The sequence below is a fragment of the Gasterosteus aculeatus genome, chromosome 9, assembly GCF_964276395.1.
Source record: "Gasterosteus aculeatus chromosome 9, fGasAcu3.hap1.1, whole genome shotgun sequence".
NCBI classification, from domain to species: Eukaryota; Metazoa; Chordata; class Actinopteri; order Perciformes; family Gasterosteidae; genus Gasterosteus; species Gasterosteus aculeatus.
The window spans coordinates 12,112,255-12,233,205 of NC_135696.1; the positions used below are offsets into that span (position 1 = coordinate 12,112,255).

A 120,951-nucleotide genomic window follows, 5' to 3' on the forward strand; every position below is an offset into this window, starting at 1 on the left:
CAGGGTTGGGACTTTGTAATATTTTACATTTGTAAGTGAAATACTTGAAACCTTTTTTCAAGAAATTTGACTTTCACAAAGCTTGCACGCCTCTATGCGTTTAGACTAGCAAAAAGCACAGAGCGCTAGAGTGATGCAACATTGAGGAGGCTGTGATTGTCTATCATTGTTGGTTTGCCGTCAATCTAAGCTGCAGTTTGTTTAAAGCTTAAGCTCAGGAAACGAGTTTACATCATGGATAAACGCATAACAGGAACCAGCAAGTCAGTTGAGTCGGACGTAATCATTTTGAACTTGTGGTGTAGCTGAAGATGGCTGATTCTAATTGGTCAATGTCAAAGATGCTTTGGAAAATCAATTAGCCTAAAGTGGCTAGGATTTATATTTGTGTCAAAGGCTTGTGATCAAACTGCAGGGAGTCATGAGATTGGATCTGCAGCTCCCCTCAGCTTTACAATAGTTCAAAGTGAGTTTCAAGCCAGCGTTTAGCTGACCAGCCCAAAGCTTTATTGTCGTGGTCGTCTCTCCCAGAACTCATAGTTGCCGGTTGTCAACATATTGGAGCATGTAGCAGCTAAAGAGTCAGATACCAGTAACAAAGTAAAACAATATATATATAAGATGTGGTTGATGGATAGTAGAGTTACTGGAAATGAATGCCATGGTGGTGATTGAACTATTTGGTGTCTAAAAAAAAGGGAACTTCAAAGTTGATGTGTCAATATTGTGTTTCCACTGCCCCTGAGTGGCCAAAAAAACAGTTATTGAACGTTTAACAATTCCATTCCTCGGGCAGATAGTATTGCATCTTTTGTCCTTTTCAAAGATGTACAACATAGGAATCGTGTTTAACTATTACGAGGGTTCTCTACCAGAAGCTATTCATTGGAAAATGCATCCGTTGCAAAGGATTAAATACCAAACAGGAATTCAAAATGTCGTATTCTTCCCTCAGCTCCTCCTACATAACCTCACGAAGCCCCAAGGCAACCTGCGACACTGCTCTAATAACCATGAAAAAAACATTTTCATGACTGAATAGCCTAAAGAGACCGAGCGGCCATACATGAACACTCCGAATTCCCCTTCACTGGATCATTGTTAGAATATAACAAAGCAAAGGAAACACTCACAGAAGGGTCAAAACAGGGGATTGGTGAGTGTGGGGGGGGGGGACAGAGAAAGAGAGCTGTGCAGGGGAAATGGAGGGACGCAAAGACCTCCCCTGTCACTATCTGTAATCTTGTGGAGAACGTAAATCCTGCTATCTTTGTCATGCATACTGTACAGCTGCATGAAAGACCATCAGCTAACATACAGACATCCACGCACGCACACATTCTCACGCAGATGGACACAACGCACTTTATGTCATCCACCCCTCTTAGCCCCATCTGTCAACGTCTGTTCCCCTGCTCTTCTCTTTCATGCACACATAAAATCTGCTGTCACCGTGACAGACACAAACAAACAGGGAAATACACAGCAGCCGAGCATGTCAATGCACACACACACACACACACACACACACACACACACACACGCGTATACACATATAGACACATACAGGCACAGTGAATATTTCATTTTTGAGTCTATTGTTTTGTTTTCTATTTTCCAAGCTTTGCTTTATGTCTGATTGATGTAATCCGTTGTTTGGTATTTTCTGGCCTCATCATCCTCAGCATAGTAATCGGCACTGTTGGGTCTATTCATCTTCCCCTTTCTCTCCATGTCTTTCTTCACTTTTGATCATTCTCCCTCAGTGCCCCCCTGTCTGTTACATTTAATGAATCACAATATTGCTCAAGGACCACATTTTGAACTCAGTTGTACGCTGACCGATTTATTTTTTCCATTCATTCTTTTTCATTCCTGCCTCCATTTATGCGTTTCCTCCCTCACTTGCTTAGTATTGTAATCCCCCCTTTTATTTTCCCTCCTTTTCTACCCCTACTTTAATCGTGTTTTTCTCTTATGTTCACCAATAAGTTCTCTCTCTTCTGAATTGCACCCCCCATCTTCGTTCCTTAACCATCTTTAAATCCCACCATCGTGTTTGTTTGGTCCCCCCTGTTTCCTCCTATTTACATTCCTTTCAATGGCATCCATCCTCACCTTCCATTCTCCCTTTGCCACAGCGGATCAGGGCGACGTGCATTCAGCACCACGGTCAGCTCCTCACACAGAGAAAACAAAGTGTTGCAGTGCCACCTGTTGGCTAACTCTAGCACTGCACTTACATGACGATATTAAGAGGAAAATGATTGTTTTACTCCTTAAACAGGACAGATAACTTCCATATGATAATACATATATGAATAAGGCTGCAATATAAGAGCGGCCTGGGCCCTCAAAAGTCAAGTTAGAGGGAACAAGCTTTAAATCTGATCACTACATAGCGGAGATTCCCCTGAAAGATCTATGATAGAGGTTAAGCTGGCAGGCCTTGGTGTAATAGCAACCATATATTATCCTGTAGTTTCAATCCACTACATGTCGGGGCTCATAGATGCAGTGCAACTGCGAGGCGGTGGAGCCAGAATGGGGATCTCAAGTCTCATTCCGTTCAAGGCAGCCAAAGGGAGGAAACAATAGCATCTGCTCTCCTCGGAGACAAGGAATTTAATCACAAGCAGAGCCAAGGTAAGATTTGAATGTAAAGTAGCAAAGTGAAAGTGGGTATGTGTGTGTGTGTGTGTGTGTGTGTGTGTGTGTGTGTGTGTGTGTGTGTGTGCTTGTGTGTTAGAAAGAGTCCATAAAAAGCAGTATGGATGTTTACGTTGACATTTGTAAATAATAGCAAATTGCAACTAGGGAGGTGGATGACACTTGTTGTGGCAAAGTGGGGGAGGAGCAAATGTGTTTATGTGTGAAAGCATTGTCATTATTGACAGCGAAAGTTCAGCAAGCCTCACCAAAATCAGCACAGACACGCACACAAACATTTGTCGACACTAACACACACACACACACACAGGGCCACTGTAGGGATTTACCAGTGATCCATGACTGGGCTCACACTGGGCTGTACTGGTTTGTGTCTCTCTCTCAGGGTCCAATCCAGCTGGATTGCCGGTTTGTGCGCGCAAACAGTTTGTGGGACAGTGAAGTTGTTTGTGCGTTGGGTTTTCTGTGGGGGTTTTGAGAGAGAAAAAACATGGAAGAAGACAGTGGAAGGAGGGAGAGGAATCAAAGCATAGCGGTGGCAAAGAGGAAAAAGAGAACAACACAGAAAAGAGAATGTGCTCTTTTTCTCTTTGTCTCCATCCCTACCTCACTCGCCCACACACAGTAGTGAGTACAATGATCACAGAAAGGTGATCTCAAAGCTTACCAGCCAGACAGTGAGCCGACAGAAAGCCACAAGATGAAGAAAAAAAAAGAGGCAGAAAGGGTTTTGGATAACCATTCTTCATTTTGTATGTTTGTAGATATGAGCGATGTTAAAAGAGAGCACAGGAACCAACCACATGTATTCATTAAGTGAAAGTACCGGCCACCAAATGCTGGTAGTCCAAAACATTAGAGAGCCTGGAAGCTAACAGCATATAGAAATGTGTGTGTAGGTGTTGTGGTGTGTGTGTGTGTGTGAGAGCGTGTGTGTTTGTGTGTTTCGGGGTGTTTGCCTTTCTGCAAAATAACAGTTATTTGTTTAAGGTTTTACTGAAGATAACGCCACATTGACTAAAATTTGAAAAATTCAAACCAGTGTGTGTGTATGTATATATATACACAACACACTACAACACCTATGTGTATGTTATTGTGCGTTGTAGTTGAGGAATCATTTTCAGAAATGTGAAGTTAGGTTTTATTCCTACTTTATTCCTCTGCACACCCGGACAGTGGCTCCATTGGTAGAGGCACCCGGCAGGAGAGAAGAAAAAAAGATCCGGAAAATCCATTGAGCAACCTTAAAATATGACTTACACACACAGCTGTGCACAGTGAGACGGACACACTGTGAGGGCAGAGGAACTCTGTTGGCCTGTCACAGAGCTCTGACCACAGTAGGACTCACACGCACTCACATCTACGCACACCTTGACCACCCATCACTGCCCTCTGATTACCAAAGCCACCCCCGCTCCTTCCCTCCATCCCTCCTACACACTCCAGCGCTTCTCGCATTTTTTCTCTGCTCGCCTACGTTCATCTACCCCCCCTTCCCCTCCTTTCTCCACCCCGATGCCTTCCTACTGCACCACCTACCCACCAACCAGTCCTCGCCCAGCTTCCACCTTTTGTTACCGCTGCTTGCTCTCTCATTCCTTTTCTCCCCACATTCTCCCCTAAACTCTCCTCTTGCGCACATTAACATATAAAATGGCTGAACTGCTGGCTTGGATTAAGTGCGTAGAGAGCAGAAGTGCTTGGTGACTTAATCAGTCAGATGCATAGTCGCTTACCTTGGTCACTTACTTGATTAGTCTGCTGCTCGCTCAGTCACTCATTTACCTGATTACTTTCTCCGTCGCTTTCATTTACTGACTCCCAAACTCACTCTGTCACTTACCTGTCCGTTCAGTTTGTTTATTGGAGCTTTGTTTGCATCGACCATCCAATTGACTAATAAACTCCTACGATTTTCCAATTTTACCTCAGTAACCATGGCTAAGCCCGTTTGGAGGGCGGCCTCATTTTCCCAACCTTTGGAAAACCAAAAATACAAACTGCAAAATGTTAGCATTCCCAATTCAGCATCCTGCTACCTGTTGTGTTATGTGACTGAGCGTTATTTCCAATGTCAAGGAGCAGCTTGTTCACTGACATGAGTTTGCAGAACGCGAGCAGCTCCGCCCTGCTAAGGACTAAGGGGATTGTGTTATTTCGCCCAACTCTCGCCCAAGAGAGACAACATTTTCCAATCAGTTAGTCCTCATCATAAAAGCCTGTCTTACTAAAAATAGCTTCATACCACAATGCAAGTTGTGGTATAACAATGCATTTAGAAAATAAGGCACAGCTGCAAAGACATTTGCTTCTGCAACACAACTGGCCGTGCCATGGGTTTATCAATACACAGCACGGGTAGTGATATTTCACATGAATGACCATGAATTTTAAATAGCACAAACCTCATTCGGATGAAGCATCAGGCGGACCTGACAAACACATTTAATTAAACCATCCGCTCTCTTTGCTACTAGGGGATGGTTCAGCAAACCGGCGCCATGAGTTTACTTACGGGAATTATTTCATGCAGTCAAAATGGTTTGGTCCGAGTCAAAGTCCGGGTTTTGTAAGTACACGTGTATTTAAGTGTTTCCATGTGGGTTGTGAGACAAGCAACATGGCATTTGTGCGGTCTGGTTTGTTCATCAATACATAAACAGAGACCCACTCTGCCACCAAGATGTGAAAGGTTTTTCATCCCTGCTGTGTGTGTATCTGATTATTCTGTGTGTACCGTGTACGCAATCCTTAATTGCCTGGGAAGGGTTCTGACCCAAATTAAAATTCACTTTTCAAACCTCGCACGTCAAGTTAATATTTAATACCCAATATTTAAATGAAACACTCGGGTAAACTCGCTAAAGCAAAAATGACTAAGGCATGAAAAAAATATGCAAACATGCCAATGTCTTGAACTTCACCATTTATCTTTCTCAGTGTGTCCACGTTATCTACATTAGAAAAAAGGAAAAAAATAAAATAGCTGTGAAAATCTTTCACAAAAAAATGGGCCTTGAAGGATTATTTATGGCAATATTTGTTATGAGTGTTCGAGCAGAATTGAAATTGATGTTAAGAAAGACCTTCATTTTTTTTTTTACTCGGTGGTTAAATATTGAGAACAATGGGCCTTGCATGATTGCCGTTCAGGGATCATAAATTCTTAAATGCTTTTTATCTATTGAGCAGTCAGTTTTTTTTGCTATCCAACAATTGATGTCACCTGTGTAGTTAATAAAGATGTCCACTGAACCCAACTCTTCAGGGGAACATTTGAAATACACCATTAAACCTTTTTGCTTGAAGCAGGAGATGGATGATCCTGTGGTGAAAAATAAGGGTGAGTTTGATCAGGCGGAAGGACGTCTTGTTTTATTTGTTTTCATCCTATTTATAGTTCATTGCAAATATGCTTTAAAAGTTGAGGGTTGAGTGACAATACCTTACGTCAATACATCCCGATGGGATTCAATCATTTTTTTCTCCTTTCTTAACAGTGTCACATTTAGATCTCATAGTTTTTTGAATTGTCAGTGGGAGCAGTGGCAGCTGGAAATCAGTACACAGAAACTTTTTTTCCGCTGACAGGGCAAACCTTGTTGATGGAGCTGTGTGGGAGTGACATTTACACCACTTGGATGTTGGCGATGTCAACAAACAACATACTAACACACTCAGAGAGGTGAAAGAAAGCAGCTGAGTCAAGGAATATGGGAGGGGGTGTATGAAAGGAATACAAAGAGTGACAGGCTGTGGGGGACAGTGTAAAAGAGATTTGGAGAGCAAGACAAGAAAAGCGATGACAGCTGGTTTTCAGACTGGTGTGTCTAACCTGACAGCGTCGAGTCTGTGAGGGTCCGTGTACCTGTGGTTGTGTAGAAGCGCTAGTCTGTGTACATGACTGAATGCTGGGAGTTGACACATTATCACAAATATGTGTAGTTTATAGAATAATTTCATTAATGTTCTGTTTGTTGTTATGAGAAGTATATAGATATTCATTAATTAAGGCTATTTATTTGGTACTGATGGCAAAGGTTTCCAACATGATAACTTTTGTTTCCTCATCCAAGGTCCGTGTGAAAATGGGTTTTCGGTAGTACAAAGAGGGATTTAGCTCACTTGCACTGGTGTTTGTGGAGGATTTACGGAGGATCTTGTACTAATTGCAGGGAGGATGTTGTTAAATATTGAATTTATTACTCCGTAGGTCATTTGATTACATTTGAAATTTATCTCACAAACATCATGAACATTTGCATTTTATGTTTTCTTTGGAAAACAACAACAGCAGCTAAACATACTACATATTCCATCCAATTAGTATGACATGATTTGCCGAAATGAACATCCAATGGAAAGGGCTAAGCAAAAGATATAGTTAGAATTGTAACATGTCGGTCCTCTGGGGGGGTCTTGAAATGACGGGCACGAGGCAGTCAGGTCCATTGTAAACGGTTTTATTTGTATTTCCACACACACACAACACCGGCTCCAGCCTCCTCGCCCCGCTCTCTCGCTGTCGCCGGCTCTCTCCTACTTAACAGCAGAGTCCTGATTAACATCAGCTGAGGCCAATTGCCTCCCCCGGCACCGTTCCCTGAACCACTCCCTTCTCAGTCCCCCCCTGCAGCCGAGCCAAACCACGCCCGCCACCACAAGAATCTAGTCTGTTTTTGTACATGTATCTATGTAATGGCAATTATTTTCGTTTTTTTACCAACAAAAAATAGAAAACAGCTATAACAATGTCATTTATATATTTATATAATCTATTTATATTTATAAAATGATTTGATACTGCAAATATGAAACAGCTGATAAAAAGCAAGATAATATGAACACACAAAAACCAGCCTTATCTCCTCTGGGAAGGTATTCCAGATTGAGCAGGGTCTTCCAGCAAAAATCCGGTCACATTAAATACTCAGTGTGGACTGCTGAAAAGCCAGGAAAGCTCTGCTCAGGGATCCAAGGCTGTACTGTGACTCAAAGGGGGTCACAAGCACAGACCCATTGCTTCTGTTTCCACCAGACATATTGTGAACTCATAAAACATAAAGTCAGATGACTATAAACAAAAAACAGACAAGCATCTATTGCAGAGTTGTGGCGGCTCTTCATGATTACGTCTCCTCAACCCCACAGCAGGTCTCCCTTTACGATCTAGTACAGGTAAAGCCAGAGGTGAGCAAAGGTTTTTGTTGGCTTTAGTCCAGAAACAGGCAATCTTAACCTGGCAGGGGGCAGGAAAAGGATCATCAATTTGGAAACAGGCATTGGGTAGTCAGAATAAACAAGGTTGAAATGCAAGCGGGTGAGTGAGTGAGTTGGTGGGGAAAATGGCAGGAAGTGGGTGACGGCCAGGCAGGAGGGATTGTCTGCCCCTGAAATAACACAGCAACAAAGGGAAAGGCAAGACCCAATGCAATTTCATGGGAAGGGGTATTGAAATCACACAAATAGTGAGAAAACGTTGCAAGTCAGAAAACGACTCATTTTTATTTATTTTAAGGTTTTTGTGTGTCTTTTAACACCCCATTCTAACTGCATAGACACAAGGCACATTTCCTTAAGATTTGTGAGCTATTGATACGCCTTCCCATGAAGTTGCATTGGATCATGCTACTCACTCCTCACCCTAACACACAAAATGATGAGGGGCGTGTTACGCTATTAAGTTGTACCAGGCTGCAGGATCACGCATATGACAGTGATTCTTCCGGGCGGAAGGATTTACAGGTATTCACTCCAGCTAAACAGTTCAGTAGGCCGGCCAACTTAAGGATATCATAGAGCTGAACAGAAACAATTGGTTATCATTCAAATTAAAGGCAGAGACACTGAATATTGGCAACGAGTAAGCATGGATAAACCAAACAAATCTGGCTCAAGAACTAAACCGTGTGGCAAACAAATTAATGAAAATGCATAATATACTATTTGAGATAAGCCTGAGGTACAAGGGAGTTAGAAAAAGGATTCAACACAAATTATTACCAGGGTTGTTTCCACAACTTTCTGGACAGGAGTAAAGAAGGAACAAACACATGCAAAACAACCAAAACAAAGTGAGTTAAGGAAGAACTGGAAGTGAAAATTGCAACCGTTTTATTTCTTATCATCCTTTGGACTCGGTGATATTTTTTCAAATTGAGTTCCCAGCTGTCAATACATTAGTTAGTTCTTTAGTATATTCATTAGTGTGCTACTGTCTTGTTATGTTGTATCTATAATGCAGTTCTACACTTCCTAAAAAACAGAAGTCAAATTTAACATCACAGATGAGCTTTGGAGGAAATCAGTTTTAAAAGAAAAAAATAATAAATAGGTTATGGAAGTAATATGAATTCAAGGCCAATATCTCAGGGTGGAAACCTTCAGCAAATGTCTGCTGTTTGACTTCTCACTTATCATCCTTGTAGCCGCATCACACACGTTTTTTAATTGACAAAACTAATGAATATGTCTGCTTTTTTCTGAGCACTTAATTTGATCCAAAGCGCGGGCTCATTATTTTGGTTTTGCTGGAAGTGGACTTGATCAATTTTCTGTAGCCACACTGTATATAGTGGAACAATACCTGTAAGCAAGTCAACGTTTGGTTTAAATAATGAAGGGGTGTCAAATATTGACACTACCAGAAATGTACAAGCTAGATGGCAGCAACATTGCTGTGCAAGCATATTTATTCTACTTTTAGGGCAAGGCAGAAGAGACCAGGTGATCGCTGTCTCAAAACCGTAACACAGAAATATTAGGTGAGAGGAAGAACTCAAAGTAAAGAGAAGTTATCAAAAAAATCAAATACATTAGAAAAAGCTTTAAATGTTCTGCAGTTGATTCATAAACTGTTCTTATGTTGGGAATAAGTCAAAGAAACAAATGCCGTTCCACTAGCTACTTAGTATTGTGTGAAAGACACTGATTTAAGAAGAGCAAGGAGTCGAAATGTCAGCTTTGGCGAGAACGTGCTGAGATTTAGATTCAGTGGCGTCCTTTTAATCACTAAGTCATGCAGTACTGAGTGGGACATTGCCAAGTTGTGTGCGTACCAGCCTGAGTGTGTACTCGTGTGTATATCATGAAAAGCGAGAGGTACCTTTAATGGAAACTCACATCTATCTTATCACCGCTCCAAATTTAAATGAGACATTTTCCCTCTTTGCCTTTTAGCAACGAGGCATTTTATTAATACGCTGAGAAAAGACGCCGAAAGGTTCGATTATTTTTTATTTCACATCGGGGGACACGTTGGATGTGAGTTATCAGAAGCCCTGGAAGGTTTTTTAGAAGTAGTGCGTGTGCGAGGTGAAGCGGGAGGCCGTCACAGATTTACACCGACTTGTGTGCATCGACGGAGAAAGGTTACTCAACACTTGTTACGAATCCCTCCCAACGGTGACAGTTTCAGCAGACAGCTTCTCTATGAAGCATCTCAACGTGCTAGAAAAACAGCCTGGCGTCCAATCTGGTCTCTTGCTCCATCCCTCCCCCCTTCCCCCTCTTTTCATTACCGTCCTCCTTCCTCGCCTCCTCTTTGTCTCTGCTCTTATCAGAAAGGGACAGAATGGTTTCGCTGCGCAGCTCAGAATTACGCCGTAAAGGCCAAGAGTGACTTGTTCCCTTTTCAGAAAGTGCTTGTCATTTCTTAATCTCTTTTAATTCTCATATTCCCTCATTTGCAGGTGGAAGCGGTGGTGGTGGCAGCAGCAGTATTCTCTGATGCTCTTTACAACAGATCTCATTATCACCTTGGCTTAGTGTAAGGGTGCCTTTCTTGGCAACTTCTCACATACATGATTAAAGCTCCCGTGTGAAGTGTGAAGCTCTTTGGCGAATTCTACAGTGATGATGAAATGGACTCCTGCCCGTGTGCAGGTGTATATTTTCGCGTCTATGTTTATGTGTCGGCATAATAGTGTACTATTGTGTATTTGTGTACCCAATCATTTAAATCCGTACAAGGCTAGATGGCCAATCAGGAGGGCATCGTGTCAAGCAGCTTCAATCATGCTATTCAGGGCCAAAGCCCACCGTTTTCCCTTGTGTCTGTTACCTTTGAATTTCAAAGTGGGAGTACTACAAAATATATGTTTCGCCAAACAACTGCTTGTATTTGATCCTCGTCCATTGCATTCATCCACTGTTTCTTTGCCTTCTAAAATCCAAACAGGTCTCTGTCTCTTCATGATTCTGAATGATTACAGACCAGGTGAAGAGACCCTTTTCTGAGACTTTGTACCTTTTGCCAGTGTGGAGATCAAATCACAGGAGCTGTTGTCATGAATCCATCTGGCATTTATGCCAACAGTAAGAGCCCAGAATATTTTCCAGCACCTGTGTGACTGCGGTCTGGTGGTTTGGCCCATGTTACGACGTAATGTTTGGGATAAAGTACCTTGAATCGGATTCTGATGAAAAAGTAGGTTTAAAAAATATACCTAACATACATAAAATACTTGCTTGCTAAACACTACGTGCCCAAAGACTGAGCCACGTCCTACTGTGGCAAATAATTAAGTGTCTTAGACATCTTTGTAACCCAACCTGCCGTGCCGCTAGCTGCATGGGAATGTTTGGAGCGGCTCAGGCATTTTCAGGAAATATTTTGACAGTGATTGAATGAACTGTCAGATGGAAATATGGCCAATATAGAGAATTGTGTAAATCTGCAGATCTTTTTTTGTGTACATTAACTCTCCTGTAAGAACCAGTAAAAGGCTTATTTAACACACTCTTTAGTCATAAAAGCTGTTATTATCCTCAGCATATTAAATTGACCTTGCATTGCAATCTAGCTGCTCATTATGTGCAGGGAATTATGAGTGGACCCACATAAAGATATTTAACTTTCGTACTTTGGATTTTTCTAAAACTCAGTAATGAGTTGTGAATGATTGATCCTGATGTCATGATTTTAATTGTCAGACCTCAAAATATAAAGGTTCTTTCCCCATCTATTGCAGATGTTTAGTGTTTCAACTCATGTAGTTTTATTTAGGAATTTTCAGGAAGCACAAAAATGATCCGGACCCTTAAACACAACTTCTATTAGCTAATTAACTTATATTACAACTTGTATATATTATGCAGTTGTATTGTTAAGAAAGAGCCGAGTCGAGACATATCCCCCCCTTGGGAGTCCAGACACTGGTGGTGGTGGTAGAGCCCAAGTTGCATAACTCTCCTGCTATGCCAGGTTCTGCTGTAGATTTGAGGTGTCAGGGGTGGTGGCGGGTCACTTTGGAGCGTGCTGAAATGACAACCGACAGCAAAAGAGAGGAGAACAGTTTTTGACGTTTGCCTGCCCCAATGCGATTGGTTTCTGGTAACGACACCCACTCTGATACTACCCGACCCCGCCCCTAATCAGCTGGCCGTGCCCCCCCAGGGAGAGAGGAGGCCACCAGGGAACGCCTGTCCAGTCTTCCTGACTGAATTTTCGCCGAAGCTTCATTTAAAACACAATTAGACCATACGACTGATCATTAATGTCACCATAGTACAGAAAAACCAACGCATCTCAAATTAGCATTATATAATTAGTACCAAAGCTTGTCGCGTGCCAACTCTCAACAGATCAGCACATTGCAAGCTACACTGGTGTGTGCCTCCACACGGCTAACATACACGCATACACGCATCCTACACATGCAAATATACCCGTCCAGGTCATAATGCTGCTCGACACTTTTTTGCCTGTGCAAGCTGAAATGGTGTGAAACCAAAAGCAATAGGAAGATAATTATGCCTCTTCCACTTGGAGAGTGAGGTGGTATTAGGGAACAAATGACAAGCTGTGAGGAAATTGGGAAGCAGAGGGGAGTGGAGAAAGGCAACAGAGAGAGAGAGAGAGAGAGAACAGAGGCAGTAGACAGAAATGAGACTCGTGCAAAGAGACTTCTGTGAAGTCTGTGAAGGATGCGCCTCCGCTTCCTCGCTTTTCCATTTATTCAAAAACTTATACAAAACTGACACATTCGAGAGAGATCATTTATTCCACATGGCATTATGAATAATTTTCTCTTTCTGCACACTTTGACAGAATATTGAATCCGCGCTTGATGTTGAAGAGACTAACGATAATCTTCCCTAATATTGATTTTCTATAGTTGAGAAGTGCTTTTTAAAAATCACAGGCAATCTTTATATGGGGCCTTAACCCATCCTTTCTACTCAGTCGGGACATAGCTGTCTAATCTCTACTTTGGGATTTAGATCTCCTTTCCTTTACATGTTCACACACATGCACACACAGAGTAGTTGACAGATGTAGCGGTGAAATGGGATTTCGGGAGGAACGTGGTGGGGCTCTGCGAGAAAGCTTTAATGTGATCCTCAAGAGATGATGTGACTGAGACGAAAACACAGACGGAGAGAGTGAAGAGGCGAAGGCGGGGAAAGAGGTTAAGCGTCTGTTGAGACAGAGGATGCGAAGACTGACGCAACAGCCGCCCGACAGGATGTGTTGAGAAGGAAAAGGAAGCCGACGGAGAGACCCATCTCAACGAGGGGGATTTAATCACAGTCCCAGCAGTTAACCAATAACGCCATCATCCTTCTTCTCACCCCGTGTCTCTCTTTTTCACCGTCCAGCTCTGCGGTTTTCCACGCCGACACAGGCTGTTGATTCCAGGCGGCTTCCTCCTTAATGGAAAGCTGAAGGTGTTGTGGCTTGTGTCGGAGTGTAATGCAATAACAGGCCAAACGGAGCTTGTTATTCCATCATCACCGGTGCGTGCGCGTGTGTTTTTGTGTCTTTTTACGCCCGTGTGATACCTTGAAATGGCCCAAAATAAGGGTTGTTGTCCTTTTTTTACATTTCGAGTCACAAACGATGAATCGGTCATGTCACGAGAGCTTATTGAAAGGACACGTGTCAGCCATCGGCTCTCCTGACCGAGTCGGCCTCTCATACACTTCCCCTGGAGCAAGCGGCCCAAACAAACCTGAAATAGTTCCATCACAAGGATTCTCATTCCTGCAAAGTAAGTATTGCAAGAATTTCTTTATTTGGAAATATGCGTCAGTAGCTTGAAGCAAGAATGAGGCCTCTGCATGAAGACGGTGACATGCGATTCTTTGTTTAAAACACACATCGTAAATACTCTCTCCTCATTGTCAGATTAATTGGGTTTTTTTGTAAATTTTAAGACGGAGGTCATTTTTCCCAGTAGAGACGCTTTCTGGAGTAACCGATGAGTGACAGATGAGTAATCGGTCTAACTGAAGTAGGTAAGGAGGGTAAAGGTGATCTCATTGCCAAGTTAAAACATCTCCAGGGCTGAATTTAATTTTTATGCACATCGAGCTATTGTTAAAGTGGAGGGACTGGTTATGTATGAGGTAGTATAAGGTTCATGGTCAAATTTACAAATTCTGACTATACGGTTTGTAAATTTAGAGAAATAAGTCACATGACTCCTCAAGAGAAATATTTCAAATTTTCGTTGAACTTGTTTGCTATAATGCTTGCATGTAAATATAAGCATATAAATATTTTCTGTAAAAATATTAGTTTATTAGCCAAGTGTTCTCAACTACCTGTTAACATGATATACGCAATGTAAATAGTAGCATTAAGCATGAATGTTTTTGATGTTATCCTATTAAATTCATACCGTACCATTTTACCATATTTAACATTTCTTTCCATTTCACCGATATAGATAGTAACTAGTCCCCTAAAAGGATGGCGTATATATTTTAAATTGAGGGAAAATTAAATAATGAAATACGAATATAATGAAAAACAATGCAACCAAAGAAAGTAAAAATACAGTCGGAACAACATTTTTCCTATTACAGGAATGTCATACTGTACTAAAATAGTCTCAATAGGAAATTAAAGGACATTGTGTTAAACCTGCCCTTCTGTTTTATTGTTAGCTTTTGTATATCATGTTGTATCTAATTCTGTTGTTGTTGTTGTTGTTACCTTTGCGATACGTATATCTCATCTTCACACATCTCATTTTCACTTAAAACATTTCTTCTTCATTTTTTTCGATTGTAATGATACTAGAATCAAATAACCGGTGCCAACGGGAGGCAGACCGACTGCTGAAGCTCCTCCGCTAACCAACGGCACACATTTCTGAGCGAGAAGCAAACCTTACCCGTCATGAGTTGAACTCCATGGGACTGAAATCTCATGACACCAAGAATCAGCCAATAAGAGAATGCCTGCTCATATTTTGAATAGAGGCTCTACTAATCTTATAAGTAACATGCACATCTCTACTAGATGGAAACTATGATAAATGCTGTGACTTTTTTCCAAATTTGAATTGGCTTTACGATGACTTTTCCTATTGATTTTTATACGTACACACGACTACCCATCACCATGCACTTAGAGACGAATCCGTGTACGTCCAATGTGATATAACAAACCTCAGATCTTGTGAAATATTTCTGACACGTGGGTGCAGCTGCGCATATAGGATCGGAATGAGGGCAGGGATCATGATAGTTACAGCAGAAAACTGTAACATTATGAGCTGGTTTGCTTAGTTCAACTTCAGTCAAGTTAATTATAGAACATTTGTTGTTTTACGGCAAAAAAACAACATCCAAATATAGATGTGAGAGATTGAGATAGACAGAATTTAAATCCATTTTCTGAACTATTGTATGGATTATCCATTGAGCCTATAGCAGTACCTATTTGTTTGGTCTCACATCAAATAAGTTACTGTGACTCAAATTTGAGACATAACAACTTTGTGGTTAAAAGATTATTCCCTAAAATATACCTCATTGTCCGTCTTATAAGAAATAGTCTCACAATTGTATCTGTTTTGTTGCACTGTTAATATAGGTGCCAAAATTACTTGACTACTTAATTCTTCATAATTGCAGAATAATCACATTATATACTGTGTAATCTGTGATCTGAAAAAATAAAACACCATTAACTTAAAAAAAAAACATGATGAACACTATTTTGCAAAAGACGTATTCCCTGTTTTGTGTGTTTATCGTTTTGGCCAAGGTAAGGGCCTGAGGTGAATTTTATGCTGTTAAAGGTTTTTTTTCACAACAGTTCAGTGAATAACGGCTGGAATAAAGTCCTGACTCCTCGAATCCATGTTTAATATGCGCTTGAAGTGTTTGAAGGAAAACAATCCTTTTATCAGCCAGCCAAAACACATTTATCGAAGAATTATCTCATCCTACAGGGGAGAGTTTATATAATATCCCCACTGTACAGTGGAATTTATGCACTGAGAGAAACTGTGTTCCTCTTCTCTCTTCTTCTGTCCTCTTCCAAAGCCAGTCTGTTCATCTGGAGGAAGATAAAAGGATGACTTTTGCTCATTGATATAAATACATGGAGAGAGAGAGGAATGAGGCGAAGCCGTGTAGGAGGGAAGATATCCTTGGGGCAAAAGAAGGAGTAGGAGAGAGGGATGAGCCGACCACAGGGAGGAGAGGAGGTGGAGGGTGAGGGTGAGATAGGAGGTTGAGAATGAAGGGTGGATATGCATATCAGGGAGGAGAGAAGAAAGAACGGGAAAGAGGAGCAGAAAGAGACAACAGGGAGCAGGAAAAAGAAGAAGAAAAAACAAGCAACTAGAAAAGCTATAGAGGAGAGACGGATGATGCCCAGAAAACGAGAAAAAAAATCAATTTTTCCAATACATATGATTACAGCTATCATCAAAGGGTGCATGTGACTTAGTGTGCATGTCGTGTATGTGCGGGTTCATGCAAATGTGTGTTCAAAAATGTCCCATTTTGTGTTGCTCCCTATATGCACTTGCATATTCTTTGGCATGCATGTTTTTGAATATGTTGAATAGTCCTTTAGCATTTCTTTGTTTCATGAGGTCATATTTTTTTACAAGCCTGCATGCTTTTTTGGGTGTACTATAAAAGCATGCACTCCTGCTCCGTGCTCTGTATTCATACCATACACACATACCATACACACTCACAAAGTGTGTGTGTGTGTGTGTGTGTGCAGTGTTTATCTCATCCACCTGTGCATTTTGAAGTACATTTATATGAAGTACCAGTTCACCTTTCTTTCCTGTCTAAAGCCATGGTATCGTGACATTTTATTAGCTGTGGCATATGATATATTACCATACTTCCCAGAGTAAGATTAGATTCCCCCTTTGCTTACTCCCCTCATTCCTCTTTTCCACCGCTCATATGTATTTCCTCTTCTTCTCCTGCCTCCTTTATTCTTCTTCACCTCCTCCTCCTCCTCCCTACCTAACTGTATCCACCACAGTAATTACGCCAAAGGGGACAGGAGACAGGAAGGAGGAAAAGAAAGGAACAAAAGGGCAGCAAGCGAAGAGAGTTTCTCAATGTAAGCCACTTTTTGGGAGAAACACCAAGATGTCCGAAGAGAATTGTAGAATTGAAAGTGATAGAGGAATAGAGCAGAGTTCAGAGGAAGGCGAACAGTAAAGTGGTGTGGCGGGCTGAGAGAGGATTTGAATGCTCTTTATTTTTCCATGCAGGGCAATTCCATCTGGCTGTCAGTGATCACTTTGTCCCTTATGGCCTACGAGACAAAACGAGGACTTTAATGATGGCAGAAGGTGTGAAATGGAAATATGTACAATGACAGAGAGATGCACTTACTCACTATCATACTGATGAGACATCGTGCTTACGGTGAAGGGACAGACGAGGCTTAGTGGTAAAGCTGGACGGATAAGACGAAAAAATAAATCTAAAAGACGAAAACCCAGTCGTTTTTCTGTTGGCTGCCGATTTCATTCAATATATGATTCAACAACCCATTCAGATTTGCCCCCTCTTGCTATGTCACATCCAAGCCCATTAAAATAGTACTGCCCCCCATCTGAGTATCTTCACCTTCATTTGAGAACTACTTTTGCAAAAGTGCACCATGTTCTTTTTGAAAACCCATCAGAGCAAACTGAGCTTTTTCGGGAAGGGCACTTAAAGAGACGGGAGGGCCGATGTCCTCCCTTACAGACCCCACAGACTTTAAGGCACTGCCCGTAACTCCGTGAAGGTTTAGGACTTTCCCACTGTCAAATTGTCGAGGGTTTGAGCGCAGACATTTTGGGCCATTTATTAACTCTATACCTAAGTCGGCATTGGATGCAGACTTTTCCAAAGGAAATTACCCACAAGGCATTGCAATAGGACGTTAAACGCGGGATAACCGGAGGAAGCCGTAAAAGACTTAGAAGAAAGGTAAAGAAAGTGGACGATCCCCCCCGTATGTTCTGCCGGATATATTCGTTTTACACATAAAGAGGATCAACAAGGTTTAAAGATGGAACAAAAAAAAACACGTGAAATCAGATTATATTTACTCTTTTACTCATAAAATATTTCATTTTGCCTTTGTAGTTATTTTGACAAAGAATATGAAAACATTATTTGAAAATACCTTTTATCTTGGATAGAGAAAGCCTGAAAGACGTTCACATCACGGAGAAAAAAGTAGAAAATAAATACCCACCATTTTATATCATATTCTTACTGTTGTCATGGTGACGTGATATGTTACAGCAAAGTTACACACTCTCTCAGTCAACCATTTACCAGGGGACGTCAGTAAGTCCCTGAGGGTTAAAGCCTTAGGGGCCATATTGGGATTGTGGCGAGTTAGACGGTGCATTTCTGACAGAGTGTGAAAATACATGCAAAACTAGATGCTTTTGTTTTTACATGAACCCATCTCAACTCATTGTCATAAAAACACTGAACATAATAAGCAGGAAATGAGCATAATATTTCCCCTTTACAACATGCTTATCTTACGTTATATTTAAACTTTTAGGACAAAGGTAAAGTCATTCCAATGAACAGATGACTTTATTCCCATGAATAGCAGAAAAGGGCGTCTAAGGCCATTCAAATTATAGCGTGATTAATAGCTGGCAAAGTTCTTGCCCAGCCTATCTGTTGGGAGGGGGCTTCCTATCGGACTAATTTGACGGACAGGTTTTGGCTGGGGGTTGGTCCACGGAGAGTCGGCCGCTCACTTGTCCAGTCAGTCACCTTCATAGAGTCTGACACCAGACTGCTTTTTGCTAATTCAATTTTAACATCCAATCACTTTTCATTTTCTCATAAACGCTGTTTGATCCCGCCTCTCTCCCTGTACTCCTATTAGTTGATTGTGTTTTCATTTAGAGCAGCAAATAAGCTATTACCAGTGGCGGACACGTTATCCATGTAATATTGGAAAGGACCAGAGCAGCTGTGACAGTTTATCCTCATTCTCTCAATCACACCGTTCTTGCACAGTTGCTAACCAAATGAAAGGCGTGCATTTACTTGTTTTAATCGTGATTAGCCATAGTCCAAGTCTAACTCTCAACGGAGACGCTGAGACACACAACACAGAGCCCATCACTGATGACATCTTATCCTGTTCCTGTGATGGTGGGTTCAAAATTTGGATGCCACGCATTAAATATTCACACGGCGGTTCAGGGCGAGAGGAAAAAGGGCAGGAGGCAAAATGCAGACCAAAAAAATGTTGTCTTCTGAGGGGAGACACATAGCTTTAGTTAATTGCTGTAAGATGTCAGAACATTATCAGCGTCTGCAGGCATCCGAGTTGACTGGCAGCTAGATGGAAACTGTATCGGCATGATAAGAAGAGAGAATACAGAAATGGGAAGAAGAGAGAGAGAGGGGGGAAGGAAAAAGGGGAAGGAGTTGGGAAACAATAGTTGGAGAAGGAGATACGGAACATGAAGTATAAAATAAAAGATATTCAAGTTGGGTGTTATCTGTGAAATTGGAGACGTATTATCTCCTCCACTCATCACCAAGCTGCTCCTGATCAGCAGTCTGACTGGTTGCAGCCGGCAAACATTTTCAATGATGAGAAATGAGAATAGAATGAAATAAGACATCTCTAACGGCCTATTTTCCAACAGTTTGAGTTTTCTTTTGTAAAACTCTCATTTTCTGTGTAATCCTAGTAGAATCCTCGTTTAGCCTTCCAGCATTTACATTCTGCATCTTACACATCTTACACACAACATTCAGGTGCAGGAGAGACACATTTCTCTCTATGTGTCTCTCCTGCACGAGTATTTTTCCTTTATCCTCATATCTCCTTCCTTCTGTGCAGTTTGATTTCCTCGTACTTTATCTCATTCTCTACCACCTCTTTGTATACTTATCTCGCTTTACTTTGCTTGTACTGCAATCAAATTCTGATCACATATTTTTTTTCAAAGATGCCAGCCCTCCAGGAGGCACTGATTTAATGTGATGAAATGTTCCTAATAATCCTTTCAAAGCTGTAAATCTCAGGCTGAATTTTAACCCTCCACATTATGACCTTCTACTTACCCAACACGTCTTTGGCTCTTCTTGGTTTACCAACTACAGGCTGCGAAGCAATAATAACCAGAATGTACATTTCCGCATGAGGTCGACAGTGGAAGTAAAAAGGACAATCAACATGATAAAAGTTATTAGATTGAATACAGCCTATACTTTCTAGTGTGTGCGACCATCCATCTCAACAACCCCGTTTAACCCCCAAAACTAACTAACTGAGCAGCATTTATATAGAGGCGAGAAAGCCTTTTATTCTCCAGCTTTAAATCCATAGCTTAGACAGGCGATGCATCGCAGTCCCTGGTACTGGGACTCTACTTCCTACGATGTTGGAGAGCCTCCATTGTTTTATTTTCCAATTCCCATTTCTTGTTTTTTCAAGAATAACCTTGTTCTCTTTTTTTTTCAATTTTTTCTAGAATATCTAATGGTTGTGGAAACATGATCAGAGCAGGCTGAATGCTCGGCCTGTGCACACAATCAACTTGACCCTGGACAATGCGCCTCCTGTGGCCCTCAGCACACACACCTCAGTCACCTCTACTCACGCTCAGAGACAACGGTAAAATACAGAGTGTCAGACCTTGCTGGAAGGTCCCAACTAAAAGGGCCCCCAAACAGCTGTTTATTCATGTTGATGGTTGGATGTGAAGCGGTTAGATATGAAGTATTGCATTATATTATTGTACTTGTACGCTGAAATATCCTACAAAAAGCCCCCAATAAACATAGAAATGTACTTACTTAGGCATTGTTTTTCAGAATTGCAAGCCACACCTTGAACGGAGTAAATGTAAATACATAGTGTGGATTTTGCCTCTTTCTCATTCTTCTCTAAACGTTTGAAGGCAAGATGAAGTGAAGAATTGCATTATTAATAGTTTTAATATTAAAAGAATTGTTGACAGGACCATGTTAACCGCTGGCTTTAAAATAACTACTGTGGTTATTAACTTGGGACTAAGGCTTACTCACAAAAGAGCACAAAACCTGGTCTGACAAACAGCGTTGTGCTCAGGCCATGTCAAATAGAAGTATGGTCGGTCCGCATCATGTCAAAAAATTCTGGGTTGGTCGGACTTCTGCAACAAATTTCAGGAAAATCTGGCAGGTTATTCTCCGCAGTGGCGTTGCTTCTCTTAGAGAGAGAGAGAGAGAGTTTACAGGAAAACGCAGCTCGAATAGGTGATGACAACAGGATTTAAGTATCTCACGTAGTTCTTCAGTGTGCTCCCATAATTGCAATGTTAAACCAAAACTAAGAATATAAAATGAATCCAATGTAACAAAAGCCAACCTTGTTTGTCCCGTAGTCCCACGGGACACCATTGTCTACCTTAATGCGCCACTGCTCGGGTAATTACTATTGTAAGTCAAAGTGCATCGGAGCATCTGAGTAATGGATGGTGATTATTGAAATGAATGGTATTTTTCAGTAATAAGAGGCAATTGGGGCATCTCAGCACTTCACTTAGAAACACACTTTCTTCAGTTGCACTGATTGACCTGCTGAGTGAGAGCAATAGAATTAATTGAGTCAGCGGAGATAAATGGCTGTGCACTGATCATCCAGTGACTTTCCAACCATTGATTTGTCCCTTATCTCGATGCTCTTAGAGGACAGGATGGCAGTGGTTTTTCAGACCAAAGCCACTTAGCCGTGCCTTTTTCTTTTTTTTGCAGCTGATTAAACCAATACCTTTTTTATTCCCAAACCTTATTAGCACCAGGGTAGTTTGCAAGGTGTTGCATTATTAGCAGCTGTCAAGGCAATAGTATTTACGTTTTATTTTGGATAATTTATGGATAATTCTCTCCATGGGAACGTTCACATCTCAGCATGCACTGGATATGGATACAAATTCTCCAGAAAGCCATTCTTCTACTTTGAGGAAAGTTATAATGTCAGCCAGTAAATTCCACAAGTGACAAATAAATATTGGATGCTGAAGCTTACTGTACAACTTTGGATGATAGAAATGATACGTTTTTGGCTCAGCTTAATGTTTTTAACGCGTCTTCTTGTAAACCATTGTTAAATGTTTCTTTTTAGTAAATTAAACAGAAATATGCTGAACTAATACCATAACTTCCTAAAACCTAATGATCAAAATAAGCTACTCATGTTATTTCTTTGAGTTGTATTGATTTCTGTCCATACTAAATCCTACGTGCTTAACACCACCATTAGTGGATGGGTAGGACCGCATGATGGTCCTTGAGTAGCCCTTCCAAAATATTTAAGAGCTGAGACGCAGTATTATCCCTGGGGAATGTCGAGGCTCACCTTGCACAGCCGATAGATAGCCCAAGGTCACTCGAGAACCTCGGGATCATGGGATGAGACGGTCACATGAGCATCCCACTAGCCTTTACTAATGCATTTTTGTCCAAACCAATGATGGTTACATGAGGCGCTTTTGGGGAAGTGAAGTAGAGCGGCCACTGTTTGTTTAGAAAGAACGGTGACTGCTGAAAAGATTAGCGTAGTTCCACCAGAACTGAGAACATTTCTTCTCTTCTCTTCTCCTGACTGATTTCAGCAGGAGTTTGATTTACCAACTGGCTCCGTTCATGTGATTGATTGAAGTTAGCCCCTGATGGTCGGTGACAGACATGTAGCTCATGCAGTGTCTGCTCTCCTCCAAACAATTATCAAGGACAGCTTGGATGATTCCGTGTGACAAAGAATCTGGTGCGGCCATGCATGTAAATTGCAAGAATACGATCAAAATAAACAAAAACACATTTTCCAAGGTCAATTTAAGTGTGCATGCAGACAAAAATGTGTCAGAGGCGTAAATTATAACTTGTCAATGTTGGGATATATTTTTAAAGCAGAATAAGTTGAATTCCTCTTAGTTTAAACTATTCCCTCATGGATCTTTATTCTAGTGAAATTAAATCCTTCAATAACATGCCGTAACAGCTCCGCATTTGAATATTTTCCCTTTAATTATAGACTTCATCTCTTTCATGCATGGTCTGTTCACTATTAAAAGTGAGTCACAGGTGTTGAATTGATGGAAAGCATTGAAAGTAACTTCAGCCTTTTATCTGTTCATAATGCAACACAGGCAGCCACGACACCGAACCTAACCCAGATAAATACTATAATTATCACTCCTGCCTCTCAAAGCTCAGCCGTCTGTTGATTGTCTGTTGTATCCATCATGCCGACTCAAACGCAGGGATGCGCACGTAGCAGCACCAACAGACACTCGCACACTCCTCTTGGTGTGCCACATTTGTATCCATCATAGCAATTTAAAGTGAGATTTAGGGCAACGTCCTAGCTGGGTAACCGCACTGTGGGCGAGTCCATATTAAATTGTCTACTGAAGTGGGCCAGATTGTGTTTGGCAGTCTACCCATTCATCTATGCTAATGCCCTTTCTGCTTCCATCCATTTCATGAGCTGAAGGGGACGGAGCCCGGGAGAAGAACATAAGGGGAGGAGAAACTAATGAAACATAAAGATTTGTGGGAAAAAGTAGATGGTGAAAAGGGGTAAATAATGATAAAGTGGAAGAAATTATTTGTAGACCGTGAAACCTAATGATGTGATTTTTTGTTCTTGGTTCACTATATGTGATTAACTACATTGTTATTTCAACATTTGCCAATGTTTTGAACGAGCAGGCCCGCAGCTCCTTCTGTAAGAGCAATACGGACCAGACGAGACCTAATGGGATGAAACGGCATGCCGTGTACAGTACATAGCAGCAGCTATCTTAACAAGGCTCTCTAGTAATGAGCTGCAGAGGCCGAAAACGCATGCGCGAGTGGACACACGTGCACGTACACCAGCCTAATGTGCTGAGATACTATCTGTGCGCTCTCATTTTGCCATTACCACTTTTAAGTGTTTGTTACTATGGCAACAGGGTGATTTATTTCCCAATTAAGAGTTAGTGAACTTGCTCACTTACGGCCAGTAATATCAAGGCGCACATAAATTACCTTCAAGCGTGAATCGGTCTATTTGCTATTAAAAACAACTGAGAAATATATCAATTTCTTATCTCCGCAACAAGTAAACTTCTGTATCAAAGAGTTTGTTTCACTGTGAGTTATAATACAGCAAATAAATATGCTATCGTAGTTCTGTGTCACATCTAATTGGCGATTAATGCGCTCGCTAAAAAGGATAGAATTCAGCGGTCTTCACATCCAATAACAACCTCTTTCATCCATCTCGCCCAAAATGAAGATAAACAATACACGGATGGAGGAAAGAGTCTGCAAGCAGGTGGGAATGTAATGGAATCAATTAGGCTAACACTCGTGATTTATATTCTGTGTTGATGACAAAGAAAGCTGAATTCACTTTATTCCACGCTCTTACTGATACCATTTGTTTCGAATGCCTATGTGAAGATAATGCATGAATCCCAGTGCCTTTCGTGACAACTAAATTGAGCTGCGGTGTTTGATAGCAGTGTATAAATGTGTGTGTTTAAGGCAGATGTAAAATAGAGTTATTGTTTCTCACTGTAAAATATTAATGCATGTATGAGTACAAAGACAAATTCAGTGTGGAGTCAATTATATTTTCTGTTTGTATGTGTTTCTCATTGTGCAATTCGTCTTCATGTTGAGCTGAATATTTTGTGCATATCTAAGGGGGTATGGACATGAAAAAGAAAGACCCTTGCTCACTGAAGTTTGCAGAGGGTTGCCAAGCTTTCTTCTGTATTGAAACCCCCTCTTGTCTTTGCTTCTTTTTTTCCATTCCCTTCATTCTTCCCCCCCTCTTCTCCGTCTCACTGCAGTGTTTTTGAGGAGTAGAACTCGTTTGGCCCTTGCTAATGTCCCTGGCATTCGCTTGGCTCTGCATCTCTGTTTTCCTCTTCCAGCTTCTTCCCACATTCTGACCATGCCATCATCATGCATGGCTTCAACTGCAATTACCTGTATCATAATGCCTTCACACACACACACACACACACACACACACACACACTGCAGAGGCATCTACATCCAGATGTTTTGATCATTGCGCCACTCTTTCACCCCAGTAGCCTTCTCAATAAAGATGGACCTGATGGATAATAATTTGACAGACACCAATTGATCCAAGGAAATATTGGATTGTCAAATTCCCGTTCTTATAAGCCCATTCACTTTAACCTTTGGGAGTACTGACAATACACATGTCTGTTAGTGTATTTCTTAATTTCAGGACTGTTTTTTCCTTATTGGTTGTGGAAAAGGTTTCCTTTACGTGATTGGGCAATGTGAGATGCATGTAGTGGTAAAAAACATTCTGTAAACAATTGTCTTGTGCTAAAAGCCAGGTCTCAGTGGTTGACCCTGAGATGTAGAGATAGAAAGATTTAGGGTTTGCAGCTGTGTTTGGGGAAGGGGGTTAACTTGTTCTCACAGACCTTCGATCAGAGGAGCGTTGTGTGTTAGCTTCACCTGAGTTCTTATCTCAACTTGATTTGTGGCTTTTCGTAACTGGCACTAAGAACTGTCTTCAAGTGTATAAAAACTCAGCGTTTTTACTGCTCGGAGACGCCATTACACAGAACGCTGGAATACGTGCTGGTGTGTTTGACCTCCTGCTTGCAAGCACTAGTTGGAGCCAGATATCTGCGGAGAATTGCTCATGTAATCTTTTTCTCTTCTAAATAAATGTTAACTTTTTGACTTTAATTGATCAACGTGCTGGATTCTTCTCATCAACCGACTCCGGGGGATCGGAGATCCTGACAGCAACATAAAGTCCCACATGAACACTGACCAAAGTTTGCTTTGTTTGTGCAATGTGTTCTATGGGAAGCCAGCCATATTAGGATTGTGTACTGCCCAGTGTTGATAAGTCGTATCTCTCTGTACAATCTGGTACAAACTGTCCCAGAATCGCATTAGCTCCAATGTGAATCTTTTATTTGTGTCTCTGTCTCAGAATCGTTAAGACAAAGTTCCTGAGATCACTCTTTTGTCCCTCCCGTTCTATTTTTCATTACAACTTTATCCTCATTTCATACCCTCAAACCCCTCTTTAAACTTACGTCTCTTGGAGAGAGGAAAAAAAACAAAACTAGGTCTTGGGTGATCACCAGAAAGTTTCTGACACACAGAATCACCCTTAAGCTGGTGTTGAATGTTTCAAAGCAGGCTGTTTTTTTTCTTCGGAGGAGGATAAGACCGCTCTTGTGTCTGCTTGTCTGCCGGGGCTTTGGCGGTAGAGGAGAGGCAGCAGCTACCTGCTCTGCTCTCCCCTCTCATCTTTTCACACTAATTAGAGGGAGCTGGGTTTAAACCTTAGTGGGGACACACATTCCCTGACTGCACATAGGTGGGCGGGTGGAGTCATCTATATTCATCAAAGTTGCTTCATGAAGACCCCGTTTAATCTGACTGTGTCCAGAAACATATTTTTGGGTCAAGATATTATTAGAAGGAGTGAAACACAATGTGCCAAGCATGTAACATGCATGAATAGTGTGCACTGCGGTGGCGAGGCACTGCGGGCTAATATAAGGAGGGGGCTTAAGCAGTGTGCTCTCTAGGTCTAATCAAGGCACGCATTTCAAAGGCGAGAATGCCAATTAAAACTGATGGGGCTCTATGTGGGCTTTTGGGCTGCAACTGCAAAGAGCAACGCATCCAATATGAATATCGATCAGCTCCCTGGGTCCTGGTTTGAAGGAGTGGTTGGCCAGCCAATGATCCAAGGCGGGCTGCTGATGAATACACAGGATTTACAAGGCGGTGTGTCAGGGGCACGGGGGGGAAAGACTTGCAGGGTCATGGAGAGAAGACCCAGATTTGGCAGTCGTCAATGAGCATGTGTGTGTTTGCGGTGTGCGTTGAGGATGAGAGGGCCTCTGATCTCAACTCCCGAAGGTAGATGGAAAATTAAGTGAAGGGGCTGATGTTCTCTCTATGAGGGGAATGAACTTCAGAGTGTTAGGATCAGTCAATGTAATATCCCAAGCAGGTTTTAACCTACTTTATTTGATTTGCCATTAAGAGTCCATACATTTGTTTAATGAGAGGACATACAGTCCACAGTTGTCACATTAAAAGAATAGTTGGATATTCTGGGAAATAAGTATCTATTGTCTTGCAAAGACTGAAATGACATGATTGAAGCTAATGAGCTGCATCCAGAAGTGTGAACATCATATCGCTTACACATTTATGCATCAGTACTAACCCATCCTATAAAAACAACCTGACATTTTTCTGCAGAAAAGTCTTCGAAGACATAGAATACGTTAAGGCGACACTATTTACTAAGGACTTTTAAACGGTATTCCTGTTTATTGACTAGTACTTTAAATTAAGTAACCATAAACTTATCAAACTGTCATCATGGAGGCAACAAACATATTTTCAAAGTGCATGAACGTCGCTTTAATGGATAAACATGGCACTGAACACATGACACATACAAGTAAAAGTAAAATGCGCAGAGAAAAGAAAACTACATACACTTCATCACTAATATGTAATCAACACATTGACATATCTAACTAAAAGCATTCAATAAAGATAGTAAAATGGTTGCAAAAGGTTCTATTCATGGTACAACATTTATTGCAAACTTTTAGAACTCAGGGACAGTATCACACTTTCTCCTTGAAAGGCCGCAGAGGAGCTGAATGTCAAAGCGAGCATTTCTTGCCACCATCCACAGCATAACGCTGTCGGTCACACTCTGCTTAGGGAAATTAAGGGGATGTCCAATACTTTGTGACGTGTGTGTCTGTGTGTGTGTGTGTGTGTGTGTGGGTGCGTGTGTGTGTGAAGGCTAATACACTCTGACAAGCTGCTAACATATTTGTTGTCATATTGTTTGGCATCATTAACTAATAAAGATTGATTGCCCTTTGTTTCCCGTCAATGAGTGTTTGTACCATTGCCCTGTGTGGTGTGTGTGATGTGTGTGTGTGTGTGTGTGTGTGTGTGTGTGTGTGTGTGTGTGTGTGTGTGTGTGTGTGTGTGTGTGTGTGTGTGCAAAAGAGAGACAGAAGGAGAAGGACAGGGAAGGGTTTTTGAAAAGCTCATGGCTTTCCTTTCCATAGATCCGATTCTGGCTGGATCCAACCTTCTCCCATGATGCTTTGCAGGCTGAAATTCTGGAAATACTCCAGGCGGTGGCTAACAAATAGAGGGAGAATTTACTGAATACACACATTCAGTATATTCTGCATCTAATTTGAGGGTAATTACTAAGGCAGTGGGTGGATAATAGTTGACTATTCTAAAAGGTACAACTTGGCCTGTCAAAACTTATTTTGGTCCGTCAAAAACTTTCCAACATAAATATCAGTATCATGAGATGTGTAACTACAGCAGAATATACATTAGATAATGATTATGTCACAAGGGGTGTCTTGGCTTGAGTTTGAGTCGAAAATGTGATACCCCTTCAGAACAAAACATTTTCACTATAAATAATATCTATGTACGGGACCCAAACAACTGCACTGATAGGAATCGGTATACTCACAAGTTGGGTTTTAGGCCTTCCACTATCTCCTCCTTGGGGATGGAGTAGAGAGCCTCATACGTACGCTTCTCTCCTGAGCCGTGAATTGCGTAGGAGTTCATCTTGTTGATGTTTGGAGGTAAGTAGGACCAGGGCAAGAGAGCCTCACCCATCCACCTGTCCCCTGTGATCGTGGCATTAAACACCATGGGCAGTTGTTGCTGGAGAAAAAAACAACACAATTAAATATTTCAAAACTGAACTGTGCCCCATTCAATAACTCCCTCAATGTCTGCCTACCTGGAATGCTTTTCCAACTCCTGATAGCAACAATATCAGGTGCTGTCCATGTCTAAAATGAAAACACAGTTTGCATGTTGGATGTCGTTGCCATGCGGTCACATATGATGTCACACCAGTTTAGCTCTGTGCTTACGGACAAAACTCCACTTCCAGGTAATTCTCTGTGGTACTGTCAAGGAAGAAGGACTCCACAACTGAGGGAATGAAGGAGATGGACCATTAAATCAACAATAATCAAATAATTTGAGTGATATGTTTTGACTTCTAACTCAACTGAACTATGTAAAAATAAAAGAAAACTTTAACCAAGATATGAATACAAGCACAACGGCTAACCCAACAGCATTCTCATTATCTTCCTAGATTATAATGGGGTTGGTTTCCAATCTAATAAGTAACATTAATGAGGTCAAATATGTGGGGCTCATTAACTGGAAATCAAACTTACTACAGGTCAATTAGATAGGGTTGTTATTACTCAACCTCATCATAGGGTTTAATTGTTGTGTCACCATAATAATGATAATGCAATTACTATTATGGCCTCATAAACAGAGTTAGTCCACCGGCTCTTAAACCTCATTGGAATATAAATTGTATAACACCTTTGAGATTGGCCTGCAATTGCATCATACAGACTAAATCCCTAAATCATGACTGCAATAACTAGGTGACTGTGGGGCGGGAACCATAAAAGCATCACCTGTACTATATAACCCAACCTATTACAATAGGCCATAAATGTTTGTGAAGTTTATAAACTTCATTTTACCAACACAACAAAGTCTGGAGAGGGACTTCTTTTTATATGTTTTATTATTATAATCAGCAAAAAGGCTTAGAAATATTGTGTAATATGTTCAATTACTTCCTTGTATTGTAAGTTAGCTGAGAAGATTGATAACGGATATGATGCTGGAGCTGAGAGACAGTTAACCTAACTGGACATAATGACTGGTAACTGGGGAAACCACAACTTTATATTTAATTTTATTATCTAGATCTTAATAAGAGAGCAAAAAACTGTTAAAAAATATTGAACTGTCTTGTAGCTGTGCAATGGATTCAAATAACTGGATTAACATGATTTAAATAAAGTTGCACTATTAAAAACCTTTGTGCACTATTGATCTAAACTCCACGCATGTCTTTAAATATTACAAAGAAAATATTTCCAGAATACAAATATTTGATGATCACACTTTTACACATTAACTATCTATGTGTGTGCATGTGTAAAACGCTGTGTGGTGCACTAGAATATAAAGAGCTCATTGCCTGAGCTCCTCCTGTTTTACCCACCTTCGTAATCCCAGAGTCCAGGAAAGGGCTGACTAGGGGGACCTGCGGGGGCTGCTGGCTCATTGAAGAAGGGTCCAAACATCTCGATCTTCAGCCCTCCTTCCCCAGGAGAGAAATCGATCCTGATGGGGTCATGATTCACAGGATCGCTGTCCCAAGTGTGCTGGATCACAAACTGCATTCGCCTAAGAGGACTGAAAGACAAATGTAATCAGAATGGGAATCTACCATGCAACACAACACAATGCCACGTTGGAACCCACTACAAACCCACAGCGATTCACAGCATAGCAGAATGTGGATAAGTGTCAGACACTTTAGAGCACGAACTACCCTCATGTTGTCTAAAAAAGATTCACTGGTTAAAATAGGGTCAAATGGGCTCCTGCCGGGCTTCTCGTGTATCCACGTAAAACCTGCTGGGCTCTTTATGCTGTTTGTTACCAGATGAGGTTACTGAGAAATACAGGTCTGTTACTCAATAACTTATCTATTGTAAAACAAATAACTTCCTGTTAGGGAAACAAATTATATGGTGTCCTTGTGGTTTAAGATTAATTTACTCTTTTCAATCCTCAAATACCGTAAGGTAAACCAAATTGGAATTTTGTTAGCAAGGCATATGAGCCTAGCTGAGAATATCAGGAAAAACTTACGTTTTATCAATCTTACTTTTTGACGGACCAGTGTAACCGAGGCTTGTGTCGCGTTATACTTTATATTAGTAGCGAAATAATAACACGGGGCTCTGTAGTCTGCACTACAATTCCCCTTCGTTACACGCTGATTAACGTTACACTCGTAGAAATGTTTTCCCTTCAAAATATAAGTTCCATCACATCCACTTAAACCCTCCAGCTTCACAGGGAGTTCTTAAAGTAACTCAACATAAAAGCTCACACCAGCAAAGTGAAATCAAACGGATAAACGGAAACTAAGAGATCGGCGAGGATTTAGCCTTCAAAGGCGAAACTTCCCTCTTCAGAGCGGAACATTTCTCACTTCCTGTCGTAGCGACGGAACCATTTAACGGGTGCTCATCCCCTTTGCCATTGGCTGTTATTTGTTTGTTTCAACACGGACGGCGCCAGCGAATAGTCATTTAAACAATTATGGTTTTCTAGATGTTGTTCTGCCACCGATAAGTGACGTCTTTCTCCGTAACCTTTTGTTTTGAAGTTAGCCATTTGTTTCACAGACCATGACGCCGGGTTAGCTAAGTAAGCTTAGCTGAGCTTGATTAGCTGCCACAGCTAACGCTAACTGACGTTACATGCACACGGTAAACATAGGGAGCGTAAACGTCAGTGCACCACACCTCATATATGTATAGCGGCTTTGTGTTTGAGAGACAACCGCATAGAACTTTTGCTTCGAAAATATCGGTTGACATAAAGAACGTGTCTGATTCTATCGATAGCATTAATAAGTTAACAACCTGAAGGTTAGGGGTAATCGTTCAACTCACAAGTTGTTTTGATTGCATCCAACGCTAGACAACGCCTTCAATCATGGAGGCAGAGGTTGAGTTTTTACGTGATCAAGGTAAGGACACATTCCCGAGGACACCCACTAGCAGGTTATCGCGTCCTTCGGAGTCGTCCAGCCCAAAGCTTCCCCCGAATGTGTTCAAGGAATGATCAGCTCGGTCCGAAAGGAGAGCGATAAAATAAGACATAACCTGATGTCTGAAGACACGCTCGTTTATATTGTTGATCATGTGTTTGAAGTCGTGTCAATATGACAAATGATTAGCCTTGCATCAACACAACTATTATGAATCAATAATCTGGGGTTAGACTGCCATATAGTTTTAAATGAATACAGAAAATATCCTGATTTTGCTGCATGACAAGCTCACCAAAGCTAATGGAATATCTTCTCTAAAACGTCTAAAGGTCTCACAACGATCCATACATGACTGTTCAGTAATTGGATGTCACAGTCCAGCACACTCAGACACCACAATAAGGGTCTTATCAGGACTGTTCTGCATTCAATAATTGTCTTGTTGCTTATGTGTGCTTGAACCATGAAAAGGTTTGATATGGGATTTTATGTGCATTGTGATTAAAAACACCCACAATCGGTTTATAATTGTGAATTGATTAGTATCTTTTGCATTTATTCATACATGGTGACTTTATAATTATCATATTTTGGTTTGTTTTTTATGTATATGCAATAGTGTAGCAACTTGTGCCTTTTTTCAGTTCACAGACTAAATTCTGTTCTCCGTCAGTACCAGTATGAACACCGCACTCAGTCAACACCATCTCAGGTAAAAAGACATTGGTTATTGAAACTATATCAACAGACGTGGCACATTTTCTTGTACTTTCAGTAAGAAAAATGTTTTCAAATTACTTTTTATTTTGTTTGGAAATTATTTGAAAAGATATCTCATATATGTAGGTAAATTCAATTATTAGGAATATTTAGTATTTACAGCTGGACACTCTAACTCTAACTTACATGCTAACTCTCAACTCTGGCATCTCTGCTCATCAGCCTGAGGAAGCAAGACCTCCTTCACCCTGGATCTCAGATAGAAGGTCAGTATTTCCTATGACGGTCAACATATTCTTGTTCCAAGGCAGAGAGACTAAAATTGTCAGTGAATACGTGCGCACTGGACAGCCAAGTGCTTTTGACACAAGTGGCATGATTCCTCCATCTGTGTTACAGTATAATGGCTCCTCTGATAGTGGAGTACGATCAGCACATTGGTGAAATGACTGAACAGCTGCAGAGATACCAGGTGAAAGAAAACACTCAAACAATGACACACAAATTCAATTCGTACAGCCAAATGAAATATTGTACAAACATATTAAATATTGGGACGCCATCTCGGTGATGTATTATAATAATGAATATACTGTTGATACGGACTCACTCAATATCTTTACTTCAGTATCTTAGGACTCACACAGTAATAACTGAATAATGTACTATGGTATAGTTTTCTGCCACACCATCCATTCAGTGCCGTGTCTCCACACCGCCTTCGTCCATCTCCTTTTTTGATTATATTTTTTTCAAATTAAATGAATGAAGTCTTATTCATTTCTTGAAATATCTATGGTAAATTAATAAAGTCTTAATCATTTCTATACAGAGGGATTTTTGGATAAAAAGAGAGGGAAAGTAAACAAACCCAGAAATACCAAATGCATTACTCTGCCTATCAAGGACAAATCCCTTTAAAGCCACATTCAAAGTATTTTTCAGTTTCTTTGTGTTTTGAGTTTGTAATTACATTCTTGCACTCAGTAAGACTTTAAAAAATAGTATTATATAGTAAGACCAGAATGGCAGGGTTATTCTGATCTTCCTTTCAAATATTCTCAAACCTATAAAATGCTAACAATGTAAAATAATTAGAGAATTAAAGTAAACTTTTAGAATTGTGATACCATGGCGGATAGATCTGCAAACTGGGGGTGAATGTCTGATCAGTCTGATCACAATATGAACTGATGCTGCTTTTTGCCAAATGCATTATACAAATTCCAAACAAAGATAAACCATCTTATTATACTCATTCAGAGTAATCTATTGGTTCCAGAAAAAGCTTGACATTAAATTTGATTGGCCTTGAAGCCGGTTTGAATTTAAATTGGGATTTGAACAAATATGTAACATGCTGTTTATGTCAGCCATAGGTATCATGAAGAATTCTGTTTTTCAATGTCCACCAGTTAAGGTGGGATGGAGGCCGGGTTTAGACAGTTCATCATCACATCATGTTGTAGAAATGGAAAGTACAGTGTGAGGAGGTGGTCATATATTTCATGAATAATATATCAATATCAATTATTTAAAGGTGCAAAAATTGCATTGCCAATGGATGTTAGGTTTGACAATACAACATTTGCCAGATTCAGTGCAACTTCAACACCCACGTACTTTCTGCTATCTGGACACAAGATACCAAGACAGATCTTTTTTTTTGGGTTGAACAGATATAGATTTTCTTCCTCTACACTTTCTTTTCCAGATCAGCAAATCAGGCTTGGGATTTTATTACAGGTACCCTCAAATGTCATAACTAATTAATAACTCTGGTCTTCTTGTTTAAATCCACAGGGGCTGATGTCAGATGTCAAAGTGAAGTTGGAGACGATTGTTGAGGAAAATGAAAGGTAGGAAGACTTTCACTGGTTTTAAAGTATAGGGATGCGATACACAAGAGGAGGTAGAAGCAATCTTTACCACTTTGGTCAACTTCAATCAAGCTTTTCTGTCATAGCACATATTCTTAAACCTATAGATCTATGGTTATTATACAGTTGAGAGACTCTTGATGATTTTTAATGTCGCACCAAATTAGGTAACCGTGAGATAGTTGAAGCAGTAGAGTGGTAATGTTAGTTTAGTTGTCACTTGTTTCTTTGTTGATAATGAAGGCATCTTGACCAATTGGGTTGCAGCCAAATAGTGTATTTGGTCAGTTGTTGTAGTTACAATTATAGTATTGCTTTTCTTAAATCAAGAACTATCGCTTGTATCGTTCATTTGTATAAGTCACCGTTTATTGATATGAACCTGCAACTTTGCCAGGCTACATGCAGAGCTCAGGGAGGCGGTTGAGAAGCAGCTTCATGCCCTGCCTGCGGCTTCAGGAGCGGAGGGCGGCATGACGGAGGAAGAAACGGCCATCCAAAACCTCCGAGAACAGGTCCAGCTGTTTGATCAGGTCTGCGTATGGCTAAACATACATGTAGAATACGGTCATATTCAGTTTGCGGCACATATACGAGTAAAACTTTAGATAAAAACACATTATTGGGTTACACACACGCTCACCATTCTCCACTTGAGCTACGGGAGCTTTATCTTAGTATTTAAACTCAATTTGTAAAGACAGACATCAAAACATCCACGAGCAGTTCTTTTTTGACATGCATCAATGCTTGTGTGTGTGTGTACAAACGTGTTTGCATGCATTTTTGCGTGTAATTGTGAAGGAGCGGTTGCAGGCCATGGAGCTGTGGCAGACTGCAGCCCAAGAGCTGGACCTCCTCCAACAGACCTACCAGAAGAATATCTCCGATGGACAGATGCATGATACTCAGAGACAGCAGCTCAAGGTTCAGTATTTTGGCTTAAACATGCACGTGTTTTGCCAGTAGATAGAGCCATTATCATACAAATGAGGTTAATCAGATTAGCTTGTCCTCAGATAATACTTTATATACCGCAAGCATCAGGTAATTGCAAGCAGTTAACTTTTATTGAATGCCTCTTTTTTTCCTGTCACAGGATCAGCTCGTTCAGTTCCAGCAGCACACACACAAACTTCAAGTGGCCAATCAGAAACTGGAATCAGTAAGTGATGGTTAATTAAACAGCTTGTTAAATGATGGCCTCCTAATTAGCCGTGGGATTGAAATGCTGCACAAAATGCTCTAATAATTCATCTTGCAACTAAGTGAATTGGTTTTCCAAATCATTGTGGTAGTTAGTTGTCGTGGTATGCGATGGACTGTCTCGCTTGGGAATCCATTTAGAGTCAAAGTGTGTGGTTTTGTTTAGACCGTTTATTGGAGATTAAGGTATACGGTATCCATATATTTTATATATTTTTTTATATCATATATTTATACATTAAGGCGAGAAAATGGAGCACAGATGAACCCATGCAAGTCTTGTGCTCAGGAGAAGATACAGGAGGAGAGGGTAATAGAATATCCCTCTGATGCATATTTGATGAGAGGGCGAGCCCCGGGCTTTGCATCTCCTGACTCCTCATACAAGCAGCATACTTTAGTCACTGTATGTTAGAGCGATTGATTTGTAACCATTACTGACACATAAGAATCTTCTCTAGTTTCGCTCGGAAAGGGCTTAAAAGTCCAAAAAATCATGCCACACAAATGGCAGTCTTGTCTTTGTTGCCACACACAGACTAACCAGCAGTTTCTGAAGACGGTGACGGAGCAGAGCACGGAGATGGAGGAGCTGCACAGCCAGCTCAGGTAACCGAATCCATCATATATTCAAAATGGATTCTGCCAGCTTTCTTGCTTTGTGAATGTTCTCTTTGAGGAAACTTTGAACCTTTGGACGACAAACGTTTGTGGACTGACAGCTTGAACATTTGTACCAAAATACTGAAATATGCATTATATTTTTTTCTTTGAAGGGAAAATAATGATTTGCTTTTCATTGAAAAGTCTGATAGCACTCATAGATGATGAAATATCTGTTAAAAGCCAGAAAACGGCTACCGCTGTTCTGTATTTAGGTAATTCAATCCACCTGGGAACACGTATATGAATCAAAATTCACTCATTACGTCTCCAAAAAGGCCAATTTATTGTGTAATGACCTAATAACTCAAATGCAAGATGGCAGTCAGGATTCTGTGTTATGCACTCTTGTTTACTCTCTGTCCTCCTGGCGCAGGCAGGCAAAGGCTGAGCTGAGGACTTCCACAGCCAGAGTGGAAGAGATGACCAAACTGCTACAAAATGTGCAGGGCCAAATGCAGAGACGGGTGAGAAAAATCCAGTATGTTACTTCCTTTGTCTAGAAAGGTTCCGTCGATACAAAGGGGAAATCAAACCAATATTTTATGATGTAGATGTACATACTTCGGTTTGGAGATTTTGTCGAGTTGTTCAAATTTACTTATATTTTTAATATGTCTTAACCTTAAGAAATAATTTATGGCCGTAGTTATCCTTCTAGGACTGAATACATTTTAAATTAGTTTTAATACAATTGAAACATGGGTTGATTGTCTTTCTTAAAGAAAAAAAACTGTTATTGGGTTTTCACTTCACTTGAGCTGGACTGGCCATCGATTGTCACTGTTTACAATTGGAGCAAAAGTATTGATCCAGTTAATTAAGAAGAAATAACAGATGTATGTGCATGTATTCAGGCGGAGGATGTGGTAGAGGCTCAGGGCAGAGAGGAAGCAGCAGACAGACGACTCCAACAACTTCAGGCGGTCTTGAGCCAGCAAGAGGCCAGGTGAGCGCAAGTGAAACTGTTTCTTTGCCTGCCACTTTCCTTTTCTGTAGCAGAGTGTGTGAAATGAATACACCCTGGTGACATGTGCATTCGGAGGAGGTGAGAAACTGCAGCAAATTTTACTAAAGTGTTAAGAATTTCAGCATATTTTACAAATGCCTCACTAAACACGATCACACCACATTCAGTTTTTTTTCTTCCTCCATTTGACGTGAAATATATAGCACCCCTTTGCTATTGCATAACAAAGAATGCCGTTGCAGAGCCTGTGGAAGCAGTGAGATGACAGAATCTTTTGGGAAGTCACGGAGTATAACATCAAAATGACAGTGCCGCCGAGCCAAGTACTTCCCCGTCCTTTCCCTTGCTGCTGGTACTCACTCGTTTTTCTCTCCTCTTCCAGACTAAAAGCTGCATCTCATGAGGCTGAGGCAGTTCGCAGAGATCAAGCTGTGTGGGAAAGAAAGGTTGGCGAACTCCAGTCACGTTGTACCACACTAGAAGAGGAGAAGTATGAGGCCCTGGCCAAAGTCCGAGAGAGTGTTCAGGTGGCCGAAGAGGCTGCACTGCAGAAAGACCAGGTGACTGCCGTCACTCTCTGTCTCTTCCTCCCCGTCTGCAACACTTTTCTCGCTATTTTTTTTTCTCTCAATCTGTGAAGCTGCAAGATCCTTTGACAATCCATCCTCTGCGTGCACATCCGTTCAGCACTTCAGAACTCAGCACACTGAAATATATGCTGTGCCTGTCTTCACCCTCTCCCTTCAGGCCCTGTTGAGAGAGAAGCAGAAGACAGAGGAGCTTGAGAAGACGAAGGAGGCCATCAAACAGTTGATCCAGGATGCCGCAGTCCGCACTAGAAAGGAGGTGCGGGGGTTACTGAACGTCTGTCGGACGCGTTTGGCTTCTGTAGACGTTCAAATAGTACCGAAACTGAAACCGTGAAATAATGTCAGCCGTGTGGAATGGGCTTATTCTCCAAAAGGTCCTCAATTCAATTTGCCGGACTAAAATGTGCTTTTAACACCAAATGTTTTGCAGCAGAATTAAGAGATTTGGTGCCAACTCCAGTCTAAAATTATCAAAGAATATCTGTAAAAACTTCAGCAACCCTGGAATTTCTGATTCATGATTACTCTTAACACGGAGCCACAACCTTTAACTTCACTGATGTACAAAGCCAAAAGCAAAGCGCTGCTTTTTTCTTCTTCCCAACCTCAGTCGGGGACATGGTGATTAATGCTCAGTTAATGGGTCTTCTTCGTCGAGCCCATAAACGGTTTAATCCTGTTAATGACGCCTAGTATGACTGCAGCTCTGGCTGTCATCTTAGTCCCTGGCTAGCCTTCAACAAATGATGCTATTTAAGAAAGTCACTGATGATGTGTTTGACTTTCTGTAAATTAGAGCCACTCTCGTTGAATTTGCCTTTTTTTTTAACTTCCAGGACCTTTTCTTTTGGAGTTAGAGGTTAAACATTGCAGAAAAAGTCAGGCACGTTTTTACCGTTAATCTTCCATTCCTCTCATCTTTACTCGAGACGAATACGTAACATTGAGAATGAATCCTAAAACTCCTTACGTTTGTAGTCTCATATCAGGCTTACCTGAGGTTTTAAGTACCACTCAAGCAACTATGCACGAGGGTCTGAATTTCCCAAAGTAAAGGTGTTTCTAGACTTTTCCATTAAACCAGCTAGCTTGGAACATTGGCACCCACAAATGAACGCCGTGTACTCTGTGCTATCCTCAACTTTTGCTAAAGAAATGTGCCTGCAGTTAAAATTCAGCATTAGTATCTTGTGCCCACACAAAAACGCTTGTGCATGTGGGAGAGAGGGACATATGCGGCAGATGGTTTTATGGTTAGTATAATGTGCCAAGAAATACAACATGTCAACCATTAGGAGGAAAAGGGAAAAAAGTAGTAAGAAAATATGGATGTAAAGGATGAAGGATTTATTATGAATTAAATGTGTTGTACATAAGTTTAATAGGTAGATGCCAAAGATACACACAGAACTATTGTGTCTTCGCCATCTTTGAGTGAGCAGTTCTACATATGGAGACGGTCGTCTTTACAGAGCCATATTCCTACAGTATTCCTGAACTCCATAAGGCCATTTGAAGGTTCATGTTCTTGCTCCGGTCAAAGTAGTTGTCCTTACTTCTTGTTACACAAGCCTCAGTTGCAATCTGCCACCTTTTATTTACATTGGACAGGCAGGCCACGTGTCATGTCCTTGCACATTTTAGGAGTCCATGTAGCAGCCTACTCTTCCTTCATCTCAGCGATTTTTGCGCTGCCCCAGATCTTTGGGCTGAAAGGCGAAAGTTCTTGTTTGACACAATCAAAAACATATTACAAAAAAAAAAAAATGTATCTGCATAAGTGAATCCTCACAGGCTCAGTGTGGTTGATTGGTCCCATCAATATGTTAACCTTCCACAGTGTTTTGACCTAACTTAAACCGCTAACTCCACAACTCAACAACCCTAACCCCCCCCCCCCCCCCCCCCCCGAAATCTATTCAAAGTTCCTGTCTGACATATAGCATTGCGCTGCCCAGATTCCAGTAGTCATTACCATGTTACTTTGTATTCAACAGGTGGATAATGTGCGTAAGCAGTGCAACTCTCAAATTAACCGTATGGCCGAAGAGCTGTCTGCGCTGCAGCTGGTGAGGATCTGGCCTGTTAAGCATACATTCATTTAAACATTACATTAAATCCTTTTCGCAATCTCCACCTGTCTCCTCATGTGTTTTGCTCATTGTTCTCTCCCCCCACCTCTCTCTAGGAGTGTGCAGATAAAGAGTCTCGGATTGAAAAGTCCCTGCGGGAGAGAAAAGCTGTAGAGGAGGAGCTGGAGAAGGTATCTATTAAAGTATCAGTGAAACTACAAGCAAGAAGCTGCTGCACTAAACTCCAGAGTTCTGATAGTGTTTGATTGCACAATGGTAAAATCCTTTTGGTTCTAGGTCTATAAGGACGGCAGGGCCGAGCCAGAGTTCAGGACGATGGATGCCCTTCACCAGAGGTGTCTGGATGCAGAGAGGATGAAGGAAGACATGAGCCTCACTCTGCAGAGCACACAGAAGCAACTGAAAAAGATGGAGATGGAGTAAGTGTAACTTAGCGTTGTATTTGTTCCCCACTAGTTCAAACTAAGCAAATTCTTCTCAGGAAGTTAAGCACTCCACCGTTGCTCCATTCCATCCTCACAACACACGCCGCTGCCAAAAGGGATGGATTTAGAGGATTAAAAAATGTAGTACTCTTCTACAGCTCGGTCTCTCTCCTCCTTTCTTGATCCTTCTGTGCTTGTGTGACAGCTACAGCGAGGAGCTGCTGCGGTGCCAGGAGGAAGTGCGGCGGCTGCAGGGCTCTCTGGCTGCAGCCCGGGACGACTGCGTCAGTGTCAGCGATGAGCGGCTCCAGCTGCAACGGGAGAACCTGCAGCTCCACAAGGAGATGGAGGAGATGCGCAAGGCTCTGTTGCTGGTCCAAAGGAAGGCAAAAAAACAGGTAACCTACTGATGGATGGAAAAGAAATGGAGGAAGAGGGGCTTTCCCTCAGAAACACAAGAAAAGACCAGATAAGGGTTCATTTTGATTTTTGTGTAAAGAAATAAAGGGAAGGAAGTGACTCTGCAAAGCAATAGGTTAAACGAGTGCTGGTCCATTAGAATGATTCACAGGAAGGATGGAAGAAGGGGGTCAGTGGACGGAAATCCGGCTAAAGGAATAACAGTCAATTACTGTTGCTCTTCTGTAAAGATAGTACTTAAAATGTTCTATATTGCACACTTCAGGCACTCAAATGTAGTGGAGCGGAAAAACAGCCACTTGCACCAGACACCCACTTCACTGTAATCAACCACTTAAATAAGGGTATGAAATTTTAAGTTGTTAATGCATCTACATGAGTCTGTATTTAAAAGCATGGTAGCAAAGACTCCCCTCTTTTTTCCACACCATCTATCTGTAAATACTACATATATTTCAGTGATTATTGTGGCTTTTAGACAATGAGAAAAGGGTTTCCGTTCAGTTCAGATCCCCTGCAAAAATAATAGTGAAAATACGTCAGTTCATTGCTTTGCTCCCCGTGCTGCTAGTCTGTCTCTCCCAGCTGGGGGTGTGAGGACTGCCGTCTACAGCAGGTAACACATTGGATTAGTACTTCACGCAACCACACTTCAAAACACCTGCTCTATCTCTTTAAGAAGAGTGGGAGAAAACATGGATCTTTGATTATTGTAACGACGAGTAATAATTGATAATGTAATAATTGTAATATAATATTATGTTGCGGTGCATAATAGGTGCTAATATTATGCAATGATTGCACGAATATTATTAATTTGAATTAGATTCGACAAGATTGTTCATGTGTTTCTTCTTCATCTACCAAAATGATCTTGGACCAGCAAAGTGACCTTAAACACCCGACCTCCCTCTTCTGGTGTCCCTCTAGCTCCTACAGATGGAGCAGGAGTACGACCTTAAGGAGCAGGGACTTGATGCACGCGTGCAGGAGCTGGAGGAAAGCAGCCGAAACTCCAGGGCTGATCTGACGCGCCTCCTTCAAGCACAGCAAAAAAGTAACCAGCGCTTAAAAGAAGAGGCCAAGAACCTTGTATCGGCCTTTGAGACTAAAATCACTGCCCTCAAGTAAGAACTTGTGAAGATTGATTTAACATTACCAAAGTATGGAGAGAAAAAAGCAGAAATGGGCTTCGGGCTTGAAATGTTGCCAGTTACCATCTTAAAAACGGAATGCCTACTCTAATAATACATGTCAGTGTGATGTGTTTTCCTTTTGCAGATACATTTCAAGGATTGTGGTGCACACTGAGCGATAGATTTCTAGTCCAATCAAACCCTGCATAACAATAACCAGTAGAATGAAAACTAGGATGTCTGACAGAATACGGCACCAACACGGTTATGATTCCACTATGCAAATGTACAAGAATATTCACTACAAAAAGTGCAATTCAATACCTTCTTTCTGCTACTACTTAAGAATCCTTTTTTATTGTATCAGTTATGTCGCTTAGGCTGGATAAAAGACAAAGCAACAGCTAAAGTGGAGCACCAAAGATCACATTTAAAAAGAAATTGACTTACCACTTGTTTTGCCTTCAGAAACAGCTGTACCCCACTGAAATGTGTTGGAAAGAGGGAACATTGGGGGGAAAAAAATAACATTTATATATTTTTCACCTTTGATAAAATAGTTTCTCTCTTTTTATGTCTATTTCAGAGGAGAGCTGAATCGGCACAAGCAGTGTTCACACAAGCTGGAGATGCAGCTTGAAACTTACCACAACACTGTCGCTGAGGTTTGTGTAACACACGCATGCACACAAACAAGCACGCAGCGAGAGTCAGAGATGTGAAGTGTGAAAGGCGGGTAAACTGATGACATTCGGATGGATAATTCTGCTCTTATGAAAATAAATGTTGGATGTTTGTCCTGCAGTGTAGGACAACCATCTTCTACATTTGGAGCAGTGTGCTTAGAAAAGTAGCTGTGTGAACAGGAGGCACTTTACTAGAAGGCTACAGCATCAGAAGTACGTCCGATGGACTTCATCAGAATATTGTCGTGTCATACAGTCACTCATATGATATCGGTTGTAATAACGGCGATGATGGGGGCTGGCAGAGACGGACTGTGGGTCTTGTGCTCAGTCCTAGGTTCAGAGAAAGTACATCGAACTGAAATAAGTCTGTTATATCAGCCTATCTAATAACAAAAAGCACTACGTGGTAATGAATGGGGATAATCTCACTTTTAAATTAAAGTAGGGACGTGGGGGTATTTGTTTAACTTTTAGAAATAATTACGGTTTGACAGTTTTTGTGTGTGTGTGTGTGTTTGTGTGTGTGTGTGTGTGTGTGTGTGTGTGTGCGCAGTATGAGAGGCAGCTAGAAGAGTATCAGGAGAAGGCGAGTCGTCTTCAGAAACGACTTACACAAGCTGAACAAAAGGCGACTACAGCTACACAACAGGTATGGCCACTCTTGACTCTTACATGGAGGTGTGTATTTTACCCAATTTAAAACCGCCTTCATTCATTGATTGTTCTTTTATCTCAACAGCTGACTATGTTAGCGTCCCAGCGAAGGAAAGCAGCCGCGATGGATCCAGAGACTTTATAACAGCGACTTTATGCGATTGTGGAATGAATATGTAGCTATGTGTGTTTAGCTCGTTTTGGTAATACAGTATCACAATGTTTGCCAAATACATAAGACAACAACAGTGGTGTCTGTGATCTGGTTATTAGATGGAAATTTTCATGCAGTAATGTGCCAAATTTGGTGATTTATATTTATACGTGTTGAACGTGTCTGTGTGGTATGTACAGCAAACTCTGCTACAACTACAAAATAAACCAATAGACCCTGTTCTCTGTTGGACTAAGTGTTCTATTTTTTTAACCATCTTGCCTTCGGGTGAAAGAACAAGCCGAATGTGGCTGCAGGAATGTCACTTCCTAAAACAAGCTCAGTGTGCCGCTGCTTTTAAGTCACACGTAAAATATACATATATAGCAGTTTGTGACCAAACTTTTGACTAATATTTTTCAGTCCACTGCCTGAAAGTCTTTAACTAACAGCTGACGTTATCTTAAAATCATTTATTTTAATCAAAAATTATTAAACTAATTACAACTACCATCAGCCATACTTGCAAGGATCTTAATATGCTGTCACACATTATCAAAATGAAAGGTTTAAAACCGGCAACCTCTAGCATACGGTGGCCAACTTGTTCAAGACACACAGGTGAGTCTGGGCAAAATGTGCTCGGCTCCTCCTTTGTCCAGCCAAAAAGTAATCATGCTACAGTTTGTCAATGTGGGACTTTTGGACATTTTGTTGTCTTTGCTTTATCTAGGCTGTGCTGAAAAGATGTGTAATAAGGAAACAACCCGGCATCCACCACTTAAAAGACCGTGAGCGGATGTTTTTTCCAGGCTGGGACACTCAGTTGCCTTCATCTCATCAAACAAAGCAGCCACCTGTGAGGTGTGAAAAATTGCCTACCCTCCCTGAAAGCCAGTGCCAAGGTCAGTGTTTCACAAGAGAATAATCATTGCTTGAAACATGTCCATATAGTGCGTGATGGACAGATTTCTCAGAAGTGCCTCTTCACCTAAATTGTTGAAGTTTCTCGGCTCCCCTACCGGCTCTCAATAACCTGTGACAAAATGTAGTGCAAAGTCAAAATTGTCTCTGATATAGAAGCCTGATATGGAATTTTTGTTAAATCCGCAATTGTTTATTGACTTTGAAAAGGTTCCATTCAATAGGAAATAGCTTTTTCATTGTGTCTCTTCTCAGACATCCCAGAGTGTGGTGCCAACCTCTACTGTACCCAGTTTGCCCTTTTCCCTCAAGAGCAGTGTACAGCTGGACACTCCCTCTGAATTAAAAGTGATTGAGCACAATGAGGATCAATACACCCTTATAAGTCAGGGTGGTGTGGTATCAGTAAATAAGAAAAAGGTGGACTTCCTAACCAATGGGAGAAGCAGTACTACTATCACTCAAAGCTTACCCGCATCCCCTTGTTTGGCAACTTGTTTGGCAAGGCTTTCAAAGTCTGGCACTACAAAGTTCGAGCCAAGAGATATGAAATGGCCAGGAGGTTCATCAAAACTTCTTGTTTATTGTGGAACAGGTATGTGAGAGTGCGTATAAATAGAGGTTTGGATCTTCTCTTAATGTGTATTAATGATGTTAAATATGGAATATTATACTCCGTAAATATGTCCAATGAGCCAAACATCTTTTACAGATTTACAACAATGTTTTAATTAACTAACATTTGTCTATGTCATACAGTCTCAACGTTGTGCACTGCTGCACATCAGCAAAATGTGTCATCAAATCGGTGACACAAGCTTGTGTCCCATAGAGAAAAAACACACTTACACACTTAAGGAGTTCCAGGACATCCAGTCAAAACAACTAGAGAAGGTAGTAACGATACATAGATTGTTAAGTGGGCCTCCTCAGCTGCTCATTGCCCTTATTCTTTCATTATTATCAGGTGTTGAGTGACTTGAGCAAGTTTCAAGACCTGGTGAAGGAGGTGACGGTTTCTGCATGCCAAAACTACGCCATCAGATTTGTGTACTTAGGTACACTGAGCATTTTTAAACGCTGGCGTGTAAATGGCTAGACCATAATGTTGCACGGTTTATAGTAGGCTTTCTGTGTCACAGAGATCCTCACAGCAATGGAAGCTCGTGCGAGAATCACATTGCAATACCAACGCCAATTCCAATAAGTTGCTCGCTTTTTCCTCTTTCATTTTATTTTCTATCTCTATTTGTCTACCAGAAATACCTGCTCTGGAACTATAACTATTCTATTAGACTGTTCTCCTTTGTGACACATCGAAACGTTTGCTGTGAAAAATGCCCGTGACACACACTATCTAATTCCAGTCCAAACCCTCTCTGCCCCTCACCTTCCCAGCTTCATCCGTCTGGTTGACTATTTGGTTATTAACAGCGTACAAACCTTAGTCGCGAGTTCAGTGGCCAAACTACTGGCTGTGTTCTAAGAGCGCGTAAGTCAAACGCCCAGCAATGCCGTTATTCAGAGCTGGAGCCGAAGCTCTGAGGGTGACCCTTCTGATGAACACATGAGCCAAAAGGTAGGGGATTGTTTCAGTATTCTTATTGGATTATTTACAGTAAAACCGTATATAATAATATATATAATATATAGTATATAATAATATATATCAAGTGGGTTTTTCCAAGTACATCCATACCAGTGTTCAGTTTGGGTCGGTGTGTGTTTGTGTGTTTTAGTCGGAAACTCACTGCAGCCAGCCTGTGTTCATCTCTGAGCTGATGCTGGACCCAAATGCCTTGACCTACAAACCCTCTGGGGAGGACTTTCACGTTAGTTTTCCAATTTGTTAAAAACCCATTATGCTTTACTCTACTCATTACCCATTTAATACCTTACAGTGTCTCTTTGAAATCTCACATGAAAACTGTTGCTGAGATCCTCGGGTCGTTTGACACAGCGGTGATGTCCGTTAATATGCTCACAGAAGATCGTGATTTAATGTCATTGATATCACCTAAAGACAATAAGGTAGTAAAAAGTCAAACCTCCACCGGATAGCCCAGACGTGTATATTGAGTGTTGTTCTGAATGTTAATGTGCTACATATTTTAAAAATATAAAGGTATTAAGGTATTTTTTTACTCTGTAATTGATCTTTGATGTAGTCTATGTATGAGTTTCTATATCTGTTTAAATTTAGAAATTAAAATTTTAAAAAAGAAAAGAAGCTGGCCCTTGTTTGGAATGGATCTTGAAGAAGGATGGCCGACTTCAGGGAATCATCCAGAAAATCAAGGTTAGCTTCTACTTTGCATTTTTTAAGTTGATATCTCTTATCCACGGTACTGTGTATGTGTGGGCCTGACTTGTTTCTCCCTACAGGATTCATTCCAGTTTTCCTTTGACGCAGCAAAAGTGTACTCAGACACATTTGAGCGTTTTCATATGTTCTATAAAGAGTACGAGAGTCTGAATCTGGATGATATCCGGCAAAGAGATCACGGTGATGCAATTACATCCACATAAACATTGTTGTTACAGATCCCACATCTGGCATCAACAGCTGGATTAAGATTTATAAAACACTGTGTAGGACCCACATTAAATGTCGCGGGCCTGTACCTTTTGTAAAGTTGCACAGGGCGAGTGTCTGTATGCGCATGCATGATACAAACTAAATGTGTAACTGGTGGAAAGAATGGCTCCATATAGCGCTACAAGTTATCAAAACCTACCTTTTTTATATATATATTTGTGGTTAAGGGATATCATAGGTTTGAGGATACCATTTAACATGAAAATCAAATTCAAGGTCTCAAAAAATATTTGTAGTCATTATGCACCAGAAGAATACACAACAAAAGGTGTGCACCTTTTTCCAAAGTGTAAAGGCAAGATTAGAAACATGTATAGAATTCATAATCCGTACTTTCAGAAGATGAAACCCTACTATACCAGTCCATTGCAGCTTCTCTCTTCTCATTCAGGGAGCAGCGCTAGCATCATTTAGTTTTCCATGTTTCTTTCTGTTTGCCAAAAAGAAACTGTTCTAGTTAGAGCATCAATTGTTGAAACCTTATGTTAATTTCTTTACTTCACAGGTATACCCTTTTTTGAAAAAGCACTGAAGTTACAGCACAGTGTGCATAAGGATGCCACAGCCTTCCAACAGCAAAGACACCTCGGCTTGCTGCCTGTGGACAAAACACAGCTCAAAACGAAGCTTGTGTATTCCCAACTGCAGGCGAGGACTAGTAATGTGCAAACAGACACACATAATATCAGTTTGTGGTTAAAGAGTTACAAAGCGTTTTGACCATGGATTGATACAATCTCACTGAAGTGAAAACATAAGAAAGGTCCAGGGTCTCAGTGAGGGAAAATCTCAGAAGAAAATCCTTTCTTCTAGCGCAATTGCAGAAACATTGATGGAGCATGTAGGAGTCATTGTTTTTAACGTCTGTTCCAGATCATCAACGAGATGCTTACCCTGCAGGCCAGGAGGAAGCTAGATGCTCTCTTTGCTGAGGTTTGTGATGCCTGGTGCAAACTTGAGTCCGGTGCCTCCACTATAGCTGACAGCCGACTCTCTCACATTTATGGAGGAGATTCAGAAGAGGGTAAGCCACACATTTAACAGTAAAAGCAGTTGCTCTAGCAATCACAAGTGTTTGTAACAAAACCAACAAAGTTAATCTCTCAGTATCCTCTCTCCTCTTCCATTCCCTGTTCTCATCTCTTCTCCTATTCGACTGTTTTACTACACTCTCCCTCCACCACGGCTACATTGACTCCCTGCACAGCAGTATCATTGAGGCAGAATTTGAGAGGGACTCTAGCATGGAGAAGCTCGGAAGCTCCCTGCAGAAAGAAGTTAATGAGCTTAACCACAAGGTCCAGACAATCAAGCTTAAATCACAAGTACGTGGATACGTTTTATTAATCGTTCCATGGGCAATGGTTTGGTTTACTCAAGGTGTATCAATATGTCTTCGACCTATTTTTACTTGTTTGCCATCTGGTTTCTTGTGCACAGGACCTCCTTGACGTCAATGCAGATTCCTCCAAAGTGCGTCTGCTGCTCGGGGGGATCAAAGTCTCCATAGACGAACTGCAGGCCCAGGTCCACGCCTACACCTCCTACCAGAAGCAACCAGGTCAACTTATTCCCACCTCCCTCTTTAACTTCTGATCAATAAAGATGGAGGTCACCAACTTTGATGCCCTGGAGGAGGAAATTGGCAAGTTTCGACTGAAACAGCAGCTGTGGGGCTGTCTAGAGAAATGGGACTCTTTATCAGATGGATGGACACAGGTGAGTCGTACTCAACACGCTGTATCTAAAGGCCTCCCTCTCAACAATGTAGTGCCAATTCTTAAGGAGAAGGTGGAAGTCATAAAACGGTGGGTGGGTGGGTTTTGTCGTAAAGGGTTTGTATTGTGTATAGTGTGTGGCGTGAATAAAAAAAAATCACGTTATCACAACGAAATCTTTATAACAAATATGTTAAAATATTAACTTATAATAATTTAAGTTGTTGTTCACTACAGCTTGATGATGCCATCTAAATAATATATTCATGTTTATCCTTCAGCTACCTCTGATCACTGATCTACTTAACCCAATAATGAAGCCAGAACACTGGAAGACAGGAGTCTGTCATGGGGATCTCCCTGAATAAGAAGGAGCTTACCGTGGCTGCTCCTCCGGAGGAGCTCAACATCTTCTCCTATGGCATGAAGATACAGGAGGTAACACATGCTTAAAGCCTACACAATGGCCCTCTTCTTGCTGTAGTTGTGGCACTACTGTTACTGATGACTGTTATTAAGTTATTACAAGAAACTTTTCCTTTCCGGAATGTCCTTGTTCACTTTGGCGGCCCATGTGGACAAAACAGTGGCGTTTCTGAGACGCCCTTTAGAAAACATTTCATTTTACTGCAGCAGGGTCTGACAGTCTGTCCAGCGCAGTGCTGGAACTGGTTCTCCCCTGTGGAGGCACCGGGTCTCCTGCGTGCGTGTTGATGGCGGCTGGCTTCCACCGCGGGCTGACTGTGTAGTTTCTTTAAGTTGGAAAAAGAACAAATGATCTACCCTATGCCTCACGAAGTAGTGTTTTTTTAGTATTTTGACCTCAAAGGGAGATTAACGATAGAAGTACACAAGCTGCTTATTCTTATTATCTTGTTTGTGTATCTTGTCCGGTCTGAATAAACAGGATTAACACCCCTTGACTTGTAGGTGTCAGCACAGGCTTCGGGAGAGGCATCAGTGGAGCGCATTGTTGCAAAGGTGCATGGAACTACACGATTGTGCAAATGCAATAGTGGTGTACACTCTACCTTCCTGTCTGTTGAATATTATTTGTTTTCAATTATGAGATTTTGATGCCCACACAGCCAATTTGATGACTCAAAAATTACAACTAACAGAGCTTACAGAGAATTTAGCTATTTTTACATTTGCAAAGATTCTTTCCATAAAGCGTAATTCATATTTCTTGTGAACATTAGGAAAATTGGTGTGTCGTTGTAACTTTTAAGGTTTACAGGGCTGATTGTTGCTACATGGGGCAATTTGGAATAAAAGAATATGAGATAAAGTGGCATATATCTCTGTATAATAATAGCCAATTAAAGTCAATCACCAGGTTTTCTTTTTCTAGTAATCCTTGCTTCCACCGTGCAGATTTTTAAAACTTTAACGTAAACCATTACCCTTTGCCCCTTCAATGAGACATGTAGGTGGAGGAGGTTTGGAGGAATACAGATTTCACTGTGCTGTCTCACGGGGATTCTAAAGAGAGCTTCATCTTGGGAGGCACAGAGGATATCCAGGTGGTAGCATGCAGCACACACAGAGGCTTTAAAGCACACACTAGTTTCAGTACTAATGTGTGTGCTATTATTGTTGTTTTACTCTAAAGGTCCTCTTAGATGACAGCATCATCAATGTAGGCACTTTGTCATCTTCTCGCTACGTGGCTCCCGTCAAGTATAGGGTGGACAAATTGCTGAGACAGCTGACCCTCTTCAACCAAACCCTGGTAAAGGTTTTCAAAAGAGCAGGGATCTTGAATTTGGCCCCAAGTGACTCATTCTTAGATTGTAGTGGCTTTTCTCCAAAAAAATTCTCTCGCAGATCTGGACTTTGGTGTCAAATGTTAAACAGTAGTGCTCCCTAGTGGCTTCAGATGAGAATACAAAGTACTTGCGAAATATATTTTGCTTTCAAAATATATGAGTGCTATTCATGTGGGATATATACCTGTAAATAAACTGTAATCCGAGGTATCATAATTGGCTTTTACCGCTTACATTTTCTTTCTGTCTGACCAGGATGAGTGGCTTACATGTCAAAGGAACTGGCTGTATCTAGGGAGTATTTTTGTGGCCCCAGACATCAAAAGGCAGCTGCTAGCTGAGTCCAAGATGTTTCAAAAGGTGGGCAAGTCATGGAAGGAGGTAATGGCAAAGGCCAATACGAGGCCCTTGAAGCAGCCACACAGCCTGGTAGGTAGCCTTAAAACATTGTAGGAAAAATAAGACATGGTAGGACAGTCAGATTCACAAAACTGTTTACATGATGCAGATCTGTTGGAGACTTTTCAAAACAACAACACTCTTCTGGATGAGATACAGAAGTGTCTGGCAGACTACCTGGAGTCCAAGAGAGTCATTTTTCCCAGGTATAAATACATGCTCTAAATGCTATAAATACAGCTTTTACATCATACTACATCTTCTTCTTAATCACCCCCCCCCCCCCCCCCCCCCCAATGCACAAACACAATTTAAAATGCATCTAACGGGTGGTCTCTCTTGACAGGTTGATAGTTGTTACTCCACACCTCTCTCCCAAGTGAACACTGGGTGATAAAAAATATAATCTTGAACCTGGCGTGTTGTGTTAAATGCTCTGATTGATAACTCCTCTATCCTCACAGGTTCTACTTCTTATCTAATGACGAGCTGCTGAAGCTCTTGGCTCAGACAAGAAACCCCCAGGCAGTGCAGCCCCACCTTCTGAAGTGTTTTGATGCCATTACCCGGCTAGAGTTTGCTTTGCAACCCAAATCTTCTGGGACCAAAAAAGGAACTATGCTGGCTTTTGGAGAACAGGAAACAGTCTACAGGCAAGACATCCTGAACATGGTTTCCCCCTGATGGAGAGAAGGTGAGGTTTGAGCAACGTCAACACCTTTTGGTCGTCATGCTCTTTTATATAAGTTGTTATTATCTTCTTTCCGTCCTTGCTGAGAGCATAAGTGAATTGCACTCATATGCTACCTTCCTTGGTGTATAAACTATGACAATAGTTAACACTGTCAACCATCTTATTTGACACCACCATTGTCCTACCTGGCAGCCCTATGCCAGTGCAATAATAAAGCAAGTCATCAAATGATGCCAAAACGCTTGTAAGCACTAATTCTGAAATGAATCATTCATAGTATTTGTTAAGAATTGGTTGGTTTGAGGTATTTGTCGTGCACTCAACTCATCCCAAAAGATTTCATATTAGTCAAATAGATTACTCAAACTAGATTATCCAATCGTAAATAATAACAAGGCAATTGTTGTGATCTAATTGTGTTTGATGCCTCAAAGTCTGTAGGAAGCATGATGAATAATAATTTAAGTAGCAGTAGCAGATTTCCTTGCACTGATTGCAGTTGCGAGCTACATTACACGTCCTGATTGTCTCATTGCAGCTGTTATTCCTGTTGTGCTTTTCAGTCACCTCGTAGTCCGTTTTATGTTTCTCTGTGGTCTTTTAGATTCTGTTGTTGGTTGGTATGTGGCTTTCTGAGTGACACTTTTTTGGGAAACACACTTATGGCGCCAGTGCCTATTATGCACGTTTAGCTTGTGAGTCGTGATCACTAATGGGTGATTTGTTGCTATTGCAGTCCAATGATCAAATGAAAGGAGTGTACATTGGACACAGGACTCCCAGTTAGCCCTTAACAACAGATGAAAACTGATGTTGTTCTTCTGTTTGTCTTTTTAGGTGGCTTTGACTAAAGGTCTTAAGGCACAAGGCAATGCAGAGGATTGGCTTTGCAAGGTGGAGGAGGCTATGTTCAACTCGTTGCGCTCCCTCAGTAAGGCTGCCATCGCTGACTACCAGGTGAAGTCTAGAGAGGAATGGGTGGTGGCCGGACATCCATCGCAGGTACACAACCACAGACACACATCCACACACACTCAACAGTAATGAAACATTACTTTTTATATATTTTAAATAAATGACAGATACCTGAGATATTCTGTCTTGAGTATAATTATCCATGGGGTTTGTATCTCAAACATACATATCAGGTTTACAGATATTTTGTTTTCCTAGACCATGGAACTCATTGTGATTTTTCCTAGAGCTTCATCTAGGAAACCAAGATATTAAAGTTACATTGTGTAGAACTAGCTAGCATCTCACATTGGAGTAACAGATTGCTTTCAACTGAATGTCCCTCCTCTTATTCCTTATTCATTACTCCTCTCTCACCGGATGGTCTTGTGTGCCGAGTGCAAAACCTCGGTAACACCTTTTACATTGGTTTGTCTGTTTGTGACTACTGACACAAAGAGGTCCCGCTCCAACACGCTAGTCCTTTCTATCATTTCAGATGGACGCTTGCTCCATTTTAATGCGCCCACTAGGTGGTGCTGACCATCTCCCAGTTGATGTGGTGCAAAGACATGGATGCTGGCCTGGATGGAGACCACGACCACTTTGCTGCCTTGCAGGAATTTAAACTGACTAACTTTGATGTAAACTACACCAACTAACTTTACTACTTGCCTTCTCCACAAACAAATCGATTTTCTTTGCCCTTTTGCTTTTATTTTTGTAATTTAAGATTATTAATAATACCTGTGTATTGCAGAGGCTGAATGCCTTGGCGGCAATGGTTCGAGGACAGCTGCCTACTTTGCACCGTAATATCATCACTGCCCTCATCACCATCGATGTCCATGCCAGAGATATTGTCACAGATCTAGTCCGCCAGAAGGTACAAGAGTACAAACACACACAGAAACCATCAATGAGTTTGTATACTTTTCTGTCCTTGACTTTGTACGATAGGTCCACAAATATTAAAGGAGGATTTTTCAGGTGATGAGACAATGTTATGTTATAACTCACTACCTTAAAGTAACTTGATTCCTCTATTTTAGGTGGATAACGGGGATAACTTTGAATGGCAGAGGCAGTTGCGCTACTATTGGGACCTGGACCAGGACAACTGTGTTGCCAAAATGGCTCTGTCCACTTACATTTACGGCTATGAATATCTGGGAGCCTGTCCTCGACTGGTTATAACACCGCTCACGGTAACACATGAATACATATTGGTACTCAGGCACACCTGCCTTGTCCTGTGCCAACATTCATTTTTATAGCTGTGTACCACAAACTGTTTGCATTATGTTGAATGCAAACTGCAGTGAAGACAAACTGGGAACACATTTCCTGTCCTCAATTACAAAAACCTTCACCAGCCGCAAGGCTACATGATCGTTTTACCTCATTCAGATTATTTGTGAACCTGCAAAAACACAAACATCCAAGACAACAAGCTACACAACCACTAGATGGAGCTGGTGTGGCCTATAGAATGTGTGTCCAATTGTAGATAGACAGCAGTGAGTAATTAAAATGGCAAACACAAATGCTGCATATTGTGTTTGTCACTGTTACTCGATTTGCCTTTTATTGCTCACTCTGCTCAGGACCGTTGCTATTTGTGTCTGATGGGGGCTCTCCAATTAGACCTTGGAGAAGCACCAGCCGGGCCAGCAGGTACGGGCAAAACAGAGACCACCAAGGACTTGGCTAAGGCCCTGGCCATTCAGTGTGTGGTCTTCAACTGCTCAGATGGACTTGACTACAAGGTCAGCCATGACACACCGCTTCTGTATCTGTAATGCACACACTTTGCATTACTTGTGTTACTATCTCGTTTCATTACTTGTTGAATCACTCTGTTTTTATAATTTGTTCCTTAATTTGTTCCCCTGCACTTCTTCACTTTCATGTGACTCAGCAATGATTCTGCTTTTTCTCACGATAAATATAACATTGGTGAGCTCAGGAATGCTTAAACTCAATCCAACTGTACCTGCTGACTGATACTGTTAGATGGCACTATTACACAAGCAGTGACGTTCCAGCGCCAATTAAAGTGCAGATGCTCATTTGTGTTATAAGTCAATTCCCAGTTTAATAAAAGGTTTTGGTGTGTTTTTGTTACATTAACCATGTAATAAAGTTTACATTTGTTGTTTCATATGCAAATAAAAGGGATGCTATTACTTTCACTCTGATAGAGGATCTTATAATTACATTATTAATTGTTAATGTTTTTTCACAGTTATATATATGTCAGTTTTAATTTATTATGATCACTTTATAAACATAGTGGCGTATGGAGTAGATAGTCGATCCGTTGGTGGTTCTTCTTCTTCTGCTGACACCGCTTATTACACAAAGGGACACAGCTTTGAAACATACAATATGCTATCTGCTCAACACATCATATGCTTATATATGTTTTACTGTATTTACATTTTAATCCACAGCACTGGCTTAATAAAAAGTATAGTATAGTTTTTACTATTTCCACCAGATTGAGGTATTTTCTCCTGTCTGCGATATTTGGATAATATTGTTTCTTGGTTTCCAAATGGAATGCTTTATTTTGGAGGAGTGCAGTGTTGATATCCCAATTACAGTTTTTCTGGATTTCTTAAGCACAATTTTGATGGTTTTAGTTTTTCACTCAATTAGCTCACCCACAAACTCAATTTGCAGAACACCTAAGATTATTTGCAAAATAAAAAACTCTTGTAAAAACTATACACTAATTTATGAAAAACATATTTTGTTACCACATGACACACACACATGTTGCATATGCCTCTCCAGCCACTGTCAGTCGCTGTGGGATGCTATATATCGACCCAAATGAGCTCAAATGGATGCCTTATGTCCAGACATGGATCAAGGGTCTAGGAACCAAGGTTGTACATGTTGTATCTCCGTCATCTCTATAACAGTATTTGAAATGACAGAAGGTTTTTTGTGACTCAAATTATGACTCAAATTATCTCTCCCCTCAAATTTAAACGTTTCTCCCTCTTTCTCTGTGCTAATGTCTAATTGGCTGAGAATAGTCCATTCATTGATGCTGTATTATTTGGTCATATGTCCGGCCTTCTTCTGTCTGCCCTTTCCCGTCATCTCTCTACACGTATCTCCCACCTTTGAGTATTCAAAGCGCTTCATTTAGATACATTTCTTTTTTTTTTGGCAAGCAAAGCACTTTTGTGGTGCTTTGTCTGGGAGATTTGTGATTACACGAACAAATGAACCAACTAACTAAGTGAAGAAGTCTAACTATCTGTGTCCATTCATCTATGCCAAGCTCAGCTATCTGTCCTGGCTTCATTTAGCAGACACTCACGGCAGTGGTGTAATTTTCTCACCTAACTCCTGGCAAAGAAGTGAACAACCATTTATCTCAGTAATTGTATAAATAAACGTAAAGATCACTGCATAACCTTACTCGTGTGTCTGCATAGTTCCCAGGCACAGTGAGCACATACCTGCTGGAGTTGTTTTCGCTGTATGTGGAGAAGGGTCTTCAGTTCGTTGTGAAGTACGGTACCCAGGCGATTCAACAGGTGGACATCAGTAAAGTGACCACTCTCTGCTCCCTGTTGGAGGCACTGCTGTTGGACAAAGGCGGCCCAGACTTTCAAATGGTACATAAAACACAATATTTAACAGTCACTTAGTCTATTTCAGTTCAGCTCAAAATCATTAATCAAGCAGATTTAAATGAACTTCAAATTACAGGAAATACAATGGACATAGTGATCTTTTCCAAATCCACATATGATACCCTTAAAATGAATGAGTTGTTGGCATTGTTCCTGGGTTTTTACTATAGGGCTGTATTGTTGTGCTATACCATAAAGCCACACTGTATAAGAAAGTTATCCAAGAGAATTGTCTTTTTGTCTTGACATTTTTTTTTTCAACTGATCTTTCAGTGTCACTGGTTGGACAAGGAATCATATGTGTCGGTGTTGTTGAAGTATTTTTGCATCCTTTACAGTCAGTGGTGGATCGGGGCCTTCTTAACGGTATTCAGGAAAGGGCAGGATACCTCCCAGTCTACATTAACTTCTCGGCTAAGACCTCATCCGCCCGCACTCAGGAAATTATTGAGTCCAAACAGGAGAAAAAGAGGAAAAACATTATGGGTATTGACTTGCAGTTGCATTGCCATTCAGTGTCTTTTTCCTCTTTCTCTCCTCATCCATTTCATTTTTCCTTCCTTTAGGTGCTCCTGGTAACAAGAAGTTAGTGGTCTTTGTAGATGACCTGAATATGCCTGGATGAATATGGCTCTCAGCCCCCTATTGAACTCTTGCGTCAATTCCAGGACTTTTCAGGCTTCTATGACAGAACCAAGTTCTTCTGGAGGAAGATCCAGGTATGGACAATATAAGAGGAGATACAATCATGAGGTGCCTTTGACAGTAATGAAATCTTTTTGTACTCTCATCTGACTTTGGCTGTATACAATTCAGCATATGGCTTTTGTTGAGTCAAAATCAGAATCGGCTTTGTTGGCCAGGTGTTCTTATGAATACGTGGAATTTGACACCGGTTTCCATTTTGTTCTCCTAATACATATAAGTAAACGAAGAAAATTTAAAACACAGACAACACAATGAAGTGGAACGGATGTAAGTATATGCATTCAACGACTATACAATCTAATTATAAATATACATTTCAAAAGTACAAATGTGAATATTTATTCATACTTGATGAAAATCCGGTGAGAGTTAGCTGTCAAATTTACCAAAGAACCTCTGTGCTCCAGTCACTGAGATCAGCTATTAGAAGGCCGAACTAGCTAATATATCTAAAATCACGTTTTCTATTTCTAAAAATGTAATTAAAGAAAACACATCCTGGAAACAAGACCGTTTTATAGTTGCTAAAGTATTTTTTATTTATTTTTCTCATTAACTATGGGGTGAGATGGCAAAAAAGACTTTTAAATGACCTATTGATTTTCTCGTAAGTAAAAAAAATTGTAGATTTAGCACTTAAATGTTTTCTTTAACAGTCAGCATCAACTGCATTTTCTTTTTAATTGGACTTTTAATGAAGTTTGTCCCTAAGAAACCCATCCATCTTGTGGGCATTTGTGTTAAGGTAGTCAAACCATATTTTTGTTCTGTATGGAAATAACTGCCTGCCTTTAACCTGTGCTATACAACTATTGGCACTCATAAGACTGGATGCACTTTAGACTGCATGGGGTGTATGACAGTTTAATGTAAATACCTGAATGTGTTGGTCTGCATGGCTGATGCTGGAGTTTCACAGATAAAACATTCAGGATATTTTGAGTTACACGCAACTTATTCTTTTGTCATAAATGAGTATATAGTTACTTAATTATCTACTGCTTTCCAGATTCTAAAATGACACTTGTCAGAGAAGACACAATATTCTGTGTTATGTACTATTTAAATTGGATTGGAAGGGAGATTCTTTCGTTCAAATGAATTAAATTTACTTTAAAATAAAGAAAAGGCCAATGAAAATTGATTAGAATTTCATCCAGCTAAATGCTAAATATCTAAAAGAAATGACATATATATATATAATTTCTGTGTGCTATAACAACTTTTTTTTTTGGCCAACATTTTTAACACCTCAACACCTTTCTACTCCAGGAAATGACCATTACCGCAGCGTGTGCTCCTCCAGGAGGGGGGCGCAATCAGGTGACCCCCCGTTTCATCCGCCACTTCGGTATGCGGTGTCTTCCCACACCGTCGGAACACAGACTCAAGCAGATCTACAAAGTGAGGAGACAACTCAACACATCAATCATTTTCTAGAATGTATAATATAACTGGCGCTTGCTCCATCACGCTCTCAAACAAGTTCAACTACCCACTATCAATCTAACTTAATTCTGTCTTTCATGCTTTTTCTTTTCCCACCCAACCATCCTCCATGCCATCCTGAACGGTTTCTTTAGGGAATTTTCCCAAGCGGCGAAGGACTCTTCTGGTCAGATTGTTGATGCAGCAGTGGAGATTTACAGCCGCTTGAGCGTACCATTATGTCTTCAATCTCCGGGACCTCTGCAAATGTGTCCAAGGTGAGACACAATCACATTCAGAGCTATGAACACTCAGTGCGCAGTGTTACGACCCCCGGTCTTGTCTGTGTTCTGTGTGTGTGATAACCCTCCTCAGGTGGAGCTAATTGTCTTCATTACTCATCCGCCCTCCCGTGATCTCCTACAGCTGGTTCCTGTTTTCCCATCCTCCAATCACATCGTCCCATCAGCTGTATTTATGTGTTTCTGGTTGTTCAGTCCAGATCTCTCAGGCAGGGTGTAAGGTTGTGTTTGGGGTGCTCTTGTGAAATTGGTTGTACATGGTGGAGTGTTTTGGAGGAGTGAAAGTATTAATCATTTGTATTTCGTGTGTCCTTCCCAGGGAGAACGGAAAGCACTTGGGAGTGTTAGGAAAGACGCCCTGGGCCTCTGATGACCCTGGGTGAACTTCTCGGAGGTGGTAGCGTTTCATCATGTTCACATGGCACACCCTATTTCTTCGCCTGCGGTCCGGGGTTTGAACCACATAATTTGTGTCACTGAGCTTCTTCTCCACTACATAAGGACCGGAGAACTTAGTGGAGAGAGCAGAACCAGATAAAGGTAAAAGAATCAAAACTTTATCACCTGGCTTAAACAAATGTGTGATTGCGCGCTGGTCATATCTTCTCTTCATCCTTGCCTGGGAAGAGGTCAGGGCCTCCCTAGCTAAAGAACAAGTTAGCTGGAGGCGCTCCTTGAGCTTGTGGACGTAGTCCGGAATACTTCGGACCTTCTGCTCGGGTACGACTAGTTGTTCTTTAAGAACTGTCAAAGGGCCCCTAACCTCATGTCCAAAAATTAATTCAGCAGGACTGAAACCTAGGGACTCCTGTACAGCTTCGCGGGCAGCAAACATAACTAGTGGTACACTGTCATCCCAATCCCTCTCCGATTCGTGACAGTGTTTTCGCAACATGGACTTCATCGTCTGGTGAAATCTTTCCAGTGCCCCTTGGCTTTCTGGATGGTAGGGACTAGACGTCACATGTTTAATGTTTAACGTTCCGAGTGCTTGGGCAAAGGCTTTTGACATGAAGTTGGTGCCTTGATCGGTTTGAACTACTTTTGGCAGACATTACATTACATTACATTACATGTCATTTAGCTGACGCTTTTATCCAAAGCGACGTACAATAAGTGCATTCAACCATAGGGTACAAACTCAGGAGAACAAGAAACAAGAAAGTGCAATTTCCTCAAATAAGCGAATTTACAATTTGCTATAGATGAGTGACGTCACAAGTACAATTTAAGTGCTGCAATTTGTTAGTCTTTAGTCGAGGTAGAGTCTGAAGAGGTGTGTCTTTAGTTTGCGGCGGAAGATGTGAAGGCTCTCTGCGGTCCTGATGTCTTCAGAGAGCGCGTTCCACCATTTCGGCGCAAGGACAGCGAAGAGTCGAGACCTAGTCGAGTGTTTTGCTCTCAGTGAGGGAGGGACGAGTAGTTTTGCAGATGCAGAGCGGAGAGTGCGGGTTGGGATGTAGGGTTTGACCATGTCCTGGATGTAAGCTGGACCCGATCCATTCACAGCATGGTACGTGAGCACCAGTGTTTTGAACTGGATGCGGGCGGCCACCGGTAGCCAGTGAAGAGAGCGGAGGAGTGGAGTAGTGTGGGAGAATTTCGGAAGGTTGAAGACCAGTCGAGCTGCTGCATTCTGAATGAGCTGCAGAGGTCGAATGGCGGTGGCAGGGAGACCTGCCAGGAGGGAGTTGCAGTAGTCCAGGCGGGAGATGACAAGAGCCTGAATCAGTACCTGCGCTGCCTTCTGAGTGAGAAGGGGACGTATTCTCCTGATGTTGTAGAGCGTGTATCTACAGGATCGCGTTGTCGCAGTGATGTTGGGAGTCAGGGAGAGTTGGTTGTCGAGTGTGACGCCGAGGTTCTTAGCAGTCGAAGTGGGCGTTAGCACAGAGTTTCCAAAGTTGACTGTCAGGTCCTGGGTAAGCGAATCTTTTCCGGGAAAGAGAAGTAGTTCAGTCTTGTCGGGGTTGATTTTCAGATGGTGGGCGGACATCCACTGAGAGATGTCAGTTAGACAGGCAGAGATCCGAGCCGCCACCTGGGTGTCCGAGCGAGGGAAGGAGAGAATTAGTTGGGTGTCATCGGCATAGCTGTGGTAAGAGAAGCCATGCGAGCGAATGACAGCGCCAAGAGAGTTGGTGTAAAGCGAAAACAGGAGGGGACCCAGCACGGAACCCTGAGGAACTCCAGTAGTAAGAGGACACGGTTCCGACACAGATCCTCGCCAGGTTACCCGGTAGGTGCGGCCATCGAGGTAGGACGAGAGAAGGGAGAGAGCAGAGCCTGTGACACCAAGTTCTTGAAGGGAGGAAATAAGGATCTGGTGGTTGACCGTGTCAAATGCAGCAGAGAGGTCCAGAAGGATGAGGACAGAGGAGAGAGAGGCGGCTCTAGCAGTGTGGAGTTGCTCAGAGACAGCAAGGAGAGCAGTCTCTGTAGAGTGGCCTGCCTTGAAACCTGACTGGTGGGGGTCAAGGAGGTTGTTACAGTGGAGATAAGAGGAGAGTTGATTAAAGATAGCACGTTCAAGGGTTTTGGACAAGAAGGGAAGAAGAGAGACCGGTCTGTAGTTGTTTTCTTCAGAAGGGTTGAGGGTGGGTTTCTTCAGGAGAGGGTTGACTCTTGCCTCCTTCAGAGAATTGGGAAACCAAACAATGAAAAGAATTTTACCAGAGCCTTTGTGATTATTGGGGTAGTTATCCTTCGTAGTGGGATGGCCTCGGGGAACCTAGTGGAAGCACACATTACGGTTAGTAAAAACTGATTTCCAGTCTTAGTTTTTGGCAATGGCCCGACACAATCGACAATAATTCTCTCAAACGGCTCACCCATTACTGGAATAGGGCAGAGGGGAGCGGGAGGAATCACTTGGTTCGGTTTTCCAACGACTTGACACACATGACAAGTACGACAATAGTTAACATCAGTTTTGAGTCCTGGCCAAAAGAAATGTCTGAGGACTCTATCGTAGGTTTTGGTGATCCCCAGGTGACCTGACCATGGGTGATGGGCCAAGGACAGTACCTGAAAACGATGGGATGTAGGTACCACGACCTGGTAAGTCTCACTCCAATCCATCTCTTCTGAACCTCCCCTAGTCCAGCGACGCATCAACAGGCCATTATCGAGAAAGTAGGCCATTTGCTTTCTCTTAGCTTCTTCTTGGCTAAGAACAGCTGAATAACATTTCACCAGGGTGACATCTGCTCTTTGGGCTGCAATGTAATCGTCCCTGGTGGCTGGCAGTTCAACCCCCTCGCGACTTGTGAGGGTAGACCCAGTATCATCAGCAGGCTGAACCTCGCTCTACCCCTTTAATGGGCAATGCTGGCAATACAGCCACTCTAAAGAACCCATTTACCAGGTGGGACAGAACATTAATTCTATGGAGAGGGACTGGTATGTAGCTCATTCCAACACCTTGAATCACTACACTTGAGCGACATGAGGATATTGACGACCATGGTAAGATGCCCTCGCGAATAATAGACTGGGATGCTCCTGTGTCCCTTAGCATCCGTACTGGCCGCTGTTCTTCAGGGTTCCCAGTAAAGGAGACCAAGCCTTCAGACATAAAGGGTTTGAAACAGTCATCAGGTCCATCCTCTTCAGGTTGTGACATTCCAGCTTCTGGTGGTGACACCCCTTTAATCAGACCCATGCCTTTTGGCTTTTGTGGGCCAGGCGAGACCTGTTGTCTACGCTTCAGAGAAAAACAATCCGAAATGACATGTCCTTTCTTATGACAATAAAAGCACTCCCGATCACTACGAGGTGGAGACGGCGGTCCCTTAAACTTGTCAAATGGTGGACGGCCAATACTCTGCCCCATAGGACGTAGCGGTGCCTCTCTGTTCGAGCGGAAGGAAGACACAAACACATGCTTATGCGTGAGGACAAACTCATCGGCTAGGACTGCCGCTTTTGACACAGACGTCACCTTCTGTTCATTTAAGAATACTACCACCTTTTCTGGTAAAGTGCCCTTGAAGTCTTCTACCAGTATTAATTGTCGAAGGGACTCAAAATTATCCTTTACTTCACTGGCAGCACACCATTTATCAAACAGTACCCCTTTCTCTCTAGCAAACTCCACAAAAGTTTGTTCACTAGTCTTTTTATGGTTCCTGAACTTTTGTCGGTATGCCTCAGGCACGAGCTCATAGGCACGCAAAATTGCCTCCTTGAGCATTTCATACTTCAAACTCTCTTCTAATGAAAGAGATGACACAACCTCCTGGGCTTTACCCACCAGTTTACATTGAAGCAATATCGGCCACATGTCCTTGGGCCAGACCAGGGCAGTGGCTATTCTCTCAAAAGCGTTGAAGTAGGAGTCAACCTCAGACTCCCGAAATGTTGGCACAAGTGCGATGTTCTTGCTGACATCAAAACCTGGTTGGTTATGGCTGGTATGGGAAGATTTTGAGGTGTGTGTCGACTGTGGTCCCGCAGCAATTCTCATGGCCTCTATGTCCAGCTGACGCAGCTTGACTTCTTTTTCAGCCGCTATCTCCAGCCTGCGTACCTGTAATTGAAGATCATAGTCTGCTTTACGCACCATTTCCTTTTCCTGGGCTTCGAGCTGAAGGCGGGCTAGGCGGACCTTCAGCCTGGCATCCCCACTGGATACATGGAGCTCTGGGGAAAAAGGTTCAAAACGGGGCAAGGTTGCAGGAGGTACCTCAGGTTCAAACTTTTCACCCGAAGGAGTAGCCGGTGTACCCTTGCTTCCAACAGGGGAAGCTCCAGCACCCGCACCTGGAAAATCCTCCCCAACAGGAACGGCTAGGACCTTTAACTCTACCAATTGTTCTAATACTTTGTCTTTTATGTCCCGTTTAAGACTATACTTTCGAACGCTTATATCAAAATGGGATGCGATGGACAATAAATCATCTTTTCGGCACAAGTCAACTTTTTCAAAACTTGGATTTACAATAAAATCCTGCAAGTCAAAATTCATGGTTACCGTTGACCAAACTACAAATTAATTCTTCCCCTTTTACCGACTTTTTCTTTTCTTCAAGGGAAAGATCCCGGACGAGCCCCCACTTGTGTTACGGCCCTTTTGTAGACTCCAGGACAGTAAAACAACAATCAAAGAAAGGTGACAGAGTCAGGGTAAAAGGTGTCTTTCTAGTTTTTATTCTTACACAAAAAGGTCCCAACAAGAGGGAGGGAGATGGTGGAAGATGGGACCTACAGGTTGTGCCAAACAAATGAAATGAATATAACAAAACGAGGCCTAGCTCACCACTGGCTCTTCATCCAAAACAAGTCAAACAAAATACCTTACCTGCTTCTCTAAAAAGGACTAAAGGAAAACGTTACACAGGAGGCAACAACCACTACACCTAGTGTGTCTATACAAAGGTATACCTACGTGCAAGAATGTACAGGGTACCCCAACTTACTAAGGTCCTCAACCTCCACCTTACCAAACTCCAGTTTTGCCAGCAGCCAGCTAAAGCTCATGTACAGGAAGACTGGCCACCAGCCCGCAGCACAGAACACACCCACTTCACTTCTCAGGAGTCTTCCTTTATGGACTGCCACCGGAACTGCTGATTGCTTTCCACCTGTGTTTGGAGTTGGCCAATCAGCATAATCACTGGGGGAGAGAAACCAATGAGCAGGAGGGAGAACGACAAGAACACATGCAGACCGTCCCCGTCTGGCATGTAACAACTAGTCACAGTTGTCACAACTACGAACAACTAACAGCCCAGAGCCCAGTTTAAGGGCTGCGCAGTTGTGGGAATCCAAAGTTCTCTTTGACTGCTTTGCAGTTTACCGGTTGCGCCAGCCTGCAATCTGGACATTGACGAAATATTGATTTTATTTCGTAGCAACAGCTATATGGGGGGGACAAAATTAAAGCATGGATATAATTCGAACACAGGCAGAAAAATTGTGTGTTAAGCAAAAAATAGTGATATCTAAAGGTGCATTTTAATATTAGAAATCCTCACGCCTCTCTTTTCCTCAACAGCACAAACTAAGCTTTGCTAAAAGAGAATGGAAAGTATGCAGATGCAGCAAGTATTTTAGTCTCTGTACCTCCACAGCTTGAGGGCACTGCTAGGATTAGTCTCTTCAAGCCACATTAGCAACGTATCTATCTCAGCCTCATGGTCCCAAATTGTCTGCACCACAGTTCCCCAGCAATGCATGCTGTTGGTCAGGGGTAATAAACTGGAACTAAAATTACAAGTTGTTTACAAACCACAATTAAATGAATACATGTAATATAGCTTTTAGTCAAACACCTAATTCAGAGAAATGCTGCATTGGATGGACCTCAGAAATGTACGGTGCGCATCGGCAAACTGCAATACGCGCATGAATAGTCGGGGCATTGGATTGGTGTAACAGTATGTGGATGTGACAGACTCAGGGGTCAGTAGGCACATCAGCAGCTACAACAAAGGGTGTTAAGTTGTGAAGACAAACAGATGTTTGCACAATGACATTCATGCCTGTGAAAATAACCGGCTTCTAAGCGGTCTGGGTTCACTGGTGTGAATGAAATGAACTGAAGAGTTATTCTTACCATTCTTCTTCCCGTTAACCTCTCTAGATGTCCAGGCATATTGCAGTGTAAGCCGAGACAAGTGAGGGAGAAGAACCAGATCTTCCGTCTCTTCTGCCACTAGTGTTGTTGAATGGTGCACATGTTTGAACAGTTGCTCAGTCCTTTAACTCTGTCTTCCTTTGTGCTAATAACCTGTATTCATTCACATTTTTCTCCATCCCATGATGCCTTTAGATGGGTGCAGAGAACAAAGATTAAGTTGTTTATTTACAGAACATTTTGGTCAGTGAAACGGCATTTAAAAATGAAGAAGCATTAATTACTGATTTTAGTTCTTTTAATCGCCAGGTCTGCTTGTTTTGAAGAGAACAAATGCTGAATTCTTTTTGTCGATCTTCTAGGATCTCCCGTATGATTCGCCAGGGGGGAGGCAATGCACGGCTGGTGGGGGTGGGAGGTACAGGTAAGCAGTCCCTCACTCGGTTGGCTCCCACATGTGTGGGTACCGCTGCTTTGAGATCGAACTGAGCCGAGGCTACAACTACGACAGTTTCCATGAAGACCTGAGGAGGCTTTACAAGATGGCAGGTGTGGAGTACAAGGACATGGTGTTCCTGTTTACAGATACTCAGGTAGGCCGGAAGAGATACACTTTGGGATCCCTGTAGATGATTTTTTTGTATTCTTTTGTATTTTTTTATACAAATGTGTTTTATTCTGTTTTTTTTCTATTGTAGATTGTGGTGGAGGAGTTTTTGGAAGACATCAACAATATGCTTAACTCTGGCGAGGTCCCCAACCTCTTCGAGAAAGATGAGCTGGAACAAGTGCTAGCAGCTGTCCGCTCTAAGGCCAAAGAAGCTGGATTCAGTGAGGAAAACAGGGATGAGGTACAACCAATCACAAATGCATATTGTCAAAAACACCCTTCCAGCACAGTACACCTACAACATGTGCAAGTGATGGATTATGTGCCAGACTATCATTTGGTAAGGCACAATAACACAAAGGGTCCTTTTGGAGAGATGTGACATACCAGATATACCCACCCACTGTTTGAGATGTTCAAATAAAATAAAGAGATCCTCAGCAATGCTGTCAGTAGCCACAAGAAGATAATTGAAGAAGATCATAACATTTATAACACAGCACATACACACATTGTTTTGCACAAAGGGACAAAATAGCTTAAGCCCAGGAAAGAGCAGTTAGAGTCAATGCCCCCGAGGAAGCTTTAAAAAAAACCTTTAATGTTACGTGGCGGCTGAGACTAAACTTCATGAAATTATGGAATCTTTGTATGTCTATGCGTTGCCCTCAGGTATTTCAGTATTTCATCTCTTGTATACGGGAGAAGCTGCACATTGTGTTGTGTATGAGTCCTGTGGGTGATGCCTTCAGGTCCCGATGTCGTATGTTTCCTTCACTGGTTAACTGCTGCACCATTGACTGGTTAGTGCAGGTATGTTGCAATAGTCAATTTGGTTAAGATTGTGAAAGTAAATGTAATTATTATACATAGAAAGTCATAAAATAAAAATACAATTAATCTGATGGGTCCAGGCAAGAAAGGCCTATTTTGTTTTTGTCTTGAAAGAGTCTACTGCACATTTCTTCTTCCAATCCATCTATAATTTGCTGCTCGTCCCGGCAGCTATGCCCAAAATGTCATTTCTTCTCCACTATTTTGGTAATGCATTTTTCTTGTTTTGCAACTATCTTTTGTCATCTACCATTCTGTTCACACTGCTCCCATTCATAATTGATGACTTATATATAAATGTATTATATATGTATAAATGTGTATATATATATATATATATATATATACATTTGCATATTTTTTTAATTCTTTTTTTTTTGTCTTTTACTGTTTGTAAATGTATGACTTTTCTACTGCTGTTCTGTTGAAACCTTGTGTAAATAAACAAAGCTTGTTTGTTCCTTAGTGGCCTCGTGAGGCGCTGCTCTCTGTCTCTCAGGTCTTCTTCCAGAATGTGGATTTTGGCAGTGAGGAGCTCTCCGCCATGTGCGTGGATGTACACATCAGCGTCACAGACATGGCTGAGTGCTTCTACTCAGAGCTAAGACGCCGATGCTACACCACGCCTACATCCTATTTGGAGCTCATCAATCTCTATCTGTCCATGCTCAAGAAAAAGAGACAGCAGTTAGTTATTGTAAGCCTAACCAATACAGGACAGAAACAATTATCAGCACAAGAGATTACTTGTTGTGATGAACCTTCTTTGTGTTTAATGTCTTGTTGATGTGGCACTACAATGCATTTTTTGGTAATCATACCTCCATTTAAAATATAGCTGATATGACTTTGGATGGGGGTGTTTATGTATAGGACAGGAATCGGGTGAAGAATGGTCTGACCAAACTGCTGGAGACTAATAAGCTTGTGGACAAAATGAAAGTGGATCTGTCTGCTCTGGAGCCAGTCCTTAAACAAAAATCCATTGATGTTGACGCCCTAATGGAGAAACTGGCCATAGACCAGGATAACGCCGACGAGGTCTGTATGTATGTATCCTTGCGTACGTGTGTTTGTGTCCAACCGATTAAATAAAACTTTGTGTCTTGTTACGTATACGGTGCTAAAAAAGCCCAATAACCGCTTCTCATTGCTGACGTTTTTGTGTATGTCATCATACGTAAAATATCCATCCTGTAGGTGCGTAAAGTAGTGTCAGAGGATGAGGCTTTGGCCAAGGTCAAAGCTGACGACACCCATGCCATAGCCAATGATGCCGAGAGGGATTTGGATGAGGCTCTGACAGCTCTGGAAGGTCAAGGTGTTCACCAGGCCTCCAGACGTGGTCATGACCGTAATGGAGGCCGTCTGCATCCTGCTATCCAGCAAGTTAGTGTTCTTTTCTCTCTCTTCAAAAAAGTTTCTACCTCAAATATTTTATTATATGTCTAAAGTACCCGTCAAAAGTTTGAACCCACATTCTCATTTTATTGAATAAGAAAATGTGTCCAGCAGTAAACCAGCAACTCCCATGTTCAGCTTGGTAAAATGATTTTCGTAGCTCCTAACATTCTTCCACCATGCCTCAGGTTACATCGGAGACCATAAAGTATCGTCTGGAGGAGGCAGAAGCCACTGAGCTGATGATCAACTCTGCAAGGGATCGTTACCGACCCGTGGCAACCCGAGGCTCAGGCTTGTACTTTGTCATTGCCAGTCTTTCTGAGATTGATCCAATGTACCAGTTCTCGCTCAATTACTTCAAACAGGAAACAGAGTACACAGGCGTCATTGTACGAGCCACCGACAAATCACCCAGTGATTTTAAGCTTTAATTTTTAACACAGTTAAAATGACTTCAAGTGTTCATGGAGCATACTTATGTATCTCTTGTTCAATATCTTTCCATCCCATTCTTGATGTCCACTTGTTTCTCCTCCGTCAGCTCTTTACCTCCACCATTGAAACGTCAGAGAAGAGCAGCGTGTTAGAAGATCGTCTCCAGATCCTGCTAGAGCAGATCCTGCTCAACTCCTACATCAACGTGTCCCGTGGCCTCTTTGAGCAGCACAAGCTTATTTACAGCTTCATGTTGTGCATAGAAATCATGAGGCAGCGTGGGGAGATTTCTGATGCCGAGTGGCAGCACTTCCTAAAAGGAAATGTCTGTTTGGAAAAGGTGAGGTGGGAAATCGAGTCAGAGAAATCATGCTGGTAACTGAAGAATCTATCTAGAATCTCACAAACCATTCTTCCAATCTACCTCACACTTGCAGGTATTTTCCTGGGCACCCAAGGTAGTGCTGTGTCTGATTTGATGCAGTTTGGATGAGCTTCACGTTCAATATCAATTCATTTTAAAAAAACAGGCAGACCGGGCTTTCCTGAGATCAGCTGAGACTGTTTAAATTTCAATATCTTTCTTCTTTTTCCTTTTCTATACATTTCCAGTGAGAATCACAAGGGTCTGCAGCAAAGGCACCATTGTTTTGGGCAATAAAGAAGGTCAAAGGCAGACTATGAGTACAGGACTTTTAGTATTTGCTAGACATTTTAGGTTATATTTCCACGATCATCCACCATTTCTTTCTCATGACTGGAGCTGCTGCCCATCAGCCCTCGTCATCCTCTTGTTGGTGGACACCTTTCGTCTCAGCCGACTCCGTGTCTTTTTTTATTGCAGCTTTAACTCATTCATCGTCTATGCTACTCTTGTCAAACCCCTTCCTCTACCTGCCCTGGTTCTGAATCCATCTGTCTTCAGACTTATTAACATATTTTAATTCTTTTTTACTGCCTCTCTATTCAAGGTCCGTCCTCCATTTCCTTTATGGCCTTCATCTTCTCCCGCCATCATTTCTTTTTTCAGGTCTATGCAGATCGCCCAGATGTGTCGTGGCTCAATGACTTTTACTGGCGGACGTGTTGCGAGCTGCAGGACACATTGCCTTGCTTCAAGGGCATCTCCAAGGAAATCACCACCACTCACATCTTCATCGAGCTAGGTAAACCCAACCAAGCTGCTATCCTGGCCCGTCTGGCAAGAATCAGAATATTAAGTGCATGATGTTTCTTCTAAATTTAAAAAGCTGGAACATTTGACCCTTCAACAAAAACAACATTTTTCTGCAATGTTTAAATGTTCAAATTCTTAGATATTTTATCATTCTTCTCCCACATAGTGATGTATAAAGAGGGTGAGTGTAGTATTAAGTGTTGCCTCTCATTTAGGACGTTTCCAAGCATCTGTTAATCCAAAGACCTGGGAGGTCTATGTGTCAGAGTTGGGTCCTCTTGAGGAGTCTAAAGAAGTGAAGCAAGGGAGTGGGATCAGAGGTCACTGGAATAAAAGGTTGGGGCCCTTTCAGAAGCTAATCTTGATCAAGAGTTTCATCGAAGAAAAGGTGAGACAAAACCATCTGTGAGAAGATGTTTTCTAAAACCTTTCATAACTTATTTTTTGGAACCCTCTTCTGATCAACGCCCCCCCAACCCCCACCCCCCTCTTTCCCAGGCGGTGTTTGCAGCAACAGAGTGTGTGATTGTCAGCCTTGGTAAACAGTATTTAGAGAACCCTCCAGTAGACTTGGCAAACCTCTACAATGACACGTCCCCTTCCATACTACTGGTCTTCTCCTCTCAGCACAGGCTCTGATCCTATGGGTGCCTTCCTGCGCTCTGCAAAAGGGGCCTTCACAGAGATCTCCAGCAACTTTTTGAAGACCACGTTCTGGGATGCCAGTGGAGGAAGATCATCTTTGGAATCTGCTTTTTCCATGCAATCATCCAGGTTAACCACCGTTTCACACACCTCACACGTGCTCTATCATTACCGTTCTGTGTGCCCTATATTTACTTTCTTGCATTCTGTTGTATGTATTTGCTTGGGTGTGCATGTGTACATACTCACATATCCTTCTTTGTGTTTTGTTTTGCATGTGTCTTAGGAGCGAAAGAAGTTTGGTCCACTGGGCTGGAACATTCGCTATGAGTTTAATGACAGTGACAGGGAGTGTGCCCTGCTCAACCTCAACCTCTACTGCAAAGACGGCACAATCCCTTGGGACGCCCTCATGTACATCACTGGTAGGGAAGCTTTCACACAGTGATGAGAGTGTGCATTTGTATGCAGGTGTAATCCTCTGAATACTTGTATGGGGTGTGATGCACATACCATATGTGATGCTTGTATGGGTTCTGTGCTGCAGTGCAGTTTGAACAGTTAGCTCCACAATTGCAAAAAAAGTTACAGTTTCTGAAAGAACAACGCTTATAGACACATGCAGTGGCAGTTGTATTATTAGGTGCTTCAGCCCCTGTGGTTACTGTATATCAACTGCACAATTTTGTAAACATTACATTTTCAGAAATCTTCCAGACATTCCAACATAATTTCGAAATTAAAATTAGCTTTTACATTTAAACATCAATTGAATAACTAAGTTTCATAGTCAAATAAATCTTTAAAAATAAAAATTGTAATTGTTTTAATACAGTTGTATTACTGTCATATAACCTGGGCAAACATGTGCACAAATGTAATTTTAATTTAATTTAATTATGTGGATTCAATATTCTCCATCCTGGAGCTGCATAACAGTTGTCTTCAAAGTATTGTAATAAAAGAGGGAAGGATCCCTTTCATTAGAATAACTCATCATGTTGCCAAAGTTCATATGTTTTTCTAATCTGGATTTCAGTTACACCTTCAAATGATTATATGCATTCAGCATTATTGGAGCGTACCGCTTCGCAATTAAAATTACGTCTCTTATTGTTATCGTCACAATATTGTTTTACCAGCTTGATCCTTATTTCTAGAAAGCCAGAGCAACACATTCTTTCAGGGAAAGAATTTGGGCTCAAACATTTATAGTGCATCTTGCTTGCATGTAGCCTGTGGTGTATCTTCAGATAATCTGTTCTTTGGTCTTGGTGGATTTTGGTTGACAATATACTGTACAGCTGATCAAGATGATTAACAAGTAGCAGTGTGAATCGGCCAAACTGAGCAAGGATCAGGAGAACAGGACAAAAAAAAGTGTCAATCGACAAGGAAAATGCTTCTAATAAAAAATTATAATTGTACATTAGCCAACACAAACATTAGTAGCATTGTGGTGGCTGCATGGGCTTGTTACCAACTTGTGTAATGCAATGATTTCCCGGGGAATGTTAAGATTGACGATAGACTCTCATTCGTTGAATTGTTTTGCCTAGAATGCATCTATGATTAATGAATTACCTAGTTGTAAATTACCTCAAAGTATCTGCACCGTGTTGTTTAGACCATGTTCAATAGCATATGTGTGCATCACGGATGGAGACTGATAACAGTATGCGGCCATTGTGTTTGTCTACTCAGGGGAAATCACATATGGGGGCAGAGTGATGGATGCTTGGGACCAGCGCTGCCTCAGGACAATCCTCAAAGGCTTCTTCTCCCCTCAAACCTTGAAGCCTGGTTACGCTTATTCTGACTCTGGTATTTTTCATTCTTAGGCTGTCTTTCATTTTCTTTTTTTACTTACAAGGCATGGACAGAAATAACAAGGACACTTGATATAATGAAAGTGAAACAGCAGCTGTGTGTGCATTTTGAAATGTATATTTTGCCCTGTGTATTCTCATATAATTGGGATTTTCTTTGGATTAACGTTTTTCTCTTTTCTGTGTTTAAAGGTACCTACTATGCCCCAGATACAGACGAACTAGAGCAATATAAGAAATATATTGAGAGTCTTCCAACTATAGATGATCCTGAGGTCTTTGGCATGCATGAGAATGCCAATCTGGCCTTCCAGGTGACAAACGCAGAAAAACATACAGATCCCAAACCTTCTCATATAAACCGATGTTGTTAATTAGTTTATTTAATTTTTTGTTTGTTTTGCAGAAGTGTTATGTGTTGTAACCAGTCTTTTCAGAGAGCATGAGTGTGCACCTGGTAAATAGCAGTAATGTTTCCTTTCTTGTGTATTATGTATTTTCCTCCAAAGCGTCAAGAAACCATGACTCTCATCAGCACCATTCTTGATGTAAATCCTCGCTCATCAGCCCACCATGGAGCTAAAAGCAACGATGACATGAATCTTACTAAAACCTTATCTACTGCAGTTTTTCCAATGTGTTCTGTCTCCCTCACTCACTTTGTCTCCCTGATTGTCCACCTGTCCATCCAGAGTGTCTGGATATGGACATGGCAGTTGAAACTCTGTTTGTGCGGGATGAAAAGAACCGCCTTAACTCCCTGACAACTGTGTTGGGCCAAGAGGTAGAGTGCTCATGGTGCATGAACACCATCTAGCTTCCTCTAGCAGTGTTTGCTACATCAATCCGAGACAAATTATCGCTCATTGCTTTTGCAAAATACAGTAGCCCTGAGAGGAAACTAAATCTGATGGGTAAATTTTCTCATTCTCAAAAGTTTTGCAAAGTAAAAAAGTTGAGTATATTACCCTAGTAGGAAGGGGCAGAGGACTTGTGGTGATGTCAGAAGAGATGGGCCGCACATACACAAGCTTCCTGAACAACCAGGTTCCCACCAACTGGGCAAACTCTGCCTACCCCTCCCTCAAACCCTTGGCATCCTGGGTCAGAGACCCTGAGACACACACACTGACTTGATAGAGAAATCTCAGTATGTGTGTGCGTGTGTGTGCTTGAAAACACTGATGGCGTTTTTCGCGAGACACACATCATCTCTCTCTCTCTCTCTCAGCATTCGGTTCATCACCGCTGACTTAAAATGTTCTTCCATGAGACTTGGTGCAACGTGTGTGTTGTACAATCACAAAAATTCACTCAGACACACACAAAGAGGGCAAGCAGATGACAGATGCATTTATTTACGAAGTCGCTGTGTCACACGCTGCATATTCACTCAGAGGAGAGAATCCTCCTCACTGTCCGACCCCATTAATAAAAGGATGCTTGCGCTGCAGCCTGCGCTGTTAAACAAAGCACATAAAAATGATGAATAGATATGCAAATGGAATTGCTTTTTTTTTTCTTGATAGACTTGGATCACACGTGGTCAGCCCAAATCTTTCTGGATATCAGGATTCTTCTTTCCTCAAGGATTTCTTACAGGTAAATAACTGCAACACTAAAGTACGTTCCATGTTTTTTAATGAACCAGATTTCAAAGCTTCTTAATTGAAGTGATCAAATAAACAATTTTACATAAAATTATATGTCTATTTCTTTTTATATCCACGGTCGTTGCTATTTAAATGTTAGATCTTGCAAAAGAAAATGATGAAACATGTGTTGCGTGTGCTTCTCTGCCCTTAGGGGTGCTTCAGAATCACGCCAGGCACCACAATCTGCCCATCGATGAGCTCAACTTCCGCTTTAACATAGTGCCAGTGGGCAGGAATGATCTCCTGTATCGGCCCTTGTGACAGCCGAGCTGAAGGAGTCTGTTGGAGAACGTGCTCCGCTGTCCCTGTAGCAGGTGGTGGAGGGGGTGGTCAGGATTATCCAATATGGATAACAGTTTCTTCAGTGACCTCCCCTCCAACACCTTTTCCATTTGTTGCTCCCTGAGCCTCTTGGTCCACTAAACACAGCTAAATTGAAAGTGACATTGTTTAGCTGATGGTTGTGCGTAAGTGTTTTGTATAGAAGGGTTGTCTGATCCCAGAGCAGAGCTTCCTAATGGTCTTAAGTCTGCTATTTATTGGCTTTGCCCAGTGATGTGTGTCATTTCTACATTCAAACAACAAAGTCACAATAGTTAGATATTAGTTCAAATTGGTCTTTAGATTTAAACTTAGCCTATATTGTAATTTTTAACATTTGTAACACACAAAAACAAAGACTGCTGACTGGCGTGCAGCAGAGACCCCACAAAGTCACTGCGTCCAGGCAAGAAAGTCTGTTAAACCATGTATTATTTTAACACTGATATGTAATGTAATACAATCCTTACCTTTTCTGTAAAAAATTGTTGTATAAAGGCAAAGAGGATGTATTGTTGACGTTGGTGGCTCAGCCTCTTTAACGAGCAGTGGAGCACAATTATGAAGATTTGGGGGCCTTTGTTACATTTCTTTACTGTGAAAACAAAACAACGGGCAAATCATTGAAAGGATCATTGACCCTGAATATTTATATGTCACTTCACATTTACGAGGTCTGATTTGTGAATACAACAGTTACCGGAGCGGGAAAACAGTGTCCTCGTGCACGGCATGTTCATGGATTGCTGTCGCTGGGACGCTGACAACATGGTGATTGAGGACGCGTTACCTCGTGTGATGAACGCCATGCTGCCGGTGGTGCATTTTGAGCCACAGCAGAAACACGTGCCTGAGCCTGACCTCTACCACGCACCTCTGTACAAGACCTCAGCCAGAGCTGGGACTCTGTCCACCACAGGTGTGTACTGGCACAACACAGGGACTCTGTTTGCATAGTGGTTTGGATTGCACTTCATGTTGTTACATTTTTGATGCATTTAGCCGACACATTTTAACATGATCAGACCGGAGTTTGTCTTTGCAAATGTTGATGTGCAGAATCTTCCACTATTCAAGCAATGCATTGGAGAGACAATTTAATTTGACTTTTTTTCCTCAACTTTCATTTCTGTCTCAATCCAGGTCACTCAACTAATTTTGTTGTGACAGTCATGCTTCCCTCCAATCGACCAAGCGACTATTGGATATCAAAAGCCTCGGCTCTTGTGTTTTTATTTAAAGAAAAAAAGGAATATGAAATGTGACTGATATGTTTGCTTTTGCACAACTTTGAAGTTACACTGAACTTTTGTGGAATTATTCATTAAAAAAAATCTGATACAATCTATGCTGAATGTGCACTTAGGTCACAGTGTAACACACACTTCCCGAGCCAGACCCCAATGATCCTTAGAGTTGTGTATCCGTGGAGAATAACATACAGATAACAAAGCAGCAAAGTTTAATCCTGCTGACACTTAAATCCAGATATTTAAAGAAGAATCATTCAGTGTAAACAATATAAAGTAGAATCCCATCATGGAGAGCTCCATTCGTGCTGTTTGGTAAGTCATAGGATGAGTGGGAAAATCACAGTACACGTGTAGCCTCAGGCAGAGAGGAGACGGAGGGATGTACGGCAGAGTAGATAAAGTAGATGGATAACCCATGTATGGCCAGACACACAGATGTTAACGGGGCCTTAGGAGTGGTGAGTGGGGGTTGAGCCAGAAGGAGTGATGATCATCAAATGATGAAATGTTTCCACCACAACCCCCGCACACATCCGCAGCCTATTTGTGTCACTTAGGGCATGCGGTGCAAACACATAAAATATGTCTTTTAAAACACATTAAGTAAACCCACTGCAGTGGTGCGGCACGATGTGGAAACAGTCAATCTCTGTCGCACATATTGTCTCATCCAACCCTTACTGCTCCGATAGAGGCGAAGCAGGAATGGGTTACCACCAGTACAGACTAAAACCTACTCATATTAGACTGCCTGCTTAATCCGTCTGATTTTGTGCAGGGTTTAGATCCTTTGAAGGGGCGTTACAGTACGTTTGATGAAGAGGTTTCCCTTAAGCAGTTAATGGTGATGAGTTGTCTGGCTTTGTGGGGCCATCATCAGGACATCATCAGACGTCAAGCCTTTCTATTTTTAATAATCTCACCTTGAAATGACAATGCAAACAGTAAATCTGCAGCAGATGTCAACAATAAGCTCCCAGTCATTTGCAGTAAAAATGAATTGCAGTATGTTCCTGTAGAATAACTACAATATCAATTAACATCAGCCATGTATAATTCTGAGGGCTACAGGTATCTGCATTATTATAGAAATTATGCAACATAAGCAATCAAAAACCACTTAGAAAATGTATAAATCAAACAAACTTTGACATTGAACCGTCATCATAAATTCTGGTACTGTAAAAACACGAGGGACAGAGAATTTGAGTTGTCCCATTTAAAGTCAAGGTGTAGAGACATGTGTATTGACAGTCGTGGACGTCTTCTGGACGATCACACCCGTCTTCTTGGAGACAACCTTTTCCCCCAATGGTCTGTGTCTCTCTGGAGCAACACCTATGAAGCATCTAAAATCAAAATAGTCTAAGATCAGAGACTGGATGAAAAGCTGTTGGAAACACCTTTTAATCATAAGGTGTCATCTCAATTATGCTAAATTATGTTAAGTATGCTTATTTGTATTATTGCCAATTGATACTTTATAGTGAAAAAACAAACTATTTCCTATTAATTTTGGTAAACTGTGAAAAACCAATATGTGTTAATCACATGCTGCAACCTTTTCATACCCCAAGTTAAGGAATGAGGTTGGTCACAACTTTCTGAATGAAAGCGTAAAAATAGATATTGTATTGTTAATTGTAGCATGACAGCCACTCAAATTACACTCAATTTTGATCATATTTCTCCTTTATTTCACAAAATAATCATGTACAGTGGGCTTTTATGTAAATCCTTTGAAACGATAATGAAGTATAACAGCTTTGCAAAGAGTAAACAGTCATATACTCAGTTTTTTGTGTACTTTGCAATATCAGAGTTTTACATGTGCAGCCCATTTATTCAAACAATTGTATGGTTGCTGCTTCATAGCTTTGATTGCTCAATGAAGAATGCATTTTACCAATAACACAATATTCTCTTTACATATGTTCAGTGCAGATGAAGTTATGCAATTAATGACCTTTGTTCATTTAACATTGAACAGACTCAGTGCCATATATGCTTCTCACATGTAAGAAATGTGCTAAATAGACATCCACATAGACATGGGAGGGGTTATTTCACAAAGTATCTACATAGGTTTGGCAAAGTTACATATGCTATATGTAGAAGACATCATCTCCTCTGTAAATATATACTCCACCTAGATGGAAAACTGATCATTTTAGCAATATTTCTTAATCTATTAAATAGAAATTCTTACAGCAACCAAGACCCTTTTCATTAGTGTGTTACATCAAAATAACATAAAAGTATGGCTTTCCTTTAAAAAGGAATTCATGAAATAGCTTTGTACTCTTTGTTTATCAGTGCTCATCTTTTTGTCTTCATCTACCTTTACACCTGCAGCTTATAATCATCCAAAACGCAAAGACAAATGGACTAGAATAGTGCAACATTTTGAAGTGAAAAAAACTCCTATTTACCATTCAGGCGTGTGTGGCATCAACATCCTCACTTCACAACAAACCCAAAGTGTTGAGATACACCGTCATCATTACAATGTAATGTAATACGAATATTTTAACCAAATGGATATAAATCTTATTGAATCCTGATTAAATTTCCAAACAGGATGAAATATACAAATACTGTATTGCTAAATATGTTAAGTACATTTTAGGCAAAGCTGGCTTCACCTCTTCCTGTCTGTCCATTAACAGTGTATATGATACTAAATACTGTGCAGTCGTTATACAACAGAGTGACATGAAATGTAGTCAATGATCTCACCATCAATTCTTTCAGTGACTATTTTTCTTCAGCAGTTAGGAACATAAAAGTAAGTGTTGTATAACCACTGAGGATCAGAGGGGACGCTTTGTGGGTGAGAGGGTTTTACACAGATGGTGGCATGAGGTCACCCATTACTTCTTGTTGAATGTTACTAGAGATTAGATAAGAAAGTGTTTGCCTTTCGCTGAGTAAAACAACAAGGCACTAGAGATGTACCGAATGCATCTACACGGGGATAATGCACCTTCCAAATTCATTTAGAAATCCATCAGGAGAACTATGAATGTCATTTGACTACGACTTGCATTACTCTTTTTTACTTCATCATCAACAAGACTCGTGTGTGTAACCAGTGCAGAAGTCAGATAAACAACGTTCATAGGAATACGTTGTTAGATCCCTCCAGAAATTACTTACAAGCTATAATACATGTGAAAGGAGCAGATCTGTAAATCTCTCAAGAATGACTTTTACTGGCAGCAGTCACGTGTAGGCTAAAGAAAAAGGAAATGAGGCGATCGGCGGGAAGAAAGGAAGCGCTACGAAATAGTGTGAATGACTTGAATGCCAAGAAAGAAAAGAAAGTGGTGAGTAAGGATCAATTCAATACTTACACAAGTGGAAAAAGAGTTGAGAGCTGAGACAATATCAATACATAGTCGGCACGTTATATAATTGTCAACCGCTTAGAGTTTAGTAATTAATTATTTAATTGTTTTTTTTCCAAAACTGTCACTATTTCCATCCCCTCAAATGTGGTGAATTGAAGTGTTTTTCTTTGTCATATGCGATAGCGGATTGAGTAATATTGAGTTTGAACTGTTGTCAGCATGGGCAGATTCTCTCTATTTTCAGACATTTCAGACATTATATAAATATTCAACAAGTAATTGTGTAAATCTGATACATTTAAAATTAATCAAATATTAACTGTGTCTTAATTTAAAGAGATGGAGGGAAAGATTTACTTCGAAATAACGGAACCTTCGGTCACGCACATAGCTGCAGCAACGAGACGGGTTCAAATCACGTCGGGATTTCCGATGTCGACTTTGCCTCGTTGAAGAGATCAGCCTCATGTGAAGTCTTTGGACACCGCCTCAATGAAATTGGGAGCCGACATGAGGATCGTGAAGGTGCAGATGATGGAGAAGAGCGAGAAGGCCACCAGGCACAATCGATCCACCACTGCCGCTGCAAACTTCCACTCGCTGCAGATCGCTTCTCCCTCGTCGTGCTCTCGAAAGCGCCTGGCGATGTAATGCACTTCCTCCAGGATCCTGGAAATCTCCGGAACCTGCTCCAGCAGCAGAGTCCGCGTCTGTTCCAAGTGGATCTCATGCGGGGAGGAGCCGTTGAGGTGACCGCCGCCGCACATCACCGCGCCTGAATCAGTGCTCGGTGGGAACGAATGGTTGTCTGAGCTCCGAGGGTGGTAACCACGATACAGGTTGGCGTTCCCGTTGGTCGTGGATGGCTGGGTGGACGCCTGGCCCGGCACCAAGCTCATCTGAATGCTGCCGGAGCTGCTGTGTTCCGGAGGATGGTGGCAGTTTTTGTAGTCTGCGGCGCAACCGGAACTCACGGCCGTTTTATTTTCCTCCCCAGGTTTCTTCATGCGGAGAAACCAAGCGCACCAGTTCAGTAGGATCACTCGGACCTGGATGGAGAGATGAGATCGGGCGTATAAGTGTAAGACAGGACAGAAGAGGAGGAGAGATCAGAGTCAGATCAGTATGAGTAGTAGAAATGACAAATATAAAGCAAGGCAAGGAGAGAGCAATACAGGGGGACAATGTTTTTGTGGAGGAAGATGCACGTGAGTTATTGTTAACATACCCATTTAGGCATTTTCCCTCCATAGGGGTCATGGTGGTGGAACTGCAATACCAGGACGGTTACCACCACAGACAAGCCTACAATCATCATGGTGCTAGCAAAGTACTGGGCTGGAAAGTAGAGGAGCAACTCAGTACGGCACAACAACTTCCATTTGGAATAGAAAACAATCAATGCAGCATATCAGGGTTATTTTGAAAGAAAAGTTGAATGCACAAATGAGCTGAAACCCGAGAGTCAGACACGGTAGTTTGGTAGGACTAGAGTAGGCTTGGTAGGCTTGTTAGTCAGTACGGAGTTTAGCCTTTCAACAACCCACCACAGCGATGTCTAAAATGAAACATCCCAACTTACAGACCAACCCAAACACATTCACGTGCTCCGTCCACACACACCCCAATACGCATGTTAAATTCCCTCTGAAAAAAAGAAAAGTTTTTCTTTTTCTAAACTGCTCAATGAAAAGGTACAATTGTCAGAGGGAATGTTAAAGATTATTCCACCTTGTCTGGAATCCATCAGTTCAGCTTCACCTGCAATGTGTTAATATGTCCATTCCAATAAAGGCAAATATGCTGATGGCGTTGTTTTACATCACTCAGCTGCCAAAAGATATCAAGCAGCGTCTGCATCCTCACTGTCCTTTTCATGGCCACTTAGTACAAGGAAGTATCAGCAAGTTACAGCATTTTAGAATAATCTTCACATTATATATCAGCAGCCTCTCCAGGCCCCCTGAGGCGAATGATATGAGGGTTGTTATTGTCATTCCGCTGTTTTAAAAGCCCAAAACTGTTTTAACGTAGAGCTCTTCTCCCGATTCTGCACAGTCCCATTCTAATTTACCAAACTGGTTAAATGAATAGCTTTAAATGGTCGGTCAACAGTTTTGGCAAATGCAAGTATGAATATTCTAGCAGAAATTATATCCAAAGTACATTTACCAAAATAAATTGGGCTCATCCGTATGTGTACGAAATGGAAAAGGAAAGCGGAGGGAATGAGCAGAACAATCTGGTGTCTTTTGTGAGTTAAACACACACACACTCACTGCCGTGCCTGTCACATTAGTTGCTAATCAACCAGATGTTGGTTGAATTTCCAAACAGGAGCTTTTTTAGCTGTGGTCCGTGTCCATGTTCCGTTTGTTCTTACAGATCATTCAGTATGCTGCTGCCATCCCATTGTTCTAACAGCCCCATCATGAAACCTCAACAGTGTGAAAATAGTCGGAACATGAACAGATTAATCAATATGCACAGAGATGTCACCGGACCTTTCTGGTCAAGTTAACAATTTTATCTTTTTACTTTTCAAAAGACCAGAAAAACATGTATTTTCAATCTATTCCTGTGTCTGGTGTGCATTTAAACAGTATCATGAGTAAATATCACTCCGGTTCACTTCACAAAATGCCAATGTGCTCTAAGTGGAGCGGCAGAGTGTCTTACCAATCAGAGGAACGGAGTCTGAAGTGGCAGGCATGATCTCTGCGACCAGTAACATGAAGACCGTTAGAGACAGCAGCACTGTGATGCCTGCAGGAGACACAGACTCTTTCATCACGTTCTCCTTTTCTCCTGAATGGTGACTTGAGAACACTCAAAGTAAATGTAGCTGGTTGCTTCAAAACAGGAAAAAACAGCTGTGGATTTATTTTGGAATCTTAACTCTCTGTTCTGCTCTCGAGGGATTACTTGCAGTTATATATTTACACTGACACCGTCTCACTGAATGTCATTTGGAAACAGGCTGACATTTTCAGGTCCAGGTGATGAACCTTTCTGTTTTATGATGGAACTTCTATTTCTCTGCTAATGACTAAAATCCCAATTCAAAGGCAAATTCACTGCCAATATGTCAACATTAGCGAAGAGCAATGACAAATAAATGGGTTAGCAATGGGTTAGTCATGTACGTGTGTGCGTGTGCGTGTGTGTCTCTCCTGTACCCAGTGAGATCTTCTCTCCAGAGTCAGCGGGGAGGAGGAAGACCAGCAGGGCCAGACCAGAGATGAGCACACAGGGGATGAGCAGGTTGAGGCCGTAGTAAAGTGTCCTGCGGCGCATAGTGACTGTGAACGTCACATCTGGATATGGCTCCTTACAGCAGTCGTAGTACAGCTCATTCCGTTTAGCCGGCACACCTGAGGGGAACAACAGAAGGTGGATCGTACGCACGCAGCTGTAAAATAATGGTTGGGCTCTTCTGCTTTGGTGAAGAAGAACTTAAAAAGGCTGTTAATGTGCAGAGGTGGTAACTGATGAGTGCCAGTAGAGAGCACCAGTTAACGACCACCAGTTATTTGTATGTATTTTTTAATACTGGTACCGTTAAATATTTATGGAAAGGTAAGCGTTATGTGGACTGTTGGCATCCTTTGAAGATTAGGCAAAAAGTCAAAGTGAAAGAGTCAGCGAGGAAACATATGATTTACACTTTTTATACCATGCCGTGGTTATAGCACAATGACAGTTCCTCTGTAATCACTCAAAGATTACACTTAATCTACATGTTCTTTATCTGAAGATTTAGGACCTAAATCAAGCAAATATATAACCAATGCTGACAATGTAGAAAGAGAAGATTATAATTTCATAATTAATGTATGGTCTATGTGGAAAGCTTATTGCTGAAAAAAAACAGCACTTGCCTAAATGAATACTACACATAATACAATGATGTCTGGATTTAATCTTTTACATAAAGTAATAAGCTTCCAAGCACAGAGACGAAGCTGCCAAGTCCACTGTTTTGAGTCATAACTAATTTCCTACAGCAAATTTTCTTCATCATTTTAGCAGCCAGGGCGGCACGGTCGCGTGGTGGTCAGCACTGTTGCCTCACAGCAAGAAGGTCCTGGGTTCGACTCCGTCCAGAGGCCTTTCTGTGTGGAGTCTGCATGTTCTCCCCGTGTCTGTGTGGGTTCTCTCTGGGTTCTCCGGCTTCCTCCCACAGTCCAAAGACATGCTCTGGGGATCAGGTTAATTGTGGACTCTAAAATTTCCCGTAGATGTGTGAATGTGAGTGTGAATGGTTGTGTGTCTCTGTGTTAGTCCTGCGATTGGCTGGCGACCAATCCAGGGTGTACCTGTCTATTGCCCGAAGTTGGCTGAGATGGACTCCAGCCCCCCCGCGACCCTGTGTGCAGGATAAACGGTTTGACGATGGATGGATTTGTGTTGGAGTTGGAGTCGTGTTCTGGATCCGTACACGTGGGCTGACTGGCATTTGGTGCTTGTACTCTTCATTCTTACTAAATTTGCCACTTTGCATTGTTATTGAAATAGAGGAGATTTGGAGACAAGTCCGGTCCAGTTGATGTATTGAGTCTGGTGGACTTTAGATCAGACATTTATGTATAAAGCACATGTCATATTGAGTGGCAGTTTACAGAGGTTTAGTAATTGAATACTTAAGTGAATAAGATTATATATATTTGTTTGTAACCAAAGTAGGGGAAGTTCTAAATAGATGAAAACAGCACCATTTTCTTAAAACAATCCTTTCCCATATGTACTTTGAACAAACTATTGATGACTCGTGATGATGATTTGTTCCTCCTGTTAATACTGGATGTCAAAACATCCCTTTCCCAAACTCTATTTTGTAAATTATTGAGGAAACTTTGTTCACGCACCAACCGCCAAGACAAATTTCTTGTATGTTTGACATATTTTGGCAATAAATGTTTCCTGATTCCCGATTCCTGATTCCTGATTCTGTATGTGGAGGAGCACTCTACTCATTTAACATTGCGTTCCTATAACACTGGATTTACGTTGAATTTTAAAAAGTGTCTAAATCAATGCAGCAGAACCAGTGGAATCCTCTTTTTTTTATTCCACACATTCTTCATCCTCATCAACCCTGGCGTCTACATCACCCGCACGCAATTTGACCTCCCACAGTCGAGTTCGAGCTTTGTTGGTGTTAGATAGTAGTGGTGGCTAACGTAGCCTCAGGCCGCCAGCCTCTTAAAGTAGAGATGAGGAGGTCTGCTAAGATATTATCACAGATAATCAGGCGGTTCCTTCTATATATGTTTGAACATGAGTGAAAAAATGCACCCAATATTTGTTGTTTACCTAAGAAATAATCAGTATACTTGAGATGATGCTTGCATTTGGAATCCATTAGCATACGTTTAGGCAGGAGGAGCGATTTAAAATCACCCGTAGCATCGATTATTCCCGAATGCTCATCTATCTTGTTGCCGTGTTCACTTTATCCCTAAACTCTGCCTCGTCCAACAGATTTACAGAAAAACAGGTCAATGGTTCAGTCTAGACAAATATGTCCCAAAACGTGTGATCATTTCTGTTCCCGAGAGCCACTGTGTGAGAATATGAATAGCATGCAGAGCACTGACAGGCATTGGTGTGTTCTGAGGCACCAGGACAGTGTGTGTGTGTGTGTGTGTGTGAGTGTGTGTGTGTGTGTGTTGTTGTCCAGCTTGCTCGGTTGCTTTGCCTGAATTAAATGAAGCATCCCCGGGCCAGCTGTCCCCACACATGGCCATCGCCATCGCACTCTATTTCCCCGGCCAGCTGGATACTTTCACTATGTGTGTGTGTGTGTGTGTGTGTTGTTGGTCTCTGATTAACACGTAAACTTGAGATAGAGATTACGTGTGCTTTGAATTTCCACATTGCAAAATGAATAAATGAGCGGTCAAGAAAGCAAAAGAAAGAGAAGAAACCTCTTTGCTTTGTTATCAACAGAGACAAACAAACTGAGAGGAAGTGTTTGAGACAGAGTTAGATAAACTAAAAAAACTATTATAAATAGCCATCTAGTTGCAGAAAATAAGGGAAAATTGTGAATGTTGGCAGAAGCAGTTCCTGAAAGCAGCATCATCCGCTTACAATTGACACAATTGCTATGCACCTGAACTAAGGCTGCAACTAACGATTATTTTGATAATCGATTAATCGGTCGATTATTTCTTCGATTAATCAATAAATCGGATTTAAAAAAAACGGCATTAAAAAGCTTTAATTTCCAACCCTTTATTCTAAAACAGAACCTTAAATTCGTCAGAACTAGTTCTCTATACTACACTCACAAACACACCCTCATGTTCACTTGAAGCAAATTCATTAAATTATTACCGTCATTGTAGAGCAAGTTAAGTAAATGCATACAGCTAAAAAACAACCAAGTGCTATAAGATGAATTTAAAATGGCATTTGTAAATAAATGCATTAGAGGCATCTTAGTTGATTTAATGGATCACCATGTGTCTCCCTTTACAGGCATAACATCAACTACCGTATAACCCACAGTATATGCGCAAGCGCACTGGACTACCATATATGACAGCATTAAAAAGTACAACACACACAAATATATTTTGATAATTTTTAATTATTTTAATAATCGATTTTTATCGATTTTATCGATTCGTTGTTGCAGCCCTAACCTTAACGTGTCTAACTGTGCCTTTCTATTGCACTTCTTACCAACAAGATCCCATTCCCCGTTTGGTATGTAGGTGGAGATGTCCACGTCCATCATCTGGAGGTCCAGCAGCCAGCCGTCATGTGTCCAGGAGCCAAACTTCAGGTCACACTTCTGCACATCGAATGGGAACCAGCGCACATCAATGTAGCAGGTACTCTTCAGAATGCCTTGAGAGACACACAGGACAGTTACTGTTTGCACTTTGCTCAATTTGTTGAAAATCAGATTAAAGAGTGGCGAAGCAATGCATCAAATTGCTGCCAGTCTACTTTTCTTTTTTAACAGACATGGAGGGGATCATTTAAATCGCTTATGTCATATGGATCTATGATTTCATATTTATATATTTTCTGTCATTATATTCATATTAGCATTTCATTCAGTTTAACAGTTTACCTATAATTAATCAATAATTAATATTACAGCAATATGAGCGATCAGAACACTTTTCTTTGGTTATAAAACTCTAGGGTTAAAATTGGATAAAAGGTGATTTCATAGTGTTTCATAGTAAACGTCACACTGTTGTTCCAATAGTGTTCCATTTGTGGTAGATCTTCTACAATCACATTTAGTGCCATTCTCAAGAATATTCTTTCACATATTCATGTTTTTGTTGGACGATAATGATTTAAGGATGATATTAGGAATGATCAAGTTAATGCTGTTTCTAAGGATAATGTATTTATTAGTTTATATTCTTTATTGTGTATTTGTTAGGAACAGAGACCATATACATAAACAATCTGACAGGAGCTTTCCAATTACAGCTGATGTTAATTTGCAACAGCAGACCCTGAAAATTGCTTTTATGAACTAGGAGATAAAAACAAAGCGAGGTACAATTAAAGCAAATGTTTAAAAGCGTCACACGTCAGAGCTGGACGGGAATAGAGATGCGTCGTTGAAAGGCCAGAATTTGGCTGCTCTCCTGAAAGTAATGAAGTTGGCAACTGTCAAGTGATCGGGTAGCAAGCTGCAGACCTTTTTTTCCCCTTTTACACAAAAGGATGAGCAAACCATGTTCTGAAGGATGTGACCTTACAGGTACCACTTGCATCTGCTCTGACGGATCTCTTGATGTATTAGTAGGAAAGGCTGAGTACATTTACACATTTAACTACAAGCAAAATGGAAAACAACCAGGTTTGTAAATCGTAATATCTAAAGGCCCTCTATGGATTTAATTACAGACTGGTTGGCTGGGACAAGGCAATGACAAAGCATTGTGGTGCGAATTATTTAAGGTAAACCATAAACTATATATTCATCCGGAATTTAAGAGACATTTGTCAGAATGAAATTAAACCGTGTTGTTAGTGAAATATAAGATTTAACGTTGAATATGTCACCTGGTGGGATGTATTGGCAGGATCCTGAAGCGTTTACTAACACGTTTGTGTGGAACGTAGCATCAAACCTCTCGTCAGCACTGCAGCGAGAGAAAGTGTAGAACGTAAAGCAGTTTGGAAAAAAGCCCCAAAACAAAGTGAATGGGACTTCAATATGAAAAAAACGGAGCAAAAAGATTCTGAAGTTAGGAGTTAAGAACAAAAGCAGAGACGGATACAATTAAAAAAAAAGAGAAAAGGTGTGATTAGTGTGGTTCCAGACAGGCAATCCTAGACATCATAATCACATTACATTTAAGTTAGCTAACGATTTTAGTGCATTCAACCACAACAACATAAATGAAAAAGTAAAAGAAAGCCGAACAACAAAGTGCTAAAAGTAAGTGCAATCTACTACAGTGCTTCCTATTCAAGGTATCGCAAGATGATGTTCTTTTAAATAATTGTCTTTTTCCCTGCTGAAGTTACTGCACAAAGAACTCTTACTCCCCGTTTGATACTGACCCGTGGAGCATGACAGTTTAATAATAATTGATTGTCCCAGAACTGTTCTCTCCTGGTGCTTTTTACAGTAAGAAACACTAAAACAGCTGTTTGACTCAGGACAAACACCACCACAAACACCTGGTACATTATTAGGATTTATCTTTAGAAATGGCTATTATTGTTAAAGTAAGAAGTGTATTTAATTTCTATATTTACTATATACAATAGTTGCCATTTTATTATCATTCTAACAGATTGTGAGTGTGATTTTTTGTACTGCGATTTATCTAATGCATTTGGTGTAGAATAAAATATTGAATATTGTAGAGCTGAAAACATTAAAGACACATAACTATAACTATCTTTTATTCTACTTTCTACAAGCCTTTGACCTTTTAGAGACTGCTTTCCATTTTTCCCTATATTTTTCAGAAAAGGAGTGAGATCACTCATATGTACAAGACAAAGTCAGGTGATCAAACTGGATCTACCACAGAGGTGCATCGTGGTACAAGTCACAGCTGTTTCGTAAGAGCTGAAATGTTCTGGATGGTCTAATTCCCACTGCCCAAAGCCACATGGGAGCTCTACGTCCTGCCAGAGAGAATTGGCTCAATCACCATGTTAAACGAGACTTTAGCTTAGAATTACATTTCATCTGGGTAGAGAGGCTCCAGGTAATCAATGCATCTATGTAAAAAGCCATGTTGTTAAAAATGCAAAGTAAGTCGCTTTGGATAAAAGCGTCAGCTAAATTACCTGTAATGTAAAGAACATATAAAAATAATGACGTTACATAGAATGAAATGGCAAAAGTAGTGACCGGTTAACCAAGGTGCTGATCCTGTAGCTTTCTCAGCTAATCATCAGCATAAGAAATTGGCTTTATAAAGTTAGCTACCTTTTTGGTATTTCTTTAATAGAAGAAACACCCTGCCTAATTCGTAACAGTAAAACTATGTCATGTAGGTGGTTTCAAATAAAGTACATTGCAATGACCAAGACAAGTAGTATTCAATCATTACAACGTAAAAGCAACTCTCATATAGCAGATGTTTAAATGCAGCACTTGGAGTAGTTTTAAGTGGGAGGGAGTAATACAAAACAAGGCATGATGAAAGGAGACCAGGCCAAGGTGTTTGAGTATAACCTACCTGTTGTAGAGGAGGATATCTGGAACCCAAACCAGGTTAGAAGGGAAGCGCAGATTCTGCACCCCAGGGTAACTCTCTTGATTCCACGAAAGGTAAATGTCTGTCCAATGCTGAAGCAACAAAGTGGGTGAGGTAAGGTAGGGGCATCGTCACAAGCACACAAGACAACAAGAGAGAGAGCAATGAAAAGAACAGTTGCAACTGCATATATAATCTGTGCCTGGAAGAATATTTCTTAAAATACAAAACACATTCTTTTGCCTGGCTAATATTTCAACAACTGTGGGCTCAGTTTGTCTCCAGCTCTGCTAACGAGGCCTGGCAGTGAACTCTTGCCAAGCCGACAGTTGTTGGCACTGACCCCTGCGCTGCATGTTGAGCAGGAGGCCAACTGAGGCCAGCGTCAAAACAGAGTATTTAAAGACAAAGGAAGTGACAGTGTTGCTTTCTTGCCTTTTAATGATTTACAATCCATATCAAGATGATGTGTAGAGTGGTATACACATTAGCGTATTTTTTTTTGCATGTGTTGGTTTTGTGGTTTGTGTGTGTGTGTGTGTGGCATACAGTATGTATAACTTTATAGATGGAAGCCCTCAGATGTTGCAGCCAAAGAGCACATTCTCAATGCAGCAAACACAGTTCCATCGCTGATGGGTCCTCTGTCCACATCTGTTTTTTATACATCTGTGTGGTTTGTGCACGGATGCTCATATGCATATGGATGGTGTGCAATGTGTAGTTTTCTGTTGCATGAATGGGCTCTTGGCATTGTCAATGAGTGCATGTTTCCATGCGCATACCTATGAATTTGTGTCTTTGTCAATGTGAGTAACCTTACAATGAAAATTATCCTACACAGATGGTGCCTGACTTTCAAAGAGATGCCATGCATCTAAAGAGGCTGACATATGTCTCCGCTCACGCAGCTAATGACTTAATCACTACACTTGTCATCCGTAGCCTTGGCTGTTTGTTGCTACGGATCCCTCCTTTCACGTCGCTCACGTTGGCTTGGAAAATCACAGCTTACTGCCAACAGAACCATTTACAGCTCACTAACTTTGTAGTCTGTCAGGAAAAGACAAGGAGGACACTGGACTACGGGAGTTAACAGCTTTCTAAGAATAGGTCTGGAGTTACATAACAGGAATTTTAAAAAGCGTCACTAATTTGAAACAACTAGGTTCTCATTAAGGGAGTGCAGAATTAATCTGCCCGAAAGATTTAGGATGTTACTCTTTGTAGTAGTGTAGGATAAAATTAAGCACCGTAGTTAGAACTCTTGCACGACAGCTAACATACAAAATAGTGAAGCATTTGTCATTTGTAGGATCTTTTTTGTGTGCATGTTATATCCTCCCATTACAAAGCCCCCTTAGCCAGACCAGACCAGAGAGGAAAGTGTTACCAACAGTGATAATGGGATAACGATGTGCTAATAGATGACACCAATTTTAAGATTTCTCAAGTTATAAAAATCAACAAAAAAAAGAGGATTATATCGATGGTGCTCACAGCAACAAGTACATCTATTTACATACTTGAACACATGTTTCCATAAATACTGTAATAATCCCTCTAAATAATGTTCAGCCTTCATTGTAAAAGGATTTAAAGGAACTATTTATTTGCTGCAAATCATCTGCAGTCAAACCCGTTGATCTCTAGATTATCAAGATTAACAGCAACACGGCTCCTGGAAAACAACTGACACAAAAAAAAAAAACATTCCATTTACTTTCATTACACTCAAATGCAGGCAGGGGTTTCTGAGATCAACATATCAAAATGTGTGTACGTCACTTTTGGGGTAAAATGGGTGAAATTACCCTTTAAATGTCACTCTCCCAAAAGGCATTAAAGCTTGCCATGTAGGAGAAAACAAAAGTAACAGTCAGTTGTTCCTCCGGGATGAAACAAACGTGAACCTGACACTTCACTTCACTTCAGCCTTTGTGTGAGGCTCTTAATGTACTTTACAATTCTCCTTCAAAATCTGCTGCATCTGCAAAGCTTCTTTGAGCCATCACACCAAAGTGGATGCCCACATTAACGAGGTGACTTCTTGAATAATTGATTTCTTGTAAGCCAGTCGGAAACTAACTCACTCCGTCAGTGTAGTGAACGCTGTGACATCAACAAAGGGCCTTTTGACAGTGGCCGCGGAGACAATCCGCATACGTTACCTAATGTAACATTTTCCAGAGCATTGTAAAGCACGTTTCCTCTTACAACAAACAAATCAATCCATAATGGGATAGTTGTCATGCAGTTGAGCTGAGTAGCTTTTTACACGTCCGTAAATGGCCGTACTTGATGCCGATAAGATCCCGTCTCATATATCAGGAATCAGGAAAAATCTATTGCCATAATATGTCAGACATACAAGGAATTCGACTACACATTCCAAAAATAAACCAACAACAATTATATTAGTGATCACACAAAAAGTGAAGAAGTGAAAAAGAAAAGTGGACGCACCAGCTGCAGCCAGGCATTTGTGATCATCACCTGGTTCTTCTCATCCTGCAGGGGAAGGGGAGGGAGAGATAAGGAGAATAATCAGCATGGAGGAGACGTGGCAGATAGCAAGGGGAATGTAAGAAGAACAAAAAAAAAGAAACCGTGTGTCTGTTAAAACAGCATTTTTTCTGCGCTGCTGATCGGACTCCGTTGTGTGCTTCACAAAGCACGTTCTTCTGTTCTGTTGTCGTGTGCGTGGTGCAATCAGCTTGCAATCATTGAGATTTGCCTTTAGTTTCAAGGTTGCTGTGTTTTGGCTCTATTTTTTGTGCCGAACCTCTTTTTTTGTTGTCATTTGTAAGATGCTGCTCAATTTTTGGCACTGACATACAGTACATACGCAAACATTAGCAGCATCGTAGCCTTACAGTTGACTAAAGTGTGACTAGTTACGGAAACCTTGGCATGGTTGTTAGCTGCATAAGGCACACGGTGGCCCTTCCCCTGACTGGCAGGTGACCAGTCTCGCGTTGGTCTGTCAGTCTGCTTGTGTATCGGTCATTATTCATGGGGATGAACTCTGTGTGCGCCATGAAGCTGCCCCAGTTTCCTAGTTAGAGAAACCCAGGAGCAGATGGAGGAATCAAAGGCCACCTTCCATATGCACAAAAGACACACACACAAAGACACACATAGACAAACAGCCCAGTAAACTTATCATGTAGAGATCTAAAAAAGCAAAAGTAAAAGTATGTTTCTTTTCTTTGGTTTCTGTATATTACTTACTCACTCACTTACTGTGTTTAATAGAAAAAAAAGTCTAATTCCGTCCAAAATTTTAGTATTTGCATGACTCAGCAGGGTAATGTGCATGCCAATTAAAGTCTCAATGGCAGTTGAGAGTCACTGGGAGAGGCGGAGAATATGGACTTGATCTTGTCTGCTTTCAAACTACCCGGTGATTCAGGAGAGGTAATTGGGAAGCATCAAAGAGTCGTGGCCTGGGGCATATCAAGTGTGTTGTCAGCAAAAAATGTATGTTTAAGTATTGATTAGGAAGTATTCTGTTTTCTATGAATGATGTAAAGAGCAAAGGAACTCAGAGGCAACCCATTGCTTTGCTAACTGGATATAATCAGTTATATGAGCCGTAAAGTAAGAGTGGAACCAATTACGAGTGCCGTCATCAGCACCTGAAGACTGCAGTTTGTATTTTTTTGATATATTGCAGGAAATGACTTTGAGAGGTGGATGAAGAGGGCAGTAAAAACATTATTTTTTATTAATTTCTTATTTATTAACACAAGACTGAAGTTTACTCTCTGACCCGTGCTAATTGGAGTTACGTGCTTGACTTTTTCTCGGCTGCGTTATTTGCTTCAATTGCCAAACCATTTCTACAATTTGTATTTATTCAACGCAAGCAACCAATGTACCAGTGATGATGTTGCCAGGTAATGAACAGAAACAGAAAGGTCCTGTGGTGCCACGAAATAACAACCGGTTGAAGGGACAGAAAAATAAGTTTGCTCTTTCAAAGACGGATAGTTTCAGTTGGCTGCAACTGGTGCGAAATCTGTTTAGGGGTCAGAGGAAGAATTCTGTGAAGTGAGCGCAAAGTGTGTGTGTCGGCACTGCAGTCGCTGTTGATGAATCGGAAAAAAACATTTGATCAAATGTGTGCAGCTTTAATTTATCTTTGTCGCTGTTGATTTTGAATAAATTCCACACACATCAAACCATTTCTACACTTTAGCCGTGCAAACACACTCACCACGTCGATGATTTGTAGCAGTGTGAGGCCAAGTTCCACAACAATGGGTGCAGAGTCGTTTTGGACGGGTCTTTCCAGGCGATTGTAGTTTACCATCAGGTCTCGGTACAGCTTCCTTTGGTACACACCGCCATGGCAACCTGGAACGCAACGAGCTCCTCATCAATTCAGTCAGCTCTAACTGTGATTCTTTACAAACGTGAAAGTGCAAAGAAATCATTAATGGATCATTGTTATCCATTTTAATCTAAGAATCTATCTAATTGTTCAATTGTGAAATAAAAGTTTATATTTCAAATAAAAATGAACTGCAGGTCCATTAAAAAATGTGTGTATCCAATAAATACTAAAGCATTAAAGAGAAAAACATGGACATGCAATTCATCTTAAATAAGTAAGTATGAACGATTTGTTTTGCTGACAACATGGACACATGTGCATGATCTAAATTTGCATAATGCAACGTAACACACTCTTGGCTTATTTCAGTAGGTCAGTAGAGAGCAGCTGCAGAGAAAATTGTTAATAGCCCGAAAAAAATCTGAATTGTTGTTTTCACATTTCTTTGTGTATCATATTTGAGCTTTTCAATGTTTAACGTCCTCAAGCGAGTTTGTTTTTCAGATTGTAGTAAAAATGATTAACAAAATAATTATAATATAATATTAATATAATAATATATATAATACTATACAATAACTATTAATAATAATAATAATACATATCAATAATAACTATTACTAAATACAAAAAATAGAATGTGTATATGAATATATGCTGGAATGGAATGCTTTGATTTCAACGTCAAGAAAGACTTTATTTTTTTCCTATTAATAATATAAGACTATTGATTCAATTATTTGTAACTCTTTTAGTTTTTTTAGTCTTCAGCCTTGAAACACTGTCTAGGAGCTTGATAAAAGGATGACACAAAATGCCCAAAAGTATATTAAAGGTTCTTTAGTAAATAAGCCAAATTACCATGCTTCAAACTAAAGCTGTGAACAGTAATCTTATCAGAAACCACAGTCCCCTTGGATGCAGATGAGTCACAAATTCATGTTTTTTTCATTTAATATATGCACAGCGTCGTAGCGGCTCAAACACACACAAGTTGCAGACTCAGATCATTTCAAGACTGTATCCAGATCACATTTTGCACACTACCCTGAGAATATAATCAAAAGGACTGTGTCTCAAACGGAGGGTGGTTGTAATACAAATTGGCTGAACGGTAGGAATGTTGTAAAATGTCATAAGAGACAAAGCCTTCACTTTATCGAAGAGTACAATAGAAATCTCCACAGTACCTCAAGACATTTTCAGATAGAAGATATTTCAAAGATGTTTACTTGTGGTGCTGAGGGAGGCTACCCGATCAAACTGCCCTTGAATCTATTGAGCAGTTCAACTACCTGGTAAAGTGTCTGTGTCTTTATATTATTCTCTGACTCTTTGAGGCAGGGGAAAAAAGTTGAGTCTAACATGGTTGTTTGAGTAAAACGTGTATTCTGTAGAAAGAATAGGATCTAAATAAGCCTACAGAATAAGTGTAGAGATTCAATAGAGATTCAAATTTAAAGAAATGTAATCTCTTCTTCTACCTCTCACTCTGGTCTGCGTAGATGACATGACAAATATGCGAACTTTCAAATTTAGTAATCCAGAAGTTTACACTAGTAAGAATGGAACCATTTGAAAGTTTAACATGAAGAATGAAGGCGATGAATTGAGCGTTACATTAAATTGCCATTCTGAATTAATACTACGACATATTTTCTTCAGAAGCAGGTCTCAAAATAAAAAACGTCAGACAGACAGACATGTTACAATAAACGCGCTTTTCTGTTGTGCATCTGAAGACCCACCTTTACAGCAGAAGGTCGTCCACAGGTAAACGCCAATCAATACAGGTCCGGCGCACCTGCGAGGCTCCATGGCAGCGACGCAGCGCGAGTCCTTCTGCAGCCCGCTCGGGATGTCAAACTTCGAGGGAGGGCACGCGCGCGCTCGCGCTCCCTCTCTCACGCACGCACGCACTCTCCGGTCCACTGTCACCTCACGAGTCCCTTTAGATTCCGCTCTCCTTCTCCCTTCTCCGTGCTCAGCTGTATTTGACATGAGACACCTCGAGCTGTCCCTTCGCGTGACAGCCACCTGTCCGCTTTCTGCTCATGCGCAGTGCCGTCGGCCTCGTCGGTCCGTGATGATGAGTAAAAAAGAGGGATTAACACAGCGCGAGGGAAACCTGCCCCTTCTAGTTTGGAAAAATACCGGCATGGTACATTTTTAAATACATATGTATGTTTAATATATTTAATATATATGTTCAAGCTTTGTTTAGCGCATGAATGGCGTCCCTCAGTTTGTGTTGAGTGTCAATAATCTGTCACTGACCTTATCCTTTTTTGCAAGTAGTAAGGCCCTTTATTGCAGTTTTGCACTACGTGGGGTTTCCTCATACATGTGTTCCTTCTCTTCTTTTAATCTCCCATGGTCCCATACTCTTTCCCCCTTCTCACCCATTCAATCCTTCTGCATGTTATCATTTTATTCTATCCATTATTTTCTTTGCGTTCTTTGCAAATTTGCTTTTCAATATGCCGCTTTTGTTTGCCCTGGAATTCTGAATATTTTTGTACAACAAGAAGATTCAGGTTGAATTTACAAACGGCACAGATGTTGAATTGATCTAGAAAACTCATGTCATGTTAGCATGTCACTACTGGGTCTCAGACTATGTGACAGCCGTCCAATGGGTGTATTTTGCTGCATGTGGCCAGATGTTATGATGCACAGGTAAACCGTTGGTAAAACTGCTCATCTGTGCCACCTTTGTCATCGTCTTGGTGCTGGTCTCACAGCTGTTTTTGTCCTGTTAGTAATCCCATTGACTGACTCACAATTCCACATCCGTTTTCTCCTCCCTTTAACCCCCTCCCCATCTGCTACACCAACTCATCCATTGCCTCCTCCCCCTTCTGCTCCACCTGCCATCTCTCTTCTCCCCCTCTGTTTCCTCTTCTCTTCTATTCTGCACGGTTCTGCCTGTGAGCATCAGATGAAGCGATGTCCTCAGGCCATTGTGAGCAGTGCCTCTCTGACCCTCACAATATATCACTCCCCCTCTCTCGTTCGCATCATTCTCACTCTTCAGTGTGCAAATTCATGTCTCCCCTCCTTGTCCTTCCGTTTGCCTCCGGCTTCAGTCTGGACGCAGTAGTGTACGTGTAGACTGCTATCAGCTCGCATTAAATAAATGTCCTTTTGGATCAGCCTGCAGGGATTGGAGTTGGTACGGTGCGCGTGTACATCTGTGTGTATTTGTGAAAGTGTAGGTGTACGTTTTTCTGTGCGTTTTCCTTAATGTGTACCTGTTCATTTACAGTCCACTATAATGTATCCAAGTAAAGGGCCCCTGTCTCCCTTTACCACATATATATTGATATACCACATTGTACACAGTGACCCGGAGCCCATTCGATTAATCTTCTAAACAAATAAATAACATCTGGAGCATGATCATCAAGCATCGCTGCGCATATAGATATTCGCTGAGGTGTATGTCACAAATCAGCACCTTGTTAAATCATTGTGCTATTCATGTATGTGAACGTACATTGCTTGAATGCAGCTTCTGCCAAATAACATTTTACCTGAATTTGCGGCTGCCCTTGACTTTATACTCCTTTATAACACGATTCAGCTCATTGTTTGGTGCCGCGGCTACAGCAGACAGCTGTTCTCAGTGAGACGCTTCTAACAACTGGCTGGTGAACGCGGTGGAGCCTGTAGAGGCTGGAGAGAATCACATTTCACTCAGAGGCTGCATGGTGGAGACCAAAAGTAGAGCTAAAAAATATGCTTCACCATCTAGCTGATAACATCAAAACTTTTATACTCCTATCTGATAACAAGCAAAACTCTTTAACCCGAATTTAACTAACTTGTGTATACTCTCATTACGGGAGACAAAACTAAAGGATGATCGTTCCCAGAGTAGGCTGAATTGTCATTGAAAGGCAGTAACAGAGAAGAGACAGGAAAAGTAAGGCAAGCAAGTGAGCAGGTTTTGCACCCCATAAAAACAATATGACGTTGGTTTTACTGCCGGTCTTAGTCATGTATTTGGGAGGCTATTACATACACACACACAGTTTGAATGTTTGACGTTATAAGTAATCGCTCATAACAGCATTGTTACTCTGGTCTTTGGCAGTTCAATCAGTAACTGAATGCATGATCAGCTCTCTCCCAGAACCACCGAGCCAGGACTCTACCGTGTAACTTCCCCATGATGTACAACCAGGGGGTGCTTCATTATGAATGAGACTAGCCTTGTGGAGAATGGGTTTTATCCTTTCCATCCACATGACTTTTAATTTTGCAGCAGTGATGACAAATACGAGCCACGCAATTTAGCTTTTCTACCAGGAAATTCCCCAGAGGTCTGATATGAACAGCGTTTCAATCTTTACACTTAACTGCTTGAAATTAACTGTAAATAAGCTTTTATTGTGTATTATAATCATGTGTGTCTGTCAAGCACTATTTTAAATGTGTGTTTGATGTTGCAATACCTCTTATAGTGGTACAATGGTATATATTGAATATAGACAGCAGTAGAGCATTTAGTGAATTGTGGATTAGGTGGCCCATAAAGCTAAAACTACTATTGAGTCGAGATCTCTATGAATATTCTAAGTAGTGTATAAAATATTACTTTACTTACTTAATGTATAAATGCACTTCTTAGTTCAGTTGATGAACATTTCTAGTCTTTTGCATAAACCACACTCGCTGACTGGCTCTGGGGAGAGTATTGCTGTTATGAAACTTCTTTACTTTTTGTTTTGTGGGATGTTTGTACAGACATTTACGGCCCTCGGAGCATGACTGCAATTGACTTTGATAATTTATGGAACCCTGAGGGGTTCACATCCTACTCTGTCTCACTTCATCTGTCCACACAGAGACACTCACACAGACACGCGCTGTGCACTTCTAGTGCAATCCTCACTTTGTCACACCCAAACCAAGAGATACACACACACAGACGCACACTCACACACACCTGTCGGCCTGAGTTAGATATGCAACTTTAAATAATGGAGTGGGCTGAGATCAGACTGCTAAAGTGGAGGACACCAGGAAAGAGACTTTCACTTAAGCATGGCAGACATATTTTTATTAAGAGAACAAACTCTCTCTCTCTCTCTCTCTCTCTCTCTCTCTCTCTCTCTCTCTCTCTCTCTCTCTCTCTCTCTCTCTCTCTCTCTCAAACAACTCGGCCACTTGTAACCGTATTTGGTGGCTGACAAGAAGCCAGAATGCTAAACAAGAGAGTCGCAGCAGCTAATAACTAGAAGGTTGGCAGCTAAGACAGAAGAAACTCCGCCAGCCGGGAAAATAAGCATGTGGGAAAATAATGAGCAACTGTCTCCTGTTGTAATTAATATGATGATATGCACTTTCCCACAGCCTACAGGTTGGGAAAGATTACAGCTGATTATACGGGGGTGTTAATGCTTTAAGAGCTACACCCCACGCCAGCACACATTTTCCTAAAGTAAAAAAAAAAAAAATCAACATTACAGGCTTTATAGAGCATCTGCTTTCCCCCACTGGATGTCAGCACTGCTCCGTTCCATAGTTATGACCGCAGCTTCTCTCATGCGGGATCTGTGTGTGAAGATACATCATTTGTGTTCTTAACAACTGACTCGTTCTATTTGGGTGTGCATTCTTTTATTTGAAGTAGCCTACTTCTTAACACATCATCACAGCCGTTAAAACCAAATCAACTTTTAAAGAGATGTTTGCTGCCGTCTAGTGGTGGTTGTGTCTCATTACAGCCACAAACTAGGTTGGTCCACTCCATCTGGCGGTCCAACGTGCTTGCTTACAGTAACAGATTGACCCTATCGCCGGATGAAAAGCACTCTTTGTCTGTTGTTTTTCACTCAGTAATTACCAAGCACTTGGTGATAAATTGTAGGGTTGTACGAGGAACTTATTTATCGTCTGTGTATTGCTTACAGTAGATGTGAACAGATAAAGGGCCTCAGTTGTCCATCACAAATACGTATGTCCCTTTCAGGACCAGAGTATTTAATGAATGATGTTTTGTGTTGCAAACGGCATTAACAAACCAATCAGCAGTTAATCAATTTAACAAAAACAAATTGCCATGCTGCAAAGCTGCAGTCCTCGCTGGGGTTGTTTTCCATATTCACAGGCTGTTAGCATTATGTAAGCTTCAAAAACAGAACTGGATTGTTTTTAAATTAGATTTCTTTTAATTATCATCATCATTACAGCATTTACAGCTGGCTGGAAAACATGGCGCATGTGACACAGAAAAAACAAATCCTTTGAGTGAAATAATAAATGTTGCTGCTTGTATATTTACAACGTTAGAGTTATACAAATGATCAAATCAAACAAGCCATGATAACCTGCTTGTTGCTTTCATTCCTTAGCACTCCCACTTAGCACCTCCCAATGAATGACAACTAGTCGTCACAAACCATACTTGAGAACTACTACTCTAAAAGAAATATGCAGTGAATGAGTTTCCCCATTAAGTTGCTGTCAAAGAAAACAAACTGGAAAACAAGACGGAGCCGTTGGAGAGTATTCAGAGTTTGTGTGTGTTGGTCCGTCAAGGTGTACTGAAGTACATCTGCAGAGCAGGAGTGAAGATCAGAACAGTTCCCAGGATGGACACTGTGAGGAAAGCCCACAGGAGGATCCTGTCCAACACCTGAGCCACGAACTTCCAGTCTTGAACAACCTGAATGAGACATGGTGAGAAATGTACACAGGCACACACAAAAAAGAGCATCCACATCAACTACTTTTTTTTATAATAACATTTGTCATCAAGGAAACAAGAGCGATTCATTTAACAAATATTAAACTCTAACATTTGTATGAAATACTTGTATATAATTGTCCAAATCAGCAAATAAAAAGTAATTTGATCAACTTCAGTTCATCCTTGAATCCGAGTAAACGTTTGTGAAATATTCAAAGAAATTCCCTACAGGTGCTGCTGTAATACAGTATTGAAAAAAAATGGGACCCAAAGGCAGAAAACCCTAAAACGTATTGCCTCAGGTCACGGCTGTCGCCAGAGGCTGCAAGACGCATGACAATAGAATGTAAAACAACAGGCAGACAGAGACTTTCATCCCTCGTCTGCCCACTCACCTCTCGTATGAAATGCTCCTTTTTGATGTGACGGCTGATATAGCGAACGGAACTTGTGGCTTTCTCCAGCATGGCCAGCCAGGCTCTGTTCTCCTCCTCCTTCCCCGAGACGGGGCCCCGCTGGCCAGGAGCTCCCCTCCGGCCCACGCCTCTACGGGTCTTCACTTCTGGGCTGTGCATCTCCATGTCTTCAAAGTGGTATCTGAGGAAAGTGATACTTTTTTATTTTATTTTTTATAATTATCTTCTAATTGATATTGGCAGATATTAACTCTTGGACAGAAAGCAAATGAGCATGTTTCTCAAAATGTTGACGCGTCCCCACAGTGCATCCTGTGTTACCTGTCAGTGTGCCCCCTCATACACAGCAGCCGGGGCAGTCTCTGGAGGAACAGGCTCTTTACCCAGGGGGCCATGGGGTGGTAAGTGGAGGAGGAACGGTGGTGGACGTTAATGACGAAGACGGTGACGATGATGGAGAAAGTGACGAAGATCATGATGAAGAGCAGATATTCTCCGATCAGTGGGATCACCTGGTGAGATAAAGAAAAATGCAAAGGTTACTGAATCAGTTTTACAGTTGACTGCTTGAAATTTGCTGCTTGTTATTTCTACAAGAGGCAATGATAAGAAGTTAATGACTAGTCTATTTAAAAAAAAATGCCTAAATTCCCGTGTTGTTTGTGATCTGGAAAAGTAATTGACTTTGGATGCAGTCATTGCAATCTGGAGCTCCACAGACTTGGAATTGGATGCATCTGACGGCACTAAGTTCTTACAGTAATTGAGTTGACGTGCAGTTTATACTGCAGGTGATTGAGAGGGCCGTGGTTATGATCTGGACTTAATACGATTAAGATCACAATTAGGATAGCTGAACAGAAAAAAAGGAGGATAGATTAAAAAATGTAACTCCAGTAGAAACTTTAAAACAGCTTAGATGGCGAGGATGTAAACGCCAAAGGGAACCCACTTTTGAAGACGAAGGGATGATTTCTTCTATGACAAGGAGGAAGACAGTGAGCGACACCAGTACAGAAGTGGAAAGTGACAGTTTCTCCCCTTCGTCCGATGGCAAATAAAACACCAGCACAGTTAGAAAGGAGAGGCCGAGGCACGGGATGATGAGGAAGAGGGTGTAGAACAAAGGCAACCTCTTGAGGATGAAAGAGTAGGTGACAAACGGGTACCAGTACACCTCATCCCTCCTGCTTCCCCGTTGTCCTGTTGCATTCAGGATTTCCCACTCCCCGTTATCAAAGAAGTCTTTGCGGTCTACGTAGTGATCAACTAGAACCAGGTCCACCATATTCCCATCATAAGTCCACGAGCCAAACTTCATTGAGCAGTTCTGACGGTCGAAGGGGAAGAAGGTCACGTCCATCGTGCAGGCGGACTTGTAGCTGGCGGGTGGAGTCCACGTTATGGTGCCGTCCCAACGCACGATGGCTTTGGTCATCAGGGAACCCTCAAAGCGGCCGTCCGCACTGGGAGAACGTGGGAAAGGAGAAAGGAGAAGGTGGTAAGGACTGGATATTAACAAACACACCAACGCGTTGTCCGATAAAAATACAAACATAAAGTTAAAATAGAGACTTGACAGAGGACATTGATAAGAACGACATACATTTCATTGCATATCTGTTCTTGAAAAAAAAATTATTCAAGTATTCATTCAATTGAATAGCTTTTTATTATTGTCATTTTATATTGAGTATTTTACTTTTAAAACCAAAAATGCTTTAGGATTTGCTGGGTGGAATACCTGATCAACATAGGGTTCACCGAAATGAAGCATCAAGGAAAGGAATATTGCTCTAAGTGAATCAGACGTACCAGGCGGAGCCTCCCAATGTGCTACTAATGCGTGCAGAGTGCTGCATAACTCACTTCTCATACAGGACGATATCAGGCAGCCAAATAGTCTCTGAAGGCACTCTGATGGAGGTAATACCGCCGTAGTCATCCGGGTTCCACTTCAGCTTCAAGTCAACCCACTCCTTTAAATAGATAAATAACAGTGCATGAGAAGTGACATGATTTGACTGCACCAAGCAAATGAAAACTATGTTTTCCATTTGCTTCTTCATTTATTCTTCATCACGTCAAGAATGCACTAAAGAATCAACATAGACAAACATTATTTTAAATGTGTTATCAACCATCTTTGCTTTAGTCAAGCCAATCATCTGCAATGTTTTGCATTTGTTTAGATATTTAGAATATCGGCAATGTCATTCCGATTTTTACATTTTTTTATAGGAATTATAGGAATTTTACGTGAATATATTCATTTAACTGAGGCCCCGGGTTTCTTCACATTGCACTTATATAAATGTTTAGACAACATTTGATAACTATATTTGTCATTAGCTAAATCTCACATTGGCTACATTTGACAGCTAATTAATCTTTCTAAACATTTATGAAACGGTTCAAATAACCTCATCACATCGTATCCTCTCCACTTAGAGTGAAGCTAAAATGCTGCACACTTAAAAAATGTTAAAACAGAACGTAACAATTTAAATACGCAGTTTTTGAGATTTTACCTGCCAGAGCCAAACATTTGTAGTCATCAGTTGGTTTTTTTCATCCTGCAGAAAGACAGGAAAGAAGTTTTGTATCACTGGTATACGTCTTTGTGGTACTTAGCATGAAAGGTAAGAGAGGCTAATGGAGGAGGTGAGGAGCAAGCCGGAACCTGGAGACAAATGGTTGAGATTGATGAAATAAAAAACTTAAACCACATTGTTCAAAGTGGGTTAATTGCTTCTCTCGCTTGCCGCTGTGTAACCGCGCTGAAACAGCTTGAGGGTTAAGTGACTTTCTTCAGCGTACATCTACAGAATTTAATGAGCGAGAGCAGCACAAGATACAGTGATCAATATGCCCGGCAGTACTTCAATAGGCACAGCAGCCTCATTTGTTCCACAAGTATCTGTATATAAAGTATAAAAATACTACACATAAAGGCACAGAGAAGTAAAAAGAGAGGGATGAATTTCTGAAGTCGTAAAAAGGATTTTTAATGTAAGTTAATCAGAACGGTTTTGAACCGGAAAAGTTAAACTGCAGCTGAAAGGAAATCGTCTGCTACAGAGGCCTGATTAACCGGATTGCATTACCATCTGCTCGGATTAAAAATCGAACCAAGGTGTTTTTTTCATCTCAGTAATTTAGCTAGAATACCACACGATGGCACTCTTCTAAAGGTCCATTTTGCACGGCAGAACGTGACCCCTTGTGAGTTGCGAGCCGCCGATGTGTGTGTTTGCGTGTGTATGTCTATGTGTGTCTGCACCCATGCATGTGTGAGTGTGTGTTTAGACCACAATTTTGACCTTGGTGCTTTGCTCTTTCTTGTGTTTTCCTCTTTGCCCATTTAAATTAGCTCTTTGTGCTCATCCTTTTCGTTATCCTTGTTTTTCCTCATGCTTTTGTTCTCAGTTCAACTAGCTTCGGTCCTTTCCGAAGAGATGACGAACCATCCCTGAACCGGGTTCTTTTTTCTTCATGTACTTAAAACTTACTCTTTGTTCTTTCAAAATAATCACCCGTTCGACCTGTTCTGATACGTCTTGGTGACTTCCTCCCCTCCGTCTTCCTTTCCTCTCTCATTATAATAAAATGAAATAGCCATTCTAAGATGAGAAGACCGTAACAGGTACACAAAGAGAATGTTTGCTGCGTTGATCTCTTGAAAGCGGTAGCGTCTCTATGTCTGCTTCCACTTTGCTCAAGGGCACTCAAGATGTGATCAATGCATTTTACTTTTAACATACCCCCATCCATCTAAGATGAATGTAACACATGGACAGCACTAGAGTCTTTCTGATTGGCCTTTCAAAGGTCAGCCCATCGATTGTCCTCCCTTAGTTCTGTCTCCGTCAATTGTTCTTAAATACAAAGTAATCTCAGAGGAATATTTTAGTTCTCCACACAAATAAAAACAATTTGAAGCACAATAAAAATGGCTCTTGTTTTTTCTTCACTCCCACTTTGTTATCAATTTCATTTGAACCTACTCCCTTTTCCATCAAATTAAATTAACGGAACCTCAACAGCACAAACTGGCCTTAAAGATGGCAGTAAAATGGAAACCGATATTTCAGTAGGTTGTATTCCAAAAACTTGGTATTCATGCAGGTAAACAGAACATGAGGATGCAGAATGTTCTCCCAGAAAGAGCATCCGGTGTTGTCTTCTCACCACATCAACCAGCTGTGAGATCTTTAGTCCGAAGCACACAGTGATGGTGTCATTCGAGTGCAGGACAGGCCGCACCCACTTCTGGTAACCTCTGAAGAGGTTCCTCAGCAAGGAATCCTCCATCTCGGCCAGCGACACAACGTCGTCCTGCGCTGGAAGGAGCAAGAGAATACAATAGAGATGAAGAATAAGAGGTAGGTTTGGTGGATTATTCTGCTTTTACCATATGAGCTGTGAAGACATACTTCTTAATACTGAGTCAGAACAGTCCTGTGAGGACCCTGATGGAGGACATGATGACGTTGAGCAGGTGTCAGCCATACCATGTTCACAAGAAAAGCCTGATAGAATTGGAACTAAACACAAATTACAACTAAATCCGGAGAGAATGTTTTTTTTCCAGTCTTGCAGCTATAGATATGAATACATATGAAAGTTGATGTCAGGGAATCATCAAAGTTGTTACAAGGCCTTTTGGGGGAGGGACATTCGTAAATTCCAACCTCATGTTGGTGTTAGAAAAATGTCAGAGGATCTCTGAAGTTCATCCTCTGAGTATCTGTTGAAATATCACCAATCCCTTCAATGGCTTTTGAGATATTTCAGTTTGGACTAAAGGCTCCAAAACGTGGACTACAGTATCATTTTTCAGTATTATCTAGTGGTATTATATTGCAGTATACAAAATCTAAACAGCATTCTACCAGTTTTCATTCTACATACACTGTGATATATTGCAGTATACAAAATCTAAACAGCATTCTACCAGTTTTCATTCTACATACACTGTGAGGGGCACATATATTTAGTAAGAAATCTAACATTAAATATGTATGTTTGTTTTAAGTCTAAATATGGATGATAACAAGGTATTGACTTATATGTGTTTTGGAGGAGTAGCCTTCCCCATAATGTAATTTAGAAGTCAGTAGTAGTTTCCATGAGGTTGTTTTGATGTTAAGAGAGAACCGTTGTGCTGAGAAACCCAGGTCTCAGTGAAAATAATGAAAAACAAAGTCACTTATTTGATTGTTTTTCAAAGGCAGCTTTATCCATTTGGAAGAGGTGTCAGAAGGAAAACAATGGGATTCTGCCACAAAATCAACATTAGTGGCAGTGACATAGTTCATCAGATGCTGTGGCTCCTTCGTTCTCCTATGTGTGCTAAAACCTTTTTTTTTTGCACGCTCGTGAGATTCATGAGCACAGACAGACTTGTGCCTTCGTATGTGTGCATTTGTCAGCTGATTTTTAAGAACATACAAAGACACAGTCGTGCATGGAAAAAGTGAACCACCTCCCTAGAGTCTAAAGAGCAAGTGGAGGGAAAAATTAAGTCATGGCCTAGAGTCAGACACACGCAAGCACTGTCAACCCTGGACTGACAGCTGGCCATGGCCGAGCGAATGCATCTAAGCTCCCTGGGCTGACAAAATGATCATGCTGACGTGATCACCTCAGACAGAACACTCGCCGGGGGAACCGAGCTGAGCTCGGAGCGCGTTATGCAGCCAGGCACGAGACATAATAGTGAGCTAGAGAGTGACGAACACTTTGAGCAGAAGACATTGAAGGAACAATGCTTTCACTCCGTCAGTCACCCGGTCAAGAGCAGACAGCCGGTAGATATCAGGTCTCTTAGGTAGACAACATACCTTAATTCTGTTTGGTTTGAGTCAGTACATCATCGGAGATTTCTCAGAAGCTTAAAGTTTGCACGCTTGTTTTTACTGACAGCAGGCATGCTCATAAGAATCTAAATGTCCAGCAGAATTGTCCTTGAGCAAGACAACAGACTGCTTCCCTGTTACTCATTATAACTCATGAAAGATGCGGATGACGGCAGCATTTGCTGGGCGCTAAGAGCATTATTTGGTATTTATACTCGAGCTGCACAACACAGGCTCCCTTCAGTAGCTCTTTCAACGCTGAGCGGTGAGTCCTCAACTCTATTAAGAGGACGATATTTGGCACTGCCAATGATAGTGTTGCACCAGAGAGGGTGGCTGATGGACAGAAAAAAAAAAAAAGTTTGAATCAATAGCCTCTCAAACAAGGGGATTGGAGCAGAGGAGTGCGGCGAGCTGATAAGGGAAGGAGTGAGACAGAGTGACCCAGAGCAATTCCCCTCAGTAGCTGAGCGAAACTGAATAAGGGGGCCGGGCAGCCACTTCAGCTCGTTTCTTCCTTTTATTTGACATAATGCAGATTAATTGATATACTACATTGTGCAACCAAAGTTTGATATTTACTTTTTGGATTGATTCTATTTTGATCTATTTATCTCTAATAAATCTGAATTTAGACGTTTATTAACCAGATTTGTTTGTATTTTGTTGTATTTCTCAATAAAAGGCTTATTTGAAGGATGAAACTGAAGTGTTCAAGATGTATGCTTGTATTTCTTTGAATATTATTTTATAACCACATAAAGGACATCTTTAAAAAAGCACAAATACAAATGTATTATACCCTCCAACATTTGATAGAAACTTTGAAACTTGCATTTTGGCACATCATTTTGATCATTTCATATTTTAAGTCAAATTTTTTTCGTCAAACAACATTTGTTGATTTATTGTACAAATCAACAAATGTTTTTTTGTCATGCATTTTTATTTTTCTGTCTTCGGAGTGTTTTTCCATCTTTGTTTTTGAGTAATACCATATTTACAGGTGCAGTTCTCGTCCATCACAAGGTGGGAGGAATATTCACACACACACACACACACACACACACACACACACACACACACACACACACACAAACACACACACACACACAGTGTCTAAGTCAATCTGCTTTGCAGTAAAACAGCACACTTAGTGCAGTTATCATTTCCATCTGTTTGAACAGGAGCTCTCTCGTTCCTGCTCACCTAGCATTAGGCCTATAATGCACTTTGTCTCAGCTGTTTTGTTTCATCTTGTTGTCTAATTCTCAGCGTATTGTGGATGAATTAAGTCCATCAGTTCCTTCAAAGAACCCGTCGCTCAGTGGATTAGAATACATGGACATTGCTTGGGTCTGCTTTGAGTTACATTTTGATCATTTTCTACTATTTAGTGCAACGTGATCTCCAAAACCTAAACCACATACGAACTGGCGGTGGTTAACCACGCCCCTTGAGTGAACAACATGGCGGACCATGTCGGATTCTTGAGTGAACGTCTCTCCGCCATGTTGGATTTTTTGAGGGGGTTAGGGTTAGTATTCTATTCTTACAATTTAACATTGATTTCTCGTTAAAAATGCAATCATAACACGATTATTTTACATGGTTAGACTTCACGTAGTGTGTTTACGGGGCGCAGGTCCCCGTTCACTTTGAATAGAGTGACGTCATCAGTTGCAGTCCGTATTTATATATCACTACGAATTTTTATGTTCAAGATTTTCGTATACATTTTTACGAACAGGTTTTGGAGATCAGGCTGATTTAGTGATAGGATGTACTGTATGTGTATGTTTTTCCATTTATCTGTGCGTGTACAAATTACAAATAAACAACGCCCTATAAAAGAGCATTCTTCATTTAAGAGAGACATAATTAACTCCCTTTTGTCTGACTATGACTAGAAACATAGACTACAGAAAATGTATTTTTTGCTATGACAGGCTGCCACGTAAGGAAATGAAACACAAAAAACAATTGTATCCTTATATCCCCTTTCTTCAGTCTACTACTGTTTCCTGTTGGGAGTGTGGAAATCTGAAATGAAACTTCCCAGCCGGTTCACATTCAGATTACCTTTCATTGCATCAGATCCCATGTAAAGCACAGTTTGTAAGGGCTTAAAAAGACCCGTCAACACACTCTTCCTATCTACCATCTGTACAGGAAGCAGCTCTGTCTCATGATCACCATCAACAAGAACACGGGCCGAGCTAACACCACGAGGATAGATTCCTCATCTGCTCCCTCAGATAGAGACTGATGGAGTCTGTCTGTGTGTGTGCTTGTGTGGTTGATTGACGACAGGGAAAGGACAGACTATTGATTAGAAGGTACGGGGGGGATGGGGGCTGATTATGATGCATTAATGTGTCTGTGCGTTTAGAAATTCCGTATTCAGATGATATAACAAAACATTGTAGCAACACCGTGTTTTTTCTGTGTGTGTGTGTGTGTGTGTGTGTGTGTGTGTGTGTGTGTGTGTGTGTGTGTGTGTATTATATAATAATAAGTAAGGCAGAGAAGCTCCAGTGTGCAGATTATTGATACAGACACAGGCTGGCCAAGCACTCCAACAAACACTCACACTCCCAAAACCCCCCATGGATGACACAGTGGTACGATCACCTTGTCCCGTTCACCATCTGTTCACTGGGGAACCGCAGCAGGATCTAGCTGAGGGGTAAAAGAAAATAGGGAAGTTTCTTTTTTTCCTTCACACTTCTGCAAAAGAAAGACATTCTAACCTTTTGTTTTGGCCTTTTCTCAATGCCGTTGTCATTGCTTTTCTAACAAGATGTTTTCAGACTTTTGGGAAAGGGGATGATTAGGAGAAATCCAGAGGGAATAAGGGAGGCAAGCATGTGTTACAATCTAAGCCGCGCCACTGCTCATTGTGCAACATATTTACCCATAATGCAACAGGACATATATCTCTGGGGGATGTTATTATGATCCTACTGCTTTTTCTTGGGCGCGCAGGCACTGACATTGGCCAGGCGTTCATTCTCTACAAGGTACCGGTAACCTGATTAGTTAGGGTCTTGTGCCCTGACCAACGGCTATCCCGACCCTAACTACTCACGCTCAATGTCCAGCCTTAATCAATCATCTCTTCCTAAACCAATTACGCGGGGGAAGGTCTTGTTAAGAATGGAGTGGATTCATAATTCTGTCTGTGGGGAAGCCAAGACAAATTGGTTAAACAATGCCCTTGAGGCATATGCTGTCGTGTGTGTATATAAGTCCATTCGCACTTCACCAAGGCACCATTGACAGCATAAAATGACCAGAGCATGTGAGCTATGGTACTACACCTTGTGTTTAGGAAATCATTTCAAAGAAATGGTTCCTTTGGAAACTGTTATCAGCAAGTAGACAAATATTTGAAAACGTCCACATGTAAAACAGAGATGTCGACATTATGCAAGAGCAAAGTGGGAATTTATTTTGTAATCTGGGTGAACTGAACGTTTACAAGCTCAACTTGGCATCCTTAATCATTGCATGCCAACCTGTCAGGTGACACAATTCCCTTGCATGAAGCTCACTGTCAGTTTAAAATGTGATTCCTCATTAACTTTACGGTGGATTGAGGCAGTCCCGAACGGATAATTGTTCCACTGAAGGTCACAGATTAATGGTTTTCATCAGCATGTCAGTAATTAGCTCTCCTGCTCCCTTTCACAAGCAGACAGCATGAATATACAGCAGCATGCGCTGCCAGGAACCAAGAGAACACGGACATAAAGAGGACACAATGTCATACTCTCAGAGTAACACCATATACCTTAGTGAACGCCTGATGTTTTTGCATTCATTTCGACGTGTTTTATTGTCCCATATTGTGATGTGCAGCGAGGCTCAGTGGTTCATCCCAAGGGGGGGCGCTGTGCTCCCATCCCTCAGTAAATCTCCTCTCACCTGACCCCCATCACTTCGTCCCGGGGCATCCAGCACGATTAAAAGTCCAATCGCACCTCATTCACGCGATATGACCGCTTGTTTGAGAGGCTGTTTCCAACATTAGAGTCACTGGGCAGGACGGAGGACGTCGGCAAACAGCGTTGCTAAAGACACTGGGCGGGGGGGCTTTTGATCACACAACAGGACCCCAAATGCAAAATAAGGCAATAAGGCACAGTGCGGCTCAGCTTCTCCGATTCTTACCTCCAGCAGCCTCCCGGAGAGCAAAGGAGAGACACAACACCGCGACGGCAAACTTCATGCTCCCTCCCGTCATGAGCCGCGCCGATCAGATGGATCCAGGGCGACGATCAAATCATTCCACTCTTTGCGCACAGTCCCGCAGTTTGCGCGACCACCGCAGTGCCGACGGACACAGGACAGCCGGTTGTTGGCAGCTTTTTGCGTAACGCGGTGCGCCTTCACGACGCCGAGCAGCAACAGCTCTCCACGCACTGTTCCGCCGCCCGTTCGTGTTGTTCCCCCCCCCCCCACGCAGCTTCTTTTTCCGCGTGTTTTTGCAAGTGATCCAGTGCGGAGATGGACGGTGCCGAAGGGTGGGACGGTGGGAGGATGAAGGCAGGACTGCGGAGGCAGAATGGGTCCCGACCGGGGAGGCAGGGGTGGGGGGTGTGGGGTGGGGGGGGGGGGTGTAATAAATGAGATGGGTGACAGAAAGAAAGACGGATGTCGGACGGAGTGTGAGATGAAAACAACGAGCAAAGGTCTTGCCTGATATAACCGAGTAGGATCCAATAGTCATAAAAGTCATAATTGCTTTAGGACAGAGAACAATATGAACCCATTAAGCCAAACAACTGAAGCAGGCTTCAAAACTGTAAACAAATTCTTAGTTTTTAACCTGGACCCCATGTTTCCATGTTTTTCTGACAACAAAATGTGGCCCCCTTTGCCTGTATGGAAAAATCGAGGTCCAAATCAAGTTACTGCACAAGACGGAAAATAAATGAGCAACGTGTTGATTTGAAGAATGCAGGTTTGGTTCTTTACTTTCAGTGTAACAGTTGTTGGGACATTAGGGACTTTAGTTGATGTGAAATGACTTAAGATCATCCTACAGGAAGCAAGGAGCTGCAAGTTTCTTCTCAGAAGTCCATCACACTGTTTTATCGGAAGTGAGTCGGCAGATTGTTGGAAATCATTCAGGAGCAATTTAATGCTTCCTTCATTCAGCCACACACTAGGTCGTGTCACGCCATAATCCCGTAAATGTCACGGGAGGCTATGGATAAGGCAGCACACACAAAGGAGGTTTTACGCCAAAATGAATCCATTCCAATGATGTGAGGACACTCAAGTGAAGAAATTATCCCAGATGACTGGAAGAATACATTGTGCCACATCACATCCTGACACCAAATCTGATTAAAACCCTTAATGTGGGTATCATGGATGATTAGAGCCTAATTCCCCAGAAGGCTGGGAGGGGTTGTGCTTTTATTTTACATGCAGTATATTCCGAGGCTCTCACCTTTTGCTAATAATAAGTGAAGTGGCGAGGCCGAGCACTTACTACGGCACAATCAATTCAATTACTTGCCGTACAAGCTTAGCTGATGAGGGGGATGTGGTTATTGATCTTATAGAGTTTCCTTACACTGTTGGGAAGCTGAGAAGTATGCATCTCCTCCGCTTCAATTTGCATATGAGAAGAAAGGGAATGGATTTATGGAGGTGCAAAGGGCCGACAGCCAGAGTATCACACAAACAGAACAGAATACTGGGTTATTTATTCATGCAATCAAATAAGCAGTTATGACTCGTAAAAAAAAACTTGAGGCGAAGAGTCTCCCTCTCCCCCTCTCTGTCCCTCTCTCTCTTTCTCCCTGCGTAATTAATTTTCATCTAACAGCAGCTGGAAGAAGCACTGCTAGGTGAATCATTCTGCTCCCCCGCACAAACGAATGCATGGGATTCGATGGTTCGTTCACCACCGACATGGACACATAACGCCGTCGTTGCACACAGGCGGGTCACATGGCACTCGGATGCCCTGTTGGCTTTGAGCATCTCATTAGAGGCGGTCTGCTCAGGCACCTGATCGCTGCTCCGCTGTTGGCAGGACCAGGGCCTAAGGGAGCCCATCCTGTCTGTCACACACACACACACACACAACCTTCCTGCTTATTTAATATACCAAAATAAACTCTTCTGTGTCAGTGCACACAAATTGCTTCAGTCTTGTTGTCTAATGCTGGAGGTACATTTACATTCTGGATGGTTTTTAAATTGCAGACTACTTCAGTAATTAGCCTCATTCTACTTCCAATCCATGTTATGAGAACAAGCTGTGCTTTGAATACAAAAGAGAAAGATATTCTGGACCAAATTTTTGAACCATTTTTGAACCATTTTTCTTTCTTTCCTTTATAATTTTTATTTCTTCAACTTTACATAGTTTTATTATGTGTTCACCTTCTCTATTCATCCACATTTTACTTCTTTTACTTCTTCTTTTATCTCTGAACATTTTAGCTCAGGTTGAACCCCGTCAGGCCAAGAGGCCACCTTGTACATAGCATCAAGATCACTGTTAATTGAAGGTTGACGGCATAGGAAGACCAATTTACTTGTCACCAAGAGGGCACGGCCACTTGAAAGCACAGCTTTGAGGAAATGACCGTGATAATGTAATCAGGGTTATCTCATTTTGGGCTTAAAGACTTAACAATTATAGTAGAAAACCCTGCGTTATAAAAGGTGGAGGAGTTTAGGTCACTCAACTCTTTTGGAAGTGACAAACCCTTTTAAGATTAAGGTGCGGTACTTAATCTGGAATTATTTGTTTTACAATCAAAAAGTAATTTAAGGAAGAGGGAATGTGAGTTGGTTTTTGTGTGTGCGTGTGTGGCGTTGGCTGAAAGCCACTTAGCATGCATGCTAAGTGGCTTTCAGCCAACGCCACACACACACAATGACTTGGAGACTGGATCTATGCATTGCAACAGAAGCATAATCAGCTAAATTTCACACGAGAAGATTTAGAGAAAGCTGACATGAGTTTGACGTGCATCCCTTCTGCAGGAGCTAATTCCAGGGACTTCTGCTGCTGTCACTTGTCATACTGATTTTATGTCACATTCATCACACATCATCCTTCCCTAAACTCCTCCCTTCCCCTCCTACTCATATATTCACAATCTAAAGGTTTGCCAGATATTCTTATTGACCCTCACTGTGAGAGTCCTGTGGTTTAACACTATTTACATTGCACACAAGTACCACTCATTCACTTCAGCAAATGGGGACAATAAGAGACTCGCCCACCAACACGGAATGAGTGCAGCTGACCGACCAGCAGCTCTAACAAGGAGCAGGTCCCTAGAGGATAAGGCTGGTCCACTAAACCTGGTCCTCTAGACGGAGACGACGAGTGAGAGGAAGTGGGAGCTGGGCGTCAGAATAAGTTGTGTATTTCAGAGAATTGTTTTACTCCAGAGAAATACCATCATGCTCCATGCTGGTATGTTGTTTGACTCCCAAGAGGAAGTAATTACAAATTCCTGTGACAAGATGACAAGCTCCATGTAAGAGCTGGTGCACGTATGTCTGAATGTGCACACAGGCCCACGGATACACAAACATGCATGGCTGAGGTGGTTGCCAGGCTTAAATAATCACACCTGAGAAAGACACCATTGTAAAATGAAAATTAGAATGTGGAAAAAGAGGCAGAGAAAAATAGGAACAAGAAGACAGGAAACCGGGATTCTTTGCCGATTACGACAAAGCGCTAAGTTGAATTTTCTGCCCCAGTTGCTGTGGCCAGGAGCTGCTGTGGCCAGGAGCAGCTGCAGCGGTCGGGGAGCATTCGCTCGGCCATTCCACTACTCCATTACCCGAGCCGGTCAATTGTCAATGATACGGAAAAACAAGCAAAGTCCTGTCGGCCCAGCCGCTCAGCACACACAAAGAGGAATGATCAGACCACCAGTTCATGCATAAAGAAGGTGGAGGAACAGTTTCAGTATTATTATCATTATTATTATTATCTTATCATTATAATTCTCTGGAAAATTACACCAACATTACCAACCACGTTTGTTATGTCTCATTAACAAATATGAGATGCACAGTAAATAAGTCTTCCCCCTCATTAGACGAGTCATGATTACAAATGTCATAGACATTACAGAGATATTCAATTTTGATTTAATTAGATTGATTGCACATGTTTAATTTGTTAATGTACTCAACACTACTTGATTGTTATTGACATGCTTTGTAAAATTCACAAACGTACAATCCTACCTTCATATTGAACAGTCTCATCCGGTGAAGTATTTTCACCGAACCAACTACATGAGGTGTATTTTTAAGACACGCCAACAGCACGTGTCGTACTGTATGTATTTCTGTCAGCTGGCGGGATCAAAAATTTGAATAAAACCAACGCAAAAATACAAAATAATTTCCCAATCTTGTCACAATAAGTTATCCAGCAACGCAAGCAATTTATTTGGAACACCACCATTGGAGGATAAATCTGAATTATGTTTAAGTTTCCACGTTTGTTTCCTTCTCCTCATTCTGGTGATGGAGGAAGGGGCTTTTCACTACACCTTTAAATTAAGAGAAAAAACAACAACTGTTGTTGTAATCGTAGTTTTTTACTCAGGGACTAGAGGCAACAACACAACTCTGGAAGGACGCCACAAAACAAACAAAGAAACAAACAAAGATTGGTTTGTTTCTTTAACTTAACCATCCTCAATAAGGAGCACCAGAATCTTTTCCCTGTTTCTTTAAATCTGAAACATCTGGCACTGTCTCTTAAGCGATTGATGAAGCGCTCCTATACGACCCTGACTCATTTATCATTGAACACTTACAAGAAAACCTGTTTTAGCCCTTCGATGTGACGGTTGACCTGTCATTTTTCATTAACTTGAAGGTGAAACCGCTCAATGTGAGAATGTGAGTAAATCTAGGACTCAATGTGATGTGATTAATAGGAAGTGCTGTCGCACATTCTGTTGTCAATTGTAGAAGTGAAGTTATTTGTTAAACACATCACTTTATTGTCGGTTATGTAACACGCATGTTGTGTGCCCCAACACATCAAGAGCTGACGTTGTCTTTGTCAAACATTTTGTTTGTGGTCTGAGGACAACCAAAGGGCCTTTCAGATGAAAATGAGGGCATCACAAAAACACAAAAGCAAATACAAGTTACACACACACACACTCGCACACACACCACAGGGACAGGAGTTGGCATTAAGTAAAGCCAAGTGTGTCATTTCCACTCAACTTCTCCGCCTCTTTTCTGCTGAAGCTGTCGCAAAAATATTTTTGGCAGAGCGACGGCGATCTGAGTCAGTGCGACTCACCGACTGCACTCGCGGTTCCTTCGTACGAGCACTCATGCACAAGTAGACGTACGCACATAGACCTACACACTGCTCATGCTCCACCATTCAAGTTGTCACAAAGATGTTCTGGACCCCGACTTAGAGGTATGACTCAATCAGACTCTTACTTTCGTACATATTTTACTCCCTCTGCCTTCCCACACACACACACACACACACACACACACACACACACACACATAGATGCACAAACTCTCTGATCCACTGTACAGTAGCACTCTGCACCAGACCAGTATCTGTAGCTCTGCAGTATCCTGAGGGTAGAGCTTTGGCAGCTATCAAAGAATAATGATTCACTGAGCCCTGCCTTGATACGGAATATTTTTCTCTAATATCCCTACATACACACACACACACACACACATACAAAAAAACAGACACTTACACACATTGTTATTGTCGTGTTACTGTATCCCTACTAAAAATACAAACTTGTGCGAGGATCTGTGAGGTTTCTTCAAAATTCTTGCATGTTATTTAGCAATAATTTCTGTAGCTGGAACTAAAAACGAAACAAACAAGATTGATTTCACAGCAGTTAATTGATTTTTTTTCACTCTCGTCTTCGCTGGGAAATCAAAAATAACATATGTAGCATTTATAATTTTGTTATACTTTGTTCCGATAAGTTAACACTGTGTTGTGAAGAATCCTTTAGGGAAATCAGACCTTAAGTGCGCCTGGCAAATCTCAGCGGAGGCGATTGAAGTGAAAACTGTGTAGAGTACAAGTAGACTGTGAGTGCAGCACTTATTCCAAAGTATTTAAACAAGGAGAGTTGATACTGAAAGAGCAATCAGTGTGTTATTGTGAAAACATACCCCTTGCCACGCACTCGTGTTCTCCAAAGAGCTCTTTGCACTGGGGGCTGATGTCTGATGCGTCTGTCTTTCTACAGCATCAGTTTGTTTCACGACACTTCTTTGCCAGCACAATAAAGGAGATGAATATGTCATTCCAGTTGTCTTAATGTGTCACATCGCAATGCGCCGAAATCAGATAGCGTGACTCACCTGAAATCACACTTTGATATCAGATATGGAGCGTGCTGCACTTAAATAAATGAGGAACGATATAATGATACTAAGCTCTTTTGATTACTGCACGGTGTCCCTGACAGTTAATGATCAGTCACGGTTGATCCATCAAGTGGCTTGATCACAGAAATCTAATATATTTCCATGAAATTACCTTTTTATGTGTGATAATGTGGCCCACAAATGTTATCAATATTGATCTATGATGCAAAATAATCTATCAGTACGTTTTGTATGTTTATTTCTCTCTATAGAATTGGCTGGTTTCCATATATGTGAAATAAATAATGAACCCTTTGGTGGAATTCAGGCTTTCTTGCTGAGTTTAATGTATCATGTCTTTGTATTAAAAAAACCTTGTGAAACAAGACATACATTTTAAATTCAATTTTTTTGATACAGCCCAAAGTCACACATTTGTAACGGAGGAGGTAATATAAAAAGGAGTTTAGGAGTATTAAGTAGTTTCCAAATGATTGTTAATTGTCGATTATTAAATGTTACAGTATTTTTGTTGACTCATTGAATTTGAGGGCTTAATACATTCATTTAATTAAATGGGATTTGCTTCTATCGAGCCTCACCTATCAAATGAAATTGCACAAACCCAATTTTGCAATGACATATAAAATCGTCAGGATTTAATTGAAATACCTAACCCCCATTAAATAATCCCTTACACTTGAATAAGACTGGGTGAGGGGGGAAATACAAAAGCTAGCTGGCATTTTGTTAAATTGTTAAAATAACATGACTTACAAAATGAAAGCTGACTATTAAAATGCTAATGCCTATTACCAAATCCATACTCATAAATAAAAACAAGACCATGTTTGTTGTCGTTTATGTTACCGGCTTCTGAGCACAGCTAAGAATACACAAACATGAGTGTGGTATCAATGTTGCAACAGAAAAATGAACGCGGAGGCAGGTTTGGGCACCTCGTCCGAAACAAAGTGGCCGTCGGCTAACACAGGGATTCATTTAAAACCTTCAACTAACTGCTGTTTACTGCATTCTTAGACTTTGTTTTAGATTCAGACCTTGGCGAGTGGCTTGGTTTATTACAACATTTTCACTGCATAATTAAAGGATGGTCAAAACTTTAAGAAAATAATATCTTTTGACTTAGATGAGTCATTGTGAGGGAGGGTCTGGTTAGCTTAGTAGTACTGTGGCGTCTTGAACCTTTTAATAAATTATTGAGAGGCCGGCAGCTTCCTACTTGTTCCTCCTCTCCTGTCTGGTTTGTTGGCTTTATATAATAAGTACTGGAATGGACTGTTATGGGTAAAAAAAAGATGGATGGATGTTGTTGGCTAAATGAAAAGAAAGTCACACGGAAAGGTGTAGAAAACAAGAGAAGGAGACCGTGTGATGTGGGGATTATGCTTCGGTTTGCATTTGATCCTGAGGAAGGCACTGACATGCCAGAAGGGCTCAAATCAAGGGTTCAGAAAAGATGAAAACACGTACTAAAGCCATAAATAGAGCAGTGAATAGAGCTCGAGAGGGCGACATGCCGTTCGTTAAAGATACTTTAGAAAAGCTCACACAGAATCTTTCAATCATAGCAGCACATCTTCCCTTTTTCAAAATCTTTATTTTTTATATTGTTGAAACAAGACATTCTAATGTTGTGTTAAAGATGTGTTATTCTTGCAAGAAAAAGGGCTAAGATGTTGGAACCGTATCGTAGGCTGTTGATGCAAAAACAAAGTGTGACTGTCACATCTGTGCATGCCTATACACATGCAGCTATTATTATTATGCAGCTAATTAGAATATATTTTGGAAGTAAACATCACAATATTGTTGGCAGTATGCAATATTGTTATGAATGTCCCTGTCTGTCTGGCCACTAGCAAATTTTAACATGGAACATTAAACCAGAATAAACACCTCTGTGCTGCTGAGGACCACGTCTCTGTCCTTCTTCTTTTCTTCTACCTCTCCTGCCTCTTAAAAGGGAAAGTCATAAATGCTTTCGAAAGTACAGCTGCAGGAAGCAAGGGAAGTGTTTCAGTGGCTTAAAAACACCATGTGCATCATGTAGAATAATCTATTTATCTCGCCGTCTATCTATGTTGAAAGCGTGCCACTGGGCCAATGGCACGTGGCTGTAAACGGTACTCCATCCCATTTACGTTTTCGCGCGTGCTTTATGCTGATGAGAATATCACATTGAAAAAATTACAAGACAATCTAATGGTTCATATTTCCCGTTAACAAAACAAGTGTGACTTTTTATAAATGGCTTGATAATTCCTAACAAATCTATATTTACACAGCGGTTTTGGTGATTACCCATCATTCCAGCGTCAGCCTCTTTCAGACAATAACTTGAAAACTAAAGCAGGTGGAAGTTGGAAAACGGTAGGTGGGACATTTCTAAGGCAGGAACAGTCTGCCAGACCTCAACGTGCAAGTATCCTCTCACAGGGGTTTAAATACTTCTGGAATTCACTCTGATGTTCAAAGTATTATATGGTTTCCTTGCTGTTTCAGACGAATATTGGTTATGTTCCTTGCCAAGTTGGTGCACTGGAGATTCTGGATATTGCCAATAAGTAAGAAGGGAACCAGCTGGGGTCCCGAGCTGGTTTTCTTGATGAAATAAGTGGAATTGGTGGAGGTAACACTTCCCACAGCAGGTCTGAGCTATATGCATTCTTTTAATGAGCTGAGATAGTTTGTAGAAAACTACTGAAATTTAAACCATTTGCTCTTGGTAGGAGTATTTCCCTTGCTTAGTTCTCATTTATAATCATTCATATTTCTCTACCTTTTTATACTGAGCTGGACTACTGTCTTTTCAGGCACTTTTTTAAAGAGACAAACCCTGGTGCAGGATTTGCTATTAAACAAGCTGCCACTGGAGTCACACACGTATTTAGGCTTGATTACAGATTTAACCCTCCTGTTGTCCTCGGGTCAAAATGACCCGCCACTGTGTTAAAAAAACCCAAAAATTCCCCTAAAAGATATTTTTTTTACTTGAAATTTTATGACTTTTCCTAGTTTGGCCCCAAGAGTAGAAAAAGTGAAATGTTGCTTTTATTCACATTTCCATGTAAGCTGTACAAAAAAAGGTACAAAGATGGTCTTCGGGTCAAAATGACCCATGAGGCAAATAGAGTTGAAATCAAGGTCACACAGTTATTTACACACCACAGAATGTTACAATGTTTCAGTTGTGTCCCAGATCAATCAGTAGCAGAAGTAACCAAGACAAATCAGGTGGTCCTCTCACAGACTGCTGTCCAAAGGTCGTTGTCCTCTCTGGCAGTATATGCCCAGCAAGCCAGCAAAATATGGGATCAAGTCATGAGTGGCTTGCGATGCCAAATCGAGCTATGCTTGGAAAATGCAAGTCTATACCGGGAAGCCGACCAGTGGATGCCCAGAGAAGAACCAGTGGATGCGAGTTGTGCTTGATGTGACAGAGGGACTGAGGGGTCACAATGTGACATGTGACAGTTTCTTCATCTCGTGTAAACTTGGACAGCAGCTCCTGAAGAGGAAGATCACCGTGGTTGGTGCAGTTCGAAAGAACAAGCCTGAGCTCCCACCTGCACTGCTTGCGTCAAAGAGAAGAGAGGTCTTATCATCAAAGTTTGCCTTCACTCCCACCACCGCTCTAGTTTCTTACCTCCCAAAGAAAAACAAGAATGTAGTTCTTCTGAGAACACTGCACACAGACGGTGACATTAGCGATCGTGAGGACAGGAAGCCAGTCATCATCTTGAACTACAACCGCAACAAAGGAGGTGTGGACAACCTGGATAAGGTGATTGGAACATACAGCTGCAGAAGGATGACTGCCCGGTGGCCCCTGGCCATCGTCCACAACATCATTGATGTTTCCTCCCACAATGCCTTTGTGATTTGGAGAGAGATCAACCCGACCTGGATGTCTCGTAAGCAGAACAAGAGAAGGGTGTTCCTGGAGCAGGTAGGAAAGGCTCTTGTAACTCCACTCATTGAAAGAAGGAAGCATGTCCCCCGCACAGAAGTCTCAGCAGAAGTTGTGAAAGCTATTCAGAGTGCAGGAGCTCCTGATCAACCTGAGGATCCAGCTACTACAGCCACTTCCCCAGCTAGGGCAAGTAAGAGGAAGAGATGTCAGTTCTGCCCTCAAAAGAAGGACTGTAAAACACATACTGTGTGCTGCAGGTGCAAAAAATATATCTGCAAAGGCTGTGCACTTGCATACTGCCGTACATGTGCTAATAGGTTGAATTGGTTATGTTATTTTTCATATTTTTGTAGTGTACATTGTCCTAAATTGTTCAAGAGAAAAAAAAGAAAGAAACTGAGTCATTGGGATGAATAAAGATTTTTCTTTTCTTAAGCTATACAAATAAAGTGAAGAGGGAAAACTGAGGTAGTCACACATTTTGTGATGAATGACAAGTTGTTTCTTCAAGCAAGATGAAATTTGGTGTTTAAAATTTAATTAAGCTGCTTATATGGGGGGTTTAGTGAAGACGGGTCATTTTGACCCGGAGGACACGGGGTGTATACAGGAAATGAGGACAACAGGAGGGTTAACAGAATATGAACCCACAAAGTAGGCAAAATTTCGCAGTCAAAGTGCTGATCCTGTTTGAACGAATTTCAAAAGGGTGTCCCTAATGACTTCTCACTTATTATTAGTAGTGTTGTAATTTAACATGATATATATAAAACATTGTAACTTACTAGTATAGTGTATTTAAAAAACAGTTATTTGAAATGTCAAAAACATTATAGTAAAGTTTGTAAAAAATAGTCAGAGACTTTATACTATTTTATTTAGTGTGTTGAAAATAGTCATTGCCTTGTGGGTAGTAGTCCTTAAAAATTCCTAATATAGCATGTCCAACTAAGTCATAAAAAATCAGTATCAAGGTACAAAACACTTACACTCAAGAGGATTGCTGCAGACAAGGGTCATTTATATAGACAGTAGTTATTTAATAAAATGTTGTGTCATTTTGTTGCCAGTCCTCTCTCTCTCTCTCTCTCTCTCTCTCTCTCTCTCTCTCTCCTGCACACACCAATACGCTGTTTGCATAAT

At 41.3% G+C, this 120,951-nt stretch overlaps 5 protein-coding genes across 11 annotated transcripts; 2 read left to right on the forward strand and 3 right to left on the reverse strand.

Moving 5' to 3' along the window:
• Window positions 1-27,333: 27,333 nt before the first annotated feature.
• c9h4orf33 (chromosome 9 C4orf33 homolog) lies at window positions 27,334-31,788 on the reverse strand. Of its 5 annotated transcripts, none has more exons than XM_040186614.2 (6): window positions 31,509-31,788; window positions 30,041-30,234; window positions 28,872-28,932; window positions 28,736-28,787; window positions 28,457-28,656; window positions 27,334-28,104 (listed from the first exon to the last, which is right to left on the reverse strand). In XM_040186614.2, the coding sequence occupies exons 2-6, from the start codon at window positions 30,219-30,221 to the stop codon at window positions 28,008-28,010; spliced, it is 591 nt and encodes a 196-aa protein (XP_040042548.1). In that variant the 5' UTR covers window positions 30,222-30,234; window positions 31,509-31,788; the 3' UTR covers window positions 27,334-28,007. The 5 variants fall into 5 exon arrangements, with proteins under 5 accessions (XP_040042548.1, XP_040042549.1, XP_040042547.1 ...); XM_040186615.2 differs by lacking the exon at window positions 31,509-31,788 and adding an exon at window positions 30,943-31,046; XM_040186613.2 differs by lacking the exon at window positions 31,509-31,788 and adding an exon at window positions 30,713-31,040.
• Window positions 31,051-43,449, forward strand: sclt1 (sodium channel and clathrin linker 1). 2 transcript variants are annotated; one of them, XR_005713085.2, is made up of 21 exons: window positions 31,051-31,585; window positions 32,254-32,321; window positions 32,552-32,595; window positions 32,729-32,801; window positions 34,133-34,188; window positions 34,607-34,742; window positions 35,014-35,136; window positions 35,309-35,374; window positions 35,954-36,024; window positions 36,455-36,545; window positions 36,936-37,027; window positions 37,431-37,608; window positions 37,796-37,894; window positions 39,636-39,707; window positions 39,827-39,901; window positions 40,008-40,150; window positions 40,362-40,554; window positions 41,507-41,633; window positions 42,299-42,377; window positions 42,955-43,050; window positions 43,141-43,449. XR_005713085.2 is itself a non-coding variant. In XM_040186604.2 (21 exons), exons 1-21 carry the CDS (start codon window positions 31,552-31,554, stop codon window positions 43,198-43,200), a joined length of 2,046 nt encoding a protein of 681 aa, XP_040042538.2. In that variant the 5' UTR covers window positions 31,051-31,551; the 3' UTR covers window positions 43,201-43,449. The 2 variants fall into 2 exon arrangements, 1 of the variants encoding a protein (XP_040042538.2); XM_040186604.2 differs by having other exon boundaries at window positions 41,507-41,703.
• A 65-nt stretch (window positions 43,450-43,514) lies between these two features.
• Window positions 43,515-75,121, forward strand: dnah6 (dynein, axonemal, heavy chain 6). Its single transcript, XM_078080002.1, is given in 66 exon segments — window positions 43,515-43,530; window positions 43,799-43,830; window positions 43,943-44,088; window positions 44,090-44,114; window positions 44,389-44,532; window positions 44,640-44,728; window positions 44,868-45,027; window positions 45,101-45,191; window positions 45,501-45,712; window positions 45,873-45,964; window positions 46,056-46,136; window positions 46,357-46,432; window positions 46,519-46,639; window positions 47,238-47,395; window positions 47,606-47,715; window positions 47,717-47,805; window positions 47,840-48,057; window positions 48,173-48,544; window positions 48,732-48,787; window positions 48,789-48,888; window positions 49,381-49,431; window positions 49,884-49,976; window positions 50,066-50,185; window positions 50,478-50,628; window positions 50,631-50,651; window positions 50,731-50,827; window positions 51,086-51,320; window positions 52,153-52,317; window positions 52,803-52,913; window positions 53,030-53,155; window positions 53,322-53,477; window positions 53,877-54,068; window positions 55,059-55,166; window positions 55,728-55,910; window positions 56,267-56,414; window positions 56,495-56,546; window positions 56,548-56,647; window positions 57,909-58,040; window positions 58,197-58,297; window positions 58,299-58,342; window positions 64,961-65,078; window positions 65,309-65,391; window positions 65,394-65,539; window positions 65,645-65,797; window positions 66,229-66,369; window positions 66,857-67,087; window positions 67,264-67,431; window positions 67,591-67,706; window positions 67,708-67,843; window positions 67,980-68,177; window positions 68,336-68,569; window positions 69,260-69,395; window positions 69,622-69,794; window positions 69,905-70,027; window positions 70,029-70,104; window positions 70,107-70,180; window positions 70,338-70,476; window positions 71,756-71,875; window positions 72,073-72,194; window positions 72,390-72,511; window positions 72,559-72,669; window positions 72,804-73,044; window positions 73,410-73,482; window positions 73,687-73,780; window positions 74,546-74,775; window positions 75,000-75,121. Coding segments are annotated over 66 exon segments (8,454 nt in total).
• Window positions 75,122-76,783: 1,662 nt separating this feature from the next.
• Window positions 76,784-94,546, reverse strand: LOC120825163 (neuronal acetylcholine receptor subunit alpha-7). Its single transcript, XM_040186606.2, has 10 exons — window positions 94,257-94,546; window positions 92,389-92,528; window positions 90,633-90,677; window positions 88,149-88,258; window positions 86,509-86,588; window positions 85,156-85,323; window positions 81,642-81,836; window positions 81,142-81,228; window positions 79,691-79,800; window positions 76,784-79,511 (listed from the first exon to the last, which is right to left on the reverse strand). The coding sequence occupies exons 1-10, from the start codon at window positions 94,507-94,509 to the stop codon at window positions 78,927-78,929; spliced, it is 1,773 nt and encodes a 590-aa protein (XP_040042540.2). The 5' UTR covers window positions 94,510-94,546; the 3' UTR covers window positions 76,784-78,926.
• A 4,114-nt stretch (window positions 94,547-98,660) lies between these two features.
• chrnb3a (cholinergic receptor nicotinic beta 3 subunit a) lies at window positions 98,661-110,064 on the reverse strand. Of its 2 annotated transcripts, none has more exons than XM_040186608.2 (8): window positions 109,662-110,064; window positions 103,816-103,967; window positions 102,156-102,200; window positions 101,494-101,603; window positions 100,577-101,090; window positions 99,946-100,136; window positions 99,604-99,805; window positions 98,661-99,184 (listed from the first exon to the last, which is right to left on the reverse strand). In XM_040186608.2, exons 1-8 carry the CDS (start codon window positions 109,732-109,734, stop codon window positions 99,053-99,055), a joined length of 1,419 nt encoding a protein of 472 aa, XP_040042542.1. In that variant the 5' UTR covers window positions 109,735-110,064; the 3' UTR covers window positions 98,661-99,052. The 2 variants fall into 2 exon arrangements, with proteins under 2 accessions (XP_040042542.1, XP_040042543.1); XM_040186609.2 differs by having other exon boundaries at window positions 103,816-103,962; window positions 109,662-109,844.
• Window positions 110,065-120,951: the final 10,887 nt, after the last annotated feature.

Bases quoted from the DNA above. Each gene is read 5' to 3' on its own strand.
- c9h4orf33 (XM_040186610.2), bottom strand. From the start codon at position 30,379: ATGAGGGTAGTTCGTGCTCTAAAGTGTCTGACACTTATCCACATTCTG. The intron at 28,657-28,735 runs GTAGGCAGACAT...TTTTTTCTCCAG, and splicing joins GAGTTGGAAAAGCATTCCAG to CAACAACTGCCCATGGTGTT. The intron at 28,105-28,456 runs GTGAGTATACCG...TCTATTTGTTAG, and splicing joins GAAGGCCTAAAACCCAACTT to CCACCGCCTGGAGTATTTCC.
- sclt1 (XM_040186604.2), top strand. From the start codon at position 31,552: ATGGAGGCAGAGGTTGAGTTTTTACGTGATCAAG. The intron at 35,375-35,953 runs GTAAGTGATGGT...TGCCACACACAG, and splicing joins CCAATCAGAAACTGGAATCA to ACTAACCAGCAGTTTCTGAA. The intron at 39,708-39,826 runs GTGAGGATCTGG...ACCTCTCTCTAG, and splicing joins AGCTGTCTGCGCTGCAGCTG to GAGTGTGCAGATAAAGAGTC.
- LOC120825163 (XM_040186606.2), bottom strand. From the start codon at position 94,509: ATGTCAAATACAGCTGAGCACGGAGAAGGGAGAAGGAGAGCGGAATCT. The intron at 90,678-92,388 runs GTGAGTGTGTTT...CTTCCCCTGCAG, and splicing joins TGCTACAAATCATCGACGTG to GATGAGAAGAACCAGGTGAT. The intron at 88,259-90,632 runs GTGCGTCCACTT...TTGTTGCTTCAG, and splicing joins CAAATGCCTGGCTGCAGCTG to CATTGGACAGACATTTACCT.
- chrnb3a (XM_040186608.2), bottom strand. From the start codon at position 109,734: ATGACGGGAGGGAGCATGAAGTTTGCCGTCGCGGTGTTGTGTCTCTCC. The intron at 103,968-109,661 runs GTAAGAATCGGA...TGCTCCTTCCAG, and splicing joins TCTCCGGGAGGCTGCTGGAG to CGCAGGACGACGTTGTGTCG. The intron at 99,185-99,603 runs GTGAGTGGGCAG...TGTCTCATTCAG, and splicing joins AGGAGCATTTCATACGAGAG to GTTGTTCAAGACTGGAAGTT.